Source organism: Melozone crissalis, unplaced genomic scaffold (assembly GCF_028551555.1).
Source record: "Melozone crissalis strain CALT ecotype California unplaced genomic scaffold, PUWL_Pcris_2 ptg000008l_1, whole genome shotgun sequence".
Lineage (NCBI taxonomy): Eukaryota > Metazoa > Chordata > Aves > Passeriformes > Passerellidae > Melozone > Melozone crissalis.
Window position 1 is genome coordinate 6,395,750 of NW_026535786.1, and position 128,971 is coordinate 6,524,720.

A 128,971-nucleotide genomic window follows, 5' to 3' on the forward strand; every position below is an offset into this window, starting at 1 on the left:
AGACAGTCATTAACTTCTCTGAAATCAGTGGAATTCCACATGGGACCATGTGTGCGTGAGTATGTAGTTCAGGCTGTTGTTGACTGGAGACCTGTTGAGAAGCTCTACAAAATAAAAGGTAGTAGTAAATGATGATGGAAATTTTTTCATGTTCTAATATATAGTGATTTATATCCTGAATTAGATACTTTGTTCAGAATTATCCTACATATATTTAAGTAGTTTTAAAAGGTTAGAACTAAAATTCAGACATTCCTGTTCTTGATTTCAGTTTATTTACTGCTCAGAAATTATTTTCAAAATGGAATTCCTATCTAAAGTTCTTCAATTAAAAAACCCAAACACCTGAGAACCAGCAGTTTTGAAGTATTGCAGAAGTATAGCACAGATGCAGCCTCAGTATTTACTAGAGTAGATAAAATTCCTCTCTGTTTGCAGAAATAGAGCAACTTAGGGACCAACTCAAGCAAAAAATTGAAGAGGCATCTTCACAAAGGCTACAAACAGCAGATGACCTCTGGCTTTCTCTTCCACAGAAGACAGGCAATACCAAATGTGAAGAGGATTCACTTCCTCCTTCCTGCCTGATCGGCAGGTATCAAGTCTTTTGAGCTTGTTTCCAAAACCATATCCATAATGCAAGAAGTGTTTGATGTATGTAAACATGGAGACATGCCACAACAATGATTAAGGGATTAGAGGAAAAGGATCAGGAGGACAAGAGAAGATTATTGCAGACACAAGGGTGTATCAATGACACCAGCATACACTGTGGTTCTTCTGGAAGTTTCCAGTCCACACCAGACTAATCAGAGCTTTCTGCAGGATGTAAGCGTGCCCAGCGCTTGTGCTCCGCTTGAGGTTAAGATGGAAAATCCTGTGTGTGATTCCCTGCTCTAATGACCTGTTTGTATACAGATGGGCTTTCCAGTTATGGAAATGACCCATGACTTATGAAATAGCCTCTTCCTGTTTGCAATGATGCAGTGAAATATTGAGTCATCTCTAACCCTTGAGCCTTCCCTGCACAAGCTCTTTGGTGTTTGCAACCTGTCCCCTGGAATTTGGATTGATGATACTGAGTTCAACTGTTTTCACTTGAACTGGTCCCAGTTTTACCAGTTTTGGATCAATTACTGCTCTTTCCTAGGGGAAAAGGTTTGATCCACATCACTGCTGATTTGAATTATAATAACTTACTGAAAAAATACCTGTGTACAGTTTGGTTTAAATTAATGAATTCTTGATTTGGGGGATTAATTACTTGTATTTACTGTATGTACCTAACTCTCCTCCCACAGCGTAATGAGTCCAGGGGTCTACAAAGTTCTGGATTCAGATGGAAAGTACATACTGTAATGCTCCACAAGATTATATTTCACTGCCTTTTGGAGAGAGGCCCTAATGCCAGTGAAATCTCAGCAATATGACATCTGACCCTTCAAGGGATGAAATAGATTAGGTGCCTGACAACATAACAAAAAATCTTTTGTGAGGTATTTAGTTGAGTATTTTTATCCTTTCTCTACAGAATATAGCAAAGGCTTAGGTAGAGCAGGTTGGATGGCCCTAACTTAGAGCGGTTAAGTTTAGTTTAACTTTGACATAATCGCTTGGCTGAAGAGCTGCATTTCCAGTGGCTGTGCAGACTGCTGGGTGTGCTGCCAAATAGCTGGAGATTGCAGAGTGATGTTGTTGTTAATTTGTTTCTGCCAGAGAGACATTTCTCTTCATCTCTGGGACAGTGTCATAAGTCACTGTCTTGGTTTGAAAAGACAGGTGTCTGCTAAGGAAGGCAGGAGCCTCCCTTGAAATGGAAAATGTAAACCCTCTCTCTCTGGATTATTATAATTTTGAAATTAAGGGGCTCTCAGGCAAAGATATGGGAATAGGAATAACAGTTCTTTACTAGGAAAATTAAAATAAAAATGCAGTAGTACAAAAAAAAAAAAAGTACTGACAGAGTCAGAATATAACCTGACACCCTGTGGGTCAGGGTGTTGGTAGCAGTCTGATTGAGTGGTGGCTGCAGTCCTCCTGGGCTGACAAATGTGGTTCTGTTGAAGCAGTGATCCTGCAGAAGGGTACAGTTCTCTGAAGGTCCAGAAGTGGTGCAGACAGGTCTGGTCTTCCTCTGGGAGTCCAGTGGGAAAAGGTTAAACCACCTGGTTTTAACAGCTGGCCCATGAACAGAAAATAACTGCCCCCGCTGCTCTAAACAGCTGGTAACAGAATAAATACTTGCAGTTACATCTCGCATTGCAACCTAACACAGTCACTTATTGATCCTGCCCATCCCTGGACCCGGTGGGAACTCAAGCATAATGTATGTGCCAGTTAAAACCACTGTGCCTTCCTAGAAGCAGCTCATTTTAGCTGTTGTCCTACAAAGAAGGAGGAAAGAAGGTGGAACAAACCAAATTACATTGGTGGGGTAAAAGAGCCAACTGTTTTCCAGGTTTGAAATGCAATGCCATTAGACATTGACAACTGAGTTGCTTCATCAAGGCACAGAATTTTGCAAAGCCTTTGACAAATTGAATGCAGATGCAACATAAGGCATTTTCTTGTGGAACATTTCAATGGCTATTCTTGGTTTTCCCAGTGGGATCTTACTTTCTTATAGCAGAGATTTGTCACCAGTTAATTGATTTGTGTGAATTCTCTGCCAAAATCAACAAGGAAGGAATTGACACGACAGACTCTGGAAACAGGGAAGTTGTGACATGTTTGAAGAGAATGCATGCTCAGAGGAGGGTCTGTTGCTCTTTCAAAAAGCAGTTTCCTATCAGCAAAACAAGCTCCACTCTTTCCTGTTTGTATCTTTTCCCTGCCTTGCAGCAGTGCTACAGGGGTGCTTCATCTTGTGGGAAGCCAAGGGAGATTTACTAAACAACCTTGCACATGCTATTGCAACTCCAGCCATACTATTGAGTGGAGCTAAGGCAAGCATTAAAGCAAGCTGTAATTCTAAGGATTAGAAGTCTTCACAGTAATTACAGGGTCTGTTTTTCTACTGACATGCTGCAGCTTCCATGACAAATGAAAGAAGTACATATTGGTACAACAGTACAGAAAAATATCACCCTGCTGCCTGGTCAAGGGTGATGTGGGGCAGACGTCAATTCCTGAGAGAAAACAACAGTGCAAAATGTAGGTGGTTGCAAACTGCCATTTTTTAATACTGAAAGATCAAACTCCAAGCAGCGGAAAATGTGAGGCAGTGCCCAGAGCAGTTCTATCTTTCAGAAATGTAAGTAAACACAAGTAGCCAGGAGTTCAAGAACTAACTTAAAACAGAAATTATGCTACTTGTCTCTCCATTCTTCTCACCCTTCCCTGAAACACTACAACCAAAACCAACAGCATACCATGTCATCCCAAGCCTCAATATTTATTCACACATTCAAAGCTTTTTAAAATCCCCTGACAACTTGTACAAGAAAACTATTTAGCTATGAGTGGAATGTCCTCTTACAAAATGCCAAACAGCCTTGTGCTTTTTAGGTCAAAAGCTAACAAGTTGAACTGTGAGCTCTTGTTCTGTTCCTCCACAGTAAGAATCTGGAGTGCTTTAAAAATGCTGAGAGCATGACAGTGATTGACAAGAAAAGAAGGAATGAAAGGACATACTGTACTTTTTAAAATTTTGATTATTTTTGTAAAACAAAATTGATAGTGATAGAGGTCCTGCATTTGCAGTTTGAACCCAGAGCCAGGGCTGTTTTCTCAACCATGCTCCTTACACACTGCCTTGCACTCTTATGTAGGAACACCAAATTTGGTAAAATCCCAGAGTAACTTTAAGGAGAGAGATCCTAAGAAGTTTAACAGCTGCTTGAACAATTCATGTTTTACCTTTTTTTCAGTGAAAGCATGTCTTAATTTTAGTGTGTGCAGTGCATGTGTGAGGCTCTTTCCATCATTTTTACTGGATGTGTGCAGTGATAGACCTCAAGCATATAGATTTGGTTCCAGTTCAGTGTGGACACATGACCATGTGTCATTGAATTAAGTAGGTCTGGTATGGAGTTGATATGAGTTTTTAACAGTTGGTAGCTGATATCTAATCTGACATGAAGTGGCAATGGCACAGAGAGAGCAGTAGTTTTAATCACATTAAGTGTGTCAGTAAGAAATCAGCAAAATTTTAACTGACGGTGTGAGTGAAAGCTGGATCTGCACCTTGGGTAGCAGGTTATGGTATATCTGGTCCGATGCCAAGAGCCCTAATGTTGGATTTATTGTGTCATTAAGCCATGGCCAGAGAGGAGGAGGCTGAACTGTGTCTCTTACAGTTGCTGAAAAAGGAAAACACTGCCACTGGTGTGTTCTTCTCAGTGAAAAAGCCAGTGCTATGGGAATACTGCTGTTGGAGACGATTCAACCATCATCTGTCTGCCTGTTAAATCTTCAAATACTCTGTAGCTGCATAGAGATGGGAAAAACAATGTGAAACTGCTAACATGCAAAAGCAGGCAGATTTAAGGATGTGTTGCAAGCATTTGTATAACTACACTTCTTGAACTGAGCTCAGGTATAGTTCTTGTCTGCTTGGATCATTTAACTGGCCAAAGACCAAAATTATACCTTTAATATTCCACAGACACCTATGCCCAGTAATGACAGGGTCCTCCAGTAACATGTTAACTATATTAATAAAATATTAGCTAAATAGTAGCTGGGTTTTTCTGGTTAAAAGAAAACTAGACCTTCATTATATTCCAAGATAAGCTTTTAAAAACTTACTTTTTCATTATAGGATTTATTTATTTCATTATTTCATTTGGTTAGCCTCTGTGGTAACTTGGTGACTGGCAAATTTGGATCTAATTTATTGACTTGACTGAAAACACAGCCTAAATCATCTAAAATATAGATCATTGCTTTGTTTGTCATCAGTCTGCTGGAATTTTAAGTAAACTAGGTAAATGTGCTTTGTCAGATCCATGCATACATGGGATGTGACATGTATTTACTCCATCAGCTCACAAGCTGGGTCACAGTCTGAGGGCATTCAGCTCTGGGGTGAAATCACCAGCCTCTTGCACCCATCTCCACAGTGACTACCTGCATGCCTTCCATTACACAGGCTCTACATCCCCAATAAAGTGACCATAAGAGATTGCTATCTTGCACTACTGACAATGTAGCTGTTTATATAGAGTGTAAACATGCATGTGCACTGTGCATGCACTAACATGCCTTCATTTAGCCACGTAAGTCAACACAAGGCACAAAATTGCCAGATGTCTTCGCCTCTAATGAGCACCTGCCCAGACACACAGCTGGTTTGGAGCAGGACAAAGCAGGCAGTTCCAGGGCATCTAACCCAACTGCTGCAGGGCAAGGCAGCCACAGCCTGCGGCCTCCTGCAGCTTGCTGGGGGAGTTCCTGCTCTCTTTGTGTTCACTGGCTATTGTGTGCCCTGGAATGCGGTGTGTAACAAAACATACAGGTTGATGTTTTGGGACCAGGGAAGATGCTGCCTCTGTCTTGGATGCTGCAGCTGTGGTTGGAACCCTGGAAAAGGGGCAAGATGCTTTTCTTTGGTGCTGTTAAGTATGATCTGTTGAGTGAACCACTTTAAGGACAGGATGGACAGAGAAAAGTGTTTGCAAGAAAGAACCTAAACTAACAAGGGGTTAATTTAGAAATTTTCTCTTTCTGTTCTGCCTAACTTGAAGAGTTCTCTGTTGTTGTTGGGGTTTTGTAAAAAGTATTCCTTTATGTTTAACAAAATCTGTTTTCTGAAGTTAAGAGCTTTGTGTTTTGGCATGTATCTTTCAAGGGAAAACTGGAGGCCGGTCCACCTCAAAGATCTGCTGACTCCACCAGTGTGCTCATATAATTATAAATGTTTATTACCTCCAGAATGAGGAGGTGCCTGCTTTAAGGTGTCTTGCAGGATTATAATGTGAATTCCTTAGTTCACTGTCCCTCTGCCCCATGCTTAGTGGATTTGCACTTAGTAGATTTGTGCATGTGTACATGACAAGAGCCAATTGCCAAACATAAAGATTTGAATGTAAACTCATTGCTAAACTTTGGCCTGGAAGCATCAAGTTGTTCCTCTGAGCATTTGCACGTACAAAAGGTGAGTACAGAGGTAAAGAGCAATAAAAGGGCAAGGCAAAAGAGGAGGACTCATAAAGCACCTCAGCAGAGCTACCCTGTTGGCCTGTATCAATGAGTCTGAGTTTTGCCCTTTTAAATGCTTGTGCCTTTGCACACTTTGCACCATGCGGCCCTTTATAACACATGCAGAACCTGAACAAAGCATATTTGCAGCTATACCTATTCTACCTATTTAAGAGCTGCTGTGTACACTTTGCAATGTTTCACATAGTGTGAGTAAAACAAATAGGTACCTTTATTCTTCCTTATTCCCGATGGAAGCAGCAAGGGGGAAAGGGCAAAAGGAGAAGCCAGAATTTCTGCTATCAGGAGGAAAATTGAGATAGAGAAAACCTAAGATTTTATTTGGGCAACCTAGAAATGTGTCTGCTTGCTAATGAGTTCTGCTGTAAATCACTAGCTCATCATTATGTATATATTCTGCTTATTTGCTGTATTTACTTAATGACTTGGTAATTCAAATCTGCAAATTTATTGACTTAACTGAAATTGCAGCCTAAATCATATAAAATGTGGGGTAAATACATGTATGGATTATTGTGGGATGGTTTTGTTATGGGGCTAGAGTGTCCCCATAACAAAACCATCCCACAATAATCCATAAGCAAGCAAGCATAATCCAAACAGAAGCACATAACTTTTACCTTTGTTTACATATGTTTAAAAATATGCCAAGATACCCAAGCACAGTATTGTCACATATAAACGCAGCTCAAAGCAATAACTGGCTGTGACAAGGCCAGAAACCCATCCAGTTCTATCTCACGTGGCACATCTCCAAATGCTGATTCTCGTGGTATATCGCAATATACCAACTGCTCCCAGTACAAAGGCAGCAGTTTTAGTTCATTATGGATTGTTTATGATTGACAATATTTACTGCATGTACATTTTGAACAGTGCTGTAAACAAATAGGGATATTAGGCAGCTGTATGTTCCTATACCATGCAAATAAATTGTAGCTGGGGCTTTTATCCTGCTAGCAACTCAGGCAAACAGATTGTAAAAGCAGTTGGGAATTAGCCCAGGACTTTTAGGATGGTTTTAAAGAAGTACATTGTAAGTACTTCTGTAATTATTCCATCTAGGTCAGCCAGTGAATTGTTTTACTGTACAGTCCTCAAAATGGCTGCACTTAGTCTGGCATTTACTGAGGGACAGGCAAGGGCTTTAGGCATGGCCAGCATGGCAAGAAGTCATCGTGCTCATATCACTTTTGTCTTGCAGTCCTGGGGAATGGGCTGGCAGGCACAGCTCTGCTGCAGGGTTCCTCCTTCAAGGCCAAAATTTCTGTCCTCTCCCTGTCCTCCACACCAGTGTGCCACCATTGCACTGATGCGATTGATGAGCAGGGTCTACTCACACCTTTGATGAGGGAAGTGCTGATTCATGTGGACCTTGTGTGGGACCCCCGGGCAGGGTCTGCAGGGATGCTGTGACTTCAGCCCCATCCCACCCATTGCCAACCACTTTGCACCTCCTCAAAACCTGTGCAGCACAGGCAAGGGAGCTTTCCTTTTCAGCATACTGAAGTGATTACTCTGCTCACTCAGGATGGTTTTTCCAAGAACTGTGGCTGCTGGTATCTGTATGCAACTACAAAGCTCCGGGGATCCTCTGGAGATGGATGCAGGCAGGGTATTCCAGCTTAGAAGTCCTCAAGAGCAGCATAAAATATGACTAATCATTATGTCCTTCTGTTTATTCTGACCCTGTACAAGATGAAGCTATGTGTCATATGCTTAATATTAAATAGACTGAACAGATTTCTCTTTAATTCTTTTAATCTTCTTACAAGATACAAAATAGGCTTAAGTCAAAAACTGTTCCTTAGTGTAAAGGGTTGAGGGGGCTGGCTGCTCCTTGGCTGTATTGTGATGATGACAGCCAGAACGATTGGGTTTGTCGAGCACTGAGACTGCTCTCCCGAGCAGGTTTATGCCTCCTTGCATAAAGGTTTCCACAAAGATTTCTGGGAGACAATTGCAGGCCTAGCAAAGGAAGAGTCACAATGTAGATAAACCTCCCAGCCCACACACAGAAACTGGAAAATCCTGTTTGAAGAATCAGAGAAGAGCCTTTTCTGGATAACAAGAGATAATGTGCTGATAACGCTGCATCTCCCCACCCTCTATGTGGTTATCCCGCTAGCGGAGTCCAGGTCCCTGTGACTTGGTATTTTTCAGGGTCTGTCCAGGGTGGGAGAAGGAGAGAAGAGGTTCTAGGAAGTGTTTCTGCAGTTGAGCTAGCAACAATTGTATTTTAATGAACACACGAGGCTTGGGGGCACTGCAAGGATGATTTGTTTTCTGATCCATGCATGGGGTTTTTTGTCCAGGCTGAAAATTAGAGAGGGAAGAGATGTGTTAATAGGGAGATGCGTTACAAGCCATCCAGCATGGGAGTGGGAAAAGAGAGGGAGGGTGCCGGCTTTGTCTCCTACTCAATGGGTGTTAATGTTCCTGGAACATTACACCCTGCTCCTGGCTGTTAACGTGTCCTACTCCCACTCGTGGGAATTAATGTTGCTGGAACCACAGCTGTGTTAAGTAAGAGTTAAAGCACCATCCCAAGACCACATTTGCTCTTCTCAAGAGAAATGCTGGAAACTTTCTGCAACACACAAAAAGATTTCTCACCTCTATACAAAGCTATCGTTGGGCTACTAGTGTAAGCAGAACCCCAAAAATGGACACCTTCAGGCAAATGGCAGGTTTTTTAGCCTAAAATCACAACAGTTCTTCCCAGAAGAATGGCCCGGGGAGCAGTATAAAATTCAATTCAATTAGAAGGTGCTTCCTTCTAATCTAAAAAGAAAGATACCACCTACCTTATCTATTGATTTTGAGAAAACTACTTTGCACCTCGCTGCAAAACTGAGCATTTTTCTGATGGACAGGGTTCTTTTGTTAAAAGAGAAATGGGAGCTTTGCTTTTATTTAGAAAACACCAATCAAACAAAAACCCCACAAATATACATTTTTTAAAATGCCTTGCAAATCTTTGCCAATATTTCAATTTTTTTTTTTTTTTTTACAATAGGTAACAATGACATTAGTAATTGACAGCATCGATTTAGATGAAAAAAAATATTTTCAAACCAATAGTAAACCTTGCATGGGTAAACATATTCCTGGAAAGGAAAAAAAGCACTGAAAATGTCTACTTGAGCAGGGCTTTTGCCTCACATAACAGTCCCATAAGCAAAGCAGCTACAACTTCTAAGGGGGTGCAAAACTGGTTGTGTAACTGTTCTCAGAACACATTTATCAGTGATTCACTGTCAGAGCAGAGTGATGTGCACCTGCAGGCATTCATCTCAGGTCTGCTTCCATAAAGACATAAGGGAATAGCTCTTTCTCTTCAGAGCTTGATGTTTACACTGTCTTTTTTATTCCCAATTGATTTTCACAGTGTTAGTGCAAAGATCAGGTGCCCTTCTGTTAGTCAAGTCCTCACTCACTGAGAGCACGCAGTGGTGCAGGCTGTAAATTCATTATATAAATCAATTCCAGCATTTCTAGTGGGTTACTGTAAGGTGTGTAACTTCAATGCCATCAATAAGAAGTAGGATCTGATGGCTTTGGTCTTTGAAACTAGCAAATTAAGGCCAGCCACTTTCAGTTCCTTCGATTTGGAGTATATAAACAGTTACTTGTAAGAATTTGGAAAATAACTAGGAAAGGAGTAGCAGCTACCATAGATTCATCAGGTATAAATGATATCTAGTAGAAATTGCAATCAAATTTCTTTCTATGATAGATTAGCAAGACTCATAAATAAGCAATAAGTTGTAGATATCATCAGATACGTGAGATTTTTGTCATTGTGCGTGTTCATAAACAAACTAACTGAAACCCATCCAGGCCCAGTACAAATTTGGTTTCATGCATTTTCAGCACAGAAAGGTGGCTACATGGCTCTAGCCAAGTTGTTTCAATGTTTCACTAACAATGCAGATGATGGAATAAAAAATACATGTCTGAAGTTTACCAGTAGTGCAAAACTAAGAAGGCCATAATTATAATGAAGGATGGGATTCAATTTCAAAACAAACCTGACAACCAGAGCAACTTTTTCATGACTGCAACTTAACGGGGACCAGGACACTAAGGCATGAACAATCAGACACACATGCTGAGTAGGAGCTGGTGAGCAGCTGGTTTTCCCAACAGAATCTGCAAAGTAAAAAGAAACACAACGCACCTTCCATCACCTGCCATACTTTGCAACTGGCGGAAATATCAGTTGCATGAATAGGACGGGATTAGGTCTTTTCTCTTAGGTCTTTTTCTCTTTTTCTCTTTTCTCTTGTGGATCTGTGTGCTGTCGCTCTTTGGAGTTAAAATCACAACCAGAAGTCTATAGCTTTCCAGTCTCCTTATTCCTCAGGGTTGGCAGACTAGGAATGTTTCTAAAAAGGGACCTAAGAAAATCAAATGCATTCTCCCATATCAACTTCAAATATTTATTAAGCTGGTGCAATGCCCAGAAGCCTAAAAACGCCCCCAGAATATCCCACAGCCAGAAGCAGCTGGGGTGAGAAGAACAGGGGAGGCAGGAGGGGCTGTAATTCATGTGGCAGTTCCCAGCACAACGATCTGGCACCTACAGCTCCAGCAGATGCAGGTGACCACCAAAGACACATGATGTTGTTGTGGTTTGACCTCAGATGGCAACTAAGCCCGGAGCAGCCCCTCGCTCACGCTCCTGCACCAGTGGGAAGGGGGAGAGAATCACAAGTGAGAAATCTTTTGGGTGGGGATACAGACAGTTTAATGGGTGAAGTAAGAGCTGCACACACAGGCAAAGCAAAACTAGGAATTCATTCCCCCCTCCCCAAGGGCAGGCAGGTGGTCTGCCATCCGCAGGACAGCAGGGCTCCATCACAGGTAACGGTGACTTGGGAAGACAAATGTCATCACTGCAAACATCCCCACTTCCTTCCTTCTTCTCCCAGCTCCATATGCTGAGCCTGACACCTTATGGCCTGGAATGTTCCTTGGGTCAGCTGTCCTGACTATGTCCCATTCCCATGCACTCCCAGCCCCCTCACTGGTGGGGTGGGGTGAGGAGCAGAAAAGGCCTTGGCTCTGTGTAACCACCACTAAGGGATAACAAAACCAACCTGTGTTACTAGCACTGTTTCCAGCACAAATCAAAAAAAAAACCAAACAAACCCCACCAAAAAATAAAACAAAAAACCACACAGCCCCATACCAGCCACTGTGAGAAAAATCAACTCTACTCCTACCAAAACCAGCACACACTTAAGTGTTAAAGGATTCTATTTTATATCAGACCACACTGTAACACAAAAAAGAAAAAAAGATAGTTCATGTCTCGAGCAGAGGCTGGGCTAGCTGCAGCCACATGAAACACTAAAACAACCCAGATACTGCTTAACTAGGTGGAATTTACTCACAAAATTCTTGGGTGAATCTTCTTGCTAAAGATGGACAAGACTTTGGCTCATCCAAACACTGCTGTAGATTCCATCTATCCAATATTCAGTGATATTTATCCCATACTCCTTAACATCTATGCTGTATTTGTTTACATTCAGTCCACATTCATTGAAAATAGTTGTAAAAGGGGATGTTATTGTAGAAGGAGGAAGAATTTAACTCAGAGCTGAACAGCAGAAGTGTGGCCGAGAAGGGGATGGATTAAATACTGGACAGATAGTCTGCATAGATGGAAGAAGCTGGAGTGACAAGGGTTTACAACTTGTACAGAGGGAGCTCTCTGGAATTTGTGTGTAGAAACAGCATTTCAGTTCTCCAGCATAATGCCAAGTTTTAATGAGCACTTGCAGTGCCCTGTGTGAACACAGCCTTAGCACTGTGAGTCCCTCACTGCTGTGGGTAGCCAGAGCTGTCTGTGCCAATGGCTGCTCGTGGGCAGAGAGAGCCAGGCAGGTCTGAAACACCAGGGAATCCTTTCCATGTCCATTCCATGGTGTTACGCGGCTCTATCCATGAGAAAGCCAGCTGCCTCCTTGGCAGGGGAGGGATAGAGGGGGGGAGTGTGATGCCATGTGATAGGAGCAGGTTTAGTTAAACCAGCTCATTATCTGTCCAAAAAACAGTTGACAAAGAGGCCTGCTGGAGTTGCCCTTCTCAAAAAAAAAAAAAAAAAAAAAAAAAAAAAAAAAAAAAAAAAAAAAAAAAAATAGTCTACTTTAGTAAACATGCCTTTAAATCTCTATATATTAGTTCCAGCTAATTGCAGCTCCTTTCCTTTCCTTGGAGCTCCCAGCCTGTTTGTATGGAAGGCATGGAGAGCTGGCCAGCAAAAATGTGAATTATTTATGTTCTTGCTGAAAGCATGAGTCTTGTCACTAGAGCCTTGCTTGATTGAATGGATCTGCAGAGACAGTTTCTGTAGCAACTCAGAACCTCGCCCAGCAAAATGTCACCCAGCTAACACAGAACGGTAATAAATATCTCTCTGGGTAGCTGAAGATGACACAGATGTGCCAGAGTAAAATATATCTGGGTTTTCAGTCCTCCAATCTCCCAAGACCCTTGAAGATGTCATTTCAGAAGGTGAGCTGGTGGCATGTCAACTTGGGTACCAGTAAGAATCTAGCTGTGACAGCATAGGGTTTCCAAAGATTACAGAAATCTTCCTGGGGAAGCAGCAAGTCTTTAGCACCAGGAACACAAGGAAAAAAGGTGCTGTAGTCAGGCTTTCAGTGGCAGCCTACAGAGTTAAAGTCAGTGTAAATAAAGATGTGCTTCACAAGACTTACTGTCACATCTTTGGGTGCTATGTCCACATACTAAATACTGAGTTTGATAATACTGTCCAAAATATTTCAGAGATCTTTTAATTGCCATGGTATTTAGTATAGATTGACAAAGACAGGAGTACGCAGATTCAAAAGTTTCTTTTCTATCTCTCCTTAGTCTTTGATCTTGGCTCGTTGCTGTTTGAGGTCTGTCTGCCTTCCTGTAAAGATGAACCCATCACATAGAAAATCTTACAGAGATTACAAGCTGCCAGGACTATCTTGCAGACCTTTGAAAGGCAATTCAGGCTGGCACATTTGTCTAGACATACTAAACACATTTTTCACAATGTCTGTATTTGAATTTTTCCTAATTATCAGCCCAGCAAATGATCTTTTACTAAATGTAAACTTCCTGAGGCTAACATATTAGAAAAGTTACAATACCCAGAATTTTGAAAGTAAAGAAAGGTGGTTCCTTCATCATGCATCTCCAACTCAGCTGTACTCACCAGAAAAGTAAACTGCAACTTTTTGTGCTTCCACAGATGTGTCATTCCAGTATTTCCTACATTTTGACCTCATGAACAAAACTAGGTTCTCTGCATTCAGAACAACCCAGGTGCTTAGCTTTAAACAGGAGATAATCCAGTTAGAAAAAGCTTGTGGTTATTCAGACAGAGGTCACCAAGGTACAACTCTAAAGGTGAATAAAAGTGAGGGAGGCTGCCTGACACCTATGTAACCTGGACAAGGGGAATCTGGCTGGCAGATGACAGGGATTTGGTTTATATTTAAAAGTTTTGCTGATTTAGCAATAGCAGGATGTAACAATGCTCACCAATCAATACAGCCTGGCCAGCAAAAACCCACAGGTGTGGTTTCAACAGCAAAACACCCTTTGCAGCTCTGGTATAAGCAAGAGCTAATTATTAAAGCAATTTAAATATGATCCTGTCCCTAGGAGGGTTTACCAGGTCTTCTATTGCAGCTACATCGGCAAACTTTCTAGTCAAGGCTGTTGCAGGAATCAGCTGCAGGAGAGTGCGAGGCTGATGACAGCAGAGCTGCTCTGGAAGCTTGAGGGGAGTGTAAAGCTCTGCTTCCCTCAGGCTCTGGGAAGCCCACCAAGAAACACGAGAGACACGGCCTGCTTCCTTAAGAGAATCTCGGCTGGAGAACAAAGGACTTCAGCTCACACACCGAGGGGTGATTTGCATCTCATTAAACCAATATTTAAAAATCGACACTGTGTTTGTTCCTCTAGTGTCTGTTTTCCTCTTCCAGACATGTCAAAAAGGATGCATTTTCAATTAGTTGGTTTTTATTTTCACTTTTCCAGAATGAAAAGCAGCAAGAACGTTTCAGGATGCCTAGAGATCTTCCCCCCCCCCCCCACCCAATCCTTGCATAGCTATAAAACACTTTAAAGGAATTTTGTAAAACTTCCTAAGAAAATTTATCTCATAACCAAAATACATAAACACAAGCATGACTATTCTCAACTATTAATGTTTTGGAATGTAATAAATTTTTGGAAGGTGTTTTACCTTGATATGTTTTTTTATGTAGTACAATAATTTCATAGCTATCCAGCAAAACTTCCTTAATCACTGTTATGAATAAGAAGCTTGACTAGGCCAGTATTCAAGCAGCAATCAATTTATTATTTAATATGGTAAAGTATGAGCCATACAGCGCTGGGTCCAGTGGGGGAAGTTTTCTCTCCAACTGCAAACCCATAATTGAGGGTTACAGGTATTTATAGGGGTACTCATCAGCTTTTTCAGCAGTTTCTATTTCCAATTTTTTTACTCATCAGCAATTTTTATTCCAAATTATTACATCATGATTCTATACACTATTGTAATCTTAGTTTCTCAGGATGTATCTCAAAAGGAGGATCCCAGATGGTGGTGGTCCAGTTTCCCTTTGGTCGAAACCATAAATCCTTGAGGTGATGTTCATCTTCCTTTCTCAAGCTGTTTTTCTCTGCTTCAATAAGGCATGAGATAAACATATTTCCTTTATATATATTCCAAAGCTATAGTTTCAAGGATATAAGTAATATTCTAAAATTATACTTCAAAAGGTTATTATTGCAGAACTCTATGGATTAAATGCAGGCAAAAAGCAACATCTTTAACACTTTAATTCCAATGCTCCTAAATCAACTAGGGTTAATTTGCAAACAAAAGATGGGTTCAAAGGCCTTTTTCCATGCTTTATTCTCCTCAGTTATTATTAGAATTCACAGCTTTCCCATTATCGGGGTCCACACATTTTGCATTCACAACTACACACATCGCCTGTTTGTACCTGACGCGAAACACAACTTTGTATTTCACAATCACCAACTGCTGGTGATTCTCAAGTCATGTGTGCTACATGTGGGTCTAGTTTAGAGGCTTTTTAGCAAGTTTTATGCCAGCAAAACCCATAGCTGCATCTATAAAAAACCCTCAAATGACCCAAATATCCAAACTTTATCTGACAGCTATGTCAACTGTGATAAGAAGCAGTGGAATACAGCTGCACCAGAGGCATTTCTAGGTGATGCTTTCAGCAAAGCTCTGCTTTCGGTAGGAGGTTCAAGAACACAGGTATGAAGGTGCTTTTGTAGGCATAGAGAAACCCACACTCTGCACACACTGCTGGTACAACACAATTCCTGTAATTAGCAGCACAAATAACACAAATAATAAACAATTCCATAATAATGATCAACTTTTTCCATTAAAGAGCCCGGGGATAGACTCAATGGGTACTCCTGTGCCACCCTTAATGAGCTGTTTCAGAAATCGCTTAGAGCACGGAGCGTTCCCACGATTCATCGGCACACGGGGGCCTCACGGGCTCCTCTCACCACCGACCTGGGGAGAAGTGGCTTCACGTGGAGACTGGGAAAGGCAACCTTTGCAATTACAAAAGGCAAACCAATATTACACTATAAAGCATGAGATCTGCTCAGGCACGTTGGGTGTGCTCGCTCTCAGGAAGGCTCTGCGTTCTGGAGGCAGCGAACTGCTCCGCCTCACATCGGGCTCGGTCCTTTCCTCATCAGTGAACAGCAAACCTGGTTTTCAGGGTGGCCTTGGACCACACGGTGGTATCCTCATCAAGGCTGCTTTGTTTCTATTATTGGTTTGATCCTGTAATTAACAGGAGCGAGCATTCTAACTCACAAACACGGGCTTTGGAGGAGGAGCTAGATTTCCCCACCCCCACACTTTTCCCCTAGCAGCAGAACAGCGTGTTCTGGTTTTGCCAAATAAACTGGGTATACGTTATGGCTTGATTCCTGGTACATAATTAATATTCTTCATAGACAATGTTTTCAAATAGCTGGCTAATATTTACTCTGAAAAGAAGGTCTTGTGATCCCCGCTTTGGTCAGCCAGGGACGGAAACTTCAGTTTTATTCTCTTATCTTGTGGTGACACACTGTAAAGGCAAAGTAGTGTGTTCAAAGTACAGCGTTTTGGGGCTTCCAGGAACAAACATGAACATGAAATTCAACAGGCAAATAGAAGATGCCGTTGCATTTTCCGTTCCCGCCTTCTCTGGTTTTCATAAAGGGCATACAAACATCATGAACACACAAACTGAATTTTTTAACCATATAAAACAACAAGCAGCAGTTCTTGTTAGAAATGTACCAGGCTTATGTCTTTACTATCTTTCTACTGTATTTGCAGAATATATTTATGTTTGTATGTATAAACACATACACAATTTGCACTTTAAACACGATCTCGCACGATGTGTTTTATGCAGTGTATTTTAATGAAGCATTCACCCCTTGCCTGGTTTCACATGCTGACAGCTCTCCAGTTACCAAGGAATAGGAAGTGTGGGGGGAAGGAATGGCTACACCTGAAAATGCTTTGTAAGCAACTTCACTTCCAAGAGGTAGCTTTGGGCCAATCTAATGACCAAGGAAAGGCAGGTTTTGTTACTCTTCTCTCGCTCCCCTTATTCCCAGCTCTCTCCTGCGGCTCCCGGCTCTGTGCAGACCTGGGAACACTGGTGCCAGGGGTGACTGCTTAAAGGGATGGCATCGAGAAACACGGCGGGCAGGGCTCTCGCCGAGGCGAGCGAGCCACAGAACCACGGAATTGTGAGCCAGGGCTGGAAGGGAGCTCTGGAGATGGCCTATTCCAATCCCCGCACCCAGGCTGGGCCATTGGGAGCAGGTGACACAGGAACGCGTCCAGGTGGGTTTGGAATGTCTCCAGAGAAGGAGATTCCACAAAACTCCCAGGGCAGCCTGCCACCCTCAACGTAAAAAACGTTCTTCCTCGTGCTGAGGTGGAACTTCGTGTGGTTTTATCTACGGCCACTGCTCCGCGCCCAGGCGCTTCCCACGCGGCAGGGCGAACCCAGCGCCCTGGGAGCGGCCGCTGCCGTGTGGGGGCTGTGGGGGCTGAGCCAGCGGCCGGCGGGGCGGGCCGCGGGAGGGAGGCAGGGCTGCGCCCGGCACCAATCAGCGCTCGGGGCAGCGCGGGAAGGCGGGAGGAAGCGGCGGGGCGGGACGGGACGGGAGACGTGGCCAATGGGGAGTCGGGATGCGCGTGCGAGAGCGGGACTCGGGCGCAGGGTCCTGTCAGCGGTGAGGAAGGGCGGTGCCAGCCAATCGGGAGCCGCTGTGGTGACGGGGGAGCCAATGGCGAGCCGCACAGGCGGGGCGCCAGCCAATCAGGGCGCGTCCGGCGGACAAAAGGGCCTCTCCAAGGCGCCGGCCCCTCTCCTGAGCACAATTTCACATGACGCAACGGCTGCGGGAAGCGGTTCGCGAGCCGTGCCCGCCGCCGCCATTTTGTGAGCGCGGAGACTGAGCCGGCGGCGGCCCGAGGAGCGGCGACACCGGCAGCGCAGCCAGCGGGAGCCTCGGCGTGGAGGATGCGGTAGAGGAGCCCAGCGGCAGCGGCGGGGGGGCGGCATCGGCATCGCTCGGCGGCGGCGGCGGGGGATCGCGGGGAGGGGGCTGTCGGTCGGTGGGTCGGGTCCTGGTCGGAGCAGCATGTCGGCCCCGGAGAGCAGCGCTGGCAGCAGCGAGGCCCGGGAGGACGCGTGCCGCGACTACCAGTCGTCGCTGGAGGACCTGACGTTCAACAGCAAGCCGCACATCAACATGCTGACCATCCTGGCCGAGGAGAACGTGCCCTTCGCCAAGGACATCGTCTCCCTGATCGAGGCGCAAATCGCCAAGGTTTTTATATTCCACCGACTACTACTCCTACCTATACTGCTGGGGGGACCGGCCGGGGCAGCGGGGTAGGGCGGCCTGGGGGCCCGCAGGACAGGCGCGGGGGGAGCCGAGCGGCCGAGGCGGTTCAGGGGGACACGGCAGGGCCGGGGGACGAGAGGGCCCGAGGGTCGGGAGATGGGGCCCGAGAGAGGGGGAGAGGCTCGGGCGGGTGGGCATGACTGGGCTGGGGCGGCGGGGGGGGCCTAGGAAGTAGTGCCGGGCGGGGGGGTGGGGTTGTGAGGGGGCGAACAGAGAGAGCAGGGTTTGGACGGAGCTGGGGGAGGACGGGCGTGTAGGAGGCCGGGGGTCGCCGTGCGGGATACAGGCGGAGGAGGGAAGCGTGTCTCAGCTGGGATCAGGGAGCAACGGGGCGAGGCGGCGGCCGGGGGCTCCTCCTTCCATCGCGAAGCTTAAGGGTGCTGCTGCTGCTTCTTTACTCCCCCGTGGCATAGGGAGCAGGGGACTCGAGGGAGGGGAGCAGTCCCCACACCAGCCTGTTGGGAGTAGGGAAGGCTTTGGGACTGGCCCCAGGAAGAGCTGAGGGAGGAGGGCAGCGTGGCTGCCGCTGGGAGCCCCGCGTAAATAGCAGGCACAACATGGCGGCCCGGCAGTGACTGGGCAGCTGCACTTCTCGCCCTTGGAGCGGGGCTTTCCCCGACACGCAGGCAGGATTCGGTGTCCGAATCTGGTGACTAAACCCTGGCGTTTTAGGGATTTTTACAGTAGGTGGATACTGCAATCATTAGAGAGGACCTGAGCGGGGAGATGTCGTGGAGAGTTGGGTTTTTCTTGGGAGGGGTGGTCTAAAAGGAAAATAAGGTTAAGTTTCTAGAGCGCAAATTGTCCGCCACTGAAGGGCTAAGTATAGTGACCTTTAAGTATAAGTTAAAGCTATTTCCCGAGTGCGGTCCCTGTGCGAGATTAATTGAGGGGTGGAGGCTCCCTTATATCGTAAAAAAGTTTTTGGGTGAGAGGTGAGCATCTTTTTCGGTTAGAGAAGTGTGTGTTGTGGTGATGGGGGTTGTTTTGCTCTGCCTGGGTAGAGAAAATTCTGTCGGCTTGGGATAATCTGTTCGGATTTCAGGTGATCTGTGCCCCGAGTAGCACTAGCGTTGTGTGTGTATTGAATTTATTTTGGCTAGAGAAGTTTATTAGTTGAGGATGTGGTAGAAGAAATTCTCCCTGACTGTAGAAACTGCAGCAGCCTGTAGGATCCTAACATGGCGTCTGAAAGGCACATGATATAAAAAGGGAAAGAGGAGGCTCCCTCTGAGCCCAGCCCAGGCAGTTGCTGACATCAGTCAGCCACTGTACATGCATGGGGGGTTGCAGCACCTTTTTAGCGAGCATTTTACAAGGAAAGGGTTCTTCTTTCATTCCCCCACCCCCGTATTCGTGCCAGCCACCCCTCCCCCGTTGTTTCCCTTGCTCCCTCTGATCTCAGGTGTTAAAAGGCTTTTTTCTTTGGCTTTAATCGTGGTTTATAATGGTGAGAATTGTACTATTTAATGATGGGGGTGGGAGACATCTTTTAAGATACTTAATCTTATCTTTCTATCAATGCAGGATGTCTTTTTTAGTGTGCCACAGACCTCTTCCAGTCTAGTTTTAAATGCTGCCAGTGGCTGAGCTTTGCCATTCCTTGGGGAGGTGACCTCATAATCTAATAGCTCTCACCATTATATCTCCTAAAGGGCAGTGGATGTATATAAAATGATTTGTGATGAAATAACAATGCTGTCAATTTTTTTTTTTCATTTCTGGGTGATTTAGAACCTGCCCTGAAGTGTGGGGTTTTTTTAAAGGATGTCTTAAAACCTGTATCAATGGTTAGTTTTGCCTAGTTACTGTTTATGACTGTAGTTTATTCAAGGCAAGTTTTTAGTTGTTTCTGGGAAAGTGATCTCCTTTACTAAGCCACTTTTAAAAAGTGTTGCCTGGAGACAGTTTGTTTAGTGTAAAACTTGAGTGGTCTGCTTTACTATTTAATAAATGGTTCTGAAATGTGTGACTGGTATTATAAAGTTTGTAAATAAAAAGTGTGAAATATGTATTTGTCTTTTTATTTACCATTGTATAGTGCAGAATTTGTTTCCAAGACCCATTTTGTATACAAAGTTGCTTTTTTTTCTTTTTTTTTTAAACAAATTTTTTTACAAGTTTGTGACTTGGGGTTGAATTGCCAGATATTATTTTAAACTTGAAATCTTTTAGGAAACTAATAAAAAAAAGCCACACATTTCCAACAATAGCTTTCCTACGTTATTTGAAGGAACAGTGGGAGTTTTGTAAAGAAGTCTTTAATAATATCCTGAGCTCAGAGTTAGTGTTCTTCTGCGTTCTGGTGGTTATGCGGCGCCTCCGTGCCTTTGGTTAGAGTCGTGCGGGCATCTTTCTTACTCGGGGGTGCTGCAGAGACCTCCTGGAAACAAAATGCATTACGGTGTGGGATTCCCTCTTGTGGTTACTGAAGTACCTGCTAGATACCTTGACATAATAAACACTTCCAGAAGAGAAGACTTAAATATTCCAGCCGTATTTAAGTCCCGTTTGTTAAACTGCGACACCTGAATAGCTTATGTTTGGAGCAGGGCACGCTACTGCGCTCCGTAGGTGGAAGTCGGCTTCCTTACCTAGGTGGTGGTGGTTCTGTGTGATTGCTGGAACAGGCTGATGCGTGAGGACAGGGACAGTCACACTTCTTTCAGTGCTTTTGCTACTAATGCTTCCCCAGCATCTCAAACTTCCAGCTTAGCTGAGTGTAGTGAGCTGCTTTCCTGCGCTGGTGAAATGGAAGAATTCAACTTGGGGAGTAGCTCTTGGGCATAGGTACTTCTGGGAGAGCTTTGTGTGTCTAACACACTGACTAAAGGTCAGAAGTGGTGCACTGTCCTTTTGTTATAAAAGAAGGCACTCAGAACTGGAGTGTTTTTAATGTGCCATTGTGCAGACTGCTTCAAAGAAGAAGCCAGTGTTCCACAGACATTTTAAATAGCTGCAGATCCATAATCTTCTATGTCTGAGACTTAAGTGATGCTTTTTTCTAACACTTGCACATTAGGTTGTTTACAGTTCAGTGTTACATCACAGGGTGAAATTGGCTTCTAATGTGCTGCAATTCGTTTTAGCTAATGTAGCTGGGTTTTTGTCTTTTCTGCACAAAATGCATCACCTGCCTGTTTCTACTTTTTTCCAATATGTTTGAAGGCAGTGACACTCCCCCCCTACCCTCCCACCCCAACTAACAAGGAGTTCTGCCCTCTTCAATAATAAGTTTCAGGTCATGGTAAATTAGTACACTTCGAAGGGTGAGGAAGCCCGATTGCCCATGTAAAAATTACTGTTGAGTGCGTGCCCTTCTGTGAACCACCTCAAAGGGGAAGGAATTGCATTTAAAATGGTGAAGCAGTAGCACTTCACACACGTGTCTGGATAATGGGCCTGCCTGCCAAGTAAGGTGTCGTTAATTAATCTAGTAGCCTGTTCTGTTTAAAATGAGCAGTGGGTGAAGTTGTTCTGCTTTTATCCAGAGCTTACCAGATGGTGAAGGGAACTTAAAGTATTACAAGTGGATGCTCTTCCCAGGGGTTCATGGTCAACACACACTGCTTGTGTTGTCTTCCATGTCCTCTTCAACAAGTCTGTGTACTTGCTGATGTTTTTTGGAACTTTGCTGTGCCTTCTACTTTGTGAAAGCCACTGGCAAGCATTAAAACCACTTTTATTGGTCCAGTACTGCTTTTTGTAAATTGGAAGCTGCTGTAGTGGTCCATGGTCACCACACTTACTGCACAAACTTGGTATGAGTTTTGAAAAAGGATTTAAAAAAACCCCAACCAAAACCAAACTAAAAAGCCCCCAAGCCTCCTGTAGCAAAGCTGTGTCCAGAGTTTGAAGACAACCTTCTATGAAAATGGTGGTTGCAGTTCCTGAGCTTGTCTGTGCGTTTACTCAGTCGACCAGATGACTGAGTTTTGACTGAATTTTGAACTCTATCCTGACTGTTTTTGCATGCATTTTGGAAATCAGAACCATCGCCATCTGCAAGTGCCAAGAGAGAATGGGACTCTCTGCTATGTCCAGTTGGATTACAGTGAAATAATTGCAACCTTTTCTGCGTGTAATTTGCGAAAAACTGTGATAATCAACATATAATTTACTGCTGCAGAAGTTCACTGACTTGGGCTATTTGCCAGAAGTCTAATTTGTGTTGTGTGAAATCAAGAAAAATCCATCCAGGAGGTTTGAATCATAAGCAATATTTAGAAGTTCCTTGAAGTGCTGATGATGGTTTCCTGCTAAGTTGCTTCCTCAAGGGAAAGGTTACACTCGGTACACTAGTGGCAATTCTGTCTCATGGGCTTCTTTTTTCCTCCTTTTTCCCCCCCCTTTTTCCAAAGCTTTGATACACAAACAAATTAACCTAAGGTGTTCTTTTTTCTTTTTTTTTTTTTTTTAATTTTTTTTGGTGAAAGACCCCCTGCATTATACTTTGAACTGAGTATCCATTTTTCAGATTAAGTTTTTGTATAAACAAAAATCCCAAACAAAATCCCTTGGTATTTATAGTGGCAACCAAAAAGAGAGGTCTGTATTTCTGGGATTGGTAATCCCTTTATTTGAAAAAGTTAAAGTATGTTTTTGTTGTACTAAACTTCTCAGTTTCTTCTTATTACTCCAGGCTCCTGCATCAGAGAAGCTACCCGTTATGTACCTAATGGATTCCATTGTCAAGAATGTGGGAAGAGAGTATCTCACAGCATTTACTAAAAACCTAGTTGCAACATTTATTTGTGTATTTGAAAAGGTATATACACTTTCAGAAAAGTACTGTATTCTGAGCAAAATTTGTTCCTGGTAAAATAAGTACATTATTTCAGGTTTGGGTTTTTTGTGTGGTGAACTTTACAAATTGATTGGTTTTTATAAATCTCAGTATATCTATACTGTAAAAAATGATTCCTTCTGCTATCAAGCATGTTAGCTGAAAGATGTAAAGTATTACTTAATTTGGTGTGTAAACATCAGTAGCTTTCCTGTCCAGGCAAGATTTTACTAACAGGATTTTGACTGTTGATGACTTAGCTGTATGGACTTTTTGTAATGTATAGACCAATTAGTTACAAATTTTTGGTTTATTTTTAAGATAGTTAATAGTCCTTACGCCAAGAATAGACTGAAAATTGACTTTCTGTGGATTTCTCAAAGCTTCACTCTCCTGTAGTTAGATTTGTTTGATTTACACAATTCACATTGTGCAGAATGAGTGCTTAAACTCAAGAGGGAGTAGCACTGGCACCTGGTTCTCTCTTGGTGGTCTGTCAGCTGAAAAAAGTGCTGCGACTGTGTGAGAGACGGACCTTTAAATGTGTGACTGTATTATAAATAAGTTTTAATTTCATTCAACATTAAAAGCTGCTGCCATACCTTTTAATTCTGGCTCTTAATTTTGAAGCCTAGTGAAGTAATTGTGCATACTCCTCTGTGAGAAAAGCATATCAAAGTCCAGGTTTTGAAAGGCTGGACTTGAATGGGTTTTAAGTTGGATCAGAAATGAAGGGTTAACTTCTGTGGTTTCTTGTATGTTAGAAGAAAGTGATGTTCCATAAGAATGAGATGAATGAAGCTTTTGCATATTTATCATTACATATCTGAAGATCTGAAATCCCAGTACGCTTTATATATGGTTTTCAGATGTAAAGTGTGTGATGAAGTGAGGAATAGATTGTGATTGTAGAAGATTTAAGCTCCTGTGTGTAGAGCAGATAGAGATAGATTTACCTGTTTTTTGGTGTTAAATTGTGAATGCTCTTCTACTGAGTTGTGTTTAAAGTTGCAGCTGATTGAAGCTCTGGATAACAACTCATCTTCAGAGTTTTATGTGTTAATTTGCTAGTAAGCTAAATATAACTATTTATATGCACTAGTTAGATGTGTAAAGTGGCAGTCATTTGTAATAGCTTAGTTGGTTAAAAGATGTGAGTAGAATTCCAGCACAGGCATTGTTACAGATTTGGGTTTTATCAGTAAATGGTCACTAAGGTATCTTTAGACACTTGAAGTCAAACTGTTTGCTTAGTCATTCCTGCACATTTTTGCAGTGAGCTTCAGTGAAGCCTCTCATGGAAAATTCTATAGAGGCATCATCCGCCAATTACAAGTACGAATTACTTTTATTGAAACTCCTGTTCTTACCCAAAAAGAACCTCCAAACTTTCCAGAATATTCTGTGTCTAGGTGTAACATCTGAAAATGGCAGCAAAAATCATCTACATGGGCAATGCTTAATGATTGAATTGGGACTTTGAAATTTGACAGCTGCATGTATTTTGTCCTTTAATGTTTTTTATTTATTGTTCAATTGAGCCATTTAAGTTATGAGATGAACTAAATTTTGCTTTATTGTAAATTTCTAATTTAGCTGCCATGAGATAATCCAATTGTTTGTAAAGAGATAAAATGGGCCTCTGGTCCTACAAGTAGATTTGATCTGTGACTCATACATAGATGGGTCTAATTCTGCAGCTGAACTGAAATAGTAATTCACTTCATTTTAGCTAATACTCATTTTATTGCATTTGTTAGAAAAAAATCCTTCAGTGACTAAACAGCTGAGCAAAACACCTTTTTTTTCCATTCAGTTTGTTTTTTCTTGATCTGTTTGTTATTGTTATACTCCAGCACAAACACTTGAATGATGTATTGTCTCAGAGGCGGTTGCCTTTCAATACCTTTGTTACTGTATTTTTTTCCACAGAAGTTGGGCCAGTAAAATGAGAATTTTGCTAATGGAAAAGTTGAAAGAAAATTCTCAGAGCATGGTAATACAAAATAAAATCTTCAAATGGCCTTGAAACAACAATTGAACATTTGAGCTTCTGTCACTGATCCCATTGATAGACATGTGTTGTCTGCACTGCTTATAAATTTTGTGTAGCAAGTTCAGTATGTTGAAATGACAAGATAGAAATAGGAAATGAATGAAGTCTTAAGTTCTACAGAAAAATTTAAGAAATTGTTTTATATTAACTTAACAAGCCATAGAATTGTTTTATTGTTTTAGGTGGATGAAAATACTAGGAAAAGTTTATTTAAATTACGCTCCACATGGGATGATATTTTTCCTTTGAAGAAACTATATGCACTTGATGTCAGAGTCAACTCATTAGATCCTGCCTGGCCAATTAAACCTCTGCCCCCAAATGTGAATACTTCTAGCATCCATGTGAATCCTAAGTTTTTAAATAAATCGGTAAGTTTTTCTGCCTTCTGGAAGAACAGATGGTAATACGTGTAGTTTTCATTGTTTGTGTGCTGCTTTTTGACAATTTAGAATATTAAGAATGAATTATCTGACCTTTGTAAACAGGTAAGAGAAATTTATAAATTCAGAATATTTGAAGGGTTTGGTTTTTTTTAATTTATTAACTGAGTTATAGGCTTTGGAACATGGAGGAATTGATACTAAATTCCCTACACCTGTCAAAGTAGGCAAATCATAGTGGGGCAAAAAAAATTGCAGTTTACAGCTGCTGTATGAACTAAGTCCCAGTACTGGATCATGAAAACACTGAAAGGAGATGGATTTAGTTGATTTTATTAGCATTTTAAAAGTAACTTTTCTTTATTTTGTTTTTAGCCAGAGGAATCTAATGCACCTACCTCTGCTGTCACTTCTGGTGCCTCTACTCCTCCAACTGTTCCTGAAATACAAAAGAATTTGACACAGGAGCAACTGATAAGGCAGCAATTGCTTGCAAAGCAAAAACAGTTGTTAGAACTTCAGCAAAAAAAACTAGAGCTGGAGCTGGAACAGACTAAAGCACAGTTGGTGAGTAGGATAGTTGATAAAACTTGGGTAGTTGGGGTCTCTCTTTTGGAGAGTACTTGACTGTACTGGTAAGTACAGTACATTGGTTTTCGCTCATGTTAGGCAAGTGTAGCTGTTCTAGGACTACCACAGCAATGCAAGGTGAGCTGGGGTTCCTGAACAGTTTTTATTATCTTGAAACCTTAAGTATTAAACTGAAATGTTAAAAAAAATTGGAATTCTTGTGGTTTGGTTTTAATCTCTCTTCAGAATGATACCTGACTGTGATCTTCCACCCTTCACCTCTTGCAACTGACAGTGAGCTGGGCTATTTCAAATATGTTTGTTCCCAAAGAACAAGGGAGCCTGATCGTTTGTAAGCAAAGTCAGTTCCTTGGTTGGCAGTAGTTGGAAGTCTTGCTGTGTTGATAGTTGACAACACAAAATAAAGCATCTTGGAACTGAAGTGTGAAAATAGGATACTTGGCAGCTGAGTTGCCTAGAGCATGTGGAAAATATAGGGAAGCTAGCACTGTAACTGGAACTTGTGCCAAATTTACATCTTTTGCAGTATTTACATTAATATATTGATCTTGCACTGTGTTTGAATTTGATTTGTAATGGTACTGCATTATTTTAGTGCTTATAATTAGCAATTAGTGGGTCAATTTCTGTTAAATGGCTGAAACTCATAACTCTCAAGACATGGCTATTACAGTTTTGGCTTTGAGACACAATATTAGCACCTCTGGGTAGGAGTTGTGGCATACAGATTAATGCTGGATTTTTTTCCGATTTCAGGCTGTATCTCTTAGTGTTCAGCAGGGATCATCTAGTATAGCTTCAGTTCCAGCACCTTCCAAGCAGCACATGTCTCCCACACCTCATATGACAGTTAAACCACCTCATCAAACTGCTGTGCAATCTGAAAAAAACAAACCATCCCCAAGTCCTCCACTTCATGACATCAAAATAGTGAACAGGGATCCTCGGCTTAATAGAATGGGTCAACATTCTTCTCATACTAAAGATCAATCTCACAGGAAAGAATTTTCACCGAGTGTGACCAGTCAGTCTGAGACCAAGGGAAACAAAACAGCACAGGCTGAAAAACAGAACTCAATGAAGTCAGAAAAATCAAAAGCAAGTGAAAAAACACAGAAGAAAGAACTTGAACAGTCCAAAGCAAAATCTAAATCGCCATCCCCTTTGAAAAATAAGCTGCCCGATACTAAAGACAGTAAAAACCAGGAATGTGAAAGCACTAAGGTTTCTGACATCAGTAAGCGGGATCCAAGACTGAAAAGACATCTTCAGGATAAGTCAGAAGGGAAGGAAGAGGAGGTCAAAGAAAAGAGGAGAAGTACAGAAAAGAAGGAAAAAGAGGAGCATAAGACTTGCGAACATAGACCCGTAGGGAGCAGAAATAAAGTGATTAATGGTGCTGTTCAGAAACAAGACACAACTACAGAGGAGTCAGAAAAACAGGGCGGGAAACAAGGAAGATCAAGTAGTAGAAAACGGTCACGATCACGCTCTCCTAAGGCAAGATCACCATCTACACACTCTCCAAAAAGACGAGAGAGGAGATCACCTAAAAGAAGACTTCGGAGTTTATCTCCTACTTCATCAACTCCTAAAATTGGAAAGATACGTCAGATAGGCCCTAAGCAGTCTCATGTTGAAGAAGGCACACAAGCAGCAAGAGATGAAAGAAACTCTAATAAGAGAAATGTTAAACAAGAGGTGCGTGATCCAAGGAGATTGAAAAAAGCCCAAGAAGAAAGACCCCAAGAGACAGCCACCCAGCATTCTGCAAAAGCTTCTCCAGATCCAAAGGAAAATGCAGAAAACTGGCAGGGATCCAAATCAGGCAAGAGGTGGAAATCTGGTTGGGAAGAAAGTAAAAAGTAAGTTACTATTTCTTAAACAACTTGTGTGTGAAGTCAGTGGAAATTCTCCTGTTGGCTTCAGTATAGTTGGCTTTGAGAGGCAGTGTTGGGATTGTTAAAGTTGATAGGTTTCATTTGTTTCTACTAGTGAAATACAGAGGTGATGCATACTTAGATTCTAAGGTGATAGCAATGTTTTGCCATGATCAGTTCTAGTAGGAACCATTACATCCTGAATAATGAATAATCTATATTTTACATATATTCTTGTTTTCAGCTCCCAGCAGAATGATGAACACCAAGCACTTGTTAAATCCCCTCACCAAAGACATCGGGAGAACTGGCCGGCTGGTAAAGGAATTCTATCACCCCGAGCACCAAAGCAGCAGCACCGGTTAAGTGTGGATGCCAATTTACAGATTCCCAAAGAATTGACATCTGCAAGTAAAAGAGAATTACTTAAGAAGGTAATACTAATAAATCTGTCTTAGAAATGTCCCAGATGTGGGTTTTTTTCTTGTCTTTTTGGACATCTAAATTTTAACTTTATCTTACAGGCTAATGACCGCTTAACATCTGGTGAAATAACACAAGATGAGTTTCTCATGGTCGCTCATCAGATCCGACAGCTGTTCCAGTATCAGGAAGGAAAGCACAGATGTAATGTCTGGGATAGCCCTACAGAGGAAAAATGTGGTTTGAAAAAGAAGCCTCTTCTATCGGATGCAGAATTAACATATTATGAACATAAAGCTAAACTAAAAAGGACACAAGTTCAGCATTCATTGTCAAGGCTTGATTTGTTGGATCCTGATGATATTTTGGATTATCATATACCTGATGCACTGCTTTCTGGAATAGAATGTGAGCAGGCAAAAGCCAAGCGGGGAGCACAGTTTGACAGAAAAGAGCCATTTGCAGAAAGATCAAGGAGGCACTCGCCTGTAAGTGGCACTGCAAGACCCTTTGCTGAAAACCTGTCACCGCTTGAGAGTCGACGAAGACTTGAAGACCAGCGTGCTACTAAAGGAGCAAGAGGTTCTGATCCTTATGACAGCTGGGGAGAATCAGATGAATTTAGAGATGCTCTCAGACAGCAGGGGAAAAGTACAGCAGAGTTCCAGAAAACAGATGGAGATGCACTTTGTAGGTTTGATAATCGTGAAGAAAGACAGCTTCTTGGGCAAGCAGGTATGTGATTTTACTTTATTTTGTATCTGTTAAGTAATTGACAGTGTATTAGCAAGTGGTTATGTGATTTGTTCTGTTTTTTTTAGGTGTTCGAGAGGAACCAAGGTCACCGTTCACTGAACGTTTCAAAAGAGCTAGGTATGAAGATCCAGAGAAAGCACCATTTCCAGAAAGTCCAGGATCGAGATTTGGAGGTATTGAAGCAAAGCAGAGGATAAGTGCACTGATGGAAGACAGACCTCTGTTTGATGGCTCACCTAGACCGACTGCTGCAAGGGTTGCAGTAGATGGACAAGGCAGTCCTTTTGTTGATGGTCCTGCTGCTGGTTCAAGTTCCAGAATTGATGGGCCAGCTGGACAGGCTGCTATGAGATTTGAGGGGCCTTTGGTGGGCACAGGTGCATCTCAGTTTGATGGACCACTGGCAGGAGCAGGGGGAGCTGGAGCCTTAAGATTTGATGGGCCACCAGGGCAGCTGGCAGGGTCCCTGAGATTTGAAGGACCCTCAGGCCAGGTTGGCGGAGGAGGTCCGCTGCGGTTTGAGGGACCTCTTGGGCCTTTGCGGTTTGAGGGGCCTGCTGGGCAGCCTGTAGGTGGGGCTAGATTTGAAGGTCCTGGAGTTGGTCTCAGGTTTGAGGGTCCTCATGGTCAGCCTTCAGGTGGTCTCAGGTTTGAGGGACCTCATGGTCAACCTATGGGGCCTCGGGGTCAACCAGGGGGTGGTCTCAGGTTTGAGGGACCCCATGGTCAGCCCTTGGGGCCTCATGGTCAACCAGGGGGTAGCCTCAGGTTTGAGGGGCCACATTTACAGCCGTTGGGGCCCCATGGACAACTTGGAGGTGGCCTCAGATTTGAGGGGCCACATGGTCAGCCCATGGGGCCACATGGGCCATCAGGTGGTGGGCTCAGGTTCGAGGGACCACATGGACCATCAGGTGGTGGGCTGAGACTGGACGGACCACGTGGTCAGCCAGGTCTAGGTCCTAGGTTGATTGATGGACCAGTACACCAGGGAGCTGGTGGACTTAGATTTGATGGTCCTCTTGGTCGGGCTGGTCCAAGATTTGATGGCTGTCATGGAGCTGGATTTGATGGTCAGCCTGGACAGCTGTCTCTCCTGCAAAGATTTGATGGAATTCATGGACAGCCTGGTCCAAGGTTGGCATCTGGCCAACAGGCACAAGCAAGATTTGAAACAGCCATACCTCAAAGATTTGATGGACCTCACCAGCCAGCCTCTAGGTTCGACTTGCCCCTCGGCCTTCAGGGTGCACGTTTTGAAAATGTAGCTAACCATCCTGCCTCAAGACTAGAAATGTCACCATATGGACAAGGTGGTCCGTTTGTTGACCATCCTGGCCAGGGCTACAATGGACCAGCTCATGGAATGCAGTTCCAGAGACCTGATATATTTGATGGTTCGCCCGGACCAAATTTCAATGGGCCAGCTGGCCCAGGAGCACAGAACTTCCCATTGAGAGCAGCTGGACATTACTTCGAAGAAAAAGGTCTCCAGGGTCCTCAGTATGGAAATTTCAGTAATATGCCAATGGGAGGTAATCAGGTAAGAGCTGATTGCATCAAATACTTTGCTTGCAGAAGTGTTTCTCTTAGAGAATTAGCCTGACTTCTTCCTGTAAAAATGAAATATTTTTCTAAAGCATTGATAGGCTGAGAGTCACTTTCAAACTAAAAAAGTCACTAGATAATTTAAGGACGTGCATTGCTGTGTTTCAAGAATCTTTTTTTAAGTATTAGACAAAATACTGGATCTTTGCAATCACTTCATAGTTCAGAATATGTCTTTGAAATCATTATTTTCAGCATTGGAACAAAACCAGGTAATTGGAAGCCTTTGGTATTCTCATTAAATTTCAACAAAAGTGAACTCTATGTAAAGCGTAAAAGCTAATGTACGTGATTACATTATACTTGATTCGTTTTTACAAGAGGTGTGAAGTTAGGACTAAAATAATAGTCTTTTTGCAGCTCTTAGTACTGGTTACAAGCCAGTTTTAGGGAGATATCCATGACTTTGGGGGAATTGAGGAAGATAGGGCCATTGTTGAACTTTCTTTCTCAACTGCACTGTTGTCTTTTAAAATTCTCTTGGCACCATCTTGCTTTGTCAGTTCAGTTGTCTTTGCTGTTGCCTCTTTGAAATGCTCTCTTCAGAAGGAGTAAATGGTACTATACAGAGGTGAAACTGATGTAATTTCTTGCAGAGTTTAGAGATTTCTAAAAGCATTTTTAATTTTGGGGGTTAAAAAGTGAATGTGAAGAGTTTGCTGATTGTACAAAAGCAGGTAATGTGTCCTACAGACCTCTAATGGGATAAAATCTTAAACAGTGTGTAAATCCAGAAAACAGCCAGTTAGGAAAAAAACCTCCAAACATTTTTATTACAAATGTGTTATAAAGACTTGTGTTTCTACCTACAGCTTACTGTAGCTGATGTGCTGAAAAGTCTTGTTTTCAAGATGTGTGTCTGTACTAAATGCTGGTTCAGTTCCTCATAAAAATTATTTGTGGCATTTATTAATAGACATTTACGAGTTCCTTGAATTTCTTGAGGAGTTCTGTTTTGGTGAAAGTGAGCAATTTAAAAGGAAGTAATGTGTTTGGAAAATGTGATTGTTAAGTAGAAGGAAAGGTGTTGAAGGTGTTGTGGTAGGGTTTTGTTTGTTTATTTTTATATTAGGCAATACAAGGATGTGGTCTGAATTTTCCTAGTGGGAAATTAAAATTAGGGAAAAATCATATGGTTATTTGTGGTCTTCTTCAATACCAAACTGACAATGGTTCATTCCTGGAAGGAGTTCAATATATGTGAAATGATTGAGAAACATCTAGAAGTTAGTAAGTTTATAGTCACATTATTATACAAAGATTATATAAATGTTTACTTTCACAGGTTTCTCTCATGTCTGCTCAAACAGGACCTTATGGCCAAGGTCAGCAGTATTTGCCAAATCCTGGAAGTTTTGTCCAGAACCCTGCAGGTGTGTAACAGCGGAATTCCTTTTATATCTTTTGGATTGTTCGTTTGGTGGTGGCCACAAAAATGACATTTTTTAATGTCCTGATTTACTGGGTCTGTGTGGATTAAGGGAAGCCTCCTCAGAGAAGTGGCTTTAGATATGGTATCTGTAGCACCTTCATCTTTTAAGGAGATTTTCTTAAACACTGCAGGCTTTTGTTAGTTTTCATTAACCATGTGATTTGGGTATCAAGTTGTGCTGAAAAAACAAAAAAAAGGTTTTGATCTGTTTTTCTGGAAGGCATCAGTCTGTAGGTCTAGCTTGCTGTGCTGGGGTGGGCAAACATTTCCAGTGTTTGAGTGGTTAGTAGTGAAAAACTTCAATAACATCATAGAAGGTTGAACTAGGTGATGAAGTATTGAGTGTGGGGAAATATCGAAGTATGAATCCAGGAGAATACTGCATTTCAAGAACCACCATCCAGTAGAGATCACTGTATGGGCAACCAGCTTAGATAGCACTCCAGAATACATTATGAAGGAAGGCAGAATCTTGTTACAAAGATTCCCTGTTTCAAGGGAAAAAATTAGCCAAATACTAGATAAAGCAGAGAGTTGGTAAATAATTTGTAACAAAAAGTGAAATAAATGGGAGGCAACAGGAAAATTGTGTTGTGAAATATACAGATAAAAGTGAAGTCAATTTCTGATGCTAACCTTTTGCCACCTTGTATGTCTATTTTCTTCCCCAGGAGCCCTTTCACATTCATATCCTGATAACCACCTTGGACAGGTTGATGTGAATGAGTTGTTTGCTAAACTGCTGAAAACAGGGATCCTCAAATTGTCTAAAACTGATTCCGCTTCAGCACGTATGTAGATTTATTATGTTCTAACTATGGAATTTATCCACAGCTCAGGTGTAAATCTGAGTATACACACTTCTGTGAACTCCTGTATAGTTTTTTTTTAAATGGAACTCTATTTTTGGGAAGAATTTAGTGTATGTGATTGAGTAAATTCTTAGTATCTTGTTTAATTTACATTTCATCTATCTAGAGCAGTCAGTTTTGTCTTTGCTGCTGTGCTTTTGTAACTTGTTCTTGATTATAATCAAGAACAAGGTCTTTTCATCTTCTGAAATATTTCTGTATCTATGAAGACTGAATTTTAATGCCAGACACTGAGGTGAAATATTGTTTTCCTCAATTGAAACTGTGGCTTATTTTCTTTTATGCTTTTTTAAAATGTTAGAAGGTGTTAGGTGTTAGAAGATAACTGATAATCTGATTAACTGAAGATAACCATTGTCAGATTGTATTATTAATATTTGAAACAAAACCACCCACTTCTAGGAGCACATAATTTCTTTCTGATGATGTACTGAAACTTTGATATCTTCATGGTTTCTAGAAGCGAATGAAACATCAGCCCAGCCAAATGCTGAAGAAGAAGATGATGATCAGAATGAAGATCAGAATGTTCCAGACCTCACTAACTTCATAGTCGAAGAACTTAGACAGTGAGTATAGCTGAATGGGCTTACAGTAGGAATAACAGTGTGGCAGGAGCTAGATAGTTCATCCAAGACAGTTAAAAGCTCTTAAAAGGTTATCTGTCACTTTGTGCTTTTGAGGAGGTTAAACCTGCATTGTTTGATGTCAGCCTTGTTGAAGCTGAGAAAGGAAAAAGACAGAAGTTGAAGATGGGAAAGCTTAGCTTTACACAAAGGTGTGCGTTGTTACTTCAGCACTAAGGCTGTGATAGGCAGTGAAGCCAGGCCTGGGCTGCATCAGAAGCTGTGTGACAGGGAGGTCAAGGGAGGTGAGTCTCACCCTCTGCTCTGGTGAGACCCCACCTGCAGTGCTGCTCTGGGGCCCCAGCACAAGGGAGACATGTTGGGAGTGACTCCAGAGGAGGCCATAAGGGTGATGAGAGGGCTGGAGCACCTCTGCTGTGAGATAGACGGAGAGTTGGAGTGGTTCAGTCCGGAGAGCAAACAGCTCCAGGGAGGCCTTACTGTAGCATTCCAGTACCTATAGGGGACTACAGGGAAAGCTGGAGAGGGGCTTTTCACAAGGCCAGGACAAGGACAAATGGCCTCAGGCTGAAGAACAGATTTGCTTGTAGATAGTGGGAAGAAATTCTTTACTTGAGAGGATGATGAGGCACTGGAATAGATTGCCCAGAGGAGCTGTGGATGTCCCAGCCCTGGAAGTGTTCAAGGCCAGATTGGATGGGGCCCTGAGCAACCTGATGGAAGGTGTCCCTACTCATGGCAGGAAGGTTGGAACTCTAGATGGTCTTCTAAGGTCCATTCCAACCCAAATCATTCTATGATTTTAATTATACCATTTGGTGGTAGCTTGTAAAGCTGGGCCAAATGAAGGCATTGCTATTTGTGCATTATTAGGTGAGAAAATCTAGTAAGAATGAGACACAGCACTAGCATGTTTCTCATGAATCGTTAATAAGAGCCTATTGTTTTTTGAATGTTTAAGTTGATCATACTGTGAAAATCAAGGTGAAATATTATATTGTGTACTTTTAACTTGGAGCAGATCCATGCTTTTTCCCTACTACTGTAGGCAAGTGAAGCAATTTACTGAGAAATTTCTTACTGTCTTTTTTTTAAAGAAGTGCTGAGATTTTTCTCTCTTTTTGTAGGCGTTATGATAGTGTTATAAATCGGCTGTACACTGGAATTCAGTGTTACTCCTGTGGAATGAGATTCACCACTTCACAGACTGATGTTTATGCAGATCACTTGGATTGGCATTATCGCCAGAACCGGACGGAAAAAGATGTTAGCAGAAAAATTACACACAGGAGATGGTACTACAGTTTAACAGTAAGTAATGCAGTATTTGTCTGCATAAATTACAGGCTGGATTCTGTGCTTTACTCCTGCATGTGCTGTAGGATTGCAGCTGAAATTTGCATCATCACAGGAGTTGGTTGTGATAAACAAGATACTTCAAGTAGTCTGCAGATGCCTGTCAGAATACAAAAGGCAATTGTGCGATGAACAGTAAACAGTTTAAAGCTGCTTGCTGCACTGTTTTCATTCCGCTGAGAATGGAATTTGAAGGATAGTGATTTTTTTGCTAAAAGAGTTTTTGAAACATTGCATTGTGAGAAAGAGTACACTGTGCTAATGCTGCATGTGGGAAATATTTCAGTTTTAACAGTAGCATTTATGAAATATGATACTTTGGGATGTCTGAGTGAGAATGAACACTTTCCTTAGGACTGGATTGAATTTGAAGAAATAGCAGATCTAGAGGAGCGTGCTAAAAGCCAGTTCTTTGAAAAAGCTCATGAAGAGGTTGTGTTGAAGACGCAGGAAGCTGCCAAAGAGAAGGAGTTTCAGAGTGTCCCAGCTGGACCAGCTGGAGCAGTGGAGGTAAGTTTCAGCTTGCCAGACAGCAAGAATCTAGTCTTTCAAAGTACTGTGTTACTAAATGTAGACTTTGTACTTGGGCCTTTGTGTAGTCCCTCCATAGGTTGTGTATTTGTGTATGTAATGGTTGCTTCCCAGGAGCAGGAGTAGTAGAAACCTCTAGTTAAAAAAATCTGCAGCCATTGGCATTGTGTAGTTTTAGCGAAATTGAAATGGGCAAACTCTGTTAATTTGCTGAATGTTTATGTAGAGAAAATAGTGTAAGTGATTTGTCGTTTGATGGTCGTTTGTCATTAATTTGTCACTCAAATAGCTACAGGATTTACTGGGGTTTTGGTACTTTTAAACACAAAAATTTCTTTTTTGGTAGCAGATAGGTGTTAGAAGAAAGAAATACCACAACTTTGAAGTAACCAGTAGAGCTGTATTTTGGTAGATGAATTGGTGTCGTAATCAAATACAAATGTTAGAATTACAGTTTAGTTTTTCATGCCAAGTGTCTAAGGAACTAGCTATGAAACCAGAAAGGCCTTTTTTTTTTTTAATTTTAAAGAGCACTTTTCATGCTTTATTCTCTGGGTTGATAATTTTTCACAAAAGTACTAAAAACTTCCGCCTTGTTTGACTTGAAATTGCAGGTTAAGGGGGAAGAATTAAGATATTGCCAGAAATAAAACTAGTTAAATCGCTTTAATGGATTGTCTTACATGACAGTAAGACACCATGACACCGGTTACAAAATGCTTTGCAGACTAACTAGCTAAAGGAGGGTAAAGCTTACTTTTCTCAAGTGACAAAGAGTATTCAGGGCCAGAGGGTGATCCTTTCTTTGTCTGCAAACCATACTCAATTTTTAATTAAGGTTTACTAAAGTGATTTTTAAAGTGTGGAGGAAAGATCATGTTCTAGGCTTAATATACTTAATTTAAAAGAACCTTATTTGATTTCTTCTAGGTTCCTGAATTTCATGTGGTCAGCAAATTGCAGTAACATGATTTATCTCTGTTTTTCCCATAATTTTCAGAGCTGTGAAATTTGCCAAGAACAATTTGAACAGTATTGGGATGAGGAAGAGGAAGAATGGCACTTGAAGAATGCTATCAGGGTAGATGAAAAGGTAATCTGATCTTATTTACATGTGATGCTAATTTATAGTAAAACCCCTGAAGAATTATAGGAAAAAAAAAAACAGGAGGAGGTGGCAAGTGCTCTTTTTCTCTTGAAGGATTCCTGTTGTAGTTTTTCTGCCTTCCAAATACATAAATATCTTTGCCTTTGGAAGTGCCTGAAATCCTGGTGTCATTGGTATGGGCTCATTAGCTCTCCCTTACACTGCAGTGCTCAAAGAAAAATGGATGTCTCTGTGTATGGGTGTGGGCATGGGCTCAGTTCTTCCTGCATGCAGCTGTGCACAGATAATTCCCAGCACTCACCAGGTTCTGTATGATGACATTTCCTAAATAAACATCACAAAATCCTGTCTCAGGTATAGCTGATGCCATACTTAGCCTGCTCAGACCATAGTTTCTCTAGATGAATTATGTGATAATGTGTAATAGACACTGTTCAGTTCACGATCAGTGATCCTGCTATAATTTATTTTTGCATATTAATTGTATAACAATTCTTTTTCAGATTTACCATCCATCTTGTTATGAAGATTACCAGAATGTAAGTGAATCCTTCATATTTTTGGAAGCATTTTGCTTTCAGTTTGTTTGCTTCATCTCTTTGCTTTGCAGGGAGCAGATGTGTTCAGAATGTGCTGCCCATTTCTCTTGCCTAAGACTTGGAGGCCTTGGGCATAGCAAGTTTATAACACAGAATTAACTGAGATGTGTTTCTGGTTGTGAGTACCATGACAGCTTGTGTGCCATAAAGCAAAGCTATGCTTTGATGGATTTATTGTGGAGTAATGTGTAATTTTAGGAATTTTTAACAATGGAATAGGTGGGTATTGGTGTGACATTTTTAATGCTTTGGAAGTTACATCAGTCCATGGTAATGTGTTCAGCATTTCATCTCTGCTTGGTGATACTTTTCAAAGGAATTGGAAAAAAAAGTAATGCTATTAAAAAAATGAATTTGTTTTCTTAAAAGTTTGACAAAGTAGAAGTTTGGATTTTGAGTGCCTGACCATCAACATATTTGCATTTTGAAAAAAGGCAAAAAGAATGAGAGGCCGAAAATGGTTATTTTAGTGTGCTAATGCTACATTGACTTTCACTTTGTAGACATCATCATTTGATTGCACACCATCTCCCAGCAAGACTCCTTCAGAAAATCCACTAAATATAATGTTGGACATTGTTAAACAAGAAACAGAAGAGTCCTGTGACTCACCTAAAATCAAAGAAGAACCTGAAGACACCCCTCCTCCTGCCTGTGCAGAAGAGAGCACACCTGCATCTACAGAAATCAAAACAGAACCTGAGGATTCTGTTTAAATAAACCGCGGTATGATTTCTTTCTTTTTTTTTTTTTTTTGTTTTTTTGTTTTTTACAGAGGAGCTGCTGTGTTAATTCTGGAAGATGAATACTTTTTATATGAATAAAATGTCCAATTGAGGCAGGGCCTCAACTACTGTTTGGTTAATAAATACATTTTTGTATTTGAAATTTCTTATTGCCTGCACAGTTTCAGGTGTCATTGTGTGAAAGTTCTGTAGATGCGTGAAAATTTAATGGTATATGTAAAAATGTAAAATTTTCACTTGTTGAAATGTAAATTATAAATAAAAGATATTTTTGCTATGTATGGAGTGTAATGTTTATGCACACCATCAAATAAATACAGTGTTTCTGTACTTTTTTTCAGTTTAAAATTAATTAAAATGAATTTTTGCTTAATAAGATTCAGAAAAATGAAAGCAAGACTCTTCCTTCAGTAATCCCATAGGTGGGTTATCAAGGGAAGGAGCTTTTCAGACAGGCCTAGATTCCTTGTCTTTTTAAAAGTTATTTGAACAAGCTTACATATCCAGATGTTTCAAAAAACAATTACAACAACAAAACAATAAAAAAATCCACAGAAAAACTCACAAAAAGACAGTTCTGGGTAGAAGGGGAAAATTTAACGAACCAACCGGAGTGCTTGATTGTGGTGAACACAAGTGCCAACAAAAAAAAATTAACAAACCAGGATGCCTGGTAGTTAAGGTGTTTTTAATGATTTTTTTTTTCCATTAGTCAAACACAAATTTAATAAAGCTGAATTTTCTTTACGTTACAGGGGGGAATGAATGTAAGAATGCTCATTTGAAACATAGTTAACATTTTCTTTTTTGTTGCTTATGACTGGACTTAGATGGTAAACCAGATATCCTGAGATGTTAATATTTCTTAAATGTTATAAATAAAACTAAGCATATATTTGAGTGTGAGTCTCTTCCTTTCAGTGATGGGTCTGTGTGGCTGGTATGTTTGTGGGAATTGAAATAAAGTTGTGTGTTTCAGTATGCATTTGATGTTTTATTCACTCTGCTAGTTGCAGTGTGTATTTTTTAACTTGCTGGGAGCAAGACAGAAGCACTGAAACTCAGAAAGCAATGTCGCAGTCCTAGCAGGTTATACTGGGAGTCAGAATTCCCCCTTAGTGTGCAAGTGGAAATAATCAGCAGTGCTGGAGATGTTGGCTGCAAAAACTTCTTTCCACGTTGACACCCCAGCTTCACACAGTTTTTAAGGTGCGAGTAATGCTTTGATTCTTCTATTAAAGTTGGAGCTGTAGTTGTAGATAGTTGTTCTATAGTAATTCTAGTGAGCTTGCCCTGTTCCAGCTATGAGACTTTAAAATGCTGTTTTATTACAGACAGTCCAGAGGCACAAAAATACAGTTGATCAGGGTGGTGTCAGTGTATGCAGTGGTGTGTGTGGCTGCTGGCTGTGTTGTAGGGGGTACTCCTGTGTTATTGCAACCTCTTCCTGGAGCAGGGATGTAGCCTGTCTCAAATATGATGCTTTGTGTTCTGGAATACCTTGAACTTCTAAGTTGCACCAACTGAAGTTCAGAGGAGACTGAGCAGAGACGTGGTGTCTTTAAATATGCAGAAGGCTGTTCAGAAAAGGGAACAAATTACTCTGTCTACTAGAGATAGAACAAAAATGAGACCTATAAGTCGCAGAAATGGGCTTTATGACAGCTCTTAATTGACAAGGATAATTAAACCCTAAATGATTCATTAAGCTCACTTGGTCCATGTAGTTATCACTGCACACCTGTAAATCTGACTGGGAAGGGTTCATTCTGCCTGGAAGCTGGATTCTGGAAATACAGCGTCCTTTTTTTCCCCACATCAAAGGAACCCGGCTTACCCCCAGGGTAGCAGCTGGTTTTGACTAAGGGAATTGGGGAGCAGGATCGCGTCGCTGCAAAAAGCAATGAGGGTTAAAGGTTCCCACAACGTGACCGGAGTCCGATCATCTAGAGCACAAGCTGGTTCAGTGCTTCTTGCTCAGAGCATCACCGGCGGGGTTCCGAGATGAGAATTGGTTCTTGTTACATTTCTCGTGGGGATCATTCACCGTGCCGGCCGCATCCCAGGGCCGCCGGGAGGTGCAGAGCGCCCCGAGCAGCTACAGCGCAGCCCGTGCGGCAGGGCCGGGCCAGGCTGCACCTCTCCCGCCCCGCCCGCCATTTTCCGCCGCGGGAGGGCGAGCCCGGGGCCCATGGCAACGCCGGGGCGGCAGCAGCAGCAGCGGCAGCTGGAGGGAGCGCTCCAGGCGGCAGCGGCGAGCTGCCTGCCCCTGAGCTGCGAGGGGCGGCCGTGCCCCGCTCCGGCCGGTGAGACCGCCCCGCCCGCCCCTCCTCCGCCCGCTCCTCCTCCGCCCGCTCCTTCCCCCGTCCCCTCGCCGGGGGCGGCCGTGTGGCACGGGGCGGGACGGGCTCTCCCGAACCCCGGGGCTGTGGCACGGGGCTCCGCCGGGATGCACACGCAGCACTGAGGACGCTCCATACCCACCAAAAGCGCGGGGAAGGGCGGTGTTTGGTACCGGCCGGCCGCGCCCTGCCCCTGCCCCGGGCCTGGCAGCTCCGCCTCCGCCCGGCGGGACGCGCTGGGCCGGGCCGGGCCGGGCCGGCGGCTCCCGCGGCCCTGGGTCTGCTGCCAAAGCCGAGCTCCGAGGATTGGGTTTGTGTGTTACGGAAACATCGCAACACCTAAACTGTGCCTTTCCCTATTCCGAGCCATATCCTTCTTCACTTAATCTCATTCACTGGATTTTGGGCCGGTACCGATCTCAAAGTGCTTACTGAATTCTTTCTGCAAAGTTTTCTCCCAGAACATTGAACGAGCGTTTTATAACAATTTTTGGTAAAAAAAAGTTGCCCTAGAATTATGGAGCCTGCCCTTCGCTTTGAACATCAGTGTGTCTTCTTACAGAATTGATGTTAACAGCTTTATTCTGAGCTTCAGTGCCAGGCTGCGGCCCTTGTCCTGTGCCCAGAAGCCAGGGCAGCCACCCACCCTTGGCATTGGTCTCCTTGCAGTAGGAGGTATCCCGAGGGAGAGGGGAGACAAAATTCTTTCTGCTGGTGGGCCTTGTTGTTTGCTTTTCCTCTGGGTTAACGGGAAAAAAAATAAAAGTTGCCTTGAACTTGCTGTACGGTAAACACATTAGAACTTTGCCGAGCAGTGTAATCAGCCAGTTGTGTAATTCGGCTGAAGTCTGTAACCCTCGCTTGGTATAATGAGCAATTTCTTCCTTGGGGGAAAATTATGTCTGGTGAAACTGTTCTTCAGAATAACCCAAACAATTCAAACCTCAAAACATGAACTAGATGTCCTCTTGAGGCCCCTTCCCGCTGGAATTATTCTGTATTTCTGTGCTGCTGCTGTTTGTTTGTACAGTGTTTTGCAGGATGGAGTCCTGGTTCTGAAGTTTTCTGGGCTTTGTGCAGGGCAGTGATGCAGCCTGCCACGCTGGGGAGGTGGAGGTGGGCTGAGACACAGGATCCAGCGGTGTGTCACAGCACACACAGCGTGTGTTACTGTCAGGCTGGAGTGCTGGAGCTTCACTCCCCCCCTCCTCTCTGTGGCAACCCCAAATCTGCCCAAGCTCTACTATCACACTACAGATTACATGAAAATAGGCATTAGTAAACTGCAGAGGATGTTTTTAATTATATCTAGTGCTTTTTTTCAAATATGACAAACACATACAATATCTCTTTTATAGTTTTTATTATTTTTTTACCTTGAATTGTGTAACAGTGTTAACTGCCACTACCATTTCTTCTCCACAGGCACAGAAACTGAGTCACTAATACCTTGAGACCTTCAGTTTTATGTTTTCTTGCCTTGCTAAACAGTAGCCCAATTCTTCAGGACTTCCAGAAGTGTGAAATGTAATCAGTGTGTTGGTGCATTTTGGTACTGGAATGATGACTACTGCAGAAGGTGAATACTAATTGGTTTAGGTTCCTTTCATGTTTGGCTATCTGAAGTTAGCCCCCTTGGCCATTAGATCTACTTACATCTCATATTTCTGTTTACAAGTTTTGTCAAGGTACCAAGATGTTGCAAGGGGTTTGGATATGTAATTCTCATTGTTTCCAGTCTTGTAGTTAATCAGTGGAAAGGCCTAAAGGGAGAACACAGGTCATTTGACACCATGGCCTGGTGACAGAAGATTTTTTTTCTTTTATACTACTGCCTCTACATTTAGAGTTTGATTCTGTGCCATGAATGTCAAATCTGGTATTTTTTTTGATTCATCACACATTCTCTACCTCTTAAATGTTGCTGATTTAAGCAGTGGACTAATGCCCTTTCATTTCTCCTCACTAGTTGTCAAGAAGAAGGAAAATTACACTAGTGTGCATGAAGCAGTGAAAGCTGGGGATGTAGAACAGCTTGCATCGATGATAAAAAGTGGAGCCAGCATTAATGAGGTGGATGTGGTTCACAAATTCACACCCTTGCAGTGTGCTGCCCACTCGGGAAGTCTGGAGGTAAAGCATTACCTTAGTGTACAGGCATAGCTATAGTCCCTATTTCCTTCTTTGGGAGAGGCTGAACACAACATTGCTTTGATCAGACTGAATCAATAATCTCTGCCTGTTTTTCTTATTAAATATAATCACGAAAGGCAGGAGTACAGGATTTTGGATTTTATTTTTTTCTTTCTGAAGACCCAGCCAATTTACTTAATCAACTTTGCCGTATTTTACAAAATTGTTGTGTTTCTTATTTTGAGTAAAATCTGCCTTATAGCCTCCCTTTCAGACTCATGACCTTCTTTTGTCTTTATTGCATTTTCTCCTTCTCTTGAGACACCTGGAAAACCCTGTAGGATGTGTAAAATGTTCTAAAGCTAACTGAAACAGGTGAGAAGTGACATGAAAAAATATACTCATTGTGCTTACCAGTGCCCCATCCATCATTCTCCATAGAAGCAGTCCTAATACACTTTATTTTAATAAATGAAAATGTTGAATAATGGTAGAGAAATCAGCAAGTGATTGCATCAATATTTTAAACTTCCAGAAGGACTGAACTGCTGTGTTCAGCACAACATTCTCCTTCTTCTTGCAGCCTCCTTGTTCATTGTCCATGGCAGTCTAAACTTGAAGCAGCAAGGCCATTCATGTCCCAAAAGAAAAAGCATGAAGTTTTTGCTAGACTCAAGAATTGCTAAGTGCAGAGCTGCTTCTGGAATGTAGAGACACTGTCAAGAAAATGCTAATGTCAGCCCCAAAGCCAGATTGCTTACCTTCCCTTTCTGCCTCTCTAAGTTCTGCCATTTTTCATTGGACTCTCCTACTTTGCAATCAGTCTGTTAAACTTTATTGAATTATCTGTCATCTGTTTGTCACTGAGCTCCTTGGCAGAAATAGTGGAGGAAGCTGTAAGATGGCCTGAAAGAAGATAATAAATCATAATAATATATAATAAAAAGTTCTAACTGTTCCTCTAGCTGTCTTTGAATAGTTCATAAAGCTTTCCATTGCAAGCAGTGATATCTGCTGGAAAAAGATGAATAAAATAAAACTAGGCTATGGAAGGATGAGAAGAGATATGGGATTACATATGCCTAAGAAGCCTAATAAATTAAATGAGGCTTTAAATTTAGTATGTGATCTTTTTCCTGCCAGTAATTTTAGCTGGAATTCATGTGAGCATGTTTGCATTGTTTTTTCCAATGCTTTTCCTTCATGCCATAAGAATACTCTCACAGATTACATTTTAAAACTGGAAGAGTAAAATGATAAAGTCAAACTGCAACATTAATGCTAGGATCTGATTTAGTGGGTTATTTGCACATTTTGTACCCTTGGGTGGAACCTGGAGAGTATAACTTGCCCATAACTTCCTAAAGCACAAATACCTGTTTAAGGCATGCTCTGGGATCTCCTATTTCCATAAGGAAGTATTCCAGCACTGTTTTGAAAGGTAGCTGTGATGGATGGGTTCTATCGAAACGTGCCTCAGAGTCTCGATGGGAGCAGTTAAGAGAAGCCTTTGGTTTGTTGAGCAGTGCCTGCAGTGGCTGCTCTGGCACGGCGCTGACCCCGCACGTGTGACGGCGAGAGGCTGGACTGCGGCTCACCTGGCGGCCATCCGCGGGCAGGACGCCTGCATGCAGGTACTGCCAACACTCCCTCTCAGGCAAAGGTTACTAGGGCAGGCCTTAGCACTGTGATAAATAGGTGCGATTCGCGCTGATAAAAATTGAAACAGTAATTGGTATTGATACAGTAATTAATATTTAAGAATAATAAATAGTTAAAAAGTTGTCATGCCAAAGAAGAGAGGGAGAGGAGGGGCTCCACCCCCCCCTTCCCAGATGTTTTCAAGGACCACAGGAAAGAAGCTGAAGATATAATTGCTAAAAATGACCAAGAACCTGGTTCGGTCCCAGAAAATGCTAATTATAAGGGATTTATTGCCTTGATATGTAGATGCAGTGATACGTTAGTCGTGGCTTACATTGTACTGGCTTGGTGCGCATGTGTAACCCAGAGGTGAATTAAAGGACAACGAAGAAGACTACAGGGCCTTCATCAGTGACGACCCCCAAAGACTTGTACAACCACCAAACCGAGTGGTGGCGCATGCGTGATAAGGGTGGTAATGAGGGCGGAGACAGAAAAGTGACGAACCAAAAATGGGAGGAGATGGTATTGATACATGGCATATAAGGGGTGACTTTCACCTGGCAAGCTTGTACGTGAGGTGGCACGGGTCATTGAACCCTGCCCTCTGTACCCCGCGGTTGTTTTTGCTTATGTGCTATTATTGGAACCAAATTATCCCTTATTTATATATTTTCTAAACTATTCAATTAAAATTGTTGCTGCCTTAAATATTGTTTGGGGGTTTTTTTAATGAGGGGATAATTGGGCAAACATAACAGCACTGGACAAATTCATTATGAAGATCCCTGAGGGAGCCCCTCAGGGAGCTATGAGTAGCTCATTTGATGTCTTGACATGTCAAATTAAGTTAGCCATTTTCAGAGCAGAGCACTCATTTGCGCTGTCTGCGCAAACAGATCTGTTTTGTGCAATACCAGACCCCTGAGGTCAGCCGGGAGTTATCCTGCTGGTCATCATGCACTATCCTTCCAGGAAATGTTTGCTTTTTCAGCTTGTGAAATGCACGTGTGCCTTGCGTTTCTTTCAGGCGCTGTTAGTGAGCGGAGCGGACGCGGCAGCTCGGGACGAGCGCGGCTGCACGGCCTCGCACCTGGCTGCGGCCCACGGGCACTCGTACACGCTGCAGAGCCTGCTGCGCACCGGGGCGGTGAGACTGCTGCCGGCAGGCTGCTGCCCTGCCTCAGCCCGGCAGCTCTCCCAGGCTCAACTCTCCCGAGCTCGAGCCGAGACTTAGGGCTGGAGATTAATTACTGGGGGGGAATTTATCCCGTGCGTGAATTTCCGGTTTTTTAGATTGTGATATACATTTAGGGACATGCTCTAAAAATGCAGCGAGAATCAATAATGTGAGTAAATCACCTTCTGCTGAGGATGTCATTAAATGAACATCAGGTACTGGGGTGATGGTAATTTTTCCCAGTTCTAAAAATCTTCTATAGTAAAGGAGGCATAAAAAAAGGAAAAATTAGTCCAGATGCATATTTAAGGAATAATGACCAATGCAGATCACTATGATGATAAAAACATGTCTAAAAATGCACCTTTTCTAAGTGTATTAAGTAAAAGCAAGAACCTGTGAACAGTACCTGTGAAACTGGAACTGCGTATAATGCATGAACTTTGAAAAACGTTATTTGGTTTGATTTAAATAATTTAACACAGTGAACAGCGGATTTCCATATATAAAATTTGTCTTGTGTCCTAGGACTCAGAAGTGAATGAATTAACCTGCTACTTTCATTTTAGGATGTAAATGTTTCAGACAGGAATGACTGGAAACCTGTTCATTATGCTGCTTTTCACGGTCGCTTGGGGTGTTTGCAGCTTCTTGTTCGATGGGGAGCGTGTGTAGATGATGTGGATAACAATGGAAACCTTCCAGGTATATCAGGATAAATCATATGGTTTTAAACCTTTGGTTTACAGTTGTTGTGAAATGTGATGGTTGAGCAAATTATAACTAATGCACAGCAGCAGCATTTGCTATTTGATTCCATGCAATCCACATAGATAGCCCATTTTTTCCAAAGTGTTACTGTTGGTGACAGTATCCCATTCACTTCCTGCTGCTGCTAGCAAGGATGAGAGCTCACAAATGCTGGGATGTGGAGCAGGCTGAGCCTGATTGGGAGCAGGTGAGCAGCATCTCCTGTGTGTGTGATGGAGCTTGTGTGCCAGTGGAGGTCGCAGGAGAAGGATAGGTGGAGGGGGAGGCAGTTTCAGCTGCTATGTGCTACTTTTGACTTGGTGCCAGTGTGATGAGGTTCTGGTGTGTTGGCATGCAAGTTTTTGTATCCCACTGTTTCTTAACTGATTTTGTGAAACAGTTGTTTTCATTTTCCTGTGATTTCTTCATCTTGATTTCTGGAATACTGCTTTTTCTGGATTATCTGTAATTTATTTTCATAATTATCAGTGCATTCACTTCAACACAAAAATTTGCCAGTGATTGTTCCTTGCTTTTTGTATTTTATGCAGTATCCCTCTCCCTAACATACCACTGCCTGAATATCCTTTGTAAGCTCAATGGTATTGTTCCTGTCTTGAATTCCCCTTGCATCCTTTTCATTTTAGCATTTTCCTTCTTATGGTTTGACACATTATTTGTTCCAAAGAGCATATGTTTTTCTCTATAACTTGTACAGAGTTATCTTTATAAATCCCCTCTTAAAATCTTTTACCTTCTAGTAAGGACTACTAACCTAGGAAACATAGCCATGGTGTGTTTTACAAACCTGGGGCTTGTTAAAGGATGTGAGGCTGCTGCATCCCAGCAGGACATCTGGTGCATTAGCAATAAGGGGTCATGATGTGCGGCACCCTGGGGGCAGCATGGAAGGCAGCTTTATTTGCATTTGGGAACACTTCCCTGATAACAGACTTCTGTGGAGAGAAAGCAGATGTCAGCACAGTTCTACTTAAATGCTCTATATAAAATGGTTAGTAGAAAACTACTTTTGTTGTGTTTTGGCATCTACAGAAGCTTGATCTTCCTACCTTTGATGTGTTTCATTTGATCATATTATCTTCCAAAGGAAAGAGGATATTTTGGAACAAGGCTAGTAACAGATTCGTAGAAGTACTGTGCAAACCAACTTGTTGTCTGCTTGTGTAACAGAAGTGAACTTAAATTATCTTTACATGCTTCAGCTTCAAGATTAGCTGAACTCTGCAATAATTTTTCCTAAGAGAATACTGGAAGAAATTTTTTGAGGTTGCAGTGCCAGGCACCTGAAACTTAGAACCTGGCTGCATCTTTTATATATGTATGTTACAGCAAGGGGTCTAACTATATTTCCTTGCCAATATTTTGGAAGAAAAAAAAAATTCTGTGGCTCATTCAATGTACAGAATGGGCTGTGCTTATTAACTGAACATTTCAATTTGCTTTCTCTCTATTCATTTTTGGGCCACTTCCATGCTTCTTTTATTGCTCACTAGTCAAACCTATTCTAAATATTTTTCACAGACACAATTTTTTGACTGGTGGCTTTGAGAAGAGTGAATATTTTTAGTCTGATTTTATAAAAAGACAAGATGAAACACAGAGAAATTGGGATACCAACAGGTTTCAGGTATCTGAAAACGGATTTGTAAAGGTTGAGTCAGTTTTTCACTAGCTGACTTACCTTAAGCATGGTACCCTTCTTTTTCCTTCTCCCTGAGAACCTAACTCACTGACTAAAATTCAGACAATGGCAAAAACTGCCCTTATTTCAGTGAAGCTCAGATTTTAAACTATCATCTGTACAGAGGTATTGTCATCTTGCTGTAAAACCATTGTCCATAGCCTTTTAGAGCAATTATGGTCTGGAAAGCTGTGGATGGTTTGGTTTGCTATAGAGAACTTGTATGTGCCAAAAATGAATTGACATGGGTTTTTTGGATCCTGGGCCCATTGTTTGTTGATTATGAAGATGGTGAGATTCTTATCTGGAGACAAACTAATACTTTTGCCTTTAGAACATCAGCCAGCTGTTTCAGAGCATTTTCATGGAGTGAGAGATCATAATAAGCATTTATTTGGCAAGTTCTTCTCTTTAATGGGATTAGAGGATATTACTTATGTCAAATGAGTCAGCATGTGTTTGGTACCTCTTACTTTGTTGTAGGCCCAGCACTGTAGTAATATTAAGTAAGTAAACTTCTGCATAGCCTAAAGGTCAGGTGAGGAATGTACCTTCCAATATTTTGTCCAGTGAAGCCCCTATCACTGTCCTCATTTCATGTGTAAGGTAACCGAGGGTGTGTTGAACTTTTTTGTGGTGGCACAGTAGAGGCTAAAGCAGAAATGGCCTCAGCTCCTAATCAAGGACACTGCTTGCTGTCCCCTGTGAGGAGTATCCCTGGGACAGCAGGGTCAGTGGGATCTGTGTTCCTGGGGAGGTGAGGCCCAGCAGTGCACTCTCTGAGCTAGGATTTGGTGCTCTGCTGGGAGTCTGTTCTGTCTCCTGCAGTCAGCTCCACCAGGGAATCATCTCTGCAGATCCCATCCTTGGCAGCTTTACCTCCTTTGCCTAGAGCTGAACTCTGTCCTGGGTGGGAGCTGAACATCTGCAGTTGAGCTGAGGCTTTTCTTCCCCCTGTGCAGTGTTGGATGGCTCAGTGCTGCTAGATGAGCCAGCCCTGAGCAGTGGTGGGAGCATTGCTTCCTCAGTGGGCAGCAGGGCTCAGCTCTAGCACCCTTTGTTTCATTTGTGCTGTAGCACACCTGGCAGCAGTGGAAGGACACTTGCATTGCTTTAAGTTCTTGCTCAGGAAAATGGCCAGTGTTACACAGACTCTGAAAGCCAGGAATGATCATGGAGAGACTCCAAGGGACTTGGCTGAACGGTTCTACAAAGACAATATTCTGCAATATATCGATGATGTGGAAAAAGAGGAGGAACGTCCAGAGACACAGGAAGGTGAGTATGGTCAAGATACACTTAAAAAAAGCATTATGTGTAATTCTGCAGAAGTACACAAAGGTCTACTTGTTATTTCAGGTCTGTGAAATTAATCTCTTAACTGTAGGAGGTGCCTGTAGCCATAACTAAGACATGTTTAGTCAAGTGTCTGGTGAGCACTGCTGGTTACACAGCTGCATTTCAGCTGACTGAGGAGCATTATCCTTGCTACCTCTGAAGTGTTCATACATAATTTGCTGTGAGACAAATACCAGCATGTTCAGTAGAACTGCTGGCATCTGCTTGGAAACATGTGCCTTTCATTTTCAGTTTTAGCTTTCCCAGCTCATGATGCTGCGTTCAGTGGGGACTTGTTAGTGGTTAGAAGCCTAGTGAGAAGTGGAGTAATCAACATTAATGAGCAGGACGATAAGGGATCCACTCTCCTGCACAAAGGTCAGTAAATATGATCTATGCTTCAGCTTGTTACTCTTTGTTGCTGATTCTTATACTTTGTTTTTCAAGTGGCTGCTTATCGGAAAAACTCAATGAAAACCAGCATCTCATTTCTTGAGGGCTTGGAAAGGCAACCCCAAACCCCGTATTTTGTAATGTATGTGTGTGTGGGTAATTTTAAAAACAATATAACCAAGCTCAAGTCAAGGAAAAAGAGCTTACAATGAAGAGAAATCAGCATCTAAACTGAAAACTAAGTAGCTCTGACATTTATTTACTACTCGTATATCGATATCATGTCAGGTTGGAATTAATCCTGATTTTCAGCAGGAAAAGCACAAGCACATGAATTCCAGCTTTGAGTGATAAGCAAGGCTGTATTCTAGCTATAAAAGTTTTTAATTTTCACTTAATTTAATGTAACTAAATAGTTTTGATTTTTTTTTAATCAGGCAAGATGTGGCTTTTAGAAACATGTGGCTAGCTAAGTAAAAGAATGATCTGTACTGTGGCCTGGCCTTTATTTACTGAACACATCAGTACGGTGGGGATATGTTGTAAAAACTACAACAAAGTCATTTGGTAGGATGCTGTGAAGAAAGGTAAACTTCTGGTTGACACTTTGGCATGTAGTGGACTACTGGCATTACAGAAGAAATGGTTCTTTTGTGTTTGGGGTTTCACAGTATTATCTGAAAGACGAAACAAAAGATGAAAGAAAGAGGGAAGCATTTTTGTAATATTCTTTTAACACATTTCCTACATTTCTTTTTGACTAGATATATAGTAGAATGTTTAAAAACATAATTGAGGTTCTTATTAAAATAACTGATACGTAGCTATTTTAAAATCCCACTTTCTTTTCTTGGAATTATGCTAACCTACAGTTGTTTCACCCCCAGTGTTTCCATGCTGATGTTGTAACTTCATTTCCTTATCTCAGTAAGAAAACAAATATAGAAAATATCCATTGGGGAGTGCTGTCAAGAAATGGATTTTTTTCTTCCTTGAGAAAATCAGTGTACAGTTTAATCTAGTCCTGCCAAATGCCATCTTCCATAAGTGAGACATTGTTCCTGGCACCACGTGGTGGGAGCAGTGGCCATGGCACATCATATGAGTAGGGCTGTATTAGGATGCTGCTGAGAGGTGCTGCCTTGAGTGTCTGCCCCAAGAAATGCTGTACCTTTAGCTCCAGCACAAAGCCCTGCTTGTCTCTCCTGAGGCAGCAGCGCACACCCCAGGCTGGGGCACCAGCTGTGTCTGAGCCCTGGGAGCCCAAAGCCAGGGAGAGGTGACAGCACCTAGCTGCCAAACTGTGGCACGCAGGCCTTTCAGCTAGGGCAGCAGTTATTTGTGTGTCTTGTGCTCTGTACGTGAGACTGGGCAAGTTTAGTTTAGCTTGTGATCAGCAAGAGCTGCCAATACATTTCTAGACCTAGAGAGAGTCACCAACCACACTGCAGTGCAATGCTCTGCCCCAAAACTCTGTGTACCCAAGTGATTGTCAGCATCTTGACACAGAGGCTCCTCTTGAAATAGTATCTCCCTTGTGGTGTCTTAGTGAACCCAATCTCTGACTTGCCAAATAATGGCAAGAGGAGGACATTTTAGGTTTGAAACACTCCAGTTGTATATCATTGACTTGTGTCTTCCTTCCCTTAGCTGCTGAACAGGGGCATATCCATTGCTTACAGTGGTTGGTTGAAATGGGAGCTGACTGTGACATTACAAATGACGCTGGAGAGACTCCAAAGGATGTAGCCAAGAGGTAGCAGTACATATCCTGTAGCTCTGACACTTATTTACTTACTATTTGTGTATCAATATCATATCAGCTTTGTTGGAATTAATCCTGATTTTCAGTGATGGAGAAAGAACAGATCAAGCCCATGAATTCCAGCTCTGAGTGATAAGCAAGGCTGTATTGTAGCTATAATATTGTAACCATAAAAGGTTTTAATTTTCACCTAATTTAATTTTCTTTTTAGTGAGGTCAGACACAAAAGAGGAAAACTGGCTTGTGGTCACATTTCACAGAGTAAAGCAAGGCACAGCTTCCCAAGGATTTTCTGGGATTCACATTCTCTGAACCTCAGAGAAAGGAAAACCAATTCTTATCTCATTTACTGCTCCTGTGTTTTAGAACAAGTAGAATGCATTGTAGAAAATTTGTCATTCCTCTCCCTTCGTTGGGAGTTGCCTGTTTCCAATACTAGCTCATTTGCCAGAGGACAGTTTTGTGCCCTTATGCTCACAGTTTGCTATACAAAGTAACTGAGAAGTAGCAGAGGCCAGCTGCTTTTTTGCATTAATAAAAATAATGCAGATTCTGATGAAATTCAGTTAAGAAACCCTGCAAAGGAAAGAGATGCCTCTGATGTAGGAGCCATTGCCATAAGATTCCATGAGGCAGAGCTCGTGCCATAAGAATACTAAAAAAAGTAGATAGGTAATTGTAGTGTGTGTCCAGTCTTCCTTTAGTTCTGAAACCCCTCTGATAAATGGGTACATGGGAAGCTTGAGAGTTTCTACCACATGTGTTTTTCCAGATTGTAACTGTTCTCTGTGCAGATTTGGCCATCTGGCAGCTGTGGAACTGTTGACACCAAGAACTGGAAACAGTAACTCTAGTGATGAAGAACTAGATGCAAACAACATCAAGTTTTTTGAAACACATGGTGTGGAAGGGAGTACAGACAGCAAAGAAGATTTAACCCTGGATAAAGCAGAGAAAAGGAATGCACGTGGTAAGCACTCTATTTCCAACATTCCTTGTTTGCAAAATTTGTTATCAAGACATAATAGTCCTAACTAGGACAGTCACAGCCAACTGCTCTTTTTGTTACGAGATGGTTGACAGGATATCTGTAATACTGAGCATTGAAACAAATTGTGGAATATTAGAAAGCAAATAGAAGGCAATCAGATCATAATTGTCACACCATTTTAATCCATGTTGGTGCAACAGTGTTGGATTGCTATTTGTTTTTGACATCTGCTTGCTGTGTGGGTGTCAGGTGTAGCTCAGTGTTTGCTGAGCAGTGTGACTTCTGCTCTTATGTTTGTGAGACTGTTTTCCAGACTATTGGATTTCAGCATGACTGTCTTCTTGCATTTAACCTACCTGGAGAACTGTCTTACAGTAAGGGCCTATCACAAGATTAAAGAACTTCAGAGACTTCTAGAAATTGCCTACAGCAACTACAGACAGCTGGGGGGAGTAACTGAAGAGGAGAAGAAGATGAGAAAAGAAGAAAGGAAAGTTGAGAAGTAAGGTCATTCTGCCTTGCTAATGTTTAACTCTGTGGGGCCCATTTTAAATCCTTTTTTAAAGCTGATTTACATGCAAATTTGCATTTGGCCATTCTGTTTTCTCCACTTACCAACTTCAACCAGGCCAAAATAATGAACTGCAGCAATTTGTCTGGGCATTTCTAAACTTCTACCACCAGGATCAGCCCCACAACACAAGTGCTTGATAGGTCTATGATTCTTGTGTGAGATCATCTGTTCAGTCTTCAGGTTTTTCTGCAGATGTGTGGAGTAGGTATGATAGTTTCTCGCTGTTTTGTTTCCTCTGAGGATGCCAAAGACATGTATGCTCTTCAGGAAATCTGAAAATAGGCAAAAGTCTTAGCATGGGTTGGATGGAAGAGCACATACAGCAGAGTATGTGACCTGCTAACCTTTCTGTTCATTGGCAATATGTTTCTGTGCTCAAGAAAGGATTAGCTTGTATCCAGATCACAGGAAAAAAACTATCAGCAAACTTGCCCAAGCATTGTTCATAAGATATAATTCTCAATGTCTCCATTAAATCAAATGGTTCTGTTAGGTTGGTCAGGTGATTTGATGGACAGACTGTCTACATTTCAAAGAAAAGTCTTTGAAGAAAGACTTTCTTTCAAAGAAAAGACTTAACAATACTGCAGCCTCCAAAGACAGGCCTGTCTCCACCTCTGCCTGTCAACGATTTGGCTACCTTTGTTCTCAGTCTCTGTAGATAACCACCTCCATCATGTGTTCGGGCCAACCCAAACCACTGTCTTTATTTGGTCACTGTCTGGGGGGCTTATATGCCAGCAAGAAGACAGCAGACTTAGCAGTTGATCTGGAGCAGATAATAGGTGTCACAGATTGCAATTAAGTACTTTGTTTTACAGCCATATCTGAGCCAGGAAACTGAGGTCAGGATTTCTTCTTGTTCCAGGTCACTCTTTGACTCAGCTTATGCTGAAAGTCCATCTTGCTTAACTTGATATGTATAAAATTGGTAACAGACACCTCTGGCCAAGTTAGTTATTATGAGCTCCTTTGTCAACTTCTTGGAGAGGTGTAGGCACTTCCAGGGCATAATTAGACATGTACTTCAGGATGAGATTGATCACTTCTAGAAGTGTCTCTCCTCGTTTTAGAGGAGGGTGACCAGCTTAGGTGTTGATGCCCATGTTGAAAGGTCAGAGCAATCTGGTTTTAATGATGGAAAAGTCTCTCTTGGCTACTAACAGACAGGAAAGTTCATGGTGGGATAGAGCAGCTGCTCAAAAACTAACAATGTCTATTAGAAGGCTCTGTGGGGCTCTTTCAGGGGTGTTGCTTTCTGTGGCATGTGTGGCTAAACCAGAAAAATTGTGAGGTTCTCTGAAGGGTTTCTCCCACCTGTGAAGGCTAGAAAGCATCCCTAGACTCAAACTATTCTTTTGAAAAGAAATAGGGCTTGTCAGAATACCTGCCTACCCTTCTCAGGGTACCTATCTGTAGATAAACCCCAAGGTGCTTGTATCATAGGCCAGAAAACCTCATTATTGATAAAACACTTAATGAGAACACCATTTTGCGAGATGAAAAGCAGGAGTTGCCACTTGGGAAGGCTACTGTAGCAGATTTTGAAGATTTCTGCTTTAGTCCAGGTTTTTTGGCTGTAAGAGGCCTGGTGTGAATCACTTCACAGTGCTTTAACCAGGGCTGGTTGCAGTAAAGTGTCACCATGGGTGTGCCACACAGTTTGGGAGCTGGGTCTCTTTAATTGGAAGCATGGAAGAAGTCAGCTGTCCCCTGAGCACAGGCCATTCTTGCAGTGGCAGCAAGGCTGATTGGTAGCTCAAAAGGGCCTGAGTCAGGAATTCCTCACTCTGGGAAACAGGGAAACATGGAAACATGGTAGGTCTTGCTGAGAGCTTTCCTCCTGTGCTGTTTGAATGCATAGGGCAGATATGTCTCCTTTCCTTTTACTGATCTTCCATCCTTATAGCTGGGATAATTCATCCTGATACATGAGAGAGCCAGCTCAACTCCAGAGACTCAGTTTATGTGTGAATTATGTGTCAGCTAAACAGTTCCAGGAATCTCAAATAATTTAGGAGCCCTTGAGGGTGTGACCAGAGAGATCTTGTGCAACTGTGTATAAGCCAGTCATGCAAGCTGTCATCTGAGTATTTCTCATCCGTGCCTAAGCCAATCAATAGGAAGGGTGTAGAAGCACCAGATGTGATTGAGAAGGCTGCCCCTGACCTTTTCAGAACGCAGCCGGCTTTGTGCTTTTTCTCTGTTTCATAATAACTTCGTGGCTGCTCGGGCGCTTCTCCCTCCCCCGCAGCTGGAGCCGGGCCGGGTGACAGGCAGCGCGGCCCGGGCTCGGTGTGCGGGCGGACGGCTCCATCTCGTGGTGCCATGGCGCTGAGCACGGCTGGCAGCCGAGGAGGGACAGCTGCTGCTCGGCGCTGTCCCCAGGGCTCCGGAGCCTGAGCGCAGCCGCCGTGAGGCGCGCCGCGCTGCTTTCGGCGTGACTGACCCGGTCCCTGGCAAAGGCATTGCGCCACGTGGAGCAGCCGGGACAGGGCTGGACGTACTTCATGCTCTGCTTGTCTCCCTTGCTTTTGGCAGGGCTGTGAGGGAGCTGGAGGCGCAGCTGGAGTATGAGCGAGTCAGGCGGGAGAAGCTGGAGAGCCAGCTGGATGATTACCGTGCTGAGATAAACCAGCTCCGAGAGGCCCGGGGCAAAACCCGCACCGCCTCCGTGGTGAGTGCCACACCAGCTCCCCGGGCGGGGCGCAGAGGCCCCTGCCTGCTGCTTCTGTGTGTTTGTTCCCTCTGTTAGAGGGCATAGTCTAGAGAAAATGTGCTACAGCTTTCACCTCGGGACGCTGAAGTGAGCAGGGTGACCCTTGTCTGGCCTTGGCAGTGTCTGTGCTGTGAAAGGGTCTCAGTTTCTGTACCCTGGCAGAGAAGCACTGCTGTTCTTCATCTTAATGTTCACCTAAGGAGTGGGGCTTCCCTACTGCATATCCAGTGACTGGCAGCTGCCCTTGGCTCAGACCTGGTGTCTGGGACTCGAATGGTGCTTCAGGAGAGGTGGTGTCACCACCTGAAGGGCTGCCCAGCCTGCACGGCTGTAGAGATTGCTGCCATGGGCCCCCAGAGGAGGACAAATTCAATAACAGGGACTTGATCCATGTCACAGTGTCTGGAGTCAGTCAGGCATACTGAATGAGAGCCCAAGATCTCATAGAAAATTAATGGAGAGAATTCAGTCTGTTTGGGAAAGGAACATTACGTGCAGCACTAGGAGTTCTCAGACAGAGGTTCTGTTTTGAATTAAAAATTAAGCTCTTTTTATAAGATAGAGACATAAGAGGAAAGAGGACACCAACACTGCAAGCAGCCAGTAGGTGATGATGATTGAAATTTTTTTACTTTTCACCTGTACAACAGATGGCAATAGATGATGGTGCTTCTATTCTTTCAGAGCATTTTTTATTTCCCAGACTATTTTCCACCTTTTCAGCCAATTGCCTCTGCAGTCCTTGGTTTTTGTGCTTCTGGTGGAATCTCAGGCTCTGAATGCTAGGTGCCACAGTTGTATTTCTGAGAGGCCAGCTGCACTTTTTCAAGGATGTTTCTGCTTCTCAGCCTTGTGATTGCCATGCCAGGCAAACATTTCTCTGTCAATATTTTTCATTAGGCAGTTTTTGGTTTTGGTAATTTTCCCCTTCTAACCAAGCAGCCTTTCTGAGTGACTGCTACAGCCAAGGGACCTCAAGTCTCACACTGCTGTGCTGCCATCCCACGCCCCAGGACTGTGCTCTGCCCTCAGCTTCAATCTGAACACAGTATTCTGTGGTTACTCCCAGATGTGGATTTTCACATCCTTCCAGTGGTTCCTGTTTAATGGCTGCAGTATTCTTTGTTTCAGGAAGCTGAGACAATGGCCAAGTCTTGCAAAGACGAAAATAAAGAAGCAGCCAGCCTGCAGCCCAGGAGGAGTGCGACTACACTGAGGAACAAACCTCCAAGGAGGGGCAGCAGACTGGAGGTACAAAAGCAATATTCCAGACAATGCACAGTGTTTGCACAGCTCAGCTCTACAGAAGAGCTGTGCGTCTCTACTTTTTAAAAACACTGAACTGTTTTTAGTTCTCTGGCCTAACAACAGGAAAGTCACAGGCCTTTATAATTCTGAGGAAAGTATCTCCATTCACTGGTCTATTTTGCATTGCCACCTTAGGATGGCAAAAGTGCACATTACCTCCTAGCATATTCAGTGTGGAAGCTGAATAGTGGATGGGAGAATTACTCCTCAGCTGTAGAGAGGTGCCAGGCCCCTTGATTTCCATCTTTAGTCATTCCTAAAGAAGGCAGGAAGCCACTCCTTTGTGAGGTTTCAGCTGACCTGCAGCAGTCGGTCTCTGGGCCTAACTCAGGGCTGAAGGGTTTACTAAGTTATGGGGTAGCTTGTGGTTAGAAATGGCAACCCTGACCTCTCCTCCATACCTAAAAACCATTAAATGACTACACATATAAAAACTTTTCTGTCAGCTGTGTGCTACTGTGAAATTATTTTCCCTCTGGAACCCTCATTTTGAGACATAGAAAATACTTATTTTAGTGTGTCAATCCTGATCCATCCTCTCCTTAGTACCAAAGAAAACTTCATCTCTGAGAATTTCAAGGATACTGATTAATAAAAGTCCATGGTTTTGTGTACACCATGACAGAGAGGCATGCTGACTTAACAGCTTTGCATCAAGAGCCTGGTTCAGGGTGTGTGAAATTATGGTGGTGACAAGCTGCACCAGATGAGCTATTTCCTGCATCCCCATTGGTGCTAACCTTTCATGCAGAAATTGTCAGATAGCCAGAGAGCAAATATAAGAAATTAATTTTATTTTCTTGAATGAAGATGATAATAATTTAATGCAGAGAATATAAGAATTGGCAGAATACCAGCAAGTTCAACTGTAAACAGAATAAAACAGCAATAAAAAAAATTGCCAGTACTCAGTACTACAACAGTCCTTAGCCCATAAAAGGCCTATTCTTACTTCAAAGTTAATCCAGAAAGACTTAAACAAATTATTATTATACTGAAAGAATCAAACCAAGCATATGCATTTGTACTCAACAAGATGGAACTGCTTCACTTTTGGAAGGCATCCACATGTGCTGTAACTCTGCAACAGGAACAGTCAAGTCCTTGCAGAAGGCAGAGTGGTCACGAGGGTCAGGGTCAGTGTGTCCTGCGGGATTGCAAAAACGCCTGCAGGAGGGGAGGAGGATCACCACCACCACCCTGGCACCACTGAGATTCTGAGCATTTCTGTATTAAGAGTCAGATGCTATGCCCAGAAAACGTGCAGGTCTCTTGGAAATTCTCTGCACTACTTGAGGGGGGAAGTTAAGAGCATTTATCTGCCCCATGGCTGCACACAGCTACTAGGAGCGGAGGCATTTCCCCTTGGAAAGGCAAAGACAGAGTTTTCCTATTCTTTGGGCCTCTGGGCTTACAGAAATTGCAGGAGATACTAACAAAAATCTATAGAGACATTTTATACATGAGATTTTGAATGAATGTAAATCAGTTTTCAAGGAAAAAAAAAAAGATTCTTTACTAAAGGCCCTGGAGTGTATTTTTACATATGTAGATTAAAAAACCAAAGGGACAAGCTTTAATTCATCAAAAAAGTGAGGAACAGACTGGAGGCAAAATCCTCCTATGTTAAAGAATAATTTACTTGGATCAGACTAGGTAGTTTGAAGTCTGGTATTAGCATCCCCATACTGGGAACTCTAATTTGGGAATTGTATTCCCATTTCTAGAGTATATAAAATCCATTCTGAAAGCAGCTGAGAGTGAGAATTTTCCAGAAAAAAACAAATTCAATTCTAAAAGATATTAGGAAACTTTCTGGTATAGCATAAGAAATACTTTGAAATAAATACAGTATTGAATAGGGGGCAATGAAATAATACTATTTGGCTACTTCCCCCCAATTATTTTGATCTTTAGTGTTACATATTCAGAAAACATTTTTATTATACAGTAAGAGTATCAAAAGCAAAAGGTGCCAAGGTTATTGTCAAAGTGGTGTTGCCTGGGTGGCCTTTTCTGTCTCTATTGAGTGCAGTCATTCCATATAGATCTATTTCCAGAACCTGTAAAACCCCAGTGCTATTGCTAGGCAAGTGAACACTGAGGCTGTTAAAAACAAAACAAACAACAAAAAAAGGAGATAATTAGCTGAATGCTGTTGTACCACTTTATCCACAGAAGAAATCAGCTGCAAACAGATGGAGGAATTAACAACTGTAGAGCAGAGCCTCCTAACCCTCCCAGATTGCTGCAGGTGTGACAGAACAATTCCAGAAGCCAATGGCTTGTCTCAGCAGTGCTGAGATGGGAGGCCCAATGCAGCAGCCTGAGGAGTCACGTTTCCAGGGACACATCCCAACAACTATGCTGGATGCCTCAGAGCACCACAGGCTACAGGGGCTTGTGCTACTGTCACCCAGCTCCTGGAAACTGCACTGCAGGAGAGCTGGCTGCACAAGGCTCATGTTAGACATCCCAGATTTCCCATGGAACCAAAATGACAATGAACTGCAAAATGAGTTGTCCAACACGACAGCACTCCTGAAACCTGACAAGTTGTCTTTTGGATTTGTTACACTGCTGTTTCAATTAGTGTTAGAATAAAGCTAATTACATTTGCCTTTCAACTTATTCTTCCAAATAAAATGCATTACTCTTTTTATCCAGCTCCTACACAATAAAAACGTCACTGGTTATGTAAATATTTGAGAAGACTAATCTCAAATTATGTTTTTGAGTAAGCAGAAATCTGTTCAGGGGAAAAGTACAAGTCCTGCCACACAGAAACTGTGTGCCAGTGAAGACTCAGTGGGAGGCAGAACTGGTCACTCTCAGACCAGTCCTGAATGACAGAAAACCTTCAGGTAAACGGCTTCACCAAAACTTCTGCAGCAACTCCATCACATCAATAGCTGCTGCAGCAAGCAGAGGTACTGTCAAACTGGGTAAGGTATTTAGACTTGTAATTTTTTTAATCATGTCTATATTCATCCTAATCTCAGTTCTGGGCACAATCCTAGTCCCATGGTGGCATCCTTCCAGCTCTTCTGTGTTCTCTGTCACATTTCCAACTGGAGGGGGAGAGGGAGATCTCCTCCTCCCAATTCCAGTTGCTTGCTGCTACAGCTGACCTCATATAGCATTTACTCTTGAACAGAATTTTATACAGCCAAACCCAGTACCAGTACTCACCTCCTTGCCTGTCACATACCTGCCAAATAGCGAATGGTATCAAGTTTATTTGATTCCATGAGTGTTTTTAAGGAAGCTATTTCAGTGTCAATTTTATTACTGATTTCTGAGATAATACTGTTGGTATTTGCATCCTGAAATATTAAAAGACAGCATATATTTAACAAAGTTGAACTAAAATACCATGCTACCAGAAACAAAAAAATTTCCAACCTATCACTGCTAAGAGACATTAGAAGACAGAGAAACTGGCTTCATACAATCTGGAAAGATTGCTGAAGGGATAGAGACAGTAAAAGAGAAAACTTCAATGATCATAGAATCACAGACTGGCTTGGGTTGGGAGGGACCTTAAAGAGCATCTCATTCCAACCCCCCTGCCATGGGCAGGGACATCTTCTACTAGACCAGGTCACTCAGAGCCCCATTCCAGTCTGGCCTTGAACACTGCCATGGATGGGGAGTCCACTACCTCTCTGGGCAACCTGTGCCACTGTCTCGCCGCCCTCATGACAGAGTTTTGTCTCTGATGTGCCTGTGCCTCCTGAAGGAGACACTGGCACATCAGAGCCAAAGAACAGTATCAGAGCACACAGAACAGTATTCCTCCATTTTTGAAAAACAAAGGTTTAAGCATTCCCAAGGCATAGTGCAAAAATGGGAGATATGCTCAAGATGGGATATGGTCCCTCTTCAGCCCCTTAGACTTTGGTGTTGTCTAGCAGCTTCAGGACTTCCAGCCCTTGAATAGCTTGGCTGTAGGCACCTGCACCATCCCTGTGATACAGCTCATCAGTTGGGAAAAAGGAAGCATGACAGCTCACATCCCAGCTGTGCCAGCCTGCGACAGCACTTGGGAAGTGAGGGACAAGGCTGGAATGCCTCCCTCTGCTGACTGGAGTTTAGTGTGAATCCCACAGGCAAGAAACACCTGCAGCAGACCTGAGTGATGGAGTCTGGTCTTTTGCTTTACCACACAAACCTATTAGCTTTCACCAAAGTTTGGGGTTTACAGAACATGCAATGCATATCTACATCCTGCTTTGTTCAATACTTACTTTTTTATGAAACTCTGTAGTTGCTTCCATCAGCTTCCTCTCCTGATCTGTAAACTGTGGATAAAAGATAAATCACAGCTGTAGCAACAGAAACACAACACAAAGCTAATAAGGGCATCTCACAGACCAACTCACCATATCTGTCACCCTGCTCCTCTCCAGGTTTATGTCTAGCTTGCTGTCAGCTCGGATTTTGCTGGTCTCAGTCTTTAAAACAAATGAAGATTATGAAAATAGCTACTTATTCTCCCTAATGGGAGTGTGTAGGTACTTGCTGTTTACTTACCATTAGCTGCTGTTTAACTTGATCTAATTCAATTTTCATTTTCTAAGTGCAGAGGAGAAAAAAAAAGATTTTTAAAAATTCAGGAAACTTAACCAAATGGATCAGTGATGTGTTATCACCGCATCCATGGAGTTATTCTTTCCCCATTTTTCCTCCCAATGGGGCAATTTGTTCTAATAGCTAATGTGTTCAGATGTATGGCATATATAATCTGCTGGGAAATTTGTTCAAAAGAAAGGATTTATTTTGTAACAATGATGATCTTGTTATTCTGAGTCTAAAGACAGCAGAAAAATACCAAAATACCATGAAGTAAAACCAAAATATGTCTTAATCACCAAATTAATGAAACTATTGCAAAGCAATGGCTGACTCCTCTACGTGCACTATATGGTTAATGGCTAGAAGCTAGCAGTTACCCTTAAATAAAATTACAGAAGCTGAAAAAATGTACATATCTTAGAATCCTTTACAGAAGATCTGAGCAGGTCATAGCAAGTGAAATATATTTTTATGTGATCTCTGAAGTTGTAACATACAGATTCTTCAATTCCAGTTACAGAATTACTTTTACATTTATATTTTGTTCCACAAAACTCTACATCAGGTAAAACACAACAAACACTGCAATTAAAATGCTTAATGAAAATATGTATTAGTACCTCATTCTCTGTTCTCAAGTTTGCAAATTCACTTTTCTCCAGGATGACCATATCTTTTCGAATGGAGTCCAAATGTGCCATTATCTGCTGTAAAGTTATTTCCTTTGAAAAATAAAACATGCCATTGATTAAGGTGCACTCTTTCTGACAAGTAAAGAAAAAATGCTTAGGTCTGAACGATGAAATTAGCTACTGTGAAGCCCAAAAGTGGGGAGTCTCTAACAAGAATGTGACAGAAACAGACAATTTAATACCAGCAATTTATTTGAAAGACTCAAGAGTTTTGTGCTTTTTCTGTTACTTTAATTCACCAAGTCTGAACTTAAGCAAAAAGGCCAGAGGTGTTAGTCCAAGTAGCAATGAAATGAAGTAGACCTGAAACTACAGGTCCCTCCTGCAGTCTCTTCCACTTTCAATGAACATTCAGTAGCCTCAGAAGCATTAATTGTTGATCTGACTCCAGCTCTTACTAAGCACCTCCATTTCTTGCCTACAAACTCATTGAAAGCCAAAGACAATGAGTATCATACAGCAAGCTTCAAAGTCTGATGGACAGAAGTGAAACACTGCTAAAAAGCACTGAGAAAAGCCTTCCCGGGGTTTGAACTAACAAGTTCAGAATTCAAACGCTACATATAAACACAGGAAGAAACCCAAACCAGAAAATAGAAGAAGAAACTCAGAATTTTAAAATGCTGAAAGCAATATTCCTTCACCCAGCATATGGAAGTTACCCTACTATTTAGCATGGAAAAAGACACATTGCTGTGTGATTCTCTGATGCACAGTGATGGTTTTGATCATTGCTCCAGAAGGCTGTGCAAACTGAAATCATGTGCTATTCTTCTTTAATTACTTAATGTAATTAAGCATTCATTGCTATTTTATTTCAACTCCTGAGCCTTTCTCCTAACAGTAAGATTTTTATCTTACTGGCATTTACTTGTAATAAAAGTTGTCTAACTTTTTTTTTCCCCCTCTGAATCTCAGAAGAAAACAAGAACTTCTGTGTCTGTGATTTTCTTTCATCAAAATGAAAACCTTTCTTTTTGGAAATCCTATTACATGCAAAGCATCCTAAACAGAATTTTCATGGAATTGCATCAGGCAGAAACACTGGTTTTTATAGTGTAGTCAGTATTGATAATGAATATTTTAAGATGGTATGAGGCATATTATCTCCTCAGTGTAAATGCAACCAAAGTTTTCCCAGGAATTGTAAATCTTCATTGTGTTCAATGAAGTAGTCAGACTTCAGTGGAAGCTGGTCAGGGCCTAAACCTTCTGTTAAAATCCCGAGTGAAACAGGAAAACCTGGCACAGTGAGGTGTTTATAGCACTAGAGAGAGCTGCTCACTTGTGTTTCAAAGATGCACACACGAGCCTTTGTAGCACAGAGGAGTTTTTACCTGCTGGGCCTGTGTAACCATATCCTTGTAGACGGTGTCTAAGCTGACACTGGACAGGGTGATCAACGCCGACACGATGGTCTGTGCCTGCTCCTTCCCAAAGCCTAGGGCACAATTGAAGGTGGTATTAAAAATCTGGATAAGGAGCAAGAGACACTCAAGTGTCACACCAAACCACAGCGACACATTCACTCAATGACTGGGAACTGAGAGCCAGGAGCCAGGCACTGCCACTCCAGCTAGAAAAAACAAACTTAATGCTGCAAAAATCTGAAGCACAGCACCTTTTAATATACTGAAAGTCTAGACATGCAGCTGAAAGAAAGACCAAATTTCTTCATACAAGATCCAGCCATTCATGCACTATAAAAATAATTTAGCAAAACTTTACTTCAAAACGAACTTTCACAAATTCTGTTAAAACCAAACTTACCTTGAGCTACAAAGCATGCACTCTATAGAATAATAACAAGTAATTGCATATATTGGAACTGTCCTGCAGAGATAGGAACACATGCAAGACTGATTTTTAAACTGCTGCATCCGTTGCCTGCAGAATGAACTCAAACTGGGATTTTTGCTTTCTGAATGATAAAAAGTACACCTTGTCTGTAACTTGGTGTAAATTTGAAGTGTTACAGGTGATGTGTAGTGAATAATGGGGAAGAAAAACTGCTCTCACTTTAGCTGGATCTGGTCAAGTGCTGAGCGCTTTTGCCTTAGAGATTTATTTCCAGCAATCTGACTGATATGTTGTGTTTCAACTACCCCATTTTATAAACTGGGCTAAATTAACATTGAAAAATGCTTTCAAGGCACATTATTTAGAGGACTATGCCACTGCACCCTTCTAAAATACTGGTACTGTCCAGGTGCACCACTGGTTTACAGGTCTAAAAAAGCTACACATGCTTTATGACAGCTTCCTTCCACTACAAAGTGTGATAGTATTGCTTCAGTTTCTCTGAATTTTCAGGGTTACTTAAGCTCTTGCCAATTCCTTTTGTTGCTCTTCCTCCACAGCAAAAAATGACTTTGTTTCGTGAAAGTTTAGAAAATGAAGAAAAATATATAAAAGCAAGAGATTGAAGCCTGAAAACTGCCTAAAGCTTGGGAAAAGCTAAAATGGCTCTCTTACTTTTGTAGTTTTACCTATACACACTATTACAGACTGAGGTAGAAGTATTTGTAGAAGTTATAGAACAAATTAAACTGAATAACAACTGGCACCAGACTTCACCCCACAAGCTCTAAAGGAACTTGAAGAAGAAATGGCTGAATCAGTTCCTGGGACAAGTCACATTTCACAGCCTACTGTGGTTTCCCATGGACAGGAAAAGAACAGTGCCAGTTTTTAAAAGGCAGTTCTAGAGAGATGTAGGGAAGAACAGGCTGTCAAGTCTGACAAGCATGAAAAAAACCCTACTTAGCAGACTACTGCAAGTCCTTTAACTACTAACCCATATTATTATTATTATTGAACCCAAATAGTGGAAACAATCCTAACCTCTGACTGTAAAAGTTTCTACTGTCACTTGGGATTTTAAAAGATAGTTGCTAGTCTGATGAAGACATCAGCTCAAAGCTCAGCAGGGATGAATAATGCAAACTAAACCCTTTGAATTACTAGGAAACGGAAGAGAACACAACAGACACAACATTACTTTACTATGCAAATCCATAGGACATTCAATTGTCAAGTAATGCCAGCACTGTTCCCTGAAAACATGAAATGGAATGGAATGTGACAGAAGCAGAAAATAATAACAGAAGGGCATTGTGAATAATCAAAAATATGGAAAATCTACTGCTTCAGGAAAAATGCAACAAGCTAGGATTCTTCTCTTTGGAAAATGATGGGGCAATATGACAGAAGTTTGCATAATCATGAGTGACATGAGAGATTAAATGTTCACTCTTTCCCACAGAAGAGCTGAGTGGGCATCAAATTCACCTCACAGATGCCAGATTCTGCATAAACAGAACATGCAGATGTCTGAAGTTCCATAAGGAAGGATGCTCTGGATAGTAATCAGTTTATAGTGGCTCAGGGACTGCAGAAACTTGTGAAAAGATTTCCATTGAAGGTTCCTAAAACTCTCAACTGATTTAAAAGACCTCCAGGGTGACAAAGTGGAAACTTGGAAAGTACAAAGGGATGTGTGACATCCATCTGCCCTGCTGAAACACTTGTCTACCTGGAGTGTTACACCAGGGCTGGATGGAGCCTGTACCTGACTTCAGCCAGTCTCCCTCACAACAGAAGAGTGGGCACTGAGAATGTATCACAGCACTGTGCTGCTGAAAATACTTCTCATTGGGAAAAAATCCTTCAGTTACTCTTAGCAGGCTAGTAGAAGGAGTTTCTTGAAGAGTTCATTTTTGCTAGAGAAGTCTTTAACTGTTACTTCACATTTGTTACCTGTGTGGTGTTCCTCAGCTGGAAGGCACCACAGGAGCCTGCCTACAGCTCCAAATGAGGTAGAGCTAATGTCCCAGTTGCTTGCATGGCACACCATCAGGTGCCTCTCCCTCAGCAGCCTCCTCAAGAAGCTGCCAAGACATTCTACACCACCGGGTACTGGCACTCTGGGGAAACTGACAGCACTCAAAGCTACACCACTTAATATTCAAAGTTTTCCTTTGAATTATTTATCTGGTATCACTTACCATGGGCTTCCAGGTCCTGCACTAAAGCATGGGTATCAAAGGTCACCTTCCTCTGCTCCAGGGGAGTGATATCAACTCTTCTGACATCATAGGACTTCCTAATGAATGTGGCAGCAAAACCTGGAAATAACCAAACATGACTTCATCTTACCTTGACTGGCTTATCATACAGTACACTAATTTTAATTTCTTTCATCACAGAAAAGCTGTGTGGATGTTGCAACAAAAAGCTGGGTTACAGCACACACCAGAAATCATCAACACTTTTCCACAGGGAATTTACACCAAACAGGACTTACAGATCTGTCTGAAGTGTGTTCATGTAGCTGTGCAACAGGCAAGCATCCTGACACAGCACAAATAACCCCCACAGCCAACTGTTCTATAATAGTTGGGAAACATCACTTAAATAATTGCTAATAATCACTTAAATAATTCCAACAGCCTTTTATTTTACCACAGAATCACAGAATGGTTTGGTTTGGAAGGGACCTTAAAGATCAACTAGTTCCAAACCCCTGCCATGGGCAGGGACACCTTCCACCAGACCAGGCAGTTCAAAGCCCCATCCAGCCTGGCCTTGAGCACTTCCAGGGATGGGGCATCCACAGCATCTCTGGGAAACCTCTGCCAGTGCTCACCACCCTCACAGTAAAGAATTTCTTCCTTATATCTAATCCAAATATCTCATATTCAGTGGCTCGTGTGAACATAAATCTACAATTTAAAAAAAAGATACATGCAAGTCTTATTTTCATGATGAATGAATTTCTTGGTTCACCAGGAAAGTTAACCTCAGGTATTAGTTAAAGATCCACTCTAGTTATGAGGTGCCCTCCCACAAGCAGCTTCTCCTACTTTTATTTCAAGTATATGTTTCTCTTCACCTGATGTTGTGTGGTTTCACATATTACAGATTCTGCTCTGATTAATTCTTTGTTATCTAAGCAGTCCTGTTACTTCTTAATCTCTTTATTTGAAACTATATGCACTGCTGGCTCTCTGCCTTAACCAAATTCTGTGTCTTATCCAGTTCTTTACTCAAAAGCTTTATAACATTTAAACAACAGGGAATTTATAATTTTGTGCTGCTACTAGATAATTCAAGTTATGTGCTATCCTAAAAATACTATAAAGATCTGGCTATAACTAAACCAGGCACAGCACTGTATTATTAATGACAATAATAGAGCTACATACAAATGCTACATACATGCTACAGCTTTGGGAACTCATTGTGGCCCTGCCCCCAGTCTGGATCTCTGACTGTAGAAATGGGTTCCCCCACAAGCACTTGGACCAAAGCCATCCAGTGCCTGCTCAGCTGCAGCTCCTCCAGCCACACCTGGGATTCCTTGGTGTGCAGGCTGAGCTCAGGGGCTGCCAGGATGGTGCTGCAGCGGCAAGGACCTGGGCTTAGGGATCAGAACAGGAACTTCCCAAGCCATGGCCTGGCACTGGACAGTCCCTGCAGGTGGGGAAGCCTGGGTGCAGTGGTGCTGTCAAGCTGGCTGGCTAGGCTGCTTGCCCCTGGAGCAATGAAAACCAACTGAAGAACATTGTTTTTATGGAGCTGTCCCAGCTTTTAAACGCACAGCTCTTATGTTCTAAACGCATGGGTGGATTTTTTCATTGGGTTGAACAGCTACATTGCACAGACAGTCTCAAGAAAGCTGATATTACACTTCTGGCTGCTCGCCACGCTTGGCCCCACAGTTCCACTCCTGCAGTCTCGACTGGATGCTCGTGTCCCAGCCCGCAGCTGCGAAACCACTCCGCAGCCCCGTACCCGGGACACCTGTGGGTGACGCCCTCCGCCCCCCGGTACCTCTTCCCGCCCCGAGCACTCTGACAGCCCCGTGCACGCCTCTCCCGCCCGCGGAACTCACCCCTCGCTCCAGCCCCGAGGGAAGGAGCTCAGCGCTCCCTCACACAGCGCCTCAGCCCCGCGGCCGCTCCCGCACCGAGTCCGGCCAGCGCCCTGCGCAGCCCCAGCGCCGCTCACACACACGGCCCGGGCTCACCCGACACCGGCAGCCACCCACCCCGAGGGGCAGCAGCACGGCGCTGCGGCGCCTCTCACCTCTGCGAGGAGCCGGGGGCAGCCGGGCCGGCATCGGGAGCAGGAGCGGGCCGGCCCAGGCGCGGAGGGCACCGCTGCTCCCGGCGCCCCTCATGGCGCCCCGGACCTCCGCTTCCGCCCGCTCACTGCCGCTTCCGGGCGGCCCCGCGGGGCATGCTGGGTACTGTAGTCCGCGGTGTAAGGCAGGGCTCGGCCGGAGGCGGCGGCGCAGCGCCCCCGTGCAGATTGGAGGAGCGCAGCGCTCTGGGCGCCATGTCCGGCCGTGACCACTCTCCGCTGGTGGCCGCACCGCGGGGGCTGCTCCGCTCTGTGACGCCAGGGAAACGAGCTTGAAAATCATCTAGTTCCAAACCTCTGCCGTGGGCAGAGACACCTTTCACCAAACCAGCTTGCTCAAAGCCCTATCCTTGCTCTTGAATACTTCCAGGGATGGGGCATCCACAGCTTCTCTGGGCAGCATGTGCCAGTGCCTCACCATCCTCACAGTAAAGAATTTCTTCTTTCTATCTAATCCAAATCTCAGTGGCTTGTGTGAACATAAAGCTACATTTTTTTTCTTTTCTTTTTTTTTTTAGAAATACATACAAGTCTAATATTCATGATGAATTAACTTCTTGGTTCACTAGGAAAGTAACTGGGCAGTACAGGGATAGGATGTTTGTATCTAATACCTCAGAGTTATCTCCTTTTCTGGGCAACCTGTTCCATTGACTGGCATCCCTCACAGTAAAGAATTTCTTCTTAATATCTAATTTAAACCTGTCCTCTTTTAGTTTAAAACCCTTGACACATGTCCTGTCACTGTTGGCTCGTTTAAAAAGTCTCTGTCTTCTCACAAGCCCCTCAAGGTGCTGGAAGGCCACAGTGAGGTTTCCCTCTAAGCCTTCTCCTGGCTGAACGTGCCCAGCACTCTCAGCCTTTGTAGGAGAGGTGCTCCAGCCCTTTGATCATCTTTGTGGCCTCCCCTGGACTTGCCCCAACAGTTCCACATCCTTCTTGTGTTGAGTTCCCCAGGGCTGGGCACAGCACTCCAGGTGGGATATCACAAGAGCAGAGCAGAGGGGCAGAATCCCTTCCCTCACCCTGCTGCCCACGCTGCTTTTGCTGTAGCTCAGGACTTCTGAGCTACAGCAAATTGGCTTTCTGGGCTATGAGCACACACTGCCAGCTTGTGTTCAGCTTTCTATGCATGAGAGCCCCCAGGTCATTCTCCTCAGAGCTGCTCTCAGTAAGCTCCTCTTCCAGTCTGTGCTCATATATGGGATTGCCCAGCAGATGCAGCCCCCTGCACTTGCTGAACTTCACGAGGTTTTCATGGGCCCACGAATCAACAGCTCCTGTGTTGCCGAGATACAGACATTAGAAACAAACCCCAACAATAGCAACAAAGAGCTGTCAGTAAGGGAGAGGAGCCGCAGATCGGCGCCTTCTCCGCAGGGATGTTTTTGTTAAACGCTAACAGTGTCACACGCAGGCTCAGGATGGCAAATGCTCCTTGAGCAGCACACAGCTCTTTCCATCCACAAAAGCTTCCCTGGTGGCGCAGAAAGGCTGAGTGCCCCAGGGTGCTGATTTTCCACTTCAGACAAACAGCGAGATGGCAAATTGGGTGTTTGGAAGCTGTGATTTCTGTTAGCCAGAACCAGCAGCTGAACTCGGTAGGTTTCAGCAAGGCAGAGAGCTGCTCAGCAGGAATGCTGTCCCGGTTTGCCGTCGGAGGGCAGCAGCCTACAGCCGGATCGGCTGGCAACGGGCCTCTCTGTTCTGATCAGGTCCTCCTTCTGCTCTGTTTTATTCTCATTTGTACATATTCAGTGCAGGACAGCCATTCCTATGCTCTCAGCTATCTATTCTACAGCTTTTGCATGCACACAACCCACACATCTCGATATTATCAGTCCATTTGTGTGGGTGAGGGTCTGCAGCAGGGATTACTTCCATGCTGCCGTACTCTGCAAGGATGCTGTGGGGTAGAAGGGTCTCCTCTGAAACAGATGAAAATAGGAAAGGCAAGGGGATGTGCACCACCAAGAGAAAAGTGTTGAAACCAGTGAGATGGAGATGGTTGGAAAGAGGGGATATAGCATGACACATCCTCTGCCTGGTGTTAGGACCATCCATCTATCATCCCTGCCTCAGCATCCATATGCAGACCCCCCTCACAGCTCTGTTCTGCTTCACCTCAGGGGGTAAGAGGGGAGTATTGCTGGGAAACAGAACTGGCTCTGATCCCTCTCTTACCTCACTGGTGAGACAAAGCCAAAGTGTAAGATACAGCTTGGAAGGCAAACGTAAGTGAGATTCAACAACCTGGAGTGGGGCAGAAGACACTTTGCATCTAGAAGATGCTGTTAATCATAATTTTGTCCTCTAATTGTTTCAGCACTGGCTGGTATTGTATATATTTAGGAACATGAGACCTCCACAGTGTCTCTTGCTCAGGTCAGTGTGCTCTGACTCTTCTGCGTTACAAAGCCAGGCTATGCCACTGCTGGCTACTCAGTGGGCTCTTGTGCTTCAGCATCATGCTAGCAAACATCTCTAAGGATTTCACTCTCATTTGCTAAAGGTACCTTGCAGGTAGGAGGTTGTAACGCAGCAGCTCTTCAGAGTTGCTTAAGCTCTTTATAGGAAACACAGAGAGAAGGGCTGGTGCATTCTACCCAGTTTTGAACTGACTGGAGCTTAGGAGCTTAGCTGTGCTTCACAAACATACAGAGACAAAGAGCAGGGAGCAGGTAAATAATGCCAGTGCAGATCAACAACAACAGTACAATAGATTCTGTATTCCCCATACAAGAGAATTCACTGATGCAGGCATCCTGGAAAGCTTTCTTCCTCCTAAGGCACCTATCACAGTTTGCTTTCCAACTAGATAAGCACATTTGCAGCAAATTAGATTACCTTCCAAATAAACATGCAGGGTGGGGTATGGGAGCCTGGGGTAGGATAGGTCAGCGCTCTGCATGATTAATTTACTTACATCAGGCTCAGATAAATCTTACTAAATTAAATTTAGATGGAGTATGGGCTGTGGACAGGCAGACTTTGAAGCTGTGGTTGACATGATGTTGATTTTCCTCCTTGTCGATGTCTTGAATAACATTGAGACCCCAGTGGGAAGGAATAATAGGAGAGTGATCGCAGATGTATTTGATTAAGTCTTGTCTAAGTCAGTGAGGTGGCTGCAGTCGATGGAACCATGCTGACTTCTATCAGCAGAGGCTACTGCTTGTTCTTTGTAATCTTGTAGCAGTGAGAAGCCCAAGCCCTGCATCAGCATCTCACCATTGTGAAATCTCAGTATGTAGCTCCTGCATGCAGGCAAAGTCAATACAACTCTAGTGTGGAAATTAGTTAGTGAAAAAAGGCTTTGGTGCTTGATACTCTTGCCTGTCTTTCTGAATTACCCTCTCCCTGCTCTTCACAGAACTTCCATCTACCACCTGTGTGATACTTTGGTGGTCAGGTGCACCCCTCAAGCATAACCCCATCCACCTTTTGCATCTTTCCCTAGATGTCATGGTGTTTCATGGGCTCACTAAGCTATGGATAACTGACCCTGACATTCCCAGTCTAGGTCACTCCAGGAATCCAGGTGGATTCTGCTCCCTTGTAATCAGATGATGTTAGGGTACACTGTGCAGCAGTGTCCAACAAAGCCTTCTGCTTCTCTGGATCACATGCCAGGCCATCAAACCAGCGTTCTTGGATGGGTGCTTTGTAGCAGTGGTTTTCCTTGCAGTCTGTGCATGTGGGCTTCTAGGTTTGAGGTGGGCACATTGTTCCACTTCTTTATCCTCCTAATTGTGCAGGATGAACCACAGGCTGGCATGGCATGCCCTCCCCCTTTCCCTCTGACAGAAATAACTCTGTGGAGCATCCCTGGCAGCTGAGACCAAGACCTTTGGTCAGGGGAAGGAAGGGAAGTTCTCTTTGAATCCTGGGAGCCACTGGAACAGTCACTCTGCAGTTAGTGCTTCAGGGTCTGTCCAGTGCATCAGCCCCACGGTGTTGGCATACAGCACTGGTGAGTTTTTGCACCTTCTGCACATGGACTGGGTGCAGTCCCACCACCTCTACTTCCCTCAGGCATTGGATGCCTTTACAGTGGTGTTTCACTTGCCCAGGCATTGTACCAAGTCATCCTTGAGGGAGTAACTGACTTTCATTGTCAACAAGAATTATGTCCAAAGGTTTCCCTTTGCCAGTCCTGGTGTCTCTCCTTAGGGATCCCAGCTGCCTGCTTGCTGGCTAACTCAGCAGACCCCAGTATCCTGACATTGGAGCAACCAGGCAGCAATCTACTCACCTGGCTTGTGGCTGTAATTTTTCCACAGATCTTGCAGCTCCTTTAAAACTTGGGGTTTATGACTTGAGTGATTTCCACCTCCTTGGTCTCTTTGTCACTCTCTCATCCTGCTTCCTCTGATGGTGCTGGGCTGAGGCTCAGGCCAAGCCCAAAAACATTGCCAAAATTCGCTGGGTCTCATTGGGTTAGGCAAAGCACCTTCCTTCAAGTGGTGAGCCAGTTCAACAGGTTTATGTGCCTGTTCAAGTGTAAAATCTCCGGCTATTGAAGGTGATAACTGCTCTAGGCACTGCCTCTAGGCCCCTTCCCAGACCCTCCCACAAACCTTGCCAGCACCAAGTGGCCATCTTGGTACACATCTCTTTGTCACCTCACCAATAATGCTTTATGCTTTGTTTACTCTTGTGCTAGGACCAAGCCAGGTTCTGCAGGCCCAACAGCAATCCAACAGTGCTTGAGAACATCATCAAAGAGCATGCATGGTTACCTACAGGGAGCTTGGGAGCCCGTGCAAAAAAGCTGGACACATCCAGCCCAGAGGAGCAGAGGATCCATCCCAGGGGAGCAGAGGGAGGTGTAATCCCTAATGCTTCCCACAAGGGAGCTCACACAGCACCAGAGGAGCATCAATGCCAGGGCCGTCCGCCAGCCCTGGCACACGGCCTTTTCCAAAGGCCATTGCCTTTTTCCAAAGGTGTCCAGGCACATGAAGTAAAGCAGTGAGCACCACAGCAAACAGCAGAAACAGCCTTGGACTGTGATATACAGTAAAGAACACAAGCTGCATGGCCAGCACAGGACCTGCTAGTTAACAACTCAAACTGCTGATAGAATGCTCACGTGGAACCCGTTATCTCAGGCCCCATGCTGCACTTGGAACAGACTGTTGTGGGCTGACCCTGGCTAACAGACACCTGCCTTTGCTGCTCACTGACTCCCCTCCCTCATGGGATGGGGAGAAAACAGAAAGAAGATGAGAAGAGTTGTGGTTTAAGCTAGTGATAGTTTAATGGGGAGAGCAAAAGCTGCATGCACAGGCAAAGCAGGGGGAAAAAAATGAATTTATTACTACTTCCCACTGGCAGGCAAATGTTTTGCTACTTCTTGGCAAGGAGGACCTCAGCCTTAGTTGAGAAGACAAATGCCATAACCCCAAACATAGCTTCACAAAATCACAGGATCACAGACTGGCTTGGGTTGGGAGGGACCTTAAAGACCATCCAGTTCCAAACCCCTGCCATGGGCAGGGACACCTTCCACTAGAGCAGGTTGCTTAGAGCCCCATCCAGCCTGGCCTTGAACACTTCCAGGGATGAGGCAACCTGTTCCAGTGCTTTACCACCCTCACAGTGAAGAATTTCTTCTTAACATGCTTCATTCTTCCTCCTTCCCCTGAGCTTTTACTGCTAAGCACGATGACATATGGCATGGAATATCCCTTTTTGCAGCAAGAATCAACTGTCCTGGCTGTGTCCCCTTTCAACCCTTTGCTAACCTCCAGCCAACTTGCTGGCTGAGATAGGCAGAGGAGGAAAGAGAGAAAACCACAGATGCTTTGTAAGCTCTGTGCAGCAATAGCCAAAACACTCTTGGTGTTACCAGCACCATTTCAGCCACAGCTTCAAAGCATCGCTCCACACAGGCTGTTAGGAAAAAAAGGTAACTCCATCCCAGCCAGGCCCAGTACACTTGTCTAACAAAGATCCTGAAGGACAAAGTTGTACTGGAGAAGCTGGCATAACTTCATAAAGAAGTTCATAAAAGTCCCTGTGATCTTATTTACAAGTTATTATGGAAATGGCTGACGGCTCCCAGGGAGTTTTTCACATCTCCTGATGTTGCTCAGAAATTCTGATGGAGTCCAAAATGCTTTGACTAAGATTGCACAGTGGTGTTTTAGTGTTTTGAGACCACACAGACATTGATGCATTGCCACGTAGGCACGAACAGCACCCACTCAACCCCAGTGCTCTGTATCATGGGAACAGCTTGCAGACCTTTGTTTTCAGAGATCTTGCTTGAATAGGTTATACAAGAACTAAGAGCTTTTCACAAAGTGATCAAGTGTTTATGAGCCAGGAAACAGAGCAAATGTATTTCTTTGCAGGTTAATGTAAATCCAGCTGGGATCTTAAAAAATTTAACAGATGAGCTTCAGAAAGGTACACTTCAAGACAAGTGGAGACATGGCAACATCCCCACTTAGAGCTCCCTCACACGCAGAGGGTACCATCTTCCTGGCTTGGCGAGGTTGTGTCAAGGGAGATGTGTCACTGTAGCAGCTGCTCATTTCTAGATGCTCATTTCATCCATCTGCCCTGCAACCCATTGTGCTGTTAACTGCATTTGCCTGTAAGGACATTTGTCTTCCCAGCAATTCTGTAATGGTTAGACATGCTACAGCCAACTGCTAAATGCCACAGACCATCAGAAATGAATGCAGAGTCATATGGGCCGTTGCATAATGGAGTCAGATGAGGTCATTTTTCTCCCCTGTTCCAGGTACTGCAGTTTGCACTGAGGAGCTCTGTCATCTCACCCAAAAGTTAATTAAAAAGGAAGTGTCTAAACTGCCAGAGTAAGAGAGCCCACGCCTGACCTTCAGTCCCCAGGAGGCACTTTTGCTCAGTAGGTAGCCGAATGACAGAGTTTCTGAGTTTACAAAATACACACACACACACACACACACACACACACACACACACACACTGACATTTAGGTAAATTCAGTTCCCATTAGCATGGCTATAAATTAGGAATGGGTTTACTGCAACACTGTCAGACTTGTTTGGCTCTGATTTCCAAAATGCTTTATGCTAGTTGAAATTCAGTTGAAATCAAATCTCTGCGGATGTCATTCAAGTTCTGATTGTTTTCCCTGACAAGAAATTTGTCCCCTCTGTTACCTTGAATGAATAAAAGTTCTTTTGTTCCTGGCCACAAGCTCACAAACCAGGTGAACAAAGACTTTCTGCACTGGTGACCTCCAGCTTTGTTGCTATAGGAATTGTAAATGGGGATGAATAAACAGATGCTAAAGATGTGGATTTTATTCTACTAAAGGAGCAGAAATTCCTCACTTCAATGTTATCCTGATTTCTCAGCAATCAATCTATTTTAAGGCTATAATGTTCCTTTTCAATAGTTTTACTGACTTTAGGTAACAGATATGGAATTCCTTTCCTTGACAAGGTTGTTATGCTGTTTGTCACACTAAGGACAAGAGATTTGTCCCAACAAAGGATAAGATTTATAGGAGCAAGTTATAATTATTTTTAGTAACCGGTTTTGGCTATTTCATCTTCCCTGTCCAGGCCAAATGGAAGTTTGGGTATTAGAAATTCAAATGTACACTCATCTGCCCTTTCTGGTTTGTAATCTCAACTCCTTCTAAAATGAAAAAAAAATACAGGCTTTGGAGTTGTGGAAGAGCTTGAAGCTATGAAGCATCTAGGAACTACTGCTTCAATTTACAGGATACATGAAGAAGCTATTCTGAGAGAGGTGCACAACAAATTCCTGTCAACACCACCTATGTATGGCCAAGGACATGAGGAACACATCCAGCCAGGAAGAAATGGCCTCTCAGCCACCAGTTCATGGTCAGAGCTGCATCAGAGTTTCAGACTCTGTTTTTCCCAAAATGAAATTATTATCAGTATCTGCAAGTAATGTGCAAAACTAAAATCTCTCTACCCCAGTAGACAAATCTAATTAAGACTTACCTAAGATGTTCAAGGTGTTCATCGTTGGAAATAATGGAGTTGAGGCTGGATAGGGCTTTGGGCAACCTCGTCTAATGAAAGGTGTCCCTGCCCATGGCAGAGGATTTGGACTAGGTGATCTTTAAAGGTCTCTTTCAACTGAAATAATTTTGTGGTTTAATGATAAACCTCTCAGGTTTGATGTGCCAAGAGGATTACTTCTGAATAAATGTTTTGTAGATCATCAGTTCTAGTGTATGAGAGAGAGTGTGATGCTCAAGATCAAAAGTGAAAAAAATTGTATAAGGGGATGCCAAAAGAAAATTGATTTGAGGCAGCCTTGAGGTGGAGTTCAGACTCCTTTGCATAAAACCAGAGTTTTTTGGCATGGTTCTGTGAAATAGATGAGGTCTGTTGTCAGGAGTGGAATGGAAATGCTGCCTGCTTGTGCCATTCACAGAGAGAACAACTGAGGAAACAAGGGCACAACTCTGCCCGGAGCTCTGTAGTTGCTCTGTGGCAAAGATGAGAGTAGCACAGAGGCATTCTGGGTCCTGTACCAGAGTGTAGTCATTTCATGGTTTAACATCTTTTTCCTTACTACAGTTTAATCATTTGGGCTGAAGTATTCCAAGTTGGAAAATCTGTTCATGGCTGAATTTGAAAACCTAAGGCTGAATGGTTCAGATCTTTCTGAGCAGGCAGCTCTGGTGCTCCCACACCTTGAAACAACATAGGAATTTTGGCAGGACATTTACTTGGGTCAAATCCTTTGCTTTCACCTTCAGATTTTATAACAAGGAATTTAGAAGAATCTACAAGTTCATTATAGTTCTGCAAGTGGAGGGGTGAACCCACACTTCTGTGAACCACAGAGATATAGACTGAAGCACTGAATGATCACAGATCTTTAGGAAAATACCATATGATCTTGTTGTTTGGAGCTGACTCATAACACATGCACAGCATGAGCAGGGTAAACTTAAATCTGGCATTATGGTACTTGCATATGCTTGGATTTTCAGGTTTAATAGCCTGTGTGTAATGATTATTTATCTGTCTGTGTCTGCGTACTCTATATGTGTGTTTAGGCTTTGCTATGGAAAAACAGCCAACCTCTGTTTCAGTAGCAACTGGGAATTACACAGAACAGTGAAGTAAAGCTGTGGAAAGGATTGTTTTGATCTGAGATGTTATTTCTCTTCTGATTCCTCTTTCCTTTTCTTCCTTTGCCTTAATCAAAACTATTAAACCAAGATCATACCTCAGAGCTAAAGCAAACCTATAGGGAATTTCTGAAATGTTCAAAAGGAGTGCAAAGAAGCAATTTTGCTTTATTTGCAATGATTTTAGATGTTCTGTGCCAGATCTGGTCCCTCCTGTAGGCTCAGAAAAATTACTTAAACAGTCCTAATTGATGAACACCAATTAACAGGCATAGGTAAACTAGCATTAGTGTGCCAATCTCTCCATGCATGAGATGAATCACCCCCTGGAAAAGACCCAACCTAGAAATTGTGCTGCTCTGAGAGTTGTAATAAAATTATTTGAGTTTCCACATTCTAAAGTAACTCTTCATCTCAGTGCTGATATGTGGACATGGCTAGCAGCAACAATCCTGGTTGTAATAGGATTAAATTAAAGAGTAATAGGATTAAGCTAAGAAATGGAAAATGAAGTTTCAATAGTAAATTTCCTGATGATGAGACTCCACCTGACAAGTAAAGCTTATCATCTGACACTGAATCACTTAGGAAATATACAGTGCAGAAATTTGATAAGAGAAGGGATTAAATCTAATGCCCCTTCTCCATCTCAGAGTTTTAATGATTTCTATCTTCTTTGCAGGCTCGTGTAATTTAGCATGAAGAAAACAATTAAAAAGAACAAAAACTTTTGCAAGTCTACTTTTATAAATCACTCTCTGGAGAAAAGGTGGGCCTCTCCTGTTGTTGATTCTTAACAAAATGATCCTGAGTTGAACGAGAGGTTGGACTCTTTTAACTTCAGTGATTCACATGAACTCCAAATGTTCATGTGAATCACTCACATTTGCAAAGCAAGAGGTCCTAGACACCTGAGTATTTCAGGCTATTCTGTAAACCTGCTTTCAACATAGGCAAATCCTTTTAAATTATTTTAAATGGCTTTGGAATACCTTTAGTTATTTGTGCGTTGCTTCCTAGAAAACCAGAAAAGGATGATGGGTGTGGATGATTCAGCTGAAAAAAAAAGTCTCTTAAAGACTTTAAAACTGGCTGTTGTCATATTCTTGAGAGACAGGAATGAATTTCCATTACAGAAGTTCCTATAGTTGACAAAATACTTAGGAAAAGTTTAATCTGTGTCTAGGATTGTGAGTCCTAAATCAGAATTGTACCCAGCTGGCAGTACATGGGATATTTCCTTCCTGTCTGCCAACTTTATCCATAGAGGAGCTAAAGACTAGGCTTGCAGACTTCCTTTTGTCCTCAGAAATGCCTGGAGAGCAAGATAAAATACAGGTTGCATCCTCACTTACTCACTCACCATACTGTCTGCTTTGCATATGGATAGCTTGGCAGCCTGCATCTCACATAAAACCTGGGGCAACTAAATGATGAGGAAGGATGACCATGGACCTTCATGCATAAGTAGACCAGGCAAAGCTTTTTATTTTTTTTTTGTAACTGAGAGTGAATTTCATATTGAAGCTATTTGGGTTCAAGGAGAGCGTGGGCTGAGGTGGTCAGTAAGGCTCAGTTTTTAAAACCTGTGCCAGTATCTTAACCAGATATGGCTTTTGAATAAGCGGGATTTTATTCACCAGGGCCAAGAATCGATTTATTCAATGGCAGGTGTATGAGTTGAAGCTGCTATAGTTTTTATTAGCTTAAAACCATGATTTTTTGTTTCCTTGAAACTGGGTTGGTGATGCAAAGGAGCATAGAATAAAAACAGTTAAAGCTTCCTTCTTCTCTAGTTTCTCTTTTTGTGAGGAAATGAAGGGCCTCTCCCTTTGTAGGCTGAAATTATCATCTGCTTTCTTCTGAGGCCTTTTCACACTGGGCACACTAGGACAAGCATGTGGCCATTGCTGTCTCTAGGAATGGGTTTGTGAGGCTGGACATGATGGCCACTGCCTTGTCCTTGGGCACATCAGCCACATAGACAGGTCAGTTCCTACCTGGGATCAGCAGCAGCAAGGAGGCAGCTCTGGGAGACAGTGAGCAGTTCAAAAGGGTATGATGAACTTCCTGCTGCTCTTGTAGAGTCAAACATTCTTCACCTGCTCCTATGTTAGGCATAGATAATAGGTTTGAATAGTAGATGTAACATGGGCAAAACTGGTTAAAAACTTCCATTTTCCCGTGAATCTGTCTGAAAAAAATTCAGAAGTATTCCTAACCAAGGAGTTCCTGGTACCTTCTGGTCTCTAAGAGGACATCAGCAGAGCCCTGTCTGCTTGACCAACAGATCTGATGTTACTTGAATTTATATCCGCCAAAAAACAATTATGAGTGTTCTGACTTGGCAGATATGAAGTCCAGGTAGGTAACAGGCTTGAACTGGAGAACTGTAGGCATTGCATCATAAAACAATTTCCTAAGTCACCGATAGCAAATAAATTTGAGCAGCTTCTTTATGCTGCCAAGCAAATGCAGGAAGGTAACATGGCAAGCCAGTGGAGCGAGAGAAAAATCAATTTTCATTTAACTCTGGTGGAAGTGAACTGGAGTGTTAAAATTTGGTGGTCAATTCCTGCTATAGAAGGAAACTGTTCTCATTGTCCTGAGGGGCAGAACTGTGGAAACAGCTGTTTTTCTGTATTCACGGCCTAAGTGAAAAGTCACTAAAATTAATTTATTTGGGTTTGATCGAGAGCAAAAAGACAAACAACAACCTAACAGTAAAACCAAATAGCTTTCATATAAATTGGAAAAGTTAAATATTTTTTTTAACAGTTGAGGAAATATATTTAGGAAGGGGCTAAGAAGCTTTGTTTCTGTAAAAAGTAATTCCAAGTGTTCCATTTAAGAAAAGGTAGAAACAGGATTTGACACTTTTAGTTGCTGAAAGCATCTCAATTGGTGACAAACTGTCTGATCAAAACATTTCATGCCACTTTGCATGAACTCAAGAAAGTCTGTAGTGGAGCTACAAGCTACACAGGGACAGGTTTCTGTATGCCAGAGCAGGGACTGCTAAACAATCCTTCTACCTCAAATGACAAAAAAGAACATTTCCATGAAGGTGGAAGCTGCAGTACGGAGGAGACAGGGCCATAAAAGATGAATGAGCACTGGCAACCTGGTGCTTTCCTTGTGATGTGGGTAGTCATGAAAAGCAAGTCTGTCCTGGGGTTGTCAGGTTCTACCTGTGTGTTTAAAGTGAGCTGATGTGGATGGAGGAGCTCTCCTGGGTGTGGAGAGCTGTGACTTGTGCCGTGCTGCACCTTCAGCATGTGTGGTGCTGCAGGAACCCCTGCCATGAGCCAGGTGACTGCAGTGGAGGGGCCTGCCAGTTCTCTGCCTGTGTGCTTGACAAGGGCTCTTCCTTCCAGCAGGCAGGACTCCGCTGAATTTCAGGAGGTTCCTCCTGTTGTTGCCTTCCTCCAGCCTGTCCAGGTCCCTCAGAGCAGCAGTCCTTCATTTTGATTTTGTTCCCACTGTGGTGGAAGGAGAAGGCAGATGAAGAAATCGAGATGTTGTTTCTGCTTCTCCCTTTTGTTCCTTGAGCTGCAAAGAGGTTTCTTTTGGGGATAAAATCAAGAAGCATTTACTAAAAAAGTGTAATTCAGGTGGAAATGGATCAGTAAGCTCCACTTCAGTAAGTAAGCAACAATGAATCTATGGACAGGAAAAAAAGGATGCAAAATTTAAAAAAGCTTTAATTGAATGCAAACCAGTTTGATGACATTGATGTTTCTAGTGCTCTTTGATACATTACATTGAGCTGGTCAACCAAATAAAGGCAGGGAGCTCTGTCTTCAAAAGCCTTAAGTCTAGCTAATTTTAACAGCCTAACACAAGCATGCAATTGCTCTTCTGTGACAATATCCTGATGCCTACTAATCCTCTCATTCTTGGGATGTCTGAACTCAGGCAGCTGTTGTTCCAGACTGGCTGTGACATGGGTGGTGTCTAGAATGGATGGAACTCAGTCACACTTGATGAGATAAATTATGGCATAACAGTTTTCTGCTCCTAAAATGGGAAGCACCAGCATTTTGCAGGAGGGAATGGGTTGCATCTTTTTTTCATTGCCATCACTCTGTGACAAGAGTGCAGACTTAGTAAGAATCAGTAATATCCATTCATAAAGAGTTCCAATCCAGGTGCATATGAGAGGAAAAATACCATGCTCCTTGAACAGAAGATCTACTTCTTTCCATTGGAACAAAGTGTTACCAAACAAGAGCTCTTCCCTATTCCCATGAGCTCAGACCTACTTTTATCAGGATAAATAACCAAATTAAAATTCTTAGAATTCAAAAGGGACAGGCAGACTCAGGTACTTCAAATATTTGGTGGCTTGGAATTATTTCTGAATAGAGTTAGAAACAGTAAACCATACCTTTTACTTGAGCATAGGAGCAGTGTGTCTGGCTCAGAAAGGACACCAGACTATCCTCACATCCCAGCACAACAGCCTGGCTACTGATGCAGCTGTGCTCCCTGCATCCCTGCACTCCCTCCAAAGGTTTGGCTTCTTTGGAGATACTGGGTGCTGTGATTTATAGGCATTTTCAGCTTTTGGTAAATTAACTGGGTGCTTGTCTGGTCCACAACTGTAGGATTACAGAAAAGAAATTTATTCCATTTTCATGATATGGCCTCAGAATGAAGGTGAAGATTGAGCCTGGAGGCTCCCTCTGCCTCCTTTGAACCTGTGGAGTTGAAGTGACAACACACTCATACTTTCTGCTTCTTGACTGTAGGTACAGCTTGTGGCCATCAGCACAGCTGGATGATGCAGGGGGAAGCACAGCTTAAACCTGTGTACTGATTGCATCAAGGGCTGTCAAGGAGCAGCTCTTTAGATCAGCTGATTTCCTCAGTAGCTCGCCCAGTGGTTTTCATCAGGAGCTGCTCAGCAGCCTTTGTAAGCCTTGACAGGAATATTTCTTCTTCCTTGCAGGGAAGATTGTAAAATTATGTGTTATCATTCAATATAGAAACCAGGTTTCTTCCCCTCCACATTATGAAGCTGTGAGTGTGATGTGATTTAAGTCAGCCTTAAATGCAAATAAAGAAGAGAAGGATATATTCCTATACATATATAATATACTCCTATATATTCCCCTACTTGCAGGTGTTGCTAGTACAGTTTGTGCAGGGAATTCCAATGCAAGAGTAACTATGGTTCATCTACCATCCATAACTTTTAATTGTGGTTCTAACTATTCCCTTGCAAATGTGTATATTGCTCATAAACTGGAAGCATCAATGCTAAAGACCACTAAATTGATGAGTTGATATGCACACACAAGAGATTCAAATTATAATTGCTGCATAATTGAAATACCTATACAAATACAGAGCTAGGCATAATGGCAGATAGTGCATTTATTTTGTAAATAACCATTGTATTTCTATTCAAATTATTCTGACTCTTGGTAAAGTTTATAGACGTGAAACAAATTTGCCTCACTAAATGGTTGGTACTGTATACTCAGTTTGAAACTGGAGTGGAAGAAGATGTGATGGGAAAACAAAAGGATTTTTAAAAAGTCCAGGAACAACAACTAGAATCATTATGGTTGGAAAAGACGCCTAAGATAGTTGAGTCCAACCATGAACTTTTTTACAGGGATAGTGATGTCACCACTTTCCCTGATCAGCCTATTCCACTGCCTGACCACTCTTTCAATAAAGACATTTTTCTTAAAATCCAATCTTCCAATCCAAACCTTCTTCTCTGGTGCGTGTTTTTTTTTTTTTTTTTTTGAGAGAGAGCAGCACATTCCTGCAGCCAGGCCTATGGGGCAGAAGCCTACCCAGTGCACAAGAAAGGTGAAGTGCTTCAAGCAGGCATTTTGTGGACATGCTAGAGTGACAGAAAGAACTCAGCATTCCTCCCCTTTATTCCACCCCTTCCACAGAAGCCAACCCCACTGCCTTCTAGTCCTTCTCTAGTCAGCCATGCCCTCCCAGGCCTCTGGCAACTTCCTCTGCCCCATGCTCCCTCCCTCCTTCCCACACCAGTGCACGTGTGGCCACTTGGCAGGGCTCCAAGCTCATCCTTCAAGGGGGAGGATTTGGAATTTGTGATTTAAAAGAAAAAACCAAAAAAATAAGGTTCTTATGTTCTTTCTAAGCTTTTAAGAATAATGTTTTTTCACTGAACCATACATTTTCCATGTAAGTTTGCGGATTACAGGAAATAGTTACATACTGTACTGTATGGTGTAGTCTGTTCTCTGCTTAGTGTATTGCAATAGCTGTTAGTACACTTACATTCATCCTCTTTTACAATCCATGGCACCAGTCACTAGAGCAAGTAGTTCTAAGATTTACTGGCTGTGAGCACATTTTAGCTAAAATACTCTTGTGATTTGTTACAGAGATATTTTAAACTTTAATGTATTAATGTCTACAGTAATGCTGCTCTAATGCTAATGGGCCTATTATTCAATTAAGAAAAATATATGTTTTCTCATTCTGCCCCTATGTTCAAGGTCTTACATTTATTTCTGTTCTGCTGAAGTTTTGTGCATGTGATGTATCCCCCCCAAAATCAGTAGTAGGAAAAGAACAAGTCCTTTTACAGAGGAGATAGTGATGATTGCTTTTAGCATAGGTAAAGGGTTAATGAGCACGTAGTAGGTCTGTATTCAGGTCAGCCAAAGGGATTCAAAAACAGACCTCATGAGAGGATGGTTTTCACAGCCTAATCAAAACAGGCATTTTGGAATCTCTCACCCAGTACAATACCATGGGGCTGCTATATAAGATGTGATACACTGATGTAGGCACAGTTTGTGGTAATTGGGAGTGGGGCTGCAGCCGAGCCTGATCCCCATGGGCTACAGCTGTGCAGGGCAGGTGAGCAGCATTGAGGGTAATGAGACCTGGAGTGCCCAGGGCACTGAGCCTCATCCCCAGTGGGTGCAGCTGTGCAGGGCAGGTGAGCAGCATTGGAGGTAACAAGACCTGGTGCACTGGCCAATCACGAAGGGAACAGAGGGCACACAGGTGCAATGCATGAACAGTCAGGTATAAAAGGCTGGGCTAAAGAACAAGAAGGGCAGATGCTTGCAGCCTTCTGATGTGATGTTACTCTCTGTAAGGAGATGCCTGAAGCGGTATGGTGTTATGCTGCACAGGTTGAAGCCTTCTGAAGTTGTGTGGTGGCCCTCTCAGCTGTGGCATATGCTGGGACACCCTGATAGGTCTCTCTTTCTAGCTGTGTTTTAAGCACTTACACCTATATTTTGTGAGTAGGCTTTTGGCCTGTTAGGCACTCTGTAAGAGCATGTGCTGATCTGATCAGGCCTCTCAGGGGTCTGTGTGCTTCTTTGCTTAATTTTTGTGCCTGGCTTGAGTGCCACTGTAATGAGAGGGGGAAATGTGCAGAATTCTGTGCAGCTGGGGAACTTTGCAATCCAAACAGACTGGGTGAGCTGTATCTCTCCAATTCAGCTATAATAAGAGCTGCCCTGTTGGGAGTTGTAAGATAATTCTTGGGTAAGCCAGCATTGTGGCTAGTTGTAAACTGTTTATCACTTTAGCTTTACAGTGGGGATGGTTACTGTGCAATATTGTTGACTGCAGAAACATTGGTACTTGCATTTATGAAATTTAACTGGAATGTTCTTTGCTTGGGAGATATCTAAATGCCTCTAGGACCATAACTCTGAAGGGTGAACCAGAGAGCAAGAGCATGTTTACTGTCCAATAGTTGATGGAAAAAGATATGGCTTGGTCTCCTCTGAACATTTTGAGAGTTGTCAAGAGCAATCCTGAGAAGGGAAAACATCCCTACTGTTACATCTGTGCTCCAGATGCCTGTTAAAGACTATGTGTTGTACAAAAGGTTTTCCTTGGGGTGGCTCTGGTGACAGGGAGCTCCCAAATCCAGCTCCTGGGGGTTGCCTGGTATCACAGCATACAGTCAGAGGATATGAGTGTTGTTTTGACACATGCTTATATGGACTGGAGTCAGTTAGATGTCCAGGATCCTATGGCATCATGGTCTTTGGAGTGATTTATAGAATCTTAAGGGAGTCTGGGATGATGGATGGGATTGATGCTCCAAAACTCTTCTTCAAACTAAAATATCTTCTCACTGCTGTGCACAGCCCATAAATCATCACAGCTTTCTCTAGCTATTAATTTCCTGAAGAAGGCTGCTTACTTTTTAGGGGAAATGCTGCTGAAGGGATGTTCTACACCAGTGGCCAGGCCTTAGCTGGGTACCTTCTAAATATGACGAATGTGTTGTCTCCTATGTGCTCCCTTTCTAAGATGAAATCTAAAGTGATTTCTCTTCTACGAAGTGATCAAGAAACTGCATGAGAGCATCTCTTGGCCATGGTCAAAAGCAAGCCTAGAGCTGTGCCAACATATGCAGGTGGTGCCATTGCATTGCCCACAGCCTATGTGGTTTCCCCTATGCAGAAGTTCTAAAGATAAGCAGAATTGTCCTGACGCTGGGACCACACCAGAGCTCACACAAAACTGAGTAACCCTGCTAGGGTAGCCAAGTTGTCTGCATGTCACAGGGGTGCTTCCACCACAGTTTGCCTGAGGTGAAAGCAAAAATAACTCCCACTTTTGGAGTAAGGGCACCTTTTCCATTTTGCAGCATGTGCAGTGAAAGCTTTTGTTGCGTCCATTAAAGGTTTTTGCTGACTCAAGCAGTACTTTGCACCTACAAAGGTTGAGTGGTACTGTGCTGCCAGGTCTAATAGTAAGGGCAAGATGACATATTTTGCAGAATTACAGGATAAATCAGTGCAGATATCTAATTTTCACTGAGAGTGAAAGCTGTAGGGATTTACAGCTTGATCTGTGAAAATTATCTCCTTAAATGTTGGAGAATTTATTTTTCAGGCATTCACAATGTTTTAACTAAAATGCAAAATCGCTATCTGCACAATAGTTTATACAATAATTAAATTTGCAATTATTCATTTTAGTGCAGTTATGGATAGAGAAACCCTAACTCACACCCTTGCTGACTCAACTGATCTGCCTACCTATACTGACATAATTTAAATCGGTAAAGCAGTTCCTGAAGTTTAATTCTGTTAATATTTGTGGAAAACTCATATACTACAGGAGAATGCAGTGTGATCTGTTTTGGCTTTTGCATCACAAACCTGGTTTTACTAGTGGATGCTTTGCAAGTCAATAAAACACAACCAACTTGACTTCCCAATCCTCTGCTGAATATGCTGTCAGTTAGGAATAAGACCAAATCGATTTTACTTGCAAATTGGGCAGAATTGATGTGGAGTCATTGATCAAGTACAGAGACTCCAAGGCTTGGGCTTTTTAAAAAGAGGAGTTATATTTCAAATTTAATAATGCTTTTAAAGCATGCAGTCGTCCTCCCTGCACTGCAAATAAAACAAGCAGATATAACTACCTGACTATTTCTTCCCTGAATTCTTGGTAAATAAAGGAGGGAAGAAGTGATTTTAAGAAATGCCCAGCGCATATTCTGTGTTATACTTTGGGCAGCATGCAACACAGCTGCTTATTTTCTGCTTTTTAATTTCAAAAGCATTTTTGCTCAAAAAAGACCATATCTTTACTGCAACTACATTATCCTGAAATCTGTCCTCCAGGTTGCTGCTGAGTGCAAGGTTCTGTTTTATTCTGTCGGCTGGTAGCTGAAGAGGCTGAGCTTAGTGAAAAACAACAGCACTTATCTGAACTGTGGACTCCAGGGGACACTTAACATCAAGGCTTTTGTTGCTGGCAGCACAAAAGGAGCTGCTTTAATGAGGTTTAAAGTCACATTAGAATGTCATAAAAATCAAAGTTCTCACAGAGTGTGCTTAGCAAGGTCTGCTCCTTGGGTAGACCCATGGTTAAGAAATTCCAAAATCGGGTTCAGGTAAAAAAAAAAAATTATGGTAAAGTTCCTCTACTAGTTATTTCCATTTTCCAACTACTTGTCCCTGGTGCTCTAATAACGTTGAGCAAAAAATGAATAGGGAATGATTTTTCAGTGGACTTTACTGGTTTTAACCAGTGGTGCTGGTTGTTAACCATTTTCCCAGTGGTCATTCAGTATCTAAAATCCATAGATGAATAATTCCAGAGTGATATTTGGTCTCTAATTAGTTAGCAAAGAGCGCATTGTGCCTCCTGGATGTGACTGATGGATGAGTTTAAACAGATGTGTATGGCATGTGGTTGGTTTATTCTTTCATTGGATGCATTTAATAGGATAATTGTGTTCCAGTATAAAAAACTGCATTTAATTTAAAGGTTATGGTGGAGTCCTCTGAATCTTAACTACAGTGGGAAATATCCATGTCAGTGGGGATGTGTCATCTGTGATCAAAACTGATATCAAAAGGCTATAGATAAATAGCCCCCTGATTTCACATTTTCTGTTACTTTCCATTCAGATGGGCTGGGACTTCTTGGTCAGGCTTAAAAATCAGCTTTTTGTGATGTGCAGCTCCAGTCTGGTTAAAGGAAAGGGGCCAATGACAGACAAAGTCTCCCAGAGAGGGTGTCAGGGCTCTGCCCTTCCTGCCTCTTGCACAGGAGGAAGAAGTGGAGTTTGCTGGCAATGGGACCTGACCTTGAATCCGCGCCCTGTGGGCACCAAGGTGTGCTGGGGAAACTGCAGGAAAAGCTTTATTTTAGAAAGTGTACTTTAAGACTCCCAGGCTGCCCTGTATTAGTGCAGTGAGTGCTGAGTGGTGTGCTGGCAGAAATGCCTCCTGGGAGAATACACAGCTTGTGGCTGCTATTTTTGGAACAGTCAAAAACCATTGGGAAAGAAGCTTCTCCTAGCTGCTCTCTGAGCTGTTATTTTGCATCCTTCTGTGCACTGAGAAACCAGCTGAGGGAAGGCTTGTGGATACCTCCAGGGTGGAAGAAGTGAACGTTTTTGGCTTTTTAAATAATAAAGTAGGAAAGATGAGACAACATTTCAATTCTTTTTAGAGGGCAGGATGTGCCTCCTGTCCAAGCAGCTTTGCCAATGTCAGGTTGATGAAATTGCAGGTGGAGTAGAGGCATTTGTTTTCCCTTGAACTCTTCATAGCTTCCCTGCCTCCATTTCTGCCCATTTCCCTCACACACACTCTTGTCCATACATGGTGCAAATCAGTTGATAATACCTGACTTGTAGGCTTGCCAGTTTATTAAAAATGAGAATGCCAGTGCCAAAGCCCAGGACAACATGGAAACCTCAAATTTTATTTTTGGGGTCTTTGTGTATGGTTTTATTGAGCTTCCTCCTGTAGAGCAGACTCAGAATGACAGCACCAGAAACTTGCATCATGCAGGACATGAACTGAATCAGCTGCGTCTTATCCAGGGTCTGTGGCTGTCCATGCTTTTGGGTAGCTCCTGGGAGAACAAAGCAGTGGTAAATGAGAAAGAAAGTCCAAGTGCAAAGATTGGGGCTGCAGAGCCATGTCATGCACTGTGTCTGCTTTCCCAGCTCTCTTGCAGATAACATCATGTAGCTGCCATTTCTCCTGCTCTGAATTCCCATTAATCATTGTACCAGCCACACCTCATGTAATGAGTGCTACCAGCCTGTGCTCCAGTGTACTTCAGTCTGCTGGTTTCAGGACAGCCCAGTGAATGCCAGACCTTGCAATTTGCCGTGTTGAACCTCATGAGGATCCTATGGGTCCATGTCTTGAGCTTTTCTAGCTCCCTCTGGATGATATCTCATCCCTCAGGCATGTCAGCCTCACCACTCAGCTTGGTGTTGTCTGCAGACTTGCTAAGGGTACACTCAATCCCACTGTTAATGTCAATGATGAAGATATTGAAGATGGTCCCAATACAGACCCTTGAGGAACACCACTCATCACTGGGGTCCACTGGGACTCTGAGCTGTTGACCATTACCCTCACCCACCAAACAGTCCTCCCATCAAATCCATGTCCCTCCGATTTAGAGAGGAAGAATGTTGTCAAAGGCCTTACGGAAGTCCAGAGCCTTGGGGTCTGTAGCTCTCCCACTGTCTGCTGGTGTAGTCTCTCCATCAGCCTACATGTGTAGATTCATGTCAAATGGGATTCTCGAGAACCCAGCTCAGTGCTACTGAGTATAGTATAAATTGTGTCCATCCATCTGTCATTATCTAAATACCTTAAAAACTCATTAACTAATTGAGTTGCCGCTATGCGTGTCAGGGATGAATTCAACTCATTGCTGTGAGATAAGATTTCCTGCTGTTGTTTATGTGGCTGTAGAAATTCAGCTCAACATGACATCAGCTCTCATTCCTCAATAACTGCAGTAAGATTTATGACAGTGTTTCCAGCAGCATGTTTCTTCTGTTGTTAAAGAAGACAGAGGAGATGAGCACATCAAAGGCATGCCCTCATCTAGCAAAAGGCAAAAAACTTTACATAAAGCAGCACATCATTTTTGTCTTCCATTTGCTGCTGATGTGTTCTGTAATGTGGCAGCAGCTGTGACAGGAGCAGTGAAAGTGCCTGATCTATGTAACCTCCAGCCAGTGCTGGTAAATGCTGTAGAAATGGTGTGGGATGATGGACATGCAGTCTCTTTAGGCAAAACTTCATGCTCTAGAAAACCTTTCTTACAGGGTTTAATTTGGCTGCATAGATGAGAGACTTCCACACAGTTGGCCTACTGCCATGTCTCCTTCCTCTCACTTGTGTGAAGGACCTTCATTTACTTTGACAATGGTATCTGCTTTGCCACCATATCTCCCTCATGCTTTTCCTTGTGCTGCCCCACAATGGGAGCTGATGCTCTCCTTCATCTTACCCTGCCCCACATAGCTGCAAGTTGAGTGACTTCACTCGTGGGTCTTTTCAGCTGTACATGAAATGCAAACCCCCTGTTTCAGAAGGAGATGAGAGCACTGCAGTAGGGAACTAAGAACCAAGCTGTGACTACAGATAAGGAGAAAGTATTTAAATTTGGTGTTACAGGAGTCAGAAAATAAGGATGGAGAGAGTTCAGTGCAAACTCAGCTCTATCAGTGGAGTTCACAACTAAGTGAAGTCAAAGCAAATAATGAGGAAGCCAAGCTTATGGCTTGAAGACCATCAAGTTGAGAGTATGGCAAATGAGGGACAGGAAGGAGGTGTCTGAAGAGAGGAAATAGAGAACAGAGGGGATGTTCAGAGACAGGCTTCACATCTTGCTGAAATGCAATCAGTGTAATTGCTCAAAGGTGAAGAGTGCTGATCATGATGGGGTTAACACATAATCACAGTTTGTTTCTCCCTGTCTCTAAGAAGGCAGCAAAACCTCCTCAGCACAAAGCTGAGGCATTCGTAGGTGTGAGGGAAGAATGTAATATTTTCAATTGAAACTACTGCTTTCACTAGCTAGGTCTTCTGTCCAGCTCCTGGTATGGCTTCGTAGTCAAGGAGTGATTTGAGGTACTCACTTGATCAACACCCCTCACAGACCAGAACTATGGAATTTCCTATTGACTGCCAGGGGTCAAAGGGATCCAAATATATTTATTTTGCACCTCTTTTAGTTCTTTTACTTATTAACAGTGTTCTTTATATTAAAGTCATTAGTTATTTCTGCAAACATGTTGAAAAAAAATTCCCTATTTTAATGCTTTGTCATCAAGCAATTTTCAGTTTACTGGTTTGGAAATGATGAAAAAGAGACACATCAATTTTCAGCATTAGGTGTGTTATGACAATCAGTCTTTCTTCCATGTTCACTGTGACAGCTCTTCAGACAAGCATCAATCAACTGATATTTTCCAACTTCAAAGGCAGTGTTTGGCCTATGACACCACAGGCTTGTTCATCAAGCAAGATATTCTCAAGAGAAAAGGTAGCATTTAGATGCTGTGACTTCCCTGGTGAATATACTTGTTCAATAAATAATGCAAGTATGTAGCGTCATGCTTGGAGCTTCCTAAAAGCCAAAACTATAAATTACTAGTAACCTTTGGCAAAGCTTAATTTATGCATTCCCATTCATGCAACAGTCATGTCTGACTGCATCTGTTTACAAGTGATCTCAGACTAATTTCTTCTTCAATTCCACTGATGCATGCAGTAATAATCTCTATTTTTGCTAGTGAGTGTAGAAGGTGAATCAGCTCCATATTATTCTCAATCTTCCCTCCCACCCTTGGGTTAATTATGCTCTAGAGGGAGATAAAGGTAGGGACTGGGACTGAACAGAAACATTTTATTTCCAGCCTCCAGTAGGTATATACAGATCTATTCCTTGAAATGCAAATTTATACCACTTTTTCCTCATGAAGTGCAAAAAAAATAAAACCGATCTAAAAGCTTTAGGTGAAGTAAAGAGCTAATCTCCTGTAATACTTATTCCCATGTTGTATTTTCCGAGGAAAAACAATAGTTTGGACATTTTAGAAAGGAAAAATTATTGGAAGTACCAGACCTCTGCCAAGACAAGCAGTTGGAAATCTTGGTGTCTACCTTCACAGTCCCCCAGATAAGGGAGATCCAAAGGACAGCAAAAGCAAAACATGTAGGAACCTTCCATATAGGTCATGCAGGGCTTTTCCTGTATAACTCTTCCAATTAGCACAATTTTATTCCATTTTAATCTTTTAAGTAATAGAATAAGATGCCTTCTTTTACCCTAAATCTTATCTGAATAAAGCATAGGCACCTGGTTAAGATAAGGGAGCACCATTCCCAGCAAGAGGTGAACATTGTTAGCAAGAGTGGGACTGCTCTGGGTGTGTTGAGTTTACCATTCCTTGGGTCTGCTGGATGCTCTTCAACAGCACTGCAAGGGCTAGGCTGTAGGTTGGTGGTCCTGTGCCAAACCTGGGGTGAGTTTTTCTCTTGTCCTTTCTCATTTCTAGCTCTTAGCTGGAGAGTAGGAAAAAGAGATGAAACTCTGGGATTACTCTGAACATGCCACTCTGTGCCGTATATTGGAACAGAGAATGCCTACAGAAAATTTCTAATAGTTGTAAGATTTTGTTTGCTGGTGATACAATTACATTTAATTGCTGTTAGTCAAGCTGTGCAAGCCCTTCAGGGAGTGATAATTTATAACTAACACATTATAGAAACCCATTAAAAAAGACCTAAAATAGAATTCCATCTACCATGCCCCTTTTTTTAATGTCAAAATTTTAGAAAGATGCCATCTGTTCCTTGTTGGAGAGGTGAAATCTCATTTTTCTAGTTGAGTAGAAACACAAGATGTTAAACCTTTTGTTGTCACTGATGCAGGACGTTTTCCTACATCCATTATTTCCAGGTCAATGGGAGAGGTTGTTGGACTGGATTGAGTTTGAGGCTACTCAATAGTTCTACATGGTGACCATCAAAATCCTGAGAGAGTGTTTCCATATGCATGGAAAGTACCTGAATCTACATGCCCATCACTGACTCTTATCCACTTAGTTACATTTCTGAACTTTTTAGAATTTGTAATTCCATGGCCTTGACTATTCTTGGACAATTCCTGAGCAGAATTGAGGAGGAGGAAACAAACTTCCCTTGTATCTCCTATTAGCATTTTGCCAGCTGTATTTTAGAGGTGAGAAGTGAGATATGTATGCCTGGAGAAATCAAATAGTAGGTTGCTGGAACAGACTGCTCAAAACTTCTTGTATTTGTACAGAGAAGTGTTTTGATGGATACCCCCTGGTGATGGACAACTTAGATTGATCCCTATGCTAATGAGTTACTCAGTGCTTAGATTCAAACAAGTTTGGTACCTTTATTTCCCCACACTCCCTGTTCAAAAATACTTTAAAAAGGTGAGTCTCATCTGACCAAATGGAAACACCTACACATATGATCTCATCTCGTCTACTTTAGTGATCAATGGCAGTGTAATGGGCACTTCAGCTCAGGCCAAAATAGATACTGAAAATCTGCCAGATGTGTCACAACTTACAAGTGAATGTTTCCCCCTGTAGAGTAAAAAGACAGCAAATGGGGAGTATTTCAGATACAGATATTCATACTATGGATGTTTAAGGCTAGATTAAGATCCTTGAACCTGTTCTGGCAATGCTCAGCAAGACCTTTGGAAATGAGATTTACTGATTTACTGCTAAGTTTCTTTCTTTCTTTTTTTTTTTTGTTTTGGTTTTTTTTTTTGTTTTGTTTTTTGTTTTGTCACGTGGTCTGAAATTGTGGTCATGAACTTTTCACAAAGGGAGGCAAAAAAGTTTAAAATACTTTGAGCTGAAAAGTTGCATAATACCACTATACTAATGGCTATAATGGCTTATAATTGACCTCTCTGCCATGCATTCCCTGTAATAGCTACTGTATTCATTGTAGTGCTTGAAACTGAGGCTAAATGCCATTGATAGACATATTTTCTCCATCTTCTCTGTGATTCAGAAGTATTCACAGGACAATATGAGAGATGGCAGATGACATCTCTTCATAATTTGTTTGGTGCTAGTATACACTAAGTAAGGGGTAACAAGAATGGAATTGGAAGAATTATGTCCATACAAACCTGAGTGTTCAACATCAGAATTTGGCTCTTTTTATTTCTTCTGAACAGATAGGCCCCTAAATAAGCAAGTTCTTTTGCAGTCATACTGGTGGGAATAGTATTGAGGATTGGTTAAATTCCTTAGTAGCTTTCTTACCAGCACCCTCATTCTTGGATCTATTGAAAGTAATGTTAATTGATATAATTTCCTGCTCTTACTGTAATAACCCTTTTGTACTAAAAAATTCTTCTTGCTCAGAAATGCCAGCAGATAATAATGTCCATGAGTGAGCTATAGATTTGGAAACTGAAAGAACAGCCTCACAACACAAGAGAACAGACATGGTACTTTGAATGAAATAATTTTTTTCCTTCCAAGATAATGTCCTGTTTATTATGTAGAGCAGTGAGTGCTTAGAGATCTTTTGCAAACATCCAAACTGAAAAACATCAGAGTGATTCAGACATCAGAGGATGCACAATACAACAGCAAATTCTGATATATTAATTGCTGTGTTGCTCTTGGGTTAATTGAGAAAAAAAAATCTGTCACTATTTATTCCCCTACGACTACTATCTAGCTTGCAGGCAAGCTCTATTAGTAGCTGCTTTAAAAATTAATTGGCCATAAAACATTATTGAGAAAAAGCTGCATGCAAAAGAGTTGCATGAAATTTCTCATTGTACTTATTTGCAAAACCAACAAGGGTAAGCCACTAAAGGACTCTTAAGGACTTTTCACTCTTCAGTTGCATCCCAAACAGAAAGACATGAGAATACAATAACATTTAATGGAGTGACATGTTCTTACTAATTCTTACACTGCAAACAGCTACAACATTTTATGATCATAAAAATCCTAATCAGACCAGGAACCAAAATGCTGGATGATCTGAAGATCTATAGAAAACCAGTGCCTCCATTTGTGATCCTTAGCCGCCAGGTCTGACTTGGTCAGAAGTCTTCCTTTGTAGAGGAAGAACTTCTGCCTTGCTAGGATAGATACTGCTTCTTCCATCTCCTCCATTCTTAAATGTCTGCTTCACTCATGGCTTGAAGGACCTCTTGAGCCCTGTGGTCTGAAGGCTGAGCCCTTCTGTGCCTGCTGAGTCCTGTGGTTGAGTGCAGCATCAGACTGCGAGGGCTTTGGGGAAAGAGTTATGCAAACCAGTAAGTTCCGTATTCTGGCAAAGATGTGAATTGAAGTGCTAACCTAGCATTGCCTCTGGCTTCAGTGCCTAAGCATTGTGCTTTTTCATAGAGGAATGTGGATTCTCCTGGAACTCAGAGAGCAATGAAAATAAGGAAGTGTGCAGAATCATAACAAACAAAGCTCAGAGGACCACAACAAGAAAGCTGTTAAAGCCATCTGTGAGTGTTAGTATTCTGCCTCTTGGTCATGCTGTTCTCTCAAATGTGCAGCAAATAAAAGACACCCCATTAATTTTGGGTTTACACCAGCACATACACCAGCTTCTGGGAAATTTGCAAAATCGCTTTGTTATATCGGTCCCTCCACAAGTAAAAGTCAAGTGTTTGAATTTGTGTATATTTTATTTTTTGGAAAGTTTTCTGTGCTTATTTTTCATGTTTGAGAAAGACTTCCAGCAAACTCCTCAAAGATTTGCTTCAGCTCCCTCTGAGGTGCAAACAATATTAGCAACATGTGAATTACAACCAGATTACTGATAGTTCAAGAAATATCAATTGTTATATCAAAAAGAAATTAGCCATCTGGGCAGTTTCAGCTCTGTTAACATTTCTCTAATCTAAGACATAATTGCAATCCCCTAAGAAACTTGATATCATAACAAGCAAACCCAAATGCTTTCCAATCTATCTTGCATATTACACTGTTCCAGTTCCAAGGCAGTTATTCTCATTAACAGAAATGAAATTATTAATCTGAATGCTTTTCATGTCCTTGTGAAAAACCCTTTCTGATATATCCCAGTCTTTGTTGGCAGGAAAGGAAAGAAGAAAAGATTTATTTCCTAATTGAAGTGGCCTGGTCAGAACAGAGTCAATAGCAAAAGTCTAATTAATGGCAAGAGAGGCAATACTGAATTAAGGCTCACTGAGAGACCAATAGATTCAGCAGAAATTCAGGTCATGTTGCCCTCTCATTCCTACAAGTTTGTTTTAGAATTTTTAAGTAGTCCTTGTCATAGAATTCTGTTTGCTATCCAATGAATGGACGGAAATGGCCTATGTGTTGAAGCAGTACTCCTCTTTTGGAGTCTCCAGGTCCCTTTTTGCTGTCCTTGTCCTGCTTCAGCTTTTCTAGCTTTACTATGGGCATAATATGTAGTCACCTTTCAAGGCTGTTTTGCTTTCCAGAAAGGTGGCCCACAAGATGTACTGGTGCCTGGCACCGTCCCACGCGAGGGACAGGACTTTGTTTCTTTTTGTTAAACTTTATGAGGTTTCTGTTGTCCCATTTCCCCAGCCTTACAAGATCCTTCTTTAAATGGCAGTGCAACTGCTGGTGTTAGCAGCAGCTCCTCCCACTTTATCTGCGTTTGCTCAGGGTGCAGCCTTTCCCATCATCCAGGTCATTGATGAGCATGTTAAACAGCATGATCCCCAGCGTCCGTCCCTGGGGTACACCCCTATGCCTGCTCTCCAGCTGGGCTTTGTGGTGCTTGTCAGAACCACCTGAGCCCAGTTCAGCATATTTTCAGCCCACCTCTTTGCTCATTTATCTAGCCTGTCCTTCACTGGTTTGCCTATGAAGATGTCATGAGGGTAATTGTTGAAAATCTAACTCAAGTCAAGAGTTTAAGATGAGTCAAGATTAAACAGTGTCAACTTCTTCACACCATCCACCAAGATAGTAATTTCATCAATTAAGGCTGTCAGATTTGCAAAGCATGACTTATTCTTCCTAAATCCAGGCTGACTACTCCTATAATCACATTTTCATTCACATGTGTGTTTGGGAGCTGTTTCCAGAAATATGATGCATTTGCTACTATTCTGTCACAAAATTTCTTTATGCATATAAGCACGTATATATACATAAAGGGGAATCCAAACACACATCTGCAAAGCCATGGGTTGTAAAAATACTAAATAGTCACGGGAAGAGTTTGAAAGTAGGGATTTGTAAGAGAAAAATTGCTGATGCACAGGAAGGGCTATAAGGTGCTATATATAGCTACTCTCCTACTTAAATTTACGTGGCTCTATTTGTTCTATCTTCTGTTGTATTAGATAAACTCAAAGAGGAGCTTGAAAGTCATCTCCTAACAACTGCTTTCAGCTCTCTGGAGAGGCCCATGGCTAAGAATTATCCTGCTCACATATCTTGACGCTGAAGTATTTGTACTTAAAGGAAAGAATAATAGCCCTAAGGTCTGTCTTTCTTCCTGTCCTCAGCACAAGAAAGGATTCCTTCAGCAGTAGATTCTTTCCCCTTGTCTGATCAATGAACTTCTCTATCTGTTATCTGTGGTCTTTGCCCATTAATCTCTTATCCAGTAAATCAGTTTGATTTTGACGTTCGTTGTCTTTTGAACAAATCCTCCAGGGTGGAATCAGATTCTTGCTTTCTAATTCTGGAAATGAGTCAAGTAGAAAGGTTCCTCTAAGTTGTATGACAATTTTGGGACTGTCTGCAAAGAACTTCCTTAATCTTTTGGACGTGGGGGACTTTTTCCCCATGTCTGTGGCATACTGCAGAGCTCCACTTGATGCACAGGGCTGTCTGTTGCCCTTATACCTCCTATGCTGGGCTGAAGCTCCAAGGAATTGAAATTTGATAATGTCTCTGTCAAGACTGAAATTTGACAAACAATTTGGGCTTAATAATGTGGTAACTCAGCAGCATATTCCTTGGTGGATTAAAAATTTAAGTTCATTGGGGTCCAACTGCTTGATGGGATGGTATGTTACAATTAGGTGTGGCATAGAAAGTACAGTGTGTGACATTTCCTTGCTTTGATGAATACTGACTTTTGACCCTGCAGGTTCTATTGCTACTACAGATTTCTGAGCTGCCATGCTCGCTGCAAGAGCTCCTTCCCTCAGCCTTACCTCTGCACCATACTGGTGCATATTTGTGGGACCACAAAACTTCAGGGGTGGAAGTTCAGCTCACAAGCTGGTTTTCCCATAGCAGCCCATGCTTGGTACATTGCCACCAATGAAGGAGTGTTTTGGGGACATGAATGAGCAATCAGGGGCAGACTCTGCTTAGAACTGCAATGACTGAGTTAAAAAATGACCTGGGACTGTCTCAAGAAGGAAAACCAAATATCTCATTCTGCATAGCATGTGGGGTTTTAAATCTCACCAGGATACAGCTTGAATTTATGCAACTCCCAAAATAGGAAAAGAAGTCCCAAATAAACAAAATCAAACCAACCCACTTAGTGCAAGGCTGCACTTTAGAAAAATCAATTTACTCCAGAAATTCACTGAGTCAGAAGAAACAGTGACCTTGTGAACAAGACATCATAGTTAAACACATCAAATCTGGGTCTTATACAATAGCAGACAAGTTGTCGCCTCAGCTTCCATCTGTGAAAGATGACCATCCTGTGTCCCACCTTTTTAGATCCGAGTTAATGTGCTCGGACATCTCTGCAGATCATGGAATGATTAACGCTTCAAGGAACTCACCTGGCAAGTTGTATACAGCTAAACAAATCCCCAAATAAGTGGAGTCACTCCCCATTGAAATTTGTATTTAGATAAGTGGCTTTCTGGTTTTAAGAGAGTGTCATGAGCTGGTCTCCTCCTGTTTTGGTGTTATCCTAGCTGCAGCAGCCAGAGAGCAGCAGCACTCCCTCCCTCGCTGACAGAAGCAGCCATGGCTCTGCTTACGGAAATCTTCCACAAGTGGACTCCACCAGTTTCTTACACAGACGAATGATCAATAAATCTTGTGCCATTTTTGATAGCATTTGTAGTCATGTCACCTGTCCAGGTGTGAAGCTGCTCTGTCCCAAGTGCTGATGTGAGGCTAGAGCCCACCCATGGTAGTGATGGAGTGAGCTGGAATATGTGAAGCCATATGCACCAGCCTTTTTTTTTGGTTGGTCTCCTGCAATCTCTTTGACTGCTCTGACCCTGTCTATGGCAAGATGGCTTGGGCAAGATTTTTGGAGCAGTCCCTGGGGGAGCTCTTTCCTCCTGACTCTTTGTTTCCAGCATTTCTCAGCTATGTGTGCCTGTGTGCAATTGGAGAAACAATGGTGCCTCTACAAATTAACTGCAGAGGCAATTATATTTAATGTATTTAATTTTCTAAATTCATATGTTTATAGTTACCTGAGCTGCTGCTGCCCTTGCAGGCTAGTGTGAAGTCAATCACTCCCTGCCACCTTTCATCATTCTGTTTTATCAGTGAATTGCTCCAAATGCACTTATCTTGCAAATTGCACAGCATGAGTTCACTCTTCCTCAAGGGTCATTTTAAAAATAGTTTTAAAGAAGGCTTTTTTTTTCTCGTTCAGATTGATTCTATTCTCTTTAAAATAAAAGAATAGTGCCTATAGTGGTTGAGCACAAAATCCTGAATTTAAACATGCTTGTATTTCAGGCTGTTTCAAGTCTGGATCCAAACTAGCTGGCTAGAGCTTCTTTTATATTTTCCTTCACTCCCTTGAAGATTCATATATTTTCCTGAGGCTTATTTATTGTCAGAGAGCAAAAGAAAAATGTACTCTCATGCAAGGGAGGGAACCTTTTAATGAGTAATTAATACTTGGAACAATCAAATTATAAGTATTCTTTGAAAAAATAATGAATTCTGAAGTACCTTTTTGCACAGCTGGTGACTAACTTTGAAGAAATGGAGAAATGTATGTAACTCATAAATCTGTTGTCTTTTGCAACTGATGCTGAATGGCAGATGTAATTTATTAAAAGACAAACCAGGACAGTATTTTTCTTACCGTTTGCTTGCCCTGTCTCAGAAAGACCATGTTTGGGGTTTATGGCCAAGGGGGTTGACCTCCAAACATTCATGCACCCTGCATTCCTGCAATCCCTGTGGCACAGGACCCAAGGCTGGTAGGATGGGACTTTTCTGCCTCTGGCAGCCTCTGCTGGTGCAGAGCTGCAGGGGCCAGTGAAGCAGTGCCCTTCAGAGGGAAACTCTTTTTTTGGCTACCTTTCAGGCGCCCAAAATGAAATTCAGCAGTTACGAGGAATAAGGAGCTTCTGTGTTTTGTCATTTGATCACAGCTGCGCTTGCTTCCTACCAGCTTGTCAAAGCCTAGTGACAGTAGAGGGATCCTGCCAGTCCTGCTGCCAGTTCCTCTGATAAGCAGCTCTAGATAAAGTCTTCCTTATGTTTTCTCCCAAACACACCTGGATCTGAACATGTCCAAAGGCAGTAAGAGAGGAGTGTTAGTGGAAATCAGAATTGAGTTCTGCTTGATTCTGGGTTGGAAGTAATGACAAAAAGTAGAGTGAGCCTTCAAGGGACTTTGTGGCGTCCAAAACCCAGAGCCAGGTCTGGATCTGCACAGTGTGTCTGAACAGTCACAAAGCACTGGGTGACTGACTTGCCAAGGTTTTGCTCATCTGATAAGCTGCAGAAAATACGTATTCTCAGGCCACTGCAAATGTGAAATAAATTCCATTGGCACAAACCTGCTTTTATGTAAGAAAACACTTTCAGAGGGATTGAAACAACCACTTTTAGCTACATATTTTTTTTAAGGGGCTGAGAGTCATCCATCAGCCTATGGCTGAGTCACGAGAAGCAAGATCCTTTGACCTCAGTTGCTTTTGCTTTGGTGAGTGATGCTGCTTGCACTTTGATATACCAATAGCTGCATTTGCAAAGGCCACATATCAAATGGCACCGCATCTGACTACCCAGCATTCTCTTCCCCAGCCAGGTTTGATGGTCTGTTTTGATAGTACTAGTCCTGCACATTGTAGTTTCTTCTGGAAGAAAAGTTCTTAAGTTTATCACAAAAATTTATTATTAGAAAACATGAAAGTAATTGCTCAAAACCCTGATTTCCACCTGATCTTTTCATCCGGAGAGACACTTGTCTTACCTTAATTGGCAAGATTTTTTTAATATCCTATTTTTATTTTATTGCTTATTTCAGTTTTTAATTCTATTTAAATAGTTTCTATTTTAAACTTCTAGACTATTTCTAATTTGATATAAGTGCGAGTACTGTGGCTGATGGCATATAAAAAAATCCTGATGAGCTGTTTCTCTTGGGATTTTTAGCTTTAACTAATTTTGTTTTGTGCCACTAACAGCCCATTCTTCAGATGTGCTTCACAAATGTCATCAGATATCCCCTTGTTCTGGTTTATGGCACTCTGGAGTTAAATTTACCTGCTGAGGTCTGAGTCGTCATTTCAACTACATCACGTTGTACACACACTCTCTTCTCCCTAACCAAGCCATCCCAGTCTTCTCAGCTCTTCCTATGTGCCATTAAATATTTGCATTGCTTTTCCCCAATTGCTCTGCTTTCCACTGCATTCTTTGCAATAGCAGAACTGGAAAAGAGCAGAGTGTTTCAAGTGAGGAATGTAAAGGAACTTATTTTTCCTTTCCCTTTTTCCTTTCCCTTTTTCCTTTCCAACTACTCCAAGGTACTAGGCAAAGAAGCTGCAGTTGCTTTGATGTACCTTCAAGTGAAGTTGCTTTGATGTACCTTCAAGTGGAACTGGAGGCATGGCAGAGTAATAACCCTGCAGTACACATTGGCTGGTGAAGGCCCTGACCTTTGTTAGCACTGCACTTTTCCTGTTCCCATCACTCCCTGTCTGTCCATTCAGCCGGATGTGAGAGACTTGGGGATTTTAAAGTATAGAAAGTTCAACGTGTCCTGGCAATGTGTGCTTGCAGTCCCTAAAGCCAACTGGGCTGCATCTTGATCAGCGTGGGCAGCAGGATGAGGGGGGGATTCTGCTGCTCTGCTCTCATGAGACCCCACCTGGAGCACTGCATCCACTTCTGGAGCCCTCAGAGCAAGAAAGGCATAAAACATAGACTTGCCATGAGTTGGAGTAAGTCCAGGGCAGGGCCATAGTGTGATCACAGGGCTGGAACACCTCTTCTATGAAGACAGGCTGAGAGAGCTGGTGCTGTTCAGCCTGGAGAAGAGGAGGCTTCAGAAAGACCTTAGAGCTCCTTCCAGTACCCAAATGTGCTACCAGAGAGCTGGAGAGAGACTTTCCACAAGGGTATGTAGTGATAGGGCAAGGAATAATGGCCTTAAACTGAGAGAATTTAAAGACGTTAGATTGGATATTAGGAAGGAATTCTTGATGAGGAGGGTGATGGGCCAGTGGCCCAGGTTGCCCAGAGACCACATCCCTGGAATTGTTCAAGACTAGGTTGGATGGGGCTCTGAGCAGCCTGGTCTAGTGCAAGGTGTCCCTGCCCATGGTAGGGGGATTGAAACTAGGTGAACTTAAAGATATTTTCTAACCCAAACCACTGTGGTTCAATGATTCTTTGCTCCTTGGCCTGCTGGTTCCTGTCCCCAAGACTGTCCTCTACATCTGCTAGGAGTTTTTGTGCTCTCTGCTTCCTTCTGTATGAACAATTTTCTGTTCAGCCACTACCCAACGTTGGGTGGAAGAACTTAATTTCATCCTATTGCAGGCTCATGTCTACAAACCATATGGCCTTTTCTTATAGAAGACTGAAGGTAACCCATAACCATCTGACAGCACCTTCCAGGTTCTCAGCTCATGGCTATTGCCATGACATTCATCTCCAGTTACATGCAATTTTCTATTAGATCCTCCTTTTTTCTTGTAATGAGACTATAACATCAAGTCTCATTATCCTTTTGTGCAGAAGAAGATTCAGACTCTCTCAAAAGCAAACAATTTACAGCAGTGGGCAGGTGCTCACAGCATCTAATTTACAATTTGTTAACATCAGTAGGCTTTTACTTGGAGGTTATTTCACTTTCCAGAGCTACTGCCTCTCTGACAATAATTATTAAAAAATAATCTTGGTTAGGGCAATACAATTTCTTTGCCAGAACAGAGAGGCTTTATATTTGAGGTTAATAAAATGTAACATTTCATTCCAGATATCACAGCTTGTGTCTCATGCTGTAATACTCTTTGCTTAGAAACATTTTCCTCCCGGGTGAAAAATGGCTAGGTGAAAGCATTAACACAGAAACACTACTTTAGAACTGTCCATATCTATATTTGTTTTCATGCAGAGCCAAAAAGCAGACTCCTAGACTTAGTAATCTACAAGCCTCAAGAATTACAATAAGATAATACAATTGGACAAAAATGGCAGAAAAATGCATCTAGTTTTCAAAAGGTAGCAAAAGAAAGTTCTTTTGACTCTTAAAAAAGTTTCTTCTAGTACAGATAGATTCTGATTTCAGTATAGAGGGAAGTGCTTTGTGTCATCTCCTCTGCTGTGAGTTTTTTGCCATTAACTGGAGGAGTCAGTTTGCCATCTGAGTCCTTACCTAAAAGACGGAGTGCTCCTTGACTGCACTTAGATGAACACAGAAAATACAGACACACATAGCTCTTCTGTCCTGCTTGAAGAGTGAGACTGATAGCAATAAAATAAGGTTTTTCTCCCAGCTGAGGAGGAAAATAAGTGTGAATATGTGCAGTGGAGGCAAGGGCAAGCAGGTCAGAGAAAAAGCCTGGAGATGGATAGGGAAGAGACAGCTGCTCCTTTTTGACATTACTTAATGCTTTTAAAGTGCGTAAGACAGCTTCATTTAGAGCACAGAAATATGATGGAAGGAAAAAACATATAGGGAGAAAATAAGAATTTTTGACATGAGGTGTCTAAAAGTGTAGCATTTGGTGAAGACATCCATGAGAAAGCAGCAGCCAAAATCAGGAGCAGCAACAAGAAATGCATTTTGAAGTGCTGAAATCAGTACAGCTTCATTATCATCTCACAGTCTCATAAACTCACAGCAGCTTAGCAGCTAATGTTCTCCCTGGCAACCACATACAAGAACAACGTCATACTTTGAGAAAAGAAAAATCTGAATGAACCCTTTGCTCTTCCATGTGAGGAATTGTAACATTTCTCTTACACACTTTGTAAATAGGACTGTTCTTTATGATCTTGTTCAACAAAACACCTTTTTTTGGCAAGACCCCATTACCTGCCCAGAGGGCTTTGGAGAAGACCCTTGCACACAATAGGGACCTGCTGGGGTGCTTGGGTACAAAATGAAACAGGGGGAGCCCAGTGAAGAAAGTGAGACATCCCATAGTGAGATTGCTTTTGTTTCAGTCTGATAACATCTTTTCCATCTCATTCTCTGAGGTGCTCCATAAATCACAGAATCACAGACTATTCTGAGCTGGAAGGGACCCACAAGGATCATGAAGTCCAGCTCTCAAGTGAACAGCCCGTGCAAGGGTTGAACGCAAAACCTTGGTGTTATTAGGCGGGTTATTTCTGCAAATCCCAGCTTTGCAAATCTGTTTCTTCAGGCAGTTGGGTTTCTGTGTGCCCCCCTGAAAGCCATGCAGCTCAAAGTATCTCTCTTCCACAACACTGGTCTAATGCCCTTACTGCCTCGTGGAAGGTTCCTCACGTAGGGGAGGAAGGAAGAAGTGGCTGTGGGCTCTGTGGAGTCTCTGACAGAGAAGAGCTTTTCACTGTTGCCATATCAACCCCCCTCTCTGTCTTACTATGAAGCGTCATCTATGAATGAAGCCACCTCAGCATTTCTCACCTAAGATGAAAAATCATTGAATTGGGCATCTTTACACTTCAGATCATAATGTAACCCTGTACAGTCATACTGCTAGAGGCTCAAGGTCAGATCTTGGGCAATTTCCTATTTGAAGGCAGCAGTTTCTTTTTTCAGAAGGCTGCAGAAGCTGGTGCATACATGCAGGCAACACCCTTTGTCATGCCTGTTATGTCCAGGTGCAGTCAGAGGTCTGGATTAATCCTGAATACAATGAAAACTGCAGTACAGCCTGTCAGATAGACCCAGCCACATGACTGTCACACTGGGCACAATCTGTAAGATTGACAGTACAACCTTGTTTGGTTCTTGTGGGGTTTAGAGTTTAGATATAATCCACTGTGAAAACTCAATCAGGAAGAGCTGGTAACAGGAGAGCTTTGCCTTCTATTTTAGATGGATGAAAATTTTTATGAGTGGTTCAATAGTTCCAGGGCTGGTCAGCATTGGAGTGGGACAACCAAGAAAAACAGTGGGTTAGCTGGGTGAGACTGTGACTCAGAGTTGTAAATCCTGCACAGGGCCAGGGTGAAGTCAGGCATTTGCTTTAAAATGTGGCTTAAAAGTGTTGCCCCACCCACTAGTGATTGACTGATCTTTGATATTTTGCATAAAATGATGGGTGCTCACTTCTGCACCTGGGTTCCTGTCAGCCTCCTTGAATTTCCTCTTTCTGGCAGAAAAATTGCTCTTCTCTTCTGGATGCTACAGGAGGGGGCTGGCTCCACCACCTCCAACCCTAAGCAAGCTCTGAGCTCCAGTGAAAGAGTGGGCAGTGGGGGCGGTAGAAGCAAAGGCTTATTTTTGTGGAGTGCCACTCTAAGTGGTATATTTCAGACAGATAAGGTCTGTTGCTCTGCCAAATGCAAACTTAAGTGTACAGCCCCCACCTTGCAAAATGGTATTTGTATTTTTTTTTTTCTTTAAAATTACCATAGTCTCCATCTGGTAGTATCCTGCAGGTCTGAGCTCTATTTGTGAGGATATTGGGATCAGGATGCAGAGTACAGCCTCTTCTTGTACCTCCTGTGTTAGTTTTTGCTTTGTGTTTGTGCAGTAGAAATAAATGAATTCATGCCATCTGCCCCCACTTCCAAACACAACACATCTGTGTTAGACAGCGGCACAGGGATGTGCAGGGCTGCTGAGGGTTCCAACACAGACCCTGCCGTGCCAACATGCTGCACCCCTGCACATCCTGAGAGGAGTGGCCAGGGCTCTCTGCGCTTCCAAAGAGGTGCCAAATGATGGATTTGGAACCCATACTGCGGGCACCAAGTTTGAAAAAACTTGCAGGAATACTGACACTCGTCTCCTAGCCTCGCCTGGATATAACCAGCAGTTTTTGTCAAAAATCTGCCTACAGATTCCCCCTCTTCATTTTCTCTCCTCACTGCATCTCCAGATGAGAGTTTTAGTGCTTCGCATTATTACAGGGCTTTTTCTGCCAGCAAGAGGTCTCCTTAACATACAATGCATGTATAAATAATATGTGTGGCTTCGGAGGTTTATAAAATTAAGTGGGTCATACCTCCTTTCATGTATAATAATTTTCTTCACAAAAAATTGAGTGTGATTTTCTTTGGGAAGATCTCCAGTCCTACCAAAAGGAAAGGAGACCAGATTGCTGAGTGCTTATACCACCAAGTCTCTTCCAGGCTTCCTGAAACACCAGCACTAGAGTTGGTTTTGAGTTTTGCCTAAGAAAGGAGAGCAAAAGCCATGGTGTGCAGCTTAAAATCTGGTTTTAAGAGTTTCCTCTCTTCTTCATGTATCTATTTGTCTTTCCTGCTCTCTGCTGCACTAAATGCATTTCTGCTGTGATGATTTTTCACATAACCTCTTTGGCAGCCACAGGAGGAACTTCCTGCAGCTCAGACTGTCTTGGCACTTAGGCCTCTTGAAACATCAACCACTGACTTTAATGCATCTGACTTAATGAAGCACATTGAAGAAAATGGCAGGAAGCTGTTGGCCAAAAATAGGGGTTTTTTGCAAGTGGTTCTAAGTTATATTTAAGCTGTCAGTGCCCACGAGCTCTTCTCTGCTTCAGAGTCCTTGGGTGGTCTTCAAACTGAAAGTCAGGCTAAGACCCAGGGATGCCATCTCTCTGCTTTGGAAGGAAACCCTGGTGGATGGAGGAAGCAGGAGATGCTCTGGTCTGTCCTCAGTCTCAGAGGGGAGATGGGATATATGGGTGTCCTGGGTGTTTGGTTTTCTCAGAGACTTTGTGTCATCTTTAGGCCTAAGCCAGGTGCATTATAGGCACAGAGAGAGAGTTACAGGTAAAAGGAGAAGAGCAGTTCATGGATTAGTGCCTGGTGAGCTGAACTCAGGATCCAGCTCATGTGTGGTTAGAGCTTAGGGCTGCTCTCCAGCATCCTTTCTTGTAGGTGAGTTGGAAAGAAAATTGTTCTCTGCTTCCCAAGTGCATTGAGAGATGCCCAAAAACTGAATAAATAGCACTATGTAAGATAGGTCAGTGTGTTTTTCGATAGCTTAGTGCAGTAAAAAGTGAAAATAAAGATAAGCACCATATTTCCTTTGTGCATCTTAAGGCCCTTTAGAGGCTCTGAGGTCTGATTTATATAAGAAACAGCCATAAACCTAATAAAGGCATGTTTTTATTAGGAATGAGCTTTTTGTACAGTAGAACAGCTCATGCTGATTTCAGTCAATTTTTTACTAACTCCAATTAAAACCATATAGCCTACTGCGTAGCAAAAAATTAGAACACTAAATTGTTTTTAAATGGCTTTAATGTAAACCATTGCACTTCTCTTGGGGGAGATAAACCTAAAGAACAGGATTTTCAGAAGAGTTGCTCTAAGCAAGCTGTTTTTGGAGTGGCAGCAGGAGATACTCAGAGCCTCCAAAACTGGTTCCTGATTGGCCTCTTTGAACAGAAAACCACATCTGGACAAGGCCTTGGGAGCTGCTCTGACTCTATCACCAACAAGTAAATATGCATAGGTGATGGCCAGAGAGATACCCAGGCATGCATCTCTAAATCACTGTCTTGTTCTGTGCTTCTGAGGACCATTTCACTGTAAAAAACCACTCCCTCAGAGAGGTAAATGATTCAATTGGATGCACACTCAAGGGGAAATGTTTGCAGTAAAGCTAAAGAGAAGTTCAGATTTTTAACTAGGAGCTACTTGTTTACTCAGTCTTTTACATTTTTTATATAATCCCTTTGCTACTACCAGAATAATTTGTGCATGGACTGTGCATAATGTGGGATTTGAGAAACTACTTATCAGTGCTGTGAAAATTGAAAATTGAAGTCATGCCTTGTAAGAATACTTACATGTAGAAAATGGGCATGAAGAAATCACAATCTGTTGGGAAAAAAAAAATCATTTGGATCCAACCTGTCTGTCCTGCAAGATATCTTGGTCTGTATTCAAAAAGTGTGGTGCTTAAGAACATGGTTTATTGGTGGGCCTGCCAGAGCTGTGTTAATGGTTGGATTTGATGATCCCAAAGTTCTTCTCCAAACTCAATAATTCTATGGTTCTATGACTCTATTTAACAATTATTGTTGCATTACTGTATGGCAGGGAGAAGAGGCTAACAGCTGCAAGACAGTTCATCAGCTGTGGACAGTTTCTAGGCTTGGTCTAGAATAGGGATCATGATTTAGAGTTGCCTGGGGAGATTAAGGGGTGGGACAATGGCTGAGATGTATAGGATGTATAGAAAAAAAGAGTGAGGCTATTATCTTCATAAAAATATCTTGTGCATCTCCATCTTCATTTTCCTTTTTCAGATCTCACAGTCCCATTTGGTGAAATTCACCTGCTCATTCTTCTTTTCCAAAGCAGTTTTCCCTCAGGATTAAAAAAAATACACCCATTTGATGCCTAAAGATTTTTGATTTTTATATATTTTTCATATATTTGAATCTCTGTAGACTACTATCACATAGTTATATAGCTCCTGGTATTTTTCTTATCCTTTCTCTTAGATTTTAGAATAATAAGTTAATCTTCTGACACATTCCTGAAATACTGTTTAGTCTTCTTTCAAGAAGAGAAGCCAGACAAGAACATTTTGCTTTCCAACCAAAATCTGAGGAGATGCAACAAGAAATGGAGCAAAGAAGCCTCTGGAACAACTCCAGTGGGGCAGAACCCAGGGAAAATTACATAACCAACTACTGTTCTAATTGAACAATATTTATTAGATATGCTAATTTGTTAAACTTATAAAAATTGTTGAAATTTGCTGCTGGGCATGCCCATGACCACCAGGACACTTGGGAGATTCCAATAAAGGTCTGCTTTTAGGTTTATTATTTTAACACTGTTGCAAAATTTTTGTCTTTTGATGTTAGGCAACACAATGAAGCATCACATCTTTTATTTGATTATCTATCACTTGACTATTTCACGTGCTACTTGGCCTGAGAATTTAATGTTTGTCAGTTTCAGTCAGGAATGGTTCTTCATTTGTCTTCCAAAGACGTGTCCTCTCTGTTGTGGGAACAGCAAAAGCATTGCAGCAAGCCAGGTGTGTTCACAGAATTGTAGAGTATCTTGAGTTGGAAAGGACCCACAAGGATCATCAGAGTGCAGCTCCTGGTCCTGCACAGGACAGCCCAAGGAAGCACACCATGTCCCTGAGAGCACTGGACTCCTTGGACTGGCAGGGTTAGTATTGTGAGCACTTTCCTGGAGAGCCTCTTCAGCTAGCCCTTGTCACATGTCCAGGTCCAAACCATAGGTTTTCATCCTTTATCATCCAGGGCCTTTGCATGGATACACTAGAAGTACATTTTCTCTAGAGGGACAAGACACTGTACTGATGGTTTACAGCTAAGACTGTTGTCATCTGCTCTCTGTGCCCATCAAACACAATCCAAACACATAAAGAGCCCAGTGTCCCTTACTGAAAGGGGAAGGAAGGAGGCCCCATGCAGAAGCAAAATAGGCCACTGAAGCAGTTTTTATTCTCTCCATGAGAACACTTAGGAGAGGAAAAGCCAGTCCTGGAGCAAAGTAAGGCAGTGGAGAAAGCTTGTGAATACCAGCTGTTGGAATTTGGATGAGAACAGCTTAAGTTTTATAGGTAGAAGATGTCCAAGCTGCTTCCTTGGGAGGGATTTAAGTAGCAGAGGTATGGAGGGTAGATAAGAAGATCTGGGAGGTGATTCCAAGCTGCTGATGCAGAAGGATGGGTAGATTAAGTGATAATGGGAAGAAGAGGCAATGAGCCAGTGGTGAGGATAATGTAATTGTCAGGGATGAGGGAAAAGGCAGTGACAGAAGGCTGAACAAATTAGAGTATTTACTCTTAGAGTATTTGCTCTTGCAGATCTGGGCAACTGAATGCATTTGGTGCAGAAAATCTGCCTGTCACTCAAGAACTGTCTTTGTGACTCTTAATAAAGCTGGGAGTGAGACTGGCTGAAATTGTTCTGAATTTCCATACTGCTCATAATTCAGGTGAGCATGAGGGATTTCAGAAAGACCATGCCTCTGTCCTTGCCTGTCCATATGGTATATGCATATGCAAAAAACTACATTCCCTAGAGAATTCACCAATCAGATAAAAAAGAAGAAAAACTGTTGTTTTTTGGGTTTTTTCCTTCTCTCACAGTGCTAATTACTATCACAGACATCTTTTTCACTAAAAATCCTTTCTTTAGGATTTAGGATTTTCCCTTCTGGGAAGCTGAGATCCCAGAAAAAGAAGGTAAACAATGGTTATCTGTTGCTGTGGAATGCAACAGGTGGATTTTTGATGCTGACTTGATGCCTCACTTTAGCCAGACCCTTTCTCTTGGGTAGGTATGCGATATTTTCCTTCCTGTTCTCTTCATTTGTTTGCCTCTTGCAACCTTTCCGTCAGATGGATGTGCCTTGTGCTGCTCATGCTTGCTCTACTTTTAAATAATTTTCTGAAATCTGGGAGCAAAATTGTGCTATGTTTAGGGCTACATATGATGTGTCCAGGTGTCAAGGGATTTACGGATTTGAAAATATATGGGCTACCTCAAAGGTAATCCTTTGAATATTAAAAGCAGAAAACCTGCCAGGCCACTTTGCATAACGTGCTGTATAATCTGGGAAGCAGTTCCAAGGTGCTTGTTACCATGGCACTTCTTGGAGAAGCTCAGCAATATTAGCAGGAAAACAGCGGTGATGGGTTAAAGCAAGAACTGCAGCTCTCGGATCAGGCACACGATGGCTGTGCCTCAGCTGGCTGCTCGCTGAAGTGGGCATGGCTGTGATGGTTTTCTTGCTTCATCACAAATGCATGTTACAACCCATCATCTTAAACCTCTTGCACTGTGACTTTAACCTGAACTTGCATCTTAACTAATGCCCAACCCAGTTGTGCTTCTTGACTTAGGTCACCGTGGTCCATCAAACCTTGGTAACTTCTCTGTGTCTCTGAGGTGGATTTGAATTCATGTTGGATCTCCCTTCGTGGTCTGGGTCACTCCTGAGGGCTGGGATTCAGCTGCCTGCCTGTACTTCTGAGCTGGCCTCAGCTGTTTATTAAGCATGGAGAGAAATCGGCTCCCACGGATGCAGTATGTCTCATTCTAAAATAAATCCCTGAAATAGGCCACCAGAAATATATCCTAAACACCAATTTTCCTCCTGGTTATAAAGGAAATCTCAGATCATTAGCTTAGTTAGTACAGACAAACATATTACTGATATTTCCATGACTCAGCTAACCAGATGGGGGCTGTTAGTGTAAAGTGAGATGTTGAGACACCTGCATGGGGTTGGCAGGCCTGACATGGGGCTGGGAGGAGGCACATGTCCTGCAAGAGTGGCAGCTGCAGCTGGAGGCCAGGTTGCAGAGAGGGTCTCAAATGGCACAAAATGCTGATTGCTGGAAACTGAGTAAGGCTCTTTGGGTGGGGTACAGCTCCAGCCTCGGGCACTTCTGCGTCTTCAGGAGGACTCAGTCTCTCAGCATTCAGGGTGAAGGATTACTGTGTGCAGCTCTGGGATCCACAGTGTAAGGACATGGACCTGTTGGAATGTGTGCTGAGGAGGGTCAAAAGATGATGAGAGGGATGGAACAACTCTTCTGTGAAGACAGGCTGAGAGAGCTGGGGTTGTTCAGCCTGTCGAAGAGAAGGCTCCCAGGACAACTTTAGAGCAGCTTTCCAGTACCTAAAGTGGGCTACAAGAGGGCTGGAGAGGGACTTTGCACAAGAACCTGTGACATAGGGGGATGACTTCAAATTGAAAGAGGCTAGAATAGATATTAGAAATAAACTTTTACTATGAGGGTGAAGAGGCCCTGGAACAAATTTCCCAGAGAAGTGTATGCTCCATCCTTGAAAGTGTTAAAGGCCAGGTTAAAAAGCCTTTAAAGGATTTTGAGCAACCTGGTCTTGTGTAAGGTGATCCTGCCCATGGCAGGGGAGATTATAACTAATGAACCTTTTAAGGTCCCTTTCAACTTGAAGTGTTCTGTGATTCTGTGACAAGAGCTCATTGCAGCAGCTCATCCATAGGTGTGCAGTACCACCATTTCAGTTGTCCCACTGGTTCCCACCTGGCCTCCAGCTGCTGTTCCAAAAATGTGTAAATGCTGCAGCATGTTGCTGCATGTCTCAGACACCCTAGGGTGTATGAAGTAACAGAGGGCATCCTGAAGAATTGAACACTGGCCCTGGTTAACACAGTGAGTGAATCCTAACACAGTCAGTGGATTCCTCCAGGAATCATCTCAAAGCAGATACTTGGTATCTGGTCATCTGAGTCGCTCCTCAGGGGCCCTTGGCTGTATGGAATCACTGTTCATTGATTACCAGGGAATGTAAAGGTCTCAGCTCAGTTGCCCATGTGTAGATACTGCTGGTCTCTGAGGGACTCCAGGGTATCTGAGACATCTGCATGGAATTGGATAATATGACACAGAGCATTTGGAAGCCAGCAGGTGAGGTACCATAACTGACTCTCAAATAACTCTAGACAACCCTCTGTGAGAAACTGCCACCAAAAGTACAGCCACCTAAATGGAGATGGGTGAGTGTCCAGTTTAGCCCTTTTCTTTAAGACAGATGCAACAAATCTCTCTCTTCTTTCCTTCTTTCTACTGAGCACCCTTTAGTGACAAAATTGCTCCTCACTGAGACCTTTCAGCCTCATCATGTCAATGATGGCAAGAGAAGGATGATACCACAGTGGAGGCAGAGTGCTTTGATGTCTGTCTGCCAAATTCTCTGCCATGCTTCTCAATGTGGAGAATGCCTTTCCAAAGGAGCCTAAGCCTGCTGGGCCTCCTCAGCTACCACTAAGGAAGAGTCAATTCACTTCAATCTCAGTACAGTTACACTCAGAGATGTGCAGCATTTTTATATGAGCAACGAGTGGGCAGGGATTAATTTAATACAGCAACTCTCAGACACACAGTTTTATGTGCAACTCAAAAAAACCCCCACTGTTTTGTTTTTAAACACTTTAAACATATGGAAACCCCATGCCTTAGCTGCTAGAGCCCAAACTTCCTCACATATTTGCATTTCATCCCAAGAGAGAAAACTTTTTGCATATCCTCAGGGCTGTGGTTAAAGCACTACTATTTCCATGGAGTGAGATTCATCCTAGCTGACTTCTGCTGTCTAAAACCAACCCAGAGCCTGATCAAATTCCCTTACAACCACTGTAGCTGGAAAACATCGTTTGTCCTGCACTCAGCCCTAGTTACTCCCTTGTGGAATGAAAGCAGAAATATTCACTGTTTTCTCAGAAATATTTACTGTGCTTTGTTCTGTGACTCAAGCCAATAAAGTTTGTAAAAATAAATATGACCAATAGATTGTTGTGATGGCTCATGAGAGAAATCAGAAAGATTCAGTTATTGCCAACTCCTTAATATTTTTGAGATGGTTAGTGACATAAGTTTTGCTAAAATGTAGGAGGACAACACCCTTGGATCTGTCAGAGGTAGTGACAATGCATCAAACATTTGCTTGAATGGGAGTAAAGCTCACTGTCTGTGCCATTATCTCCTGTGACCATTTGTGATTACTGCCTGGTCTTGATTTGCTGCCAATCTGCCAACTTTCTCCCTTCTTTCAGACCCACTCAATTTTATTTCATCACCTTCCAAGGAAAAGTCTTTGATCATAGTTTGGATATTGAAAAAGGAAGTGGCTGCCTCAGTCTCCCCTCTACCACATTATCTTTGTAATTTTCCACTCACCCACAGCATCTCATCCTTTGGTGCAGTAATTTTGGTGAAAAATGTACAGCTGGCCATAACACACACTTACCTGCCACAGCCTCCTGCAGTGAAATAGTTTGTTTATGAGTTGGGTTTGAATATTTGTAGCATTTTGACTTGCTTTTTTTGGTTTGGTCCCTCAGGAAATCCCAGCTTTGTTTTCAAGGTTTTATTCAATTGACTTCATGATGAATTTGAAATGCAAATAATATGATATTTTTTTATTTGGAATTTTGTTATTGATATCAGTATTTGATTATTTAACATCTGCTTTCACCAGTTTTCAACAGATGGAGACTTTCCAAGGGAGAAAAGGTGGTTGTAGAGGGTTTGATTCTGTTGGATCCATGTCCTGGGATGTGCTATTGTGCTTCAGCATGAGCTGAGGCATTGCTGAATTATGAATGTGTTAATCAAGCCCACAGGGTAAATCAGCTGCTCTGTCTTTAAGAGATACTGCAGCAGCTGAGGCAGTTAAAGATTTTAAAACTTGTTCAACATTAGTGGTCCCAGTGAGGAAAGAAAATCTTACCAAAAACTTAGATTACACAGAAACTGATTTTTTTCCTTATCAAAAATATTTTGACGGCAATTCCCTACTGCTCTCCTGAGAAGAAGAGTTACCATGGTGTGGAAGCTGCAAACAGTGTTACCATACTAATGATGTGATTCAGAGCCAGTGTGGGTCTCACTATAGATATTGCCCTGCCAGACCATTTTTACTATGTTTCCCATGGTATAGAGCTTTCGTGACATTTTGTGGTTTTCTGTTAATGAGGAGTCCTAAATTTTGCTCTAAGTAGTTGATTTAAATGTCACCTTTCCCCCCCCCTCCGCCCCCATGTGGGCATTTAAACTTCTGCCCCAACCTCCTTTAGAAGCTAGGCTCAGCTCAGTCTTGTACAGCCCAGATTACTCAGAGGCAAAAGTGTGCTAATAGTGTGTGTGGAAATCTCCATGTTCCCAGAGGAGGTCAAGGACTGTTTCCAACTCTAACTCTGTTGCACAAGTCGCTGAGACACTGAATTTCAAATTCTGTTCAAATTGTAAATGAATTTTAGGACATAGAACAGAGAGCTTATAAGGCATTACGTAGTAGTGGGGAATGTCTGCTGGATATGCTGGGTATCATCAGGAATTTTTTCATGGAACCAGTTGTTAAACATTGAAGTGGACTGTCTCAGGAAGGGGCAGAGTCACCATCCCTGAAGGTGTTGAAGACATGGCTGGGTGAGATATTTAATCCCATGGTATAGTTGATAAAGTGGTGATTGGCCAAAGGTTGGACTCGGTGATCTCAGGGGTCTTTTCCAACCTTAATGATCCTGTGATCCTGTGATCTGATGGCAGACACAGTCACAATGTGTGGAATCTGGAAAGAAGCACTGAATGAAAGCCTGTTTTATACAGAATGGAAAGACAGTGCAATATACAATGATTCCTCGTGAATCATGTAATTGGCAGTTTGTAAAGCAAAATACCAGGTGGGCTATTTTGTTAATCACGAGTAGAAAGTAATTTTTGCTTTCATAGTACAGCAACTTACTGCAAATGTCATGGCAGAAGGTTTCATTAGTAGACAAAGGAAACTTCCTTTGCTGCCAGTCAGACTCTTTTTTGCTTCTGAATGACGCAGGTGATGGCGATGCTTTGCTCTGTGCTGCCAGAAAGCATCTCTGCAATCTCTGTTTATAAGAGATAAGGTAAAGTTTTGCATTATCAGGGTGAAATGAGGGCCTATCCCTCAGGAGGTGACACCAGGGATGTCTTCCCTGGTAAGGTTGCATTGTCTTAATTTTTCTTATCTACCAGCACAGAAAAATTCTTGCACCACTTAACAGCAGTATATGCTGGTGAATGAGAGAATACATTTGAATCCTTTACTAGTTTAGCAAACCTAGCAGTAAATGATGCTTCTAAATAGTGGAAAATATCCTTAATGTGCCTGCTGTGCAGTGATGAGTGGGAAGAGGTTTTTTTCCTGATTCCAATACAAATAGCCTAGAGCAAGAGATTTGACTGTCTTTATCTTACCACATGTTAAACATTACTGGTCAGAAAGTTCCCCAGTCCTCTCAAAAATCTGTTTGTGGAAGCAAGCATATGATAGGACTGGAGCATTTCCCAGAACTGATTCCTGACCATTATGAATTGAATCTTCTCTTTGCCAGAAGCTGATAAGAAGCTGGGATTTCTATGTAGTCAGGGAGATTAGCATGTGACAGTATTCTGAACCTGCTCTGTTCCCTGGAAAGCCAAAGACAACATTTTTTACTATTTTCAGATGGAGTAGTGATAGAGTGTCAGAATCATAATTTTGCTGTTGTTCAGCCCAGTCCTAAATTCCCAAAGTGATATTAAAGGTCTTCTAATTAGATATTTTTTAATTGTGATTTACTTATTAATCAGAAATATTCTATAGTAAAATTTTACCACAGTTGTCTGACTTAGTACCACTATGTAACTCCATACACCTGCAAAACTGTTTTCTTGCTGGAACAAGCACTGGGAATACCCTGACCCATTCTAAGCACTTCCTGAAGGAAGCTAAGCTGCCAGTAAGAGATTTCTCCTTATTTAGCTGAATTTTTCATAACAATACAATAAAGCAAAGAAATGTTTGCATAAGTAATTTTCACAGTTAATAGGTACAAATCTTCTCATTTTCCTAATTTAGTATTGTGATTGATAATGAATAAGTGCATTGGTGTTTATAAAAGGACTCGTTTTCTTCAGCATGTTTTTGATTTGTTGGAAGTTCAAATTCATCAATGATTTTTGTCCTTGAGCTGCTCTGGGAGAGGTGACCTCCTTTGACCAAAGGAGCTCAAGTGCACCAAGGGTCCTTTGGATGTACCAAATGGATGAAGGACCTCAGGTGCTCACTTTTTTCTCTGAGAAGCTGCAGATTTCTGGTGGGAGGTTCCCACTTAGCTGATTAGGTGATTCAGGTGCTTAATGAGTACTGCACTAGCACCAGGGTGCCATTAGATTTTTATGTGCTGTACAAGTCAGAAGGGCTCCAGGCAGCCATTAATTTAAGAAGCGCTCTTGGATTTAGGCAATAAACTCCACCTAAATCTTAGAAACCAATGTAGACAGTCTGGATACCATTGAGTGTTCCCAGTCCTCACTTGGATGCCAGAAAAAGAAAAGCAGTACAATGGATGGGGATCCAGGTCCGTCTCTTATCTGATCCTATTGCCCACTGCCTAGGAACCAGTCCTACTAAAGTCTCACTAAAGCTGATGGCCTTGTTCTGGGAAACCTGAGGCTTTAAAAGTCACAACAAGCAGCTGTGTTGGCTCCTTGATGTGCCCTGGGTGATTCAGGTCCTCGTCTGCTGCCAGGCAGAGAGAACCAATTCTTGTCTGACAGATATTGTACATTGAGATTGTAGCCCCATTTGCACACTGCATATTACAGACAATTTACTTGGGCTCTTCCTTGTTATCTTTCTCTATTTAAAATAGAAATAATTCAGGGTGGAAATGTATTTTCCCAGACTTTACACAGCAATACAGAATAGAACAGTCCTGTAATGATGCACATAAATAATTGCTAGTGCTCCAATAGAGATTAAGTAGGTGCTTCCACAGTTCCTTGCAAAAGGTAGCTTAAAAATTCAAATTTTGAGTTGCAAAACAAGAAACTGAACCTCATGATACATTCCTGTAAGAAAAAGTATAAATTGAGCCCATATCTTCAATGTGTGTGACTTTAAGGCTCACAGGATCATGGAATAATTTAGGTGGGAAGGGAGCTCTGGACACCATATGATCTGATCTCCTACTCAGAAAGAGTCCCTGAGGAGCAGGTAGCTTTGTCAAATTCAGTCTTATTTGTGTCTCAGTTACATTGTTTCACCAGCCTTGTGCTAAAAAAATTCACATATCTAATTGGAGATTTTTGTGATGCAACTTGTATTCATTGCCTTTTTACATATCATTGTGCATCTCCTGGAAGAGCCTGTCTTCATCTTCCCTACAATTTTATATTAGGTAGCTGGAGATAGCAGTAAGATCTGTAAGAATAGAATTACTTCTGCTTGCTGAATCGAAAAATATTGGAATTTTCTGCCCTCAAGGCATTTTTCCTTACAGCTTTAGTGTTTTTCAAAACTGTCTTCAAACAAAAGCGTTCTGCTTTGTGAGGAACCTTTTATTTCCGAAAAGAAACCCTATTTAAGGAAATGTCCTTGTAAAAGGGGTTGACAGGCAATTCTGCTTATTGTCACCTACTCTGCACTTCTTGTACACAAACTGAAGGTTGAGAACTGTGGTTGTCATTCTGAGCTCGTGATAGGAGCAGGAACTTCCTTTGCCACCCAACACGTGAGAAGCACTGCAGAGCTGCTTGGGTAAAATCTTTGCCATGCTCCATGACTGTAAGAGGACAAACTCTAATTTACAGGATTTCATTTCAGAGAGAAGTGAAAACTTATGGCCTGGCCCTTTTAACCTCTCTTCTTTGGTACCTAAATGGAAGTAGGGTTAGCTTTGGATTAGGAGCCTTTTTCACTCCAGCATTCCTTGGCACCAGTTACAAGTTCTCTGGTTGCACGACTGCAAGCCTCTAATGTGTGCTGAATGTTTGCAGCTGAATGTGTGCCTAAGCAATGTGCCTGAGCTGAGTTAAGCCTTAGTTAGGTGAATGAGGTCTCATTTCCTCAGTATGGGAAAGACATGGATCTGTTGGAGTGGGTCCAGAGCAGGGCTACAGAAGTGATCAGAGGGATGGAGCACCTCTTCTCCAAGGAAAGGCTGAGAGGTCTGAGACTGTTCAGCACCTTGCAGTATCTAAACAGGACTTAAAAGAAAGATGGGGACAAACTGTTTGGTAGGGCCTGTAGTATAGGACATAGGAAAATGGTTTTAAACTTTAGTTTAAAATGGTAGGTTTTTAAGATGGTAGGTTTATTTTTAAGATGGTAGGTTCAGATTAGATGAAAGATAAATTGTTTACAATAAATGTGGTGAGACGTTGCCGCAGGTTACTCAGTGAAGCTGTGGATGATCCATCCCTGGAAGCATTCAGGGCCAGGTTGCATGGGGCTCTGAGCAGCCTGGTCTGGTTAAAGATCCCTGCCCATGGTAGGAGGACTGGAATAGGCGGCCTTTAAAGGTCTCTTCCAAACCAAACTATACAACGATTCTGTGATCCAACCACCCCCTTCCTCCCAGAGAGGCACTGTAGGATACATCAGGGAACAGGGATCTTGCTTGGTCCTTGTGCTTCTCTGGAGCTGCTACTTGAGTGGGGCTGTCACCAGATGTGCAAAATCACCCCAGTGACCTCATTGGTCTTCAGCTGAGGAGCAGCACAGGTCAATTTGCACAGCATTAGTCTGCTTGGAAACCTTTGCTCTCCCTGCTCATGTAGAACAGGTTATCAGTCTGAAAAAATGACTTAATTTGTATCACCAGACAAAGACATCAGTGTAAGAATACAAATATTTTTGTTTTAAATAGAGTCCAGTCTGGACTGCCCTCACTGTTTTAATGTATATTTCCAAGTGTGAGCAATGATATAAAGAAATGGCATATGGATTCTGAGCAGGTAAAAGAAGTATTCAAGATACATCACCTTTATTCCTGAGCCATTTTAGTTATGCTGGAATTAAATCAGGAACAACTCCATGGCAGCCAGGGAAATCAGAACTAGGTTAATGTGCTGGATGAGGCCAGCAGGTACAATCTTATTATTGCTCATGTCACTTTCAGAAGCTCTCCCTTTTTCCAGGTTGCCCACTAGGAAGCTTTTATTGTCAGAGTAAAAAGAGATTTCTCTGCTTCTTATGCATTCTTCATTCTTAGTCTTCATCTGAAGAAGTGTAGCAACAGTGCTCTACTTAGATAGAAAAGAAGATAGGAAAATGAACAGAAAGAGTCAGAGTTCAAGCAAGCTTCATCCTTTCCTTAGTCTATCCTTCAGGAACAGAATTCTTTTCTGATACATTTTCCACTACTTTATCCAATCCACTTTTTAAATAAATCAAGCAATTGATCTACAATACTACCCTGGAAATTGAATCAACTCAAAGAAACTCACTATACAACTGAAATTTTCTCTTCCCTGCTATCACCAACTTCCCTGCTTCACAGGAGCGCAGCAGCATGGGTTTAATCAGAGATGGACTGGTGGGAATTGCTTTGAGAGGAGCAGGTGCCCTAAAAAGCCTTTAGGAATGACAAATGTTGAGGAGATAAGCATAGATGCAGAACTGAGGTTAAGAAGTTGGTGTAATTTACCAGTTACTTCTGCTTGGGTATGTTCCTTTGCCACTGCATTTATACAAAGCATAGAGGCAGTGCTGCAACATGCAAAGAAAGCAACAATAATTCAGCCAGTTTTCATAAGGCTTTTCTCTCTCAGTGAGAGATAACACCCCCAGAGGCAGTGCATTAACATTATAATTTCTGTAGCATCATTTCTGTGCTGTCTCCTGGCCCCAGTAGAGATCAGGGCCGCATCTGCTTGGAGCTACAAACACATGTGCTAAAGGTTTATCTCTATTTCACAGTGTTTGTGCACTTACATAAGAAAACTAAAGAGATGAGGAAAGTTAGTATTGCTGTCACCGATTTATAGGGAGGTGGTGGAGGAAATAAAGCACAGACAATGTTACCAAGTGTCCTAAAGCCCCCTAAAACTTCATCTTGGAAACAAAATGCAACCAGGCTGATGGCCACACATAGGTAGGTAGTGGTGAAGAGCAAGACCCAAGGGAAGATGGGCAAGTCATGATTTGTTTCAAAAATAAAATCAGTGACATGGAATTAAATGCACAAATTCTACCTGTGTAAGAAAGGTTTTAAAAGTCCGTAAGCACAGTATGAATTACAGAAATCACATTTTAAAACAAAAATGTCACATTGCCTTACTTATAGCATTTTGAGCTTTCACATGTGTAATAAACTAGATGTTGAAATGAGAACTACAAATATTGAAAGTGTTTCTGTAAAGGATCAGTGTCTCTGGGATGCACAGCAGAAATACAGATAGATAACCCAGTTTACTCATCCCCCATTTCCTAGTTACAAGTCTTTGCTCATCTCATGCCTTCTGCTAATGAGGTAGCAATCAATAGAAGCACTACAGCACATAGGAGATTAATATTGGAAAATAGCTGTAACCTTCCTATCAGATACTTCTGGCAGGCATTGATTGCTGCTGATTCTACCCATGTACATGAGCAACAGTCCTGCAAGATTCACATCAGTACCTGAGAAAGCACAAAGGTGCTCAACTAATAACAGGTCAGCAGTGAGGCTGTTACTGCCATCTCAGGATATGGTGGGTTATAAAAATTTTAACTCTGTCCTTCTCCCATGGTTGTAAATGGCTTCTGGGATAGCAAGAAGTTATCCTCATTGCTTTATCATCCCTGACTGTGTCTGGGTTCAAGGTATCATCATCATCATCATCATCACCAAGCAGTTTGGGTTGGAAATGACTTTAAAGGGTCCATCTTATTCTCAGAGGGACCATGACAGTTTGTGGGCACTTCCTGCCCTAGGCCAGCACAAGTGGAGCCCAGGTATGACCAAGTAGCTCCTCCTTCTTCACTCGCTTCAGTCTCTCCAGTGCTTTGGACAATGGAAATGAAATTGATTCCTCATGATGGGAAGATAGCTTTTTTGGAGGGAGTCTGTCCCTCTTCCTTACCATTACTTCCTTGTCCACGTCCCATCATTCCAGTGCTGCAGCCTGCAGCACGCTGTGCACACTGGGTATGCTTCTCCACCATGTTTGTTTCCAAACCTGGATAAATGAGTTTCCTTATGGGAGGTCTCCAACATGCTGTGAAAACTGAGTGCAGAAAAGGCCTTGGCCACCCAGTCATGGACCCTCAAGGGCACCCTGGGAGGAGATGCTGGGAGGCTGCTGAAGCCTCTGAATTGCTCACCCTCCTCAGCAGCCAACAGGAACAGCAATATCCATTGCTCTTGCAAGGCTGGAAGCCATTGCACTTGCATACATAATGTACTCTTGGCTTCCCTTAATGCAATGCAGGAAATGGAAAAGAGCATGAGAGCCAAAGTGTGCAATTAGCACGAACACCCAACTACTAGTCAGGTAGAGTAAGAGATCTGAATCATCTGCCACTCTCAATGTGCATGACTCTCATGAACTTTTCCATAAGGACTTTGGCAAATAAAGAAAAAAAGTCACAGCAGGGCAATATTGCACCCTCTCACCTTTCTTTTCTATTTTCCCCCTTTGTGTATTTTCCTTGGGAAAAAAAAGTTTTTTGAGAGAAAGCTGCAGGAAATGTCCAGCTGACTCAGCTCTTGAGAATTTCCCCCAAGATCTCATTTGATTTTCTTCTGCTCTGCATCCCAAAGTATACAGGCTGTGTATTTGCTCAGTGTCTGTATCTCTGCAAATTCACTGCTCACTGCGAGTGTTAACGTGTTTAATAATTCATTTCAATTGCAACAATTATTTGGCTGTTCAAATCAGGTTTTTACTTTCTAAAACCACCCCACACATTTGCCAAGGTGACCCCTTCTACTCAGACTGATCAGAAGAGTTATCATTGATTAAATAAGCTTGCATATGCTTTTGCTTGTATTTGGTGATATTTCAAGGACAGAATATTTCAAGAACAAAATTCTCTTATCTTTTTGGATGATGCTGAGATGAAAACAAAATTGTTACATCTGGTGAGAGTTAATTATATTTCAAATCTGTTGCTGTTGAGTTGGCTTGGCCAATAAATATTAAATAGAACATGCTCAGTGTTTGAAGAGTGAGACTGTTTTTTTGTGGGAGTTAGTTTTGTAAGTTAATGGCTCCATGGAAGGACAAAAAATAAGCTTTTGACAGCCAGTTTTGAAACCCTCGGCTCTATGCTGGGTAAAAACCTGAAAAGTACTGAGACCAATGAAAAAGTACTGAAACCACAGAGATAAACAGACCCAACTTGGGTTTGTATTCATTCAAGGGAGCACATGGTCTGGTACACAGGGCAAGGGAAGGTAAGAAATCCCTTTCTGTCCTTACTCAGCATAATCTCACAAAACTGTGAATTTGAAGCTCAGGCTTCTTTCTGAATAAGGCGTGAAATAATTTTGGATTTGCTCTTGTCTATATCCCATATCAGTGAGGAACCTGAGACATGGAAAGAAGCCAGAATGGAATCAAGGCATTCTGAGTTTCAATTTATCATGTGCCTAAGGAGATTGAAGGTTTAGCTCCTCTGAGCCTTCAGCAGCACAGGGAGGAGGCAGGCAGGTCAGGCAGAGGGCTTTTTCAGTAGCAAGAGATCTCCATGCTGGAAACAACATCAGTTCAGTGATGTCCAGAGGCAAGAGAAAAGAAGTGGTTCCCAAAACACCCAAGAAGAAATGCATCATCCTCTGGGTGCTGGGTGAAATAAACAAACAAACAAATGAACAAAAGCAACCTAAATGCTTCTGAATACAGGAAGCATTGTGTTAATCCATTTTAAAATTAGCTCTATAAACCTAAGAAATCCTTGTTTCTGACCATATTGCTCAGCAGCACAGCAATAAAATCCTACCCTGACACATTCTTGGGCACAGCCATGGGTTAGGGTCACCAATACTGAATCTTATCCATCCTCAGGCTGCTTGTTAGTTTTGTGGTGAACCAGTGATGACAGATGACTGCACAGCATCATCTGTCAGGGTTGGGCAGGACAGGCCAGTGCTCACCTACTCCTTCACCTTAGACACCTCTGTGGGGCTGATATTAAATGTGGTTTGGTCACTGGATGGTCTATCTGCAGATCAGCTCTGCTTCCAAAAAGGTCAATGAGAAGATGCCTATGAATTTTCCAAGGTCAGGACCTGTGTGAATTAAGAAATAGCAATTGCAACAACTGAGAAAATTTGTATGTGAATGTCTTTATGAAGATAATTCTGAAGTCAGTGGGACTCATCAAATCCATAAAGTGCTTTCTGTAGTCCTGTTTATTTTCCTAAGTGCCTGTGCTTTGCATTTTGAGTCATCCCTACCAAGGTGCTACCTGATGCATTTCCTGCAGGACACAATTACATCTCTGCTGCAGAGATGGGTCAAAAAAGTAGCTTGACTGCAAAGTCAACTAGTCCTTGACATGCCAGAAGCTTTTGAGGCCACTGAGAAATGAAGTTACTGAACGTGGTCTTGATCTTGTGAAAACACCCAGTAAGAGATACCCTGTTGCATGAAGAGCCCCATGGGTCCTAGGAAAACAAGTGACCAGGGATGTTTGTTGGCTTGCATGAATGTAGGGGTCTAAAGTTACAGGAGCACTTGAATCAGTGCAAATGCTGCATAAAAATATCTTTCAGGATCAGGCTATAGATGCATACTGTGACCCATTTGTTAATTTCAAATAGTTTTTCTCCCTGTGGAGGTACTAGGTATTAGGTTTTCAGACACTTCAAAAGCAGGCAGCCTTGGTAGGTATAATGCCATTCAGTGAGATTTGTGAAGTTAGAAGGAATATTGAAATTTCATGCAAAAACATCAGTAAGTTTCTTTGTATCAGCTGTTTTATGATTGCTGTTGATTTACATAGGTATAATGTCTTTTCCTCATTCTGACTAGATGCTTCCTCTTCTCCCATAATGTTGTGGCCTATAAATATAAAAACTTGTAGATGGTGGAGTTTTCACTTCTCTCTTAAATCTTGCACAGGCAGGAAAACACAGGCCTAGTGGGTGTGTGTAATCTTCTGAAGGAAATGGAGGGAAAAGAATATTTATGAGAAGTCAGGTCAACTTCCTTCATCCTTAAATCTCAGAGAGAAGGATGTCTTTTCTGGTCAAACTGCAGGATCAGGTACAGCAGATGGGACTCAATTCCCAACTCAGCCCCAAAGAGGATCTTTTTCTAGTCATCTGTAGATGAACTGATTTTCCCGGGGTTCAAGAACAGATGGGCATCTAGGGGTAGTTTTATAAGTCTTCATACTTTTTGGAGCACAACAGCAGACTAAGTGCTTTTGAGGAGATCCACAAAGTTCTGGGCAGATGTTTTGTTTCTGCAGAAAAGTGAGTTTGGGTGTCTGTCTGGGTTGCAGAGAAGGAAATGAGTCATAAATGTTGGATGCTCAGATTCACTGGGATATCTAAATCTAAAGATAGGTCTCCTTGCCACTTGTAGTTATCTGAAGACCATATAAAGTCTACCTCAGCTTCTTCTCCTGGTGTGAACCATTCTAGAGAGTCCTTTCATGTCAAAAATGACACAAAATGGGATTTTCTAGGCAGAAAAAGAAGGGGCTGAGAGAGGCAACTGTTTAAGCTGACGCTGCTGCCAAAAGGACAGTCCCAGGAGTTTGGTGGCAATCTCCACTATTGGGCAGGTGTTTGGAGGAGACACAGGTCACAGCTATTTTTTAGGAATAACCTGTTTTTTTTGTTTTTTAGGAATAACCTGTTTTTTTGTTTATAGAATCAAACTGTGATGAGTGATAGCAGATTGTTAATTCACCCATGCAGCTGTTAGCCCCTCACTCATAGCTGAGTGCTTGCAGCAGTGTCTAGGGGTCCCAAGCCCAGCTGCACATTATCCAGAACTGTGGGGTCAAGCTGGCTCATGTGGCTGCCTGGCAGGTGTCTGCAAAACCCCCTGAGTATATTCTGGTTCAGCAGGGGAGTGTGCATGTCTGTGTACAGCAGCTGCCACACTCCTGGATAAAGTCTGAACCACGCAACCTCTCATTGCTGCCAGGGGCTCCAGCAGACTCCTGTTCACTGAGTCTATTGATTCCTCTGGACTACACAGCACTGCCAGTGTACAGTGCAAATAAATCCCTGAAAGAGTTTCAGGCACTACCTTCTCACTACATACCTTCCCTCTTTTGTTTTCTGGTGACAGCATCACCTGTCCAGTGTTTTGTGACTTTTTATTAGGACTGGATGTTTTTAAGAGCAAGCAAGAGAGAAACATTAACAGAATCACCTTGAACTGTGATTCTGTCCAGCCAGGATAGAGTCTATGATAAATGGCTGGAAAGATCTCTTTCTTCTGCTCACTGAGTTTGGATATCAAACTGGGGCATTTGGATTTTCTGAAGTGGCATTGCCTTTAAACTAATGAGTTATTTAATTAGAAATAAAAAATTGATTTCCTGAATTGCTAGCCTGCAACTTGAATTTCAACCATTTTGAGTCTTAAGTTTCACTGGTGAACTTAAATAAACTTGAAATGTGCCTGCAGCTCTGGCACTAATATGTCACCAATGGGGAGAAGTTACTGACAAAAGACATAACCTGAATGCAGTCAGGACCATGTTTCCGCAGCTAAAAATATGATTGACACTTTTTATTATCAGTTGAAAAATTCCACATCTTAAAAATGTGTGATAGGTAAACAACAGTTTTTTGCTGCATTCCCAAGCTGAAAAGGCAGCTTGCCAGGCAATTTTTGGCAGAAAACAACAAAAGCTTACTATTACACTTGCAAACCAACAGAGAAACAGTAAAAGTGTACGGGTGTAAGAAAAACACTTGCAGACTAAGCTTCACTTGATCTCTGATGAAAAATGGCACCTTATACTTCAACAGATATTTATTTTTATGATTTTTATGCCTGTCATCTTCAATTTCTTCTCTTTCAAAACATCTTGCTGACATTTTTTGAGAGTTTTTTCAAGCTTCTGAAATCCCATCAGCATCTCTCACCACCTCATAGTCTACAGGGCTTGACTGACCATATGATTATAATGTTGTCTTTTACATTCTTTTACCAGTCTTTATGTTTGGAAAATTATGAAGCCAAAATTTATGGTATTTCTCCTTGGTATTACTACTTGGATGACCTCAGATGAAAAATTTGAAATTAGATATTCAAGATGTCTTCTCAATTTTTTTTTACTATTTATTATGACTGTAATACAAGAGTAAGAAAAAACAGCCAAGAGAGCATGCCTGGATTTGGTGTGGGAAGGCAAATTTGCTTGTGTTAGTGCTGTTATGCAAATGTGAACCATTTTGCAGTGTAGTTTTCAAGTTATGGGTTTTTAACTCAGAGAGGGGAAATCCCAAGGGTAATCTTGGCTGAACAGGGAGAAACATCTCTCATGTGTAAGGACATTTTCTGCTGAATTCAGAGGCAATGATGGCTGAGGGGGTGTACACTGAGTTTCCTTTCCCAACAAAAGGCATTTTTATTAAATGCTCTTGAGATGAGTTGGGCCAGAGTCCCTCACAGAGTCACCACTGCTCTGTGGTGGCTGCCTGGGTTTGTGCCATGGGGCAGGACAGAGACTGGGCCTGTGGTGCTTGCTTTGACCACGGACAAAAAAAAAAAAAATCCCCTTGATTTAGCTATCTGTGATTAATGCTTAGTGCTAGTGGTCATTGTCAATGATTGAAGTGGTAGGGATGAATATTTTGGCATCTATTGCACAGCTCCTTTACCCATTTTGGAAGAAATTTTAGCTTTGGGCTGAATATGCAAATAGTGAATGTTAAATAGGAGGATTAGTAACAGGCCAGAGGCCTAGCTGGGAAGAGGCAGAAGCAAAACAATGAGATTTGGCTGCTGTAAGTGTCTTCAAGTGGGTCAGACTGTGGTATCTGTAGCAAGATATTAGGCACACTGCCTGTTGAATTAGGCCTGTGGGAAGGTCTGTTGGGTTTTTGAGCAAAAAAATGGGCAAGTGAGGGTTCATAGCTCTGAAACAATTTTTGCACTGTTTACTAGACAGCAGGGCAGTCAGGTGTGGTGTCCTCTGGAGGCTTTGAAGCCACTGATTGCATTCACAGTATACTGAAGGGGAAGAGTGCCAGTCCTCTCAGCCCATCAAGCTTCTGGTTGCCTTTGTCTGGGGGGTTGTTCTTCAAACAGACCCATTTCTAGGCAGCCTCTTTCTCTCCTCCTACTCCTTCCTCTTGTGACGGGGCTGGTTGCTAACAAATTAACCTCCAGTCTTATTTTACAGATTTTGTTTTACTGTTTGTCTCCCCTTAATCTGACTGCTCTTTGCTGTCTCATAATTCATTCTGCATGTCTCACATGGCCCACCACCATGAATGGCTGGTTTCTACGAGTCCCTCTGCTTTGTCGCCTTAACTTTGTTTTCCTGCAACTTGGAACATATCCAAACATTTTTACCTGAACTATCTTCATTTCTAGTTCTGCAGGATTTATTGTTTTTCTGGTATAAATATAAATTCTTTGAAAATATACAATTAATCGAAAAAACCTTCTGTAGGTGTTTGATTTTGGGGTGCTTAGTATTTCTCAGATATACTTGATTCCACCTCACTTGTCTAATTAAACATTATTTGATTGTAGTGGTCAAAGTCTGCAGTCCCTGCTATATAACACATTTTTCATTTATCTCCTTCTGTCACTGTTGGATGGGAATTGATCTGTTAAATGTATGATATGGTCTCTTACTAATGGCTCACAAATCTCTCTCTGTCAAGTGAGCGCCCATATCACATAATAAAATTCATCTCCACTGTGGAAGGCTCTCAGGGGTCTGGGTAAAGCTGGTGACACTGTCTGGAATAAACTTTTTTTTTCTCCTTAGACACTGGTTTATCTCAGAATATCTTAGCTGGACCTAAAGACAGATATTTTAAAAGCTGTTTTTGCATTTAAAAAGTAGCCAGCAGCTAGAATGGGTTTGCTGTGGTCTGTCAGTCTGAAATGATCTGTTCTGAGTCCTGAATGTCAAAATACATGATATTTTTGTACTGACATTTTGGGGGCATTATTTCTTCATGGAAAGTTCAAGTACATTCAACTAGCCATCTCTTTTTGGCATGCAGCCAAACCCATGAAATTTCAAACTGAGCAGAAAACCTTTATTTTTCTCATTATTGCTGCAGTTGTTATTATCATCCTCCTCCTATTTAATTGTGTCTGTGTGGTTTGCTTCCTACAAATGTCCCAGGACCAGCAGTGTCAGTAGTCCGTAAAGATACAATTCTGTAAGTTATGGGAAAGGTGTGGATTTAGGATAAGTCTCACTGAAGACTTTCAAGTCAGCTTTTCATAGCCCAACCCTTTGACATTTTGTACCACTTTTCCCCTCCTGCTCTCATCCTGAGTGATCAGGTCAACTTGAATGCAGCAAGACCCACCGAGCCACTGTAACTGCAAACCTATGGAAGCAGCCTGAGGTGCCAAGGAGGGAAGAAGGGAGATCTCTTGACAGAGTTGGACAGAGCAGATGTGCTTAGCATGCTGTCATGGCCAAATGCTGGTCTCACTGTAATTTAATCTGTTAATGTAGTGCCTGTAAAGCTTTACTCATGTGAAATGGAGGCTGAATTATTCCAAAAGAACTTTCAGCCTTCCAGCTCAAGAATGCTAGGCTGGGCCACAATAAGGCAAGATGCATTGGCTCTTTTTCTCTTCTTTTTTCTTCCAGTTTCCATAACATTGTCTGGAATTTGGATACATAACATATAAGGGAC

The 128,971-nt window shown here is 42.4% G+C and overlaps 3 protein-coding genes across 3 annotated transcripts; 2 read left to right on the plus strand and 1 right to left on the minus strand.

Annotated features, from left to right (window-relative positions):
• Positions 1-17,870: 17,870 nt before the first annotated feature.
• Positions 17,871-38,780, plus strand: PCF11 (PCF11 cleavage and polyadenylation factor subunit). The gene is made up of 16 exons (XM_054270074.1): positions 17,871-18,087; positions 22,808-22,933; positions 25,190-25,378; positions 25,766-25,957; positions 26,738-27,846; positions 28,106-28,295; positions 28,386-29,019; positions 29,106-30,583; positions 31,934-32,021; positions 32,752-32,871; positions 33,413-33,521; positions 34,667-34,850; positions 35,250-35,405; positions 36,427-36,519; positions 37,038-37,073; positions 37,637-38,780. The coding sequence occupies exons 1-16, from the start codon at positions 17,899-17,901 to the stop codon at positions 37,847-37,849; spliced, it is 5,106 nt and encodes a 1,701-aa protein (XP_054126049.1). The 5' UTR covers positions 17,871-17,898; the 3' UTR covers positions 37,850-38,780.
• Positions 38,781-41,781: 3,001 nt separating this feature from the next.
• Positions 41,782-59,925, plus strand: ANKRD42 (ankyrin repeat domain 42). Its single transcript, XM_054270079.1, has 13 exons — positions 41,782-41,800; positions 42,191-42,354; positions 43,881-43,988; positions 45,029-45,148; positions 45,748-45,883; positions 48,708-48,908; positions 49,221-49,346; positions 51,012-51,117; positions 51,921-52,096; positions 52,493-52,619; positions 55,233-55,368; positions 56,542-56,661; positions 58,897-59,925. Exons 1-13 carry the CDS (start codon positions 41,782-41,784, stop codon positions 58,927-58,929), a joined length of 1,572 nt encoding a protein of 523 aa, XP_054126054.1. The 3' UTR covers positions 58,930-59,925.
• CCDC90B (coiled-coil domain containing 90B) lies at positions 57,859-68,190 on the minus strand. Its single transcript, XM_054270080.1, has 9 exons — positions 68,079-68,190; positions 65,996-66,115; positions 63,326-63,429; positions 61,917-62,018; positions 61,255-61,296; positions 61,104-61,175; positions 60,969-61,022; positions 59,930-60,044; positions 57,859-58,824 (listed from the first exon to the last, which is right to left on the minus strand). Exons 1-9 carry the CDS (start codon positions 68,170-68,172, stop codon positions 58,769-58,771), a joined length of 759 nt encoding a protein of 252 aa, XP_054126055.1. The 5' UTR covers positions 68,173-68,190; the 3' UTR covers positions 57,859-58,768.
• Positions 68,191-128,971: the final 60,781 nt, after the last annotated feature.

Coding starts and splice junctions, on each gene's coding strand:
- PCF11 (XM_054270074.1), top strand. CDS start 17,899: ATGTCGGCCCCGGAGAGCAGCGCTGGCAGCAGCGAGGCCCGGGAGGAC. Junction 25,379..25,765: donor CTAAGTTTTTAAATAAATCG/GTAAGTTTTTCT, acceptor TTTTGTTTTTAG/CCAGAGGAATCTAATGCACC. Junction 27,847..28,105: donor GGTTGGGAAGAAAGTAAAAA/GTAAGTTACTAT, acceptor TCTTGTTTTCAG/CTCCCAGCAGAATGATGAAC.
- ANKRD42 (XM_054270079.1), top strand. Junction 43,989..45,028: donor GGCAGGACGCCTGCATGCAG/GTACTGCCAACA, acceptor CGTTTCTTTCAG/GCGCTGTTAGTGAGCGGAGC. Junction 48,909..49,220: donor ACGTCCAGAGACACAGGAAG/GTGAGTATGGTC, acceptor TTTCATTTTCAG/TTTTAGCTTTCCCAGCTCAT.
- CCDC90B (XM_054270080.1), bottom strand. CDS start 68,172: ATGAGGGGCGCCGGGAGCAGCGGTGCCCTCCGCGCCTGGGCCGGCCCG. Junction 66,116..68,078: donor GCCCCCGGCTCCTCGCAGAG/GTGAGAGGCGCC, acceptor GGTTATTTCCAG/GTTTTGCTGCCACATTCATT. Junction 61,023..61,103: donor GGAGCAGGGTGACAGATATG/GTGAGTTGGTCT, acceptor TTTTATCCACAG/TTTACAGATCAGGAGAGGAA.